The sequence below is a fragment of the Phoca vitulina genome, unplaced genomic scaffold, assembly GCF_004348235.1.
Source record: "Phoca vitulina isolate PV1807 unplaced genomic scaffold, GSC_HSeal_1.0 scaffold8, whole genome shotgun sequence".
Classification (NCBI taxonomy): domain Eukaryota; kingdom Metazoa; phylum Chordata; class Mammalia; order Carnivora; family Phocidae; genus Phoca; species Phoca vitulina.
In genome coordinates this window covers 46,461,770-46,604,172 of record NW_022589711.1, presented here as the reverse complement: position 1 = coordinate 46,604,172, position 142,403 = coordinate 46,461,770, and the positions used below count along the sequence as shown (strand labels likewise).

The 142,403-nt window shown below is 48.0% G+C and overlaps 2 protein-coding genes and 1 pseudogene across 2 annotated transcripts in view; all 3 read left to right on the top strand.

Annotated features, from left to right (window-relative positions):
- Nucleotides 1-8,564, top strand: part of MUC13 (mucin 13, cell surface associated) — a 55,242-nt gene extending 46,678 nt beyond the window's left edge. Inside the window, exons 6-11 of the mRNA XM_032406252.1 lie at nt 2,794-2,957; nt 3,483-3,608; nt 3,923-4,055; nt 4,726-4,763; nt 6,255-6,339; nt 8,366-8,564. Of these exons, the coding sequence (XP_032262143.1) occupies nt 2,794-2,957; nt 3,483-3,608; nt 3,923-4,055; nt 4,726-4,763; nt 6,255-6,339; nt 8,366-8,564 (745 nt within the window). The remainder of the gene's footprint in view (nt 1-2,793; nt 2,958-3,482; nt 3,609-3,922; nt 4,056-4,725; nt 4,764-6,254; nt 6,340-8,365) is intronic.
- Nucleotides 8,565-25,466: 16,902 nt separating this feature from the next.
- ITGB5 (integrin subunit beta 5) lies at nt 25,467-138,242 on the top strand. Its single transcript, XM_032406742.1, has 15 exons — nt 25,467-25,572; nt 36,946-37,031; nt 46,926-47,130; nt 56,944-57,193; nt 66,645-66,813; nt 87,793-87,954; nt 89,418-89,513; nt 91,319-91,408; nt 99,891-100,025; nt 107,675-108,104; nt 127,593-127,815; nt 131,885-131,988; nt 135,466-135,585; nt 136,892-137,058; nt 137,699-138,242. Exons 1-15 carry the CDS (start codon nt 25,503-25,505, stop codon nt 137,792-137,794), a joined length of 2,403 nt encoding a protein of 800 aa, XP_032262633.1. The 5' UTR covers nt 25,467-25,502; the 3' UTR covers nt 137,795-138,242.
- On the top strand, nt 43,585-44,918 carry LOC116633612 (annotated as a pseudogene).
- Nucleotides 138,243-142,403: the final 4,161 nt, after the last annotated feature.

The window sequence follows — 142,403 nt, the reverse complement described above, 5'->3', positions numbered from 1 at the left end:
CTGTCTGTGATTGGCTCCTCAGCAACTTGTACACGTGGCCCAGGGTATCGCCCTGACCAGTTTGTTCGGTTTCATTCCTTGGCTAAAACCACACCTGGTCAACCCCTAGAATGTGCATTCCAGAGGGCAGGGAGAGAATGAATGGCTCACGGTCATCTCTTTTCTCAAGGTGGGGGAGGGAGTGAGGGAGACAGGAATATCCCAATCACATACCTGGCTACTGAAGGGCCAGCAGTGAGCTCTTTCCTGCAGGAAGAACAAGCAGTTATTGAATGTATCAATATGCAGTGACTGGTGTTGGATGCTTATTTGGGGACCCAAAGAGGCAGAGGAGTCTCAAGAAGTTACTGATTCCATGGTGGCCTTCTCTGAAGCATATTAATACACATGCGCTGCAGGCCAGGGAAAGAATGTTCTAAGATGAATGGAGTTGTACAGAGAAAGCAGCCCTAATGTAGTTATGTTTTATGGTTTTACTGTTGCATTTGTCTTTATGAGCTTTGTCAAATCCTTTGTGAAATAAGACACAGTATACATATTTGATACATACAAATTCAGAGGAGACCTCCTATAAAAGTGGTGAGTTTTGAGCTTGGCAGTGAACAAGGGGCCTCTGTGGTTGGTAGCCAGGAGGCCAGCAGGCAGCCTAATGGGATGCATGGGGCTCACGTGGCGAGGGCAAGCAGCAGGCAGAGGCCCTGAAGCTGGACGTAGGTACACAGCAGACTGCTGCTAAGTGCTCTGCATTGTTTCAGGGCATGTTTTAGGTTTGGTTTAGCGGACAGCAGGGAGTTCGTGCATCAGGGATGACTGGATAAAGACAGGATCCGTGGGCTGTGGTGGCGTCGGCCACATCTGTACTTCATTCCTGGCCTTGGCACTTTTCCTGCTGTGTGACTGGGCAGGTGTTTCAACCTCTCTAAAGTTTTGTTATGTCGTCTGCATTGCTGGGATGATCTGATCGACTTCCTGGAACCGCGGGAGGAGTAAGTGGGATACCATGTGAAGGATGACCCACACAGAGTGACTGGCACATAGTCGATTTCAACACGTGGCAGTTTCTGTCTGTGTCCCTTCCCGAACAGGGAACCCTGCAAGTGTGATGGAGAGCTGGTCCCGGGGAGGGGGGGGTGTTCCCCGATACTGTGGCATATGTTTGCTTTTTAAGGACTTACTGAAAGGGAGCCAGGAGCGTTCGGAGGCAAACTTCTACTTGTGAGCTCAGTGTTAGAGACGAACCAGCTCGGGCACCTCAGGGGTGTGCAGGGCCCTCTCTCACCTAGAAAGCCATTTCTTCGGCTCCAGTCCAGTGCTCTCTTCTCTGCTCCCTGAGCTCTTTCTCTATAGCATCCACGTTGGAATTGGAAGGATCTTCAGAATTTCTCTTGCAATTCTCTCTTCGGAAAGAGGAGGAGACTCAGGCTCAGGGAAGCTGTGACTAGTCTTGGTCCACAAAAGGTGGTGGCCATCTTGGGTCTAGATTTCAGGCCTCTTAGCACCAAGGTTACTGCTCTGACCATTTATGCTATGCCGTTCTGTTATTAAATATGCAGTGGTTCCATTGTTCCTTTCACTGTAATATCTTGCCCCCTAAATTAGAGTGTGCGCTAGTAGGTTCTTTGAATGAATGAATTGTGGATGGCTTTTCTTTCCTAGGCCCTGCTGCAAAATGATACCAGAGATTTCTGGTCATTTTTCAACTGATCTCTTTATCAAATGACTTGTATCAAATATCCTTTGCTCACTGCCCTGTACATTCTATGGCCACCTCTAAATCCTATCGTGAATGAGTCATTTTCAGCTAGAATCTGAAGCCCGTTTTGTTTTTTGCACTCCTTTTGTGGTGACCGTTCCTAAAAAACAGAATTTGGTTCTGATTTTGGATTTTGGATTTTCTCGATAGTTCTGAAGAACTAACATGGCTGTAAACATTTCCTAAGCGGGTTGGGCTATGTTTCCAAGCTTCTGATGTTTCCTCAAAAGTCATGAGTCTTGAAAACACACAGCCATAGGTTGGAGAGGGAAGGAGTATTTGAAAGTCCTTTTTCCCCCCCGTCTCTTTTCAGTGGTTGTATCACTTGATTCCTCTTGGACAGTGGAAGAATTAGAACTTGGCACAGCGGTTCTTGGGGCGCAGGCACTCAGTATCTGGGGCTCTGATGTAGTGGTCTTCGCTCATGCTCCCTACACCCCACTCTCCTTATTTCAGTGTATCACGTGTACGAGCTCAGCAAGAGACCTACTCTTGATTTTCTACAGAAAGGGACAAGTTAGTTTCAGATGTTACCTGTTCTACTTCTGGTTAGCTCCAGGCTTCTAGCTCCTAAAAAGGATTGTCCACAACTTTTCTCAATATTCTCCAACAGGGGGGCGCCTGGGTGGCTCAGTTGATTGAGCTTCGGCTCAGGTCATGATCCCAGGGTCCTGGGATCAAGCCCCGCATCGGGCTCTCTGCTCGGCGGGAAGCCTGCTTCTCCCTCTCCCACTCCCCCTGCTTGTATTCCCTCTCTCGCTGTCTCTCTCTCTCTGTCAATTAAATAAATAAATAAAATCTTAAAAAAAAAAATATCCTCCAACAGGGCATTGTTTAGCTAGAGATGACCTCTGAGCACACACCGAAGAGAGCTAGATCTCTGGGCCTATAAACCGCCATCTTACTGCACCTCCAGGCCCCCCGTATTTGGGCCCCAGTTGTGGATATAGGACAGTGGGTCAGGACTAGAGGAGACAGGAGTGTGGGTCTGTGGATCCTTCGGTTCAGTTCATCAAGCGATGGATCCGTTTCATTTTCAGCACCTCTCCTTCGGCGAGATCAGCAGTGCGTGCTGGTGACAAGACTGCTGTGGTCGAGGTCCTAAACATCTTCACAGAAACTACGAAAGAAAGTGAGAAGACTGTGTCTCAATCAATTAGAAAAGCAATTCAAAACAGCAGTGGTGACATTGCAGGATATAATCGTAAGCATTCAATACTTTTCTTCGAAGTTCCCTTGAAGACCTACCTTTTTGTAAACATTTCCATTCTCTGTGAGAAGGGGGCAAGAAAAGCAGGAGACTTGAATCCACAGATGGGCCCAGTTCCAGTGAACCAGGCATTCTTCCTCCCTCTCCTCCCTTGCTTGGTTCTACTCCTTTCCAGCCGTCCCCCCCCCCCCCCCCCCCCCCCCCCCCCCGCCCATGTCATCACACTGACCAGTTTGCTCCTCTCTTTGGAAGGTGGGAAGGTAGGAAGAAAGGAGAAACAAGAAGGCTTTATACCAAGCTGTAGCTTCCAGATGATCCCAGAAAGCCTTCCTTGCCCTGTTTCCCCTTTAGGCTGACCCACCAGCCCCCTGGCACAGCTGGAACGATTCACTTTTGCTGTGTTACAAACCACCCCCAAGCTTAGTGGCCTAAAACAACAACCATTTATTTATCGCACTGACCTAATTCCTCTCCCTATTGTCTCACTGACCATATTTCTGAATTGTCTGTGCCTCTCAGCTCAAACTCTGTGTGATTATTATGGTTGTGAAAAAGAAAATGAGCACGACGACTGTAGCAATGGTTTGCTGTGTAAATGCAAGCAGGGGATGGAAAGACCTAACCCCCAGGTCCCTGTGTGTGTTGGTGAGTGTTCACTTGCTTGTTAAGTGTTCTTCACAATGCCTACCTTCTCTCCTTTTTCATTTGCAAAATACAAGCTTTACTGCTCACGTTTCCGTGTGCATTCCAGAGTCTGAGGGGTGTGGATTTGGGCTTTAGACACACGAACGTGGCGAGGCAGCCCGTGTGCATCTTCACAGAAAGCGTGCCGTGCGCGCAGCCAGGCAGCCCCCCACTTTACCCAGAGAAAGCAATATTAAAAAATTGTGTTCTGTGACATATCACTTTGGGGTTGAAGGGGTTGTTTTTGAAAATAACTCAGAAATTTTCTTTTGAAGTTCCTGCTGTAAAGTGTCCTGACACCTGCAACGCAGACAACAATGAGCAGTGCTTAGTGAATAAGAGCGGCGGGAACCCTGAATGTGTGTGCCTGCCGGGCTACAAGAAAGATGATCGTGGGGTCTGTCAAGAGTAAGAAGTCGCTCCTTTTTCATCTTACCACAACGGGAGCTAGCCAAAGGATAGAACGTATAGATACATGCATGGGTTTAGGGTCAGGATGTTGGAATGCTGCCATACGTTGGTAGGTATAAGAGCACCATCAGACCATCGTCATCAGCATTGATGGTTCTTGAACATTCTCTGTGTGCTAGGAACCGTGCTAGGTAATACGTGTCGCACAGCAACACTGTCAGGAACGAATTAGTTCCCCATTTGCCAGGGAGCAATGTGAAGCTCAGAGAATGTAAATAACAAGCCCCAGCTTACAGGGCAGCAGTTAGGTGGCAGAGCCGTGGGGCCTTGCAGCCGAGGGCCCCCTCCCCCACACCGCAATGCTCCATGCCTCTGGGCTTCAGCTGAGTTTGAATTGCTGAATCTTCCTGAAGCTCAGAGGATGGAGGGTTCAGTCAGTAGGAAATGGGACCAATTGGAATTGTGTCCCCTCTTCAGCCTTCCAGAGCTCCATGGAAGTTGCTCACCTGGAAGAATAGGAGCATAAGGAAGAAAAGAGAAAGAGGAGAAGGAGAAGGGGGGGCAGGTAGAATGAAAGGCAGATGGAAAGGAAGACATGGCGGTTGGGTGGGAACTCTGACATATTCCCCGCAGAGACTGTACCATGGTTTCCATTATTGTATTTTAGGTGTGCATTTGGCTACAGCGGAGTCAACTGTGAAGACAGTGAGTATAAAAGTTCTGCTTTGTTATTAAGCTTCTGAGAAATAGGGAACACATTCAAAATTCTGCCCAGGACTCCAAAGTCTCTGACTCCCTTCATAAAGAGCGAGACAATCTCTTTATGGGTCATGCCGTCCCATGCCTGCCTTCAGATCCTGGGCAGCAGCACCCCGTTATAGAAAATAACAGAACCCAGCCCAAGAGGTGGGCTCTGGGCGTCCTAACATTCTGTTCATTTTCTATCACCAGCAAGGATAAAAGACCAGTATATTCCAAAAATGTCTGTGGTCATGGGAGAGCAGAACTAAAAACCGTTTAAATATTCAAGTCTTTTGGTCCCCGAGCCATTTACTAGCTTGTGACGTGTTGTTGCAAGTTCAGTTGCTTTCGTTCTCTCCCACACCCCACCCCCACCAGATTGGGACAATACTAACTTTATATTTTTAATTATATTACATTTACAATTTTACATAATGAACTAAAGACTGATGATCCGAGATGAAGGAAACATTACTGTTGGCCTCTCAGCCAGCCACAAAGTTAGTGATGAAAAGTGCTCTCACTTTCTGTTGTATTTTGTTGCAAGGCTGGATTTGCTAAGTCTTTCCTTCCTTCTGGGCTTTCAGCATGCACACTTACAGAGTGAGAGGTTTGGACCAAATCCCTTTGCAGACATGGTCTACACCCCTATGAATCCAGGTTGGAGGTGGCCTCTATGGCAGTCATGAAGCAGAAATCTGAGACAGAGGGTTCTAGAACAGCACTGTCCAATAGAAATGTAATGGAGCTTCATATTTAATTTCAAATTTTAAAAATCCTAACTACATGTATTAAAGAGAAATAAGCGAACTTGATTTTAATAACATTTTATTTCACTTCAGATATCAAAAATATTTTTCAACATGTCATCAGTAAGTGTTTTTCCATGAGAAATTTTAGGTTTGTTTTTTTTCATACTGCGTGTTTGAAATCTGCCGTGGGTGCCGTCCGCACAGGCCAGCTCGTAGCCACATTGGCCAGGCTCGGTGGCGCCAGCCAGAGCAGACTAGGGGAAGAGAATGGTCGCCACGAGCTCTCCCCTCACTGATTCTATGAAGCCTCTGTTAGTGACAAATTTAACTCCAGCCTCGTTCCCCCTGCTTATCTGCAAGGTCAGACGTGGTGGGCAGGCAGAGGCAGCAGAGGTTAGGATGGGATGCTCCCCTCCGTTAATGTCTCATCGTCCGCAGAGCCCAGGAAGGCCCTGCCCACCCCCCCCCATCACGGCCGCCTCTGTTGTTTATGGTCTTTTATCTGGCAAGGCAGCCTCCTCCGGTTGGGTTCTGAAGACACAGTACCCCCCCAGCCTGGCACCCAAGCTGGCCCTGGTGGGGGCGGGGACCACAGCCTGATGGTCTTCACAGCCAGGAACCTCTGGGAACACATGTACCTGTGCAGTAGGCAATGGGGGCTGCTTGTGGGAGGCTGTGCCTACTCTCTGCTTTTCCTTTCCAGATTTTCAGCTGATCCTCACTGTCGTGGGCAGCATTGGCGGTGCCCTCATTCTTTGCCTGGTGATTGCATTGATCTTCTTAGCAAGGTATGGAGTGGACGTATCCCTTTCCCTAGGGCTTCGCACCACCGGCGTCACGCTCCAGGTTCAAAACATACCTAGCCTTGCTGGGGCAAGAGAAGGGAGATGAGGCGAGACCTCTCTAATACTGTTGGCTTTTTCTCTTACCTTAATTTGCTTTGGCTTATATAAGCCATTCGTGATTATGAAGAAAACAGAAAAATGTGTAAAGGAGCACAAGTAAAAAACCACTCACAAAACTTACCACCCTGAGGCAACTAGCATTTTGGCATATATCTTTCCAGATTTTTTTCTTTTTAAATGATGGTATAGACATAATTTTGTGTCCTTTGTGTGAGTTTGTTGTTTTGTTGTTGTTGTTGTTGTTGTTGTTGTTTTTGGTTTTTGCTTGTTTTAGAGAGAGCACGTGCGGGGGGTGGGAGGGGAGACAGAGGGAAGAATCCCAAGAGCATGGAGCCCGACTCGGGGCTCGATCTCACGACCCTGAGCTCATGACCTAAGCTGAAACCAAGAGTCAGACACTTAACTAACTAAGCCACTCAGGTGCCCTTCGTGTTAAAAAATATATACATTGTTAAGGTTTATGATAAAGTTCCCGCCATTAACAGGGAGAGAGAACACTGTTACCTCTATTCCATTCGAAATGTGCCAAGTGGGGATGCACTTTGGTAAAAACAAGCTGCTTGTTTGTAACATTTCACTCATATCTTATATTTTGGCAGAATAGATATTTTCGCACTATAATGTGAGAGGATAAATAGATTTTGTTTCTTCTTTTTTTTTTTATTATTCCAGTTTGATATTAACTCTTCCCCAAAGCCTTTATTATAAGGATGCAAAGCTGAGAACCAGAAGTATGACCTTCCCTTTTCTAGGAAGATGGCCAGAACATTCTGTTCTGGAGCAAGGCTGTCTCCTCCTTCCTTAGGAGGATTGCCTAACTGTCTTGGGTCTCCAGCATCCTCAGCGGCTGCGTGTGGAACCTTGTGACCTCACGACAGCTATGTTTCTCAGCTCCTGCTTCCTGCTGCAGAGCTGGGTTTGCTCCTAGTTCAGCCTCAGATTCTGATTCTTGGGAACACATCAAGAATTACAATTTCTTGACCATTTCAAAGGGAATGAAGCTTCTCCTCTTCTCCTCTCCTCCTCTCCTTAGACAGGAGTGCTCCCAAAGGGCAAGAACTCTGTTGTAGGCTAGGCTGGCTACTGGGGTCACAGGGTGAGTGGGTCTTCCCTTACGACATTTCCGGTGGGCGACGGTCATCCTGGGAGTGCACTGTGGACATCACAGATGCAGCCGGTCCAGTCTGCACTCCAGCGGTCCAGGGCACTGCAGGGGCAGGTCTGTGGGCCAGAAGGCAGGAAGGGTCACTGTCAGGATTCATCGGAGGTGGGTACCTCCCTCACCTCCAAGTGCTTCTACTGGGCCTTGAATACTTACACTTGAGGTCCTTGAGGGGCTACAGCAGACCCTGGGAAATGCCTTTTTCTCCCTGTAAGATCTTTATACCTTGAACTTGTTTTATTGGCTGAGGTACTTCTGTAGACATTGACTTTGCTTGAATGAAAAATTATATCACAGATCGTCTTTTCTCTTTGACTTCTATGATTATTTTCATATATAACTCAAAAGCACCCTTAAGAATAGTAACATTATTAGCAAAATTTGCATGAGACCAACAGAACTGGATGGCAGTGTTGGATCAGTGTTTATGTTCTGGTGTTGATGGTTACGGAGAGCTTATGAGGAGACTGTCCTAAAACTTAGGGAATGTACACTGAACGGAGTAGTGAAGTATTATGGGTAATGGGGCATCAGGGCTAAGCACTTACTCTTAATGGTGCAGAAATGTTAACAGTTGGGGCATCTCAGTGAGGGATGCATGGAAGCTCTGTGTAATTTTTTGGTTTGTACCTTATATGTAAATTTGAAATTATTTCAGAATTTGAAAACATTTTTTTAAAAGAACTAACATTTGCGTCAAGGAACTTTCTGCCATTGTCAGATCCTAATTCTTGTTACCATTTATAGCCCAAGGAACAAAAACAAGAATATTGAAGAACAGAACTTGATTGAGAATGACTTTCAAAACCTGAGACTGCAGCAGACGACAGGCTTCAGCAATCTTGGAGCAGATGGGAGCATCTTCCCTAAAGTCAGGGCAAATATCTCCGGTCAGCCACCGAATCCCTATGCGCACCAGAGAAGCATGCCCCGCCCTGACTACTAGGTGAGTCAGTGGGCTCACTGACTTGGGAGGGAGTGGAATGCCCAGGGCAGAGCAGGGACCCGGCCATTGGATCTTCAAGTCCTGGCTGCAGGCTTCTTTGTTTTTGTTTTCCAATCAAAAGAGAAAGATTAGAGGATGTCCCTCCTATTGTTTTTTTGTTTTTTTGCTCCCTCCTATTGTTAAATGGCCACCACTTGGGTCCCTAACACTGACCATCTATGTGACTTTAGACACATCACTTAATTTCCCTGGCCTTCTATTTCCTCAGCTATAAAAAAGAAAAACAATTTAGATGCCCTTAAGGTCCCTTTACATTATAAACTTCCACGGATATGACTCCAGTCGTTGTAATGACAATTCCCAGGCTGTTTGAGGATCTAGGACCCAGGTCAGGCCTGGGGAGAACTGTTGGATGTAAACATGGTTCTGTCCGATCCTTCTAGCCTGCCCATATCAAGGCAAATCTCTCCTTTCCTCCCCCCAGGCCTCAAGGCATAACCCAATCAGTTTTCTACAGAGATAAGGCAAGTGAGGCTGGTGCTATTTTATTTCCCTTGGGAGGACTATTCATTAGATTTGTATTGGATAATCATGCCAGCATTGCTTAGTGTGGTCTTGAATGTATCTTTAAGAAGCAATTTTGAGGGGAAGGGCGCCAAGGGGACTGAGCTAGAAGGAAGGAAGGTGATGAGGGAAGAGAAAAGGGGGCCAGAGAAGAGAAAGGTTAAAAGAGCAGCAAGGAGAGAAATGACTTCCTAAGGAAGTGAGAACGGGAGGAAGGGAAAGGGGGAGAGGAGGGGGGAAGCGTAACCAGAAGAGTGGAAAAATAAAGAGGATGAAGAAGGCAAAGGATGCAGGAGGGCGGCAGAGAGGGCTGAGGATAGGGGCAGAGACTCAGCGTTCTCTGTGCCCATTTCACTTCTGCAGACTTCCCCGGCGAGCACATTGCCCGCTGAGGATCTTAACACACTATGACCATTCTGGGAAAACGTGGCTTATTTCTATTTTGAAATCCCATGATTTATTTTGCACATAAAGTTTTCTTTAGTCGTGGAAGTCTAAATAATGTTTCGTGTGTGTACAAGGGGTTGACTCGCACCGGGAGCACCATGTTGGGTCAGACACGTGGTCTAGTGAGCAGCAGCCAAGAATGGGCGTCCTATGGGAGTGCCTGCTGGCCCCACCCAAGGTGAACCTTAACCAGCAGACATTACAAACCTCCTTTCCTCCTTATGGGGAGAGCTTTACAGCAAGCATAATCTCTAAAGAGAACCAACCCCTTAGAGGTAGAATAAGCATGGGATTTAGAGCCCAGGTTTGAAGCCTTGCCCTTCTGTTACTCGTATCAGCTGTGTGATCTTTGACAAGTTATTCGACTTCTCTGGGTTTGTTTTCTCATCTGTGAAATGGACATACGGATTTTTCTCTCATAGGATAAAAATCAAATAAGCTAATATGGACAGGGAACCTAGAACAGTGACTGTTCTAATTTGAAAAATAGTATTCAAATACTGTTAATTGAAGTAATGTTAATAATTTGTTAATCTAATTTTTCTCATAGGTTTCAGTTGCAATACTTCTAAGAGTTTCTTCCCCCCCTTCTCTCTTTTTTGTGTAGAATGGTAAAAATTGGGGACCATCCATGGCCCTTGGCCCAATGTAGGAGCTTTTCTTTTGAGTGTTTAAAAGACCAATGGAGAAGTGAGCAGCCAGGAGGATCTGGCCTTTGGAATTCCTCTGCCACCCAGGACCCAGCCTCTCTGGATAAAGTTGTGACTGCTTTCAATGAATGCTGCCTGTTTGCTAAGTACCTAGGAAATTAAATGCATATAGATGCTATTAGCACTGCTAAGATAGTTGATTTTGTCCACTCAGTACAGTGGTTAGGTTTTTGGTTTTGTTTTTTTTTTCCTGGTGGGGCAACAATAACCATTTCCAATCTAGAGGAAAGCCCCCCAGGATTGTTGACTCCTGGGAGAATGTTGCTTTGAGTTGATAGCCTACAGACCTGTGACCTAATTCCGAGAGACTCTTACGCACCAGCTATGGTGGTTCCAGGGCATGGGAAGAAATACCATCTTCTAAGGTTCTCGGGCTCATTCTCTAATAAGTTAAAATAGGATGCTACTTCGGTCCCTCCAGTGTAGGCATTTCATCACCCTTGCCCTGCCAGGAGCTTGTGACCTGGCCTCACACCCAAGGAGACAGAAAAAAGATCTGCCTCTCAGCTTTTGGGGGAGAAGTGACTGGGAATGCAGGATCTTTTTGATGTTAATTAGAAGGCCCAGACTAGAACTGCCCACATGGAGTACATCCTAGAGTTTTTGAAATGCCAGTAGGTGGTAGAGGCGGGGAGGAAAAAAAAAACCCAAAACCATAACCAGGAGCGAGAGGAACAGAGGCAGAAGGGAGCTGGGCTGGGAGGATGAGTGTGGGAGAACGCTCGCTGGATCCGCCTTCATCCTCAGATCCTCCTCCTCAATGAGCAGATGGACATTTCCTCCAGTTCATGTCCTACCCACGACTTGGAGCCTAAGGAAGTGTGAAGACAACACCCCAGGGGCAAGAGCTGGAGGTCACTTTGAGAAACTGCAGATTCTGTTTGGCTGATGGTGAAAGAGGGAGCTCGTGCTCTGGCTCCTCGGCTCCGGATGTCCGGGCTCAGGACGCAGATTGCAGAGGTCCTTCGTGGAGGCCCCGGCCTTCCCTGTGGCCGCCCGCGCGCACGCAGACACACCCAGCACGCACGGTCTTTAATGTTAATAATATCCTTGTTTATGCCTAATTCTGGTCTCCTTGCAAGTTATTTTTATTTGTTGTTACTGTTACTTGTTCTTGACCATTAACTGTAAGAGGTAACAAATAAAGTGTCTTTGGTAGGTGGCGTCCTTCCTTGTGTTTGGGCCCTTCGGTGATGCACATAGCAGCGAGTCTCTCTCCCTTTCTTTTCTTTTTTTCTTTTTCTTTCTTTCTTTTTTTCTTTTCTTTCTTTTCTTCTTTCTTTCTTTAACTTAAAAAAAAGATTTATTCATTTATTTTTAAAGCAGTGGGGAGGTGCAGAGGGAGAGGGAGAGAGAATCTCAAGCAGACTCCCCGCTCAGCATGGAGCCGACACGGGGCTTGATCTCATCACCCTGAGATCATGACCTGAGCTGAAATCAAGAGTCTGACACTTAACCAAATGAGCCACCCAGGCGCCCCTAGTCTCACTTTCAATAGCAAACATGACACATGGCAAACTAGATTGATATCTGCAGTCCTCATTAGGGGCTGTTAGATCACCCAGGGTAATTGTTTAATCGTGTAGTAGATGTTTCTGGCTGCTTCCCCATGCACATCCTACTTCTCTCCCATTATGAAGCAGCCAAGCATTTTGGGTGGGACCAATCTGACCCCCAGCTCCAACGGCGGGTCTTGGTTGGCCCAAGCCAATCAGTGGAACCCCATTCCCCCTGCCAGTGATAGGTTTAGTGAGCACACGGCGTAAGTGGATACAATTAGAATAAAGCCTTAATTTTAGTAGGAGGCTTGGAGAAAGAAACTGTTCTCTTAACAAAGTGGGCTTAAAGATGTGAGGCCTCAGACCGCTTCAGTTTTGCTGAGCTGACACACAGAACCACGGAAAAATGGAGTGGGATCTCTGATCAGACCATGCCTGAAGCATCTGGACTTTACTGTTGGTCCACTGTGAGTAGTTCTATTTTTGGAGCTGAAAGCATTCTCACTGACACCACTCATGTTTACTCTTGTGTTCACAAGGCTAGGTGGTAAATGGGATAAAAGAAACACTCTTAGGAGCTATTAATACCTGTAAAGACATTAGCCATTAATCAGTTCACAGCAGCAGAAGTAATGTAGATGTAACTTAAAATTGGTTGGCTTTTGGGTGCCTGGGTGGCTCAGTTGGTTAAACGTCTGCCTTCAGTTCAGGTCATGATCCCAGGGTCCTGGGATCGAGTCCCGCATCAGGCTCCCTGCTCGGCGGAGAACCTGCTTCTCCCTCTCCCTCCGCCTGCCTCTCTGCCTACTTGTGCTCTCTCTCTCTCTAACTCTTTCAAATAAATAAATAAAATCTTTAAAAAAAAAAATTGGTTGGCTTTTTAAATATTTTTTTTTTATGTGAGAGAGAGAGCAGGAGCTGGGAGGAGAGGGAGAAGCAGGCTCCCTGCTGAGCAGGGAGCCTGACACGCAGCAGGGAGCCTGACATGGGGCTTGATCCCAGGACCCCGGGATCATGATCTGAGCTACCCACGCACCCCTACATTTGAAGATGATTCTGGATTCAGTGTTAGAAGCAGGCTGTTGGAACCTCTTTTCTAAAGAGTCCCACCTTCCTTGTGGCCCACTGCACCTCAGCATGCCAGTTTCCATCACTTCTCGAATGTCCTGGGCCATACAAACTCTGGGCTTCATGACCAGAGTATCATCCATTTTTCACAGGCTTTCATTGCTATTGTTTAAATAAAAGGAATGCTCTAAATATGCGTATGTGTAATGTTTATGAAAAGGACTTTCACATTCAAAGTTGCTTTTGATTCTTACATAATATGGCCTACAATTCATTTGTTTCTGCTCACTGGGAACTTTGCAAAGGTTTTCCAAACTGATTGTCCCACAGCCTTGGAGGGCTGTCAGAATGAACTTTCTAGGGGCGCCTGGGTGGCTCAGTCGTTAGGCGTCTGCCTTTGGCTCAGGTCATGATCCCAGGGTCCTGGGATTGAGCCCCGCATCGGGCTTTCTGCTCTGCGGGAAGCCTGTTTCTCTCTCCCACTCCCCCTGCTTCTGTTCCCTCTCTTGCTGTGTCTCTCTCTGTCAAATAAATAAATAAAATCTTTTAAAATAAAAAATAAAAAAGAATGAACTTTCTAAGATGCGAATCTGGTCACGATGCTCCCTTGCTTAAGGCTTTCAGGGGTTCTCCACTGAGAGGCGAAAGCTCACAGAACTGAGGCTGACTCCCCTGGCTCATCACTGGTCACCAGGCAGGTACCACCAACCACTCCAGCTTTGCCTGATGCCCCCACCCCACCTGAACCTGCTGCTCCACAAACAACCTCTTCATACCTCCATTTCTCCACTCATGCTGTTCCCTGCACTGGGGAAGCCCTTTTCTTAAAATCTTACTTTAAAAAACTGGGGGGGGGGGGGGCCTGGGTGACTCAGTTCAGCATCTGCCTTCAACTCAGGTCATCATCTCAGGGTGCTGGGATCGCGTCCCGCATCGGGCTCCCTGCTCAGCAGGGAGCCTGCTTCTCCCTCTGCCTGCCGCTCCCCCTGCTTGTGCTCTGCCTCTTCCTCTCTCTCAAATAAATAAATAAAATCTTTTTTAAAAAAGCCCTTTCCTTCAATAATCACCTCCATCTGTCTTGATCAGCTAAACCATCATCCCCTCTGACCAGCTTTTTCCAGTCCTCTCCTTCCCCCCATAGTCCTCTCAAGTAGAGGTATGCCTCCTTCGCATCCCAACAGCGTCCTGAAGCCACTTCCCCCAGGAAAGAGGGGGTGCATGGTGAGTCTGGGTTTCCTTCTGCCCCGCACAATGCCTGGAATGGAATATTAAATGATTGTGAAACAGCAATGTAAAGTGGGCTCTCCCAGCTCGGGCTTGAAGAGTGTGTTCATTACATGGTGATGGTTCATTGTGGTGATGGTTTCACAGGTAACTCAAAACTTGTCCCGTTGTACACTTCATATACGTCTGTACATATGTACACATCTTATTGTATGTCAGTTATACCTCAACAAAGCTATTTTTGTAAGTGGGGGGTGGACTCTTACACAGGGGCCTCTCCGACCTTGACGGAGGCATCCTCTGATCATAGCCCTAGGACAGGACAGGAACATGTACGTGTTATTCTGCTGGTCTCTACATTGGACTGAAGGTCCTCTAAGGTCAGCACCGGGGGAAATGAGCTGGAGATGGGACGCTGCCCTGCTGAGAAGTTTTAAATCTTCTCAGCTGTATGTTGAAGTCACCTGAGAAGATTTAAAACTCGCAGATGCCTGGATCTCAGAGCACTCCATCGGTCTAGGGCAGCCTGAGCATCGGGATTGCTTAAGCCCCCGGGGTGACTAGAATGTGCAGCAGATTTTGAGAATCACTGTTTTAGATCAGTGAGTGGTTTGGCTCCTCACAGCCAACACCCAGATCACATCATTTCCCACTCCTTCCCCTGAGAGTCTAGAAACCAGGAGTCTGTTGTGCACAAGAAGCTTCAGTGGGTTCTGAGGCTCCTCTGGAGAAGGAGGACAGACACCAAAACAGTTTGAGACTCAAATCTCTGGGCCAGTTTTGCCCCCGAACCAAAGTCCCCCCAGCCCTTCCTAGCGGCTGGGCAAATTCCATGGCCAGTAGGTGGCACTGTGTCCTTTGACTTGCAGAAAACCCAACATCGGGTGGGGCAGCTCTTTCAAAAGGCTCCTTTGACATCGTTAATTTTGAATGCACTAATTCTGAATAATTTCCCCTTGACTTTTTCCTGGTCTCTTCAGTGCTTGCTTTTGTGCCAGGGGAACATGAATGTTAGCTCACTCTTGTAATATTTGCTCCATTTTTACTGGGTCATTAGAAATCATACATGCTTCCCTTTATTGGCTCTAAAATACCTGAGTATTGAAGTAGCGTTAATATCATATTATGGTACATAAAATTTGATACAACTATTCAGATAATCAATTTTTTTTTTTTTTTTTTTGAGGCGGGGGACAGGGAGAGGGAGAAAGAGAATCTTAAGCAGGCTCCGGGCCCTTCTCTGAGCCTGACGCTGGGCTCTGTCTCAGAACACTGAGATCATGACCTGGGCCGAAATCAAAGAGTTGAACACTTAACTGACTGAGCCACTCAGGTGCCCCATCAATGTTTTACTTCATGGTGATTTTCCAAAATAAAAAAAGGAATCCATTTTCATTGAAAAATTCTTTAGTTAAGATAAAAAACAAAATGCCACCAGTGGAAGGTCTCTTTCATCAGCTTTCATGAGGTGAGCAGGTCTGGCTGGGTTTTTTATTTTTTATTTTTTCCATTTTTAAAATTTAAATTCAATTAGTTAACATATAATGTATTATTGGTTTCAGAGGTAGAGGTCAGTGATTCATCAGTCTTATAGAACAACCCAGTGCTCATTACATCATGTGCCCTCCTTAATGTCCATCACCTGGTTACCCCATCCTCCTACCCCCGCCCCTCCGCAACCCTCAGTTTGTTTCCAGTGATTAAGAGATCTTGTTTTTCTCCCTCTCTGGTTTTGTCTTACTTTTTCCTCTCTGCCCCTATGATCTTCTGTTTTGTTTCTTTAATTCCACATATCCGTGAGATCATATGATAATTGTCTTTCTCAGATTAACTTATTTCGCTTAGCATAATACCCTCTAGTTCCATCCACATCACTGCAAATGGCAAGATTTCATTTTTTGATGGCTGAGTAATATTCCATTGTGTATATATACCACATCTTCTTTATCCATTCATCTGTTGATGGACATCTGGGCTCTTTCCATAGTTTGGCTATTGTGGACATTGCTGCTATAAACATTGGGGTGCAGGTGCCCCTTCGGATCACTACATTTGTTATCTTGGGGGTAAATACCCAGTAATGCAATTGCTGGGTCATAGGGTAGCTCTATTTTTAACTTTTTGAGGAATCTCCATACTGTTTTCCATAGTGGCTGCACCAGCTTGCATTCCCACCAACAGTGTAGGAGGGTTCCCTTTTCTCTGCATCCTCACCAACATCTGTCATTTCCTGACTTATTAATTTTCTGGCTGGGTTTTTTAGAGAATGAGGTTGGGGAGAGGCCTGGGGCACAATATGGGGATCTTCCCCTCAACCTCCAGGCTATGAAATATGGGTTCTTTTATTCAAAGAAGCTTGGGACAAAATCATCAAAGTCTTAATTCCTGCAAGCCTGATTTTCTGAGCCCACAGTCATGACCTATGGTCCAATAGGAGAATTTTCGTCTGCTACCAGGTGAGACGAGGAAAACATTCTGCAAAAGTCAGTTCTGAAAGGTTTGGACTAGGTATCGAAGGATGAGTCAGAGTTTACTCGTTGGAAAAGATCAGGGATAAAGCCTTCTGTGAAGAAGAAACACCAACGTGCAAAGGTGAGAATGTGTTTATGAGGCTGAAATGCCGGGTCTGGTGCAAAGGGCCTTGCGTGTTGTATCACCAATAGATTCCTGGTCTTCCAGTTACACCGAGTATGTACCCTGCCTTCTTTTTCTGAAGAGCAGGCTAAACAACTATAATTAATGAGGCATTTACTCAAGTCCTGTCTTCTGATGTAGAGTAACTTGCAAGCCCTCAGTGGTCTCTTTGGAAGGAGGGAGACCAGCTTGCTCAAGTTACGGCTTGTGCGCCTTCCGCCTAGGGTCTGGCTTGGCTCTGGCGTGCACACCACTCGGAAAACAGTGATTTGGGTGACCTCGACGAAGAGCCACAAACCCCCACAGCTAATTACATTTTGGCCTATTGATCTGAGGGTGAAAGGCCCTGTGTTTGCTGTCAGTGAAGATTTAATTGTGGCTAGGGACAAATGCTGGAAGGGCAGCTATAAAGCACGGCTCTCCGTGTAATGAAAGGCCTACTGTAACCCTGGAAGGGCCACCTGTTGAACATGACTTCGACGACTAGTAGGTCAGAGCTTATGCCCTTAGAAGTCATTTAGGTCTGCCTCCCAAATTTAGGAAGTGCAAGGCAGACTCAATAATTATTGAATGCCTACTATGTACCAGGAATTTTAATTTTATTTTTTTAAGATTTTATTTATTTATTTAAGAGAGAGAGAGAGCGCACAAGCAGGGGGGAGGGGCAGAGGCAGGGGGAGAAGTAGGCTCCCCACTGAGCAGAGAGCCAACAACTCGAGACTCAATCCCAAGACCCTGGGATCATGAACTGAGCCAAAGGCAGATGCTTAACCGACCAAGCCACCCAGGTGCTCCAGTGTACCAGGAATTTTTAGATGCATTTACTAACCTGCACAAAATATTTTCTAAAATAATCACAAGACCACCTATTTGATGACATTGCACTTTAGAAAATATTAAGATATTACTGTATATTTCTTTAAAATACACTCAAATTAGGGGCGCCTGGGTGGCTCAGTTGGTTAAGTGACTGCCTTCGGCTCAGGTCATGACCCTGGAGTCCCGGGATCGGTTCCCGCATTGGGCTCCCTGCTCAGCGGGGAGTCTGCTTCTCCCTCTGACCCTCCCCCACCATGCTCTCTATCTCATTCTCTCTCTCAAATAAATAAATAAAATCTTTTAAAAAAAAAATTAAAATACACTCAAATTATATTAAGACCATGTAGTCACACTGAAGATCGGAAATTCCAAATGAGGGACGTCTGGGTGGCTCAGTCGGTTAAGCGTCTGCCTTCGGCTCAGGTCATGATCCCAGGGTCCTGGGATCGAGTACCACATCAGGCTTCTTGCTCGTTGGGGAGCCTGCTTCTGCCTCTGCCTGCTGCTCGCCCTGCTTGTTCTCTTTTCTCTCTCTCTCTCTGGCAAATAAATAAATAAAAATCTTAAAAAAAAAAAAAATTCCAAATGAGGCAGCTGTGATACCCTAGAAAGAAGAGTGGTCCCTGGAGTCAGGAGATCTCAGCTCTATCACCTATCACTTCTCGAAAGCCCCAGTGTCCAAGTGGGGGAGAATAAGGTATTTTTACAGTGGTTATTTGTATGAACGATACATACCTGGCTGAGCACCATCCTTTGGGCCTCTCTGAGTGTGGAGACCCTTAGAATTGTGTTTGTTTTTGTGAGGAAGCTGGAAACCCATGGAACTATTTGAAAATAGAATGGCTTGTAAGCCAGGGAGTCTCCTACACCTGTGCCAGCAGGGCTCCTACCTCCTTGCACCTGAGCTGACTGCTAGGCTCAGCTGACCCCGGAGCTCTGCGTGATGAACTGCTGATGCTGCCACGCTGGTCAGCTATGATTCTTAGCCACATTTTTGAAAAGATTTATTTATTTTATATTCTATATATTTACACACACACACACACACACACACACACACACACACACACACATATATGGAGAGAGAGAGAGAAGGAGTGCATGCATGCACATGTGGGTAGCAGGAGGGGCAGAGGGGGGGAGGGAGAGGGAGAGTGGAGCCCAAAGCAGGGCTCAATCCCATGATCCTGAGATCATGTCCTGAGCTGAAATCGAGTCAGATGTTTAACCAACTGAGTCACCCAGATGCCCCAAGATTTATTTATTTATTGGGGGGAGGGGTAGAAGGAGAGACTCTCAAGCAGACTCCCCACTGAGCACAGAGCCTATGTGGGGCTTGATCTCATGACCCTGAGATCATGACCTGAGCTGAAACCAAGAGTTGGATGCCTAACTGATTGAGCCACCCAGGCAACCCCCCTCCCAGCCACATTTTTTGAGTAAAGTCAAGTATGGCCTCTGCAAGGCTTGTGGTCTAAATGTTTAGTTGAACCTAGGAGGAACCTGCAGTAGGCAGAGCAGGCATCATGTTTGATGATCTCTGAAATGTTAGAGCAGAGGGGGACCTATCTCTACTGAAGCCGGGGAAGAGGAAACTATCAAAGAAAGAGCTTACAGTCAGAATAACTTAGCAAGGGAGCTGATGGAGGCTCCTGAGACCTCATTTAAAGAGCTGAGGCGACCATTTGCAGAGTCAACTGTCAAGACAGGTCCTCACAGTCTTCCCACGGGCCTTGCATCCTCTGTTAAAGGGCAGTGGTTTTTTGAAGGACAATTTTTAGTTGGTACAACAGGTTATGTAAACCAGAGCCTGCTGCCAAGTGCCAAACACATCTGACTTCACAAGTAGTAATTATAAAGCCAGGTCTGGCATGGACTAGAGTCTTCTCTTTCCACATGAGCAAACTGAGGTCCAAGAAGGGGCAGGCAGTTACATGGTTGTTCAGCTAGGTTATGGCGTTGAGACTGGAACTCAATCCTTCCGATTTGGAGCCCAGATCTCTAGTTTTCCTCTACTAGCAATTAAATACAAAGAGCTATATTCTACAAAAGGGCAGCAGCCCCTGCACACAGGCCAAAGTTGGGTCCCAGGCTGGTGGCTTGATGTTACTTTGCAGGGCTGTTGGCCCTTGGCTTTTTGCAGACCCAGTCCTGGAGCACCTACTCAGTCTCCACCCCCAAACTAGGCCCCCCAAAAGAGGTAGGGCATCAGAAGCTTGTCCTACCTTTTGAAAAGCTGCAGAACTCCTTGGAGCTAAGGCAAGGCAGAAGAGAGAGGCAGGAAAGAAGTCAGAAGTGGCAGGTAAGGGAATGGAGTGTAGGCGAAAAGGAGGACAAAAAGAAGTGGTACTCAAGTGGCCAGGGCAAAATGCTGGCTCAGCTTCCGGGAGGATGCCCGAGTTACTGGCTTCTTCCTCTGGTCTGCAGATGTCTCTGTCCTTGCCTGTGTCCCTGGTGTTCACTGCTCTCTGTCCCGTCCTCCTACTCTATGGCTTTTCCCCAGGCCATATCTGCATGGACCATACCTGCGCTGTGTCCCTTCCCCATGCCCTACTCACTCCTTTGTTCCTGCCATTTACTCTTGAAGTCTCTAGACATAATTAATTTAAAAGGGGTGTGTGTATGCTTGTATTCATTCATTTTACTTTTAATTGAAATAACTGGAAAAGAATCTATGCCTTTAGGTGGTGTGAGGTAGTTTCTAGAAAGAAAGAAACAAATTTCAATGGCTCTGTTAGAGTGGAAAAGGGGCATTTAGGGAAGGACACCAGTGGTCTCCTCTGCGTAAAATTGCCCTATGGACAATTTTAAAGAAAAGTTTCCTAAAAAAAAACCACTCATGCCAAAATTAGTTGAAAAACATAACAACTTTTACTGTAAATTTATTTATGGATATTATTTTTCAATGTTTTAGTTCATGAAAGCCAGAAAACATACATTCCCTCTGGAATATATACTCTTAAAAGTATTTTCAAAACAAGCCTTTGAAAAATTGCTCTCAGAAAGATATAGTAATGAGTGTTTTCAGAATTGAGAATTGTATGAACAGAGAGGGTGAAAACACACAACTTATTTACTAAGGCTGTGCTGGATACTTCATAAGTAAGTTTAATGCTCACATATGTTTCTTAGCTTCAGAGAAATACATTTGTACATTAAGAGCAACAACAACAAACAGAAACCCCTTTCCTTATTGTTGAAAATCTCTGTCAAGACCTGTTTTGTATTCCATTTCTCAGTGTGAAATTCTACCCACCTCAGGCTTGGCATAACCCCAGTGTGCATGCTTAACCCCCAAACAAACAAAAATCTCTAAAGAACCTACTAAAGGCCAGTTAACATTGTAGGCTATTTTCACCAAAATGGGACCTGGTGTGCTCACCATGACTCATCATTTGCTCACCTCCCGTGTTTATCCAAGCTGGAGTTTGCCTTTAGGTCTGTCCTTGTCAGTCCTTTAGTGGCTGTAAACTTTGAGAGTCAGCATAGGGATTATTTTTCCCTAACCAGGACCATGTTATACAGGAGGAGAAAAACCTATAAGGAACAGGTCACGATCCCAGGGTCCTGGGACAGAGTCCCACAAGAGGCTCCTTGCTCAGTCGGGAGTCTGCTTCTCCCTCTGCCTGCCACTCCCCCTGCTTGTGTGCGCTCTCTCTCTCTGTCAAATAAATAAATAAAGCCTTTTTAAAAAAAGGAACATTTTCCTATAAAAAGAAATAGAATTTGGTATTTTTAAAATAAAAAGTTAATATTAACATTAAAGAAAATTTAATATGTTTCATAGCCCTATTAATTGCTGCAAAAGAATTTTGTAGTATCCTGTCACCAGGGTCATTCATTTCTTGCACTGTGACAAATCCTAGGCATGACTATTAAAGCAGAGTAAATGAAGCATATTACCTAAACTAAGGTGAATACGGTAGGGTTGTCTTCCACTCCCACCTTGAACTTTTTTCCCTACATATTAAATTATGACTATGTATTGGTAAAAGATTTTTGATCTGGATTGTAAATTGAATTTCAGAATATGACAACTCACTCTGGGAGTCAGTTAACATGTAAATCTGAATTGTGAAATAGAGAAGTTTTAATTAATCTGATTTTTAAGTATTAAGTATTTAAGTATTTTGTTTTAATTAATCTGATTTTTAAGTATTTAAGTATATATTTTTAAGTATTTAAGTATTAAGTATGCTCATTACATAAAATTTACCATCTTAGCCATTTTAAAGTGTACAGTTCACTGGCATTAAGTGCACTCACAATATTGGCCACAATCACTACAATCCATTCATTTCCAGAACTTTTCCATTACCCCAAACTGGAAATTCTGTACCCATTAATTAATGACTCCCCATTCCCCCCCTCTCTCCAGGCCCTGGTAACCTCTATTACACTTTCTGACTCTATGAATTGGTCTATTCTAGAGACCTTAAATAAGTAGAATAAGTACAATATTTGTCCTTTGTGTCTTGTTTATTTCACTCAGCACGTTTTCAGGGTTCATTTGTGTTGTAGCATGTGTCAGAATTTCATTCCTTTCTAAGGCTAAATAATGGTCCATTGTATGTAGATACTACATTTTGTTTATCCATTCATCTGTTGATGGACATCTGAGTTGTTTCTACTTTTTGGCTATTGTAAATAATGCTGCTTTGAACAAGGGTGTACAGCTTATTTGAGTCCTTTTTTTTTTTTTAATTATTTTGGGTATATCCCCAGAACAGGAGTTGCTGGATCATATGGTAATTCTATGTTTAACTTTTTGAGGAACTGACCTTGTTTAATTTTTATTTTTTTTAAAGATTGTTATTTATTTTAGAGAGGGAGAGTGCACACGCACAAGCATGAATGGGGGAGGGGCAGAGGGAGAGAGAATCCTCAAGTGGACTCCTGGCTGAGTGTGGAGCCCATCCCCCAACCCATGAGATCATAACTTGGTCAGAGATCACTAGTTGGAGGCTTTACCTACTGAGCCACTCAGGCGCCCCCCCCCCCCGTTTTAAAACTAATAAGAAACAGTGGTGTGTGGGTGGCTCAGTCTGTTAAGGGGCTCACTCTTTCTTGATTTTGGCTCAGGTCATGATCTCAGGGTCCTGGGGTCACACCCCTCCTTAGGCTCTGGGCTCCTGGGCTCTGGGCTTCCTTACTTAGCGGGAAGTCTGCTTGAGGATTCTCTCTCTCCTTCTCCCTCTGCCCCTTGCTCCCCACATCCCCTCATGCTCGTGCGTGCACACATACTCTCTCTCAAATAAATAAATAAATAAATCTTTAAAAGAAATAAATAATTTAAAACTAATAAGAAACATAAAATTTCTCTGGGTTATCCTTGCTCAAACTTTGAGAGTCAAACCCAATCCAACCAGCAGTCTCCTTCAAGCCCAGAAACTCAGCAATGATCAGCAGTGGTATGCGCCCGGGGCAGCTACAAGGGAAGCTGTTCCAGGAACTGTGAGAAATGCTGACGGTCTCCCCTTCCTGAGGGGGTGCATCAGTGCACCCTGACTTTGCTGATTCGAGGAAGTCAAAGTATTTGAAGGGCATTTCTACCCTCCAGCTTAATAAAAAGAATGAAGAGTTCTAGAACAAGATAAAAGCCACAAGCCAGAAGCCAAAAACTTCAGAGGGATTAGAAGAGGCATTTTCAAAGTAGTTCTAAGATAATGGAGCATGGAAGAATGTTGCCATCATTTGGGATTCAGTGGCTTAGGGCAGGTCTGGGCAGGTTGGGAACCACCAGGTGGCAGGATGGGGGCAGATTTGATTGCAGCACTTTCCAGGTGCAGTCTAGGTAAATATGGGTCTGTAACTCCCCATTCCCCTGTCTCTCCAGCCCCTGGTAACCTCTATTATATTTTCTGACTCTATGAATTTGCCTATTTTAGGTATGTCATATAGGTAGAATCATACAATATTTGTCTTTTTGTGTCTCATTTATTGCACTTAAGCAAATAAGGGTCTGAACTGTGAAACACTGTGTTGTGGGCGGGAAGGGGAGGCACAGATCAGACATCAAAAGGCTTAAATTTAGAGGATGCTAGATAAATGCCAATTAGTACGCTTATCAATGCAACATTTACTCAGTTTTTGAGACTTAACTTTCTTTCCATCTCTGCCAGACAAATCTTCTAAAATCACCACTTGGCCCACGTCAGCTCCCAGTTCAAACTCTCTCTCTAGCTTCCCATTATTTATGATCATTGCCTCCCAAGGCCACTCTCTTGAAAGGCAGAAAGACCTAAGATAGACCCAGGGCAGCCTCTGCAGCATCAATTCTACTGGAAAGTATTTGGGGATGAGTGTGACTGTTACATCAGAACAAACATGGGGATGTTACAGAGTACAATGTTTGCATGCAGTTTACCGACGAAATGCTGGTCCTCAGTGAAATTTGGAGCTTTGCCCTTAGGCACAATATACTACAAGAATAAGTTACTTCCTTAGGCATCAGGGCACCACCTTGGCAGAGTTTGGGAGTGGAAAGGGGCACAAATGAAGATTAAATTCCAAACTCCTTAATCAGGGCAGTCAGAACTATCTCCGGCCTGGCCCTTGGGAGCTATCACTTTGCTCTTTACTCCTTAACTGCTTCTGTTTTTAGTAAAGGCATTCTGAACTTTTGGACAGGTATCCCAGCTCTGTCACTTCCTCCAGAAAACTAACACCTCTGTGTCTCACTTTTCTCATCTGGATAACAGCAGGGTTGTGGGGAGGATTAAGTGAGTTAAGGTGGTAATTTAGCGCAGTGCCTGGCTAGCAGAGTGTTTTCTGTCCGTGCTAGGCGTCCCGTTACTATTGCCTTCCACACGAAGGCCACCTCTTCCCTCCTGCCTATGAACCATTCCAGTCTTAATCCACTCATCGTGGCCCAGCCCAAGCCTACCTGTCCCTTCGCGCGCGCTGTCAGGGGAAACTCCTCACTCTCAGCTCTTGGTGGCCATTTCAGAACCAGCTCAGACGTACAGGATAAGCTGAAAGCCCGAACATCTGTTTATGAGTTTAGCTCCACGAAAATCGCCAGTGTGTCGAGATAAGGAAAAGGAAGGATAGCGGCATATCGTCCCGTCTCGAATCCTCGGAAAGGGCAAAGCGTTAATGAGGGAAAAGTGGACTTTACCCGTGCCTCCAAGCCCCACATGCCCTCCCTTCCCGATCAAGCGCCTCTCCCCGTAGTACACCAGCAGGCGCTTCCGTAGCTCCTCGGGCGAGCGCGCGGCCGGCCGTGCGACTTCGAGACAACCAGACGGCCGCGGCGGGATCTCACGGACCTGCTCTCCCTCCCGATGTCAACCCAAAGGAATGGGGGGGCGTGGCCCGCCCCCTCCCCGTGGCGCCCGGCTGCTACGAAAGCACCGCGAGACCCTCCCTCGCGAACCCCCCCCCTCCCCGCCAGCAAGGGCTCCAGAAGGGACTTCCACCTGGGAGTCCGGGGCTCCGAGTCCCGGGCGGGTCCCCGCGCGGGGCGGAGCTGGCCCTGCCCGGAGCTCGCCCCGCCCCGCCCCGCCCCGCCGTAAACTGACCGTGTGGCAGCCGGGCGGGGGCTTGGAAAGGGGGAGAAGGGGAGGAGAGAGGGAGGGAGGAAAGTGGAGCCTGGCGGGCCGGAGGGAGGAAGGGAAGGGGCGGAGGCGGAGGGCAGAGTGTGGCGGCGCGTCCCGGAGCCCAAGTCGCGGCCCCAGCGCGGAGTCCAACCCCTCCCGGGCCCAGAGTCGCCCGCCGGGGCCGTCCCGAGCCGCGACTCCCCCTCCCCCGCCCCCCCGCCCCCCGGGCAGCCCCGGGACTCGGCTGCGAGCGCTGCGGGAGGGATGGTGGCGGCGGGGCGCGGGCCAGCGCAGCCGCCAGCGTCTCCCGCCCGGCCGCGGGCGCTGTGAGCCGGGCATGCGGCTGCGGCCCCCGGCCCTCGGCCCCCGCGCTCCGGCCCCGGCCCTGGGCCCTTGCGGAGCCCGCCGCCGCTGAGGCCGGGCGCCCCCACCATGCCGCGGGCCCCGGCGCCCCTGTACGCCTGCCTGCTCGGGCTCTGCGCGCTCGTGCCTAGCCTCCCAGGTAAGCCGGGCCGCCCGCGGCGCCCAGAAACTTTGTCGGGCGACGAGCCGCCCGCAGGCGGCGTGGAGGGCCGGGCGGGGGGCGCCGGCTGAAGGGGAGAGCTTCTTCTGGGCCCCCCCAGGTGGGCGAGTCGCGGGGTACGGCCGGGTGGAGGGCTCGCGAGGTGCGTGCGCCACCCCGCGCGCAGCCCGCGGCCGCCCCGGCGCGCTGTCGTCGGCCGTCGGTCAGTCCCGGGCCGAGGAGGAGCCTTCCCTTCCTGTGTAAACAGCCTTGCCGGGCTGCTGACGGCCCGCGTGCGCCCGCGCCCAGTGCCCGGGGAGGGCCGCCGCCAGCCCTGCGAGGGGGCCGGGGCGCCGCACTCCCCGGCACAAAGCGGCCCTTGTGGCCGGCCGGGGGCGGGCGGGCTGCGGGGAGGCGCCGACGGATGCCACCGGTGCCCCGGTCCTCAGGCGAAGGGCAGCAAGCGGGGCGGGGGAGAGACCCGGAGTCCTTGCTGGAGCCACGGCTTCTCGGGAGAGGGCTCGTCTCTTGGAACTGCGGGTGCTTGGGGCCCCTTAGCGTATCCTAGGGTTTCACTGCACCCAGGCCAACCGCCTTCCTTTAAAGTTGTAATCCCCTCGCTTCCTCCCCCAAGCCACCGCAAAACCTGAGGGAGACGGGCGTCCCAAGCCACAGCCCCACCTGGACTTCCCGACCTGATTCCTTCTGCATGGCTTTATCCCGAGGTTTACAAACACTCGCCCCCGAACATTCCCCTAACTCTGGAGGGTTCTGGGGCGGAGGGCAGGGCGTGTGCGATTGCTTTGGCGCGACCCTGCCAAGGGCCGGCGGCTGTGTGAGGAGCCCTCAGTTACCTGCTGTAAGTTTTCGGAGTTGGGAGACGGCTGGATGTGGCAGTTAGGAGGCCCTAGAGGGAGGATGCTCTGTTTTGCGCCTGGCTGCCAGGCGGATAAGCCACCCCCAAGCCCTCCAAAAAAAGCAGGAAGCTCCAGTCTTTCTCCTTTCCCGGGGGAAATAATTGTGTGCTGGGGTGCTTCATTGCTCCACTGGCTTGCAAGCCCAAGATACTTGATTGCTCTTGCGTCTGGCTGCCAAGCGAGAGGGGACTATTCCCCTGTGGCGCCTCATTTGGGAAGCCAGATGAAGGTTTACCCCTGAGAGGAGGAGGGTTCTAGGCAAACGAAAACTTCCTTTAGGCCCGAATTCAGACTTAATACTGTAGCAAGATTTCTTTAACGGGAAAATAGTCACTGTAGAGCTTGGAGCAGATCCGTGGTTTCCAAACACCCATCTGGCAGCCAGCACCTATTGATGTTTTCCTGCGTCCTCGGGGAAATGCAAAGAGAAAGATGAAGCTTGTGTCACACACAGGAGTTTGTCTTTGCCAGTGGTCCCCGGCCTCACAAGGACTGTCCTTTAATTTGAAATTACGTCTTTTTTATTTTTGGTGGGAAAACTTTTCATAATTTATAGTGATGATAGAGGCAAAATAAAAAATCTGGCAATCCTGTATAAACTTCCCCTCCTCTTTTTCTCTTTGTTCTGTTCTGTTCTTCATGTTCTGTGAAATCCCAAAGTTTGGAACTGCTAAAGGAGAGGATTTCTAAGTACCCCTACAGCTTGACATTCTCCTATTCTAATAAAAACTCAAATTTTGTTTCTAGTTGTGAAGAATTCTTTTCATATATTGTTTTCCATTTGCGTTGTGATTTCTGTTTTTCACAGTTCACGTGTATCTTCACAATGATCTCCATTTATTCACTTGGGCCCAAAAGGGCGAAGTGACTTGCCCACTCTCCTTGTCTGCTGATCTCAGAGCTTCTCAGTCCAGGGCCCTTTGTCCCCCATGATGCAGCTTAGGTAGGGAGAAAAGCATCGGGCCATGGTGGTTTCTCTCCAGCTCCTTCAGAGCTCCCTTTTCTTGCACTGTTGCCCTGTGAGAGCTCAGCCAGCCCGCTGTGGGTCAGCAGAGCCAAGGTACGGCAAGCCCATCGCTGGCTTCCAGACCTGTCATCTCCCTCTTAGCCCTGGAGCTTCTCAAGGTGAGAAGGGGCTGACTCATATCTGTGATTTCTCCTAGTGCCCCAGTGTTGCTGAGCCAGCCTCAGAGTTCGAAACAGTTTTTCTTTTCTCTTCCTTCCCTTTTCTTCTCTTTTGAAGCAGCGCAGGTACTTTTTCCAGAGCATGTTTCCTGTCTTGCTGCTAGGAACATGATTGGAAAGAAAAACCTTCATTGCCCAGTGAAATAAAGAGGTGACCTGCAGGGCCATGCCTGCCTGGGTGTCCCGAGACCAGGGGCCAAGTTGCCCATCTGTTGCTTTCTCTACACTTCCATCTCTGTGCCTAAACCAGGAAACAGACTTTTAATTTAAGAGGGCTCATTTCAAACAAGTCTCTGGCAGGCTGACAACCCCCCCCCCCCCCCAGTCCCAGAGTTATCTCCTGCTCTCCTCATCCCATGGCCAAGAGCTTCCAGACAGGACTTTTGGACATGGTCTTCCCACAGAACCAGCGAAGGGTTTCTGTGGGGTGAGGTCTTTGCTCCCCCACAAGGAAGGGGAGGAGCGTGGTATTGATCTTGCTGCAGGACTGGAGTCATGTTTGCTATCATCGTTCATTAAAAAAAAAAAAAAATCAAATGTTCTTTCAGGAAATGCCCTGCAAATTAGAATGCTCTGAATCCTAAGAGAGCCCTTTATTCCGTTTTGTGGGCTCCTGTTGGCAGCACTCTGCCCTGCACCACAGGTTCCATGGGCTGTGAGGGGGCCGCTGGAATTCGGCCTTGGCTTTGCAGCTCTCTTCAGGTAACCAGGCCTAGGTTTAGAAAGAACAGGGCAGCAGGATGCAAACAGTGGGCTTGGTTTGGAGACTGCTCTTTAGCCCAGGTATTTACATTTTAGCCCCACCATCCTTGAATGAGGGGGGCTTTTTATAAAGGGGATTGAGGCAGAAGAGGGCAGGGTCTAATTAGCTCTAATTAGTATTCTCCTCCTGCTTGTTCTCCGCGCGTATTTAGCTACTGAGGCAACGGAGAATTAAAATATCTAAGTAGTTGGCAAAAGGCTTTTTGTGCCTGCCTGCCCTGGTTACTAGCTCCGCTTCTTTAGCCGGCGCCTGAAACTATTCTGAAAAGTTTCGAGGATATCAGTAATGTGGAACAGTTACGCGCTGCTTAAATAATAGCGTCCTCTGCATGTGGCAGTGTGCAGCTGGGTTGGAGTGGGGGGAGTCTCTTTTCACAGGTATTTTTTCTTGGCTGGGGTGGGGGGAAGGCTTCAGAAAGCCCACTGCTATAGTTTGTTTGCTTTCTTTCCAGTTGCATGGGATTAATGGGCTTCGTAAATATAAAGGAACACTTTATGTATAGGCACCCACTGTTTGTGAGGCTTCTTCTTGCTTCTGTTGAAGGCAGGGTTTGATTCCTGGGCCACCTGGTGAAAAGTGTGCTCCCAGGCAGGCCTTGACACGTCCCCTATGCTGGATGCTTGGAGGGGGAGGTGGTGTGGCCTGCTTTCCTTACTAGATTCCCTCCCCCCCACCCTCCTCCTCTAACACCACCTAGGATTTTCTCCCCTCCCCCGCAGATGGGGGCTGCTCCTGCCCTTGTCCCTTTTACCTGTTTGTAGCTCTCACTCAGAGTGATTCTGTTAAAACTCAAGTCAGATCATGCCACTCTGCTTAAAACCCTCCAGTGGCTTCCAGGAGTCCTGACAGTGTCCCGCCCGGCCTCTCCATGCACTCTGACTTCCCTGACTTTATGTTTCTGGCCACTGCCGCTGGTGCCCTTCACTCTCCGTTCTTGCCGCACAGCAGGGCCCTCCCCGGGGCCTGGGATACGCTCCCCCAGATAGCTGCAGAGCCAGCTGCCTCCATCCTGCAGCCTTTTCTTGGTGGTTTCCTGCTCAGCCAAGTTGTCCCTGGCCACTGTCAACTAAACCTCCTGCCCCATATTCCTCCTGTCACTTTTCTTTCCTTGATTTTTCTCCACAGCCCTCATCATCTCATGTGCTCTCTGATCTTGTTTACTGTCAGTACCCCCCAAGAGGATTCTCCTCCAACCAGAACATAAGCACTGTGAGGGCCAGGAGTTCCGTCGATTTTCTTTATCACTGTGTCCTCCATGCCTAGGATAGTGCCCAAAGCATACTGGTTCAATGGATGGATGAGCTTGAGTCTTGGGGAGGTGTGTGCACACAGGGCGGGTGGGGCTTGTTCAGTCCTCTGCTCCTTGCTGCCTTCTGTAACTGGTTTTGAGGTCAGGGACTGTGCACGTAGCTTACTAGTGGGAAACATTTTGGGGGAGAGAGACCCCATTTGAATGTGTCAAGGTTTTTTGAGCGGGAATAGATGATAGAGGCCATGTATTGCACGCCCTGAATTGCTTGCATGAGGATACTGAGGCCTGGAAAGGGTAGTGACTTGCCAAAGGTCATGGAGCCAGGAAGTGGCAGAACCAGTGCTTGGATCTCTCCCGCCTAGGATAGCCTCTCCTCGTCCCCTAATTGCAGCCCAAATGTCCCCTCCTTTGTGAAGTCTTCTCTGCATCCTTTGGGTAGGTGGAATTGGCCTCTGCTTCCCTTGCTCCCATAGGACATTCTGTTAGAGGGACTAGGGGCTGGGGGGGGGTTCTCCCTCACGTGCTGCGTGGCAAATTGCCCAGGTCTCATTTACCTTTAGGTTCCTGATAACAACCACAATGGATCCCCCTGCCCCCATCCCACTACCTCATGGTTTCAGTGTCTTTAGAAAACCCCTCAACTTTCTAAAAATGTAAAGCAGTTTTAGATTTACAGAGAAATTGAGAGGATAGTACAGAGAGTTCCTATATACCCCACACCCAGTTTTGCCCATTATTAACACCTTACCTTAGTATGGTACATTTTTTTACAATTAATGAACTCATGACCCTGAGATCTTGAGTCCCATACTCTACTGACTGAGCCTGTCGGGTGCCCCTAAAGGTCATACTTTAGTCAGATTTCTTTAGTTTTTACCCAATGTCCCTTTTCTGTTCTAGGATCCATTCAGGATGCTACCTAAATTGAGTTACCATGTCTCCTTAGGCTCATCTTGGCTCTAACTGTTTCTCAGTGTTTTCTTGTTTTTGATGACCTTGATAGTTTTGAGGACATATTTTGTCGATTGTCCCTCTATTGGGATTTGTCTGATGTTTTTCCTCATGATTAGACTGGAATTATGGGTTTTTGGAGGAGGCCATAGAGGTAATTGATTGCCATTTTAAAAATTATTTTTTGAATAGGTAATATAGTCACATGATATTTTTATGGTGTAACAGTTGTACAGTGAGAAATCTGTTTTCCATTCTTCTTGCCCATCAGTCTAGCATATTGCCCTGACCCCTTCCTGGCACAGACTATCCCTGTTAGGTTTCTTAACGTATCCAGAGTGTTTTCTATGCGTATGTTACAAATATCCCTCCCCTTATGTTTATTGAAAGACAGCACTATCCACACTGTTGTATGTCTTGCCTTTTATTTCTAACTTAGTGATATATCAAGGTTAGCTTCCTATCAGTATATAGGGAGCATGCACATTCTTCTTTAAAGCTGCATATTATAAGCAATCATATAAATTGGTGTTTTATTTTATTTATTTATTTGACAGAGAGAGAAATAGCAAGAGCAGGAACACAAGCAGGGGGAGTGGGAGAGGGAGAAGTAGGCTTCCCACCAAGCAGGGAGCCCAACGTGGGGCTTGATCCCAGAACCCTGGGATCATGCCCCAACCAAAGGCAGATGCTTAATGACTGAGCCACCCAGGTTTCCCTAAATTGGTGTTTTAAAAATACAAGTGCTATCTGTCAAGCTGGATGTTCTGCAGATGTGTGATGTTCAGAAAAGCAGTCTAAGATGGGAACTGACCAAGATCAAGCCTTCCCAGGGCATATTTACAGTTTATGGTAACATCTTTGGATCAATGACTACTTAGTTGCTAGATTCTGAACCAGAAACATTTTGTTCACTGTGTAAGAAATGTGGGGGACGTGATTCAGGGTCTGGGGAGAGGCTTTCCAGTGGCTTGTCACTTTTTAAAAAAAAAAACAATAATGAAATGTTTTTATTTTCTGTTGTCTTGACAACAGTGACTAAATGTAATTTAGGACCATGAGAAGCCCACTTCTCAGTTGAATCATGAAGGTGACACACATACAAACTGTTCCGAATATCATGGTCTGTTATTGTTCATGTGTCTTCTAGGGTGAGTATACACCCTATATCCTCATGATGCTTTTCCCACTGTCCCTGCTGAATAGCGTCATGTCCCCTCTCCCCCTGCCAGTATTGGGTCGTTCCAGCTTGGTACTGGTTTCTGTTATCCCGCTGAATGTCTCGGATCAGGAAATTCCACCTGCTGGATGTGTGCTTTAGTAGGTGTTGTGTGACCTTGGACATGTGGGGTGGACAGAAATGGGGAGAAGCTGCAGGGAGGGATGTGGCAGGAGGCCCTTGCAGGAATCTAGACTGAGTGCAGAGGGCTGGCTCGGGCACTGTGGAGCAGGAGGGGGCAGGCAGGAAGGGTTGGATTAGGAGAAACATTTCATACATCTTGAAGGAATGATCGACCGGACATGGTGGCTGCCTGGATATGACTGATGAAAGAGAGGAGTGAGTCAATGAGTTTCGGAAGGAAAGCATATTTTTAGATTATGGTTTGCAGTAAACCCTGGCTGCAGAGATATTAAGGGCTGCAGGCAGTTGCAGTTGAGCTGGAAATAGTCACAGTGCAAACCAAGAAAAGCTGTGGCCATCGTCTGGGCCACTAGCGCCTAGTTCCATGACCTAGACACAACACTTTGACATTTGTGAACTCTAGCTGTTTGACTTTTTATTCATTGCTTCCGTCCTTTCAAAATGCTGTTGGTGCCGAGTGAGTGACTCATCCAGCCAAATCCAAACTGAAATATTAATAGGTGGAGAGAGGAGAGATGCCAAAGGGACGAGCCCTGGCACTGTGGCATGTGTCAGCACCAGCCTAGGCTCTGGGTTCCGGGAGTGCCCGTCTGCTACCTGCTGCCTGGCACCTGGAGCTCCCCAGGAGCAAGGCCTGGCTCATTCATCTCTGTATTTCTAGCATCCCCTAGTCCAGAGCTTAGCGTTTAGTACGTGCTTAGTGCAGGCTTTCTTGAATTTGAATGTGTCCCAATAGCAACCTCATTTTAGAGGAATCCTTTTGAGTGCAATAAAACGACTTTACTATTGCATGTGAATATGCGATAGTAATAGAAACAATTAGTGAAGCAGAACAATAAATATTTTATGATTGTTCAGTATGTTTTCATACCAGATGTCTGTCATATCCTTTGAGCCACATCAGTTTTACGTCCAAGATCTTTTAGGCTGGCAAAGCAGAAGACCAGAGCCCAGTCTGCCTGGGTCAGAACTGAGGAGCCCTTATTGCCCTGAGCTCAAGACCCATGATCCAAATTCCTAAAGCTCACTGATGAGGCCCTGGTCATTAGAAAGTGGTCTTTGTGAATTTATGTGGGTTGAAGCAGAGACATAAATGAGACGTCTGACCTCAAATTCCTCTCTGATTGAGGGCCTGTTATAGATCTCCTTGAGAGGACCCCAGAGCTCACTGGTCATGTGTCCCTGAGCCTGGGATGGCTTAGGGATTGCCAGGCATCCCCCATATGGGCACTTGCTAGGCAGCACCCCTTCTGACCCCTTTTTGGAGACTGAGCTCCTTGTTTCAAGTCACTTACTCTTGTTTTCGCATGTTTTCATCTCGAGGATGAGCTGACTTGACTAGCTCATTTTAAGACATTTCTAGCTCTGAGGGTCTGCAATTCCATGATTTTATGGAAATGATTTTATGCATCAAGGAAAATGATATGCCACAAGGGCCTGAGTTTGTATTTGGTAAGGAGAGCAGGGGGAAAGTCACTTTCTTTTTTTTTTTTTAAGATTTTTTATTTATTTGACAGAGAGGAGACACAGCGAGAGAGGGAACACAAGCAGGGGGAGTGGGAGAGGGAGAAGCAGGCTCCCCACTGAGCAGGGAACCCGATGTGGGGCTCCATCCCAGGACCCTGGGATCATGACCTGAGCCGAAGGCAGCCGCCCAACCGACTGAGCCACCCAGGTGCCCCGAAAGTCACTTTCATTTACAATTTGATCCCCCCTCACCCCACATTTGGGTTTCTGACACATAAGGGGATTTGACCACAAAGTAGAACTGTTATTTTGAAACTCTTTCTGCACACTTTTTTTTTTTTTTTTAAGCATAAGTGCCTATTTAAAAGTCATCAAGTGAGTGGATTCACTTTAAAATGAGGAAGGAGGGATACCTGGGTGGCTCAGTTGGTTAAGCGGCTGCCTTTGGCTCAGGTCATGATCCCCGGGTCCTGGGATTGAGCCCCACCTCGGGCTCCCTGCTCAGCGGGGAGCCTGCTTCTCCCTCTCCCTCTGCCTGCCTCTTTGCCTACTTGTGCTCTCTCTCTCTGTCAAAAAAATAAAATCTTAAAAAAATAAAATAAAATGAGAAAGGAATTTGTCAATGCAAGCAGGAGGCAGGCCAGCCCAAATTCCCAGTGGGTTGGATTCAGAGACCTTCTTGGTTAGTGTTTGGACCTGGGAAGGGCTCTTCTTGCTGAAATGAGGTTATGCATGGTGGTTGGTCCCAGCTTGTTTCTCCAAAGAAATGTGTTCCAAGGCCAGGGCTTGCACCTAGGGGGTCCTGGCGGTGAGATTGGGGTCCCCCAGCTCTGGGGTTGTGGTAGCTGATGGGGACCAGGGGTCCAGAGTTCAGGGTTGGGGTCTCTGCCTGGAGGAAAGCATCTGACTTTACCCTCTCTGAGCCTCCGAAGCCACCCCTCCTTTCTTCCCAGCATCTCTGGTCCTGCCAGTTTCTCCTTTCTATCCCGGTAGCCATTCTTACCCCAAACAGTATTTGTTCCCTCTAGTGTTCCTCGGGAATGACACTCCCTGTCACTCGGTTTCTGTTTTTTACTGCTAGTGGCAGGGAAGAAGCAGGGAGTTAAAATTAGCAAATTGGGGAAATGCTGCAGTTTCAAGATGTCTTACAATAACTGTTCTCCCCCTACCCCGGGATCTTTTAAATTTTTTTAATGTTTATTTTTTTAATTTAAATTCAGTTAGCCAGCATATAGTACATCATTAGTTTCGGATGTAGAGGTCAGTGATTCATCAGTTCTGTGTAACACCCAGTGCTCATCACATCACGTGCCCTCCTTAATGCCCGCCCATCACCCAGATACCCCATCCCTCCACCTCCCCTCCCTTCCACAACCCTCAGTTGTTGTTTCCTATGATGAAGAGTCTCTTATGGTTTGTTTCCCTCTCTGGTTTCTTCCCATTCAGTTTTCCCTCCCTTCCCTTATGATCCTCTGCACTGTTTCTTATATTCCACATATGAGTGAAACCATATGATAATTGTCTTTCTCTGCTTGACTTATTTCACTTAGCATAATACCCTCCAGTTCCATCCATGTTGATGCAAATGGTGGGTATTCATCCCTTCTGATGGCTGAGTAATACTCCGTTGTCTATATGAACCACATCTTCTTTATCCATTCATCTGTTGAGGGCATCTTGGCTCCTTCCACAGTTTGGCTATTGTGGACATTGCTGCTATGAACATTGGGGTGCAGGTGCCCCATCTTTTCACTACATCTGTATCTTTGGGGTAAATACCCAGTAGTGCAATTGCTGGGTCGTAGGGGAGCTCTGTTTTTAACTTCTTGAGGAACCTCCGTACTGTTTTCCAGAGTGGCTGCACCAGCTTGCATTCCCACCAACAGTGTAGGAGGGTTCCCCTTTCTCCGCATCCTTGCCAACATCTGTCATTTCCTGACTTGTTAATTTTAGCCAGTCTGACTGGTGTGAGATGGTATCTCATTGTGGTTTTGATTTGTATTTCCTTGATGACAAGTGATGTGGAGCATTTTTTCATGTTTCTGGTGGCCATTTCTATATCTTCTTTGGAGAAGTGACTGTTTATGTCTTCTGCCCATTTCTTGACTGGATTATTTGTTTTTTGGGTACAATAATTGCTTTTATGGTGCTTTGTGGCGTTCACTATATTTTCTCCTCCACTCTCCCTTTTTGGCTCTGTTTTTCCTGTTATACTTTGGGCCCTTCTTTGTAACAAGGGCTGGTGGCCCTGGATTTCTTTTTTCCAACAATTCAATGGGCCTCTCTCCTTTTGACATTCAAGGCAATGACTAGGAGAGACCAGTGGGTCTAGTAGCGCTATGAGGGCTGAATAGAGCCATTTTCATTCATGTTCTGCTCTTTGTCAAAAGAAATGTATCCTTGATGTTTCTGAGAGGAAGGGGAAAAAGGGTTAAGTTTCACCAAGGATACCTGTGCTGCTGGCAAGGTCGAGAAAGGGTGGGGACTGGGTGTGGGGTGGGGAGTTGAGGGGGCAGTGGGTTTAACTTCACCACCGGAGGGGATTGGCCTTGGTTGAAATAAGTAGCTTTTACAGTGATAAAGAAGTTTCCTTCTAATCTTAGTTTCTGATGTTTTATTAGGGATGGGTTTTGAATTTGATCAAGTGCCTTTTCATTATCCAGTGAGGTGATGATTTGGTTTTTCTTATTTGACCTACTAGTAGGTATACTGAATTAAGGAATTTTCTTTATCTTAACCCAGCATTGTATTTCTTGGGCACATTCTTCTTTAAGGGTTCTGCTGGCTTCCTTTGGTGCACTTGGATTTGGTGTGATAGTACTTGCTTTAGGATTTTCTTTTCTTATGCCAGAAGGAGATCAATCTGTTCTTCATTTTTCTCTCTCTCTTTCTCTTTCTCTTTCTTTCTCTCTCTCTCTCTCTCGCTCTATCCCTCCCTTCCTTTTTTTTTTAAATTTTATTTATTTGAGAGAGAGTGCACAGAGGGAGAGTGAGAGGGAGAAGCAGACTCCCTGAGGAGCAGAGAGCCCGACGCGGGGCTTGATCCCAGAACCCTAAGATCATGACCTGAGCTGAAGGCAGACCCTTAACTGACTGAGCCACCGAGACGCCCCTCTTTCTTTTCTTTTTTTTGGTACTATTTCTTTTTGTCATTTTGGGTGGACTAAGTGTAATGAGGCCTTCAGTGAGGGAGGACCTACTGTGTTATGGGGGTGGAAATCCAAGTGGGTCCAGGAAAAGAAATGGGAGTTGCTAAGCCAAGTGTGCATGCTTGGTGGGTGCTTCACACGCTGCCAGTGCTAAGCCTCAGCCCACGTGCCTTACCCTGCAATCAGCTCAGGGTCCTGTACCCTTCAGCCTTACCCAGACTCCCTGCTAAAAAAGGAAGTGACTCATCCTCCCACCCCATTCAAAGGCCTCATCAATAAGGTTTATGGCCAGGAACTAATTGGTGCATCTTTATCTTTCTTTGAAGGTCTCAACATATGCACTAGTGGAAGTGCCACCTCATGTGAAGAATGTCTATTAATTCATCCAAAATGTGCCTGGTGCTTCAAAGAGGTATGTGGTGGTGTGTGTGTCGGGGGCGGGGGGGGGGGGGGGGATGGGGGGGGGGGGCGGGTTACACCCGGCACCCAAGTTGACTATACAGAGAAAGGGGGCAAGGATTCTGCAGGCTGCCTCTTCTTTTTCCCAGGGCGATGACAAAGCTACATTTTTATAACGTGATAACTTCAGTCGGGGCTTTAGATAGTGTTGAGTGTTTTAATCCTATTTTAGGAAAACAAGACCTTCCTTCCCTTTTGTGGGGGAGCCAGTATGACTCTTGTATAGTTTCCTGCTATTTGGTAAAAGATCTGAGCATGTGAAGTGAGTTTGTTGTATAATAGTTCAAAACACGCGTGAGTGGGTGGCATGTGGATGGAGGCCAGGCGTCTTCATGCGGCTTATCTGAGGATATGAGTATTATGAATCGGCCTTTATGGTATAATTAAAAATAATGGTTGCTGTTTCTTCAAGCCCTGTAAGAAGGGTTACAAGTTCAGGGAGATGTTAGGAATATTGCTGTCATAAAGCAGGACAAATATCAGAACTTGGTGGGCTCATCAGCAAATGATCAATTTCTAAAATTCCTGTCTTGAAGGAAAGTTCTGGGTCACTTTTTGAAATTGTTGTTAGAACCGTAGGGCACAAACCCTCCTTGCACAAATGTACTGTTAAGGTTGTTATTTTTTCTTTTTAAGTTTTATTTATTTATTTTAGAGATAGAGCATGCAAGTGGGGGGAGGAGCAGAGGGAGAAGGACAAGCGGACTCTGTGCTGAGGGCAGAGCCCAACATGGGGCTCAATCCCACGACCTGAGATCATGACCTGAGCTGAAATTAAGAGTCGGACACTTAACCCACCGAGCCACCCAGGTGCCCCTGTTAAGGTTATTTTTTAGAGAAGCTAAGACTTGTCATCTTGGACTGGCTCAGTCTCTGCAGTTCAGCGCACAGTACCTATCAGGATAAGAGATGGCTCCTGGGAAGCTGAGCGTCTTTGTCACGATGCAGCCTCAGAGGTCTGGGGATGGGTTCAACCCAATAAGTTTATTCCAATAAATCTTCCGAAGATAGGAACTTCATTGTATTTGTGCTTAATTGTGGTGTGTTTGTTGTGAACTTTCTTTAAAACCTTTCACTGGCATCCTGTGCCCAAGTTCCATGGCCCCTTCCTGCCTCCCCACCATTGTCCCTTGCCTGCCCACAGCACTTTAGTCAGAGGGAACTACCTGAAGATCCCCAGAGAGCCCTGCCTGATGGACGCCCTCATGGTTTTCCCTATGCTGCTCCTTCTCTGGAAGGCATTCCTGGCTTCCCCTCCTTTCCCTGACCAACGTTCTGTCGTTGTGTTTTCAAGAATCAGCTCAGGACTCATCTACTATATGAAGACTTCCATGGTTTTTCCCAGACACATCCATCCACCTCTTCATCCATCAGTCCACCCAGACCCTTTGATAGGAGAATGTTCTCTCTCTCTTCCAGAATGTGAGGGCAGGGGTTTTATCTGTTTTCTTCATTGCTATATCCCCAGTACCCAGAGTGTTGTCTGGCACACAGTAGTTGCTCAATAAATATTGACTGAAGGATTTCACGGATTGCTATTTATTGCATGTCTGCCTGTGCAGGCCGTGATCCCCTCCTCGTCTCCCCGTATTCCCTCCTCCTTTGATAGCACTTATAGCCTCGTATTGTGTTGAGTTGTTTTCATTGCCTGTGACTGACTAAATCATCATCTTCTTGGAAACCTGAACTATGTTTTATTCATCTTGGACTCCTCAGATCCAGCCAAGAATCTGGCAGAAATTCATAGTTGATAAAAGCGATGGGCTTAAAAACATGTAGTTAGAAAACCAAAGTTTATTTTTAATTTTAATTTTTAAAAATATTTATTTGAGAGAGAGTGAGCATGAGCAGGGGGTGAGAGGCAGAGGGAGAGGGACAAGCAGACTCCCCACTGAGCAGGGAGCCCGATATGGGACTTGATCCCAGGACCCTGAAATCACAACCTGAGCTGAAGTCAGATGCTTAACTGACTGAGCCATCCAGCGCCCCTGGAAAACCAAAGTTTAAATCTCAGTTTTGCCATGCTTTACTCCCAGTTTCTTGATGTGTCAAATGATGGTGACAATTGCCACCCTCCAGTGTTCCTGGGAGTATAAAACGAGATGAGTACGTGAGAGGGCTTTGGGCTGGGACTGCTAGTGAACAGAATGAATGTTATCCAGCACACTGCTGCTGTCATCCATGATATCTTCTAGTAAATGGAAGCAGTGGGGTCTGGAAGCCAGGGTCAGTTGTCTACTTTAGGTTTCTTCCTCTCTCGTGCTAGTGCTTCCAAGAGTCTGATGTGCTAATATTGATAGTGAGTGACATTATCTCGAGGAGCCTTGCATTGCCCCAGCCCAGCGGGTTCCCTGGGCTTACACGGAACCTCAGTCTTGGCTGCAGAACTTCCTGGGACGCCTGCACGGGAATGCAGCTTCCCATTTTCTCTGGGGGTGAACTACCCCCTGGGGCCTGAGTGTGTTTCAGGGAGCTGGGTTTGGATAGTTTGGGAATGGTTTTTGATCAACCTCTGCCCTTTAGCAAGACAGAGTAAGTGTGGCTGAGTGCCTTCCTAACCATGCATCCTAGGATGGCATCAGAGAGGTCAGGTATCTACACTGAGGGCTGGTGCCTCGTGGACGGTCAAGGAGGGCCAGGTTCCTAACCAGTGTGTTCGTGTGGATTCGGGCCCGCCCACCTGTTGTTACCGGACACCAGCACGGAGTAATCGCAGAACATATTCCATTGGGACTCCCCTGCTCTTGATCTCGCAGTGATTTCTTATTTTACTTGAGGTGGGGTGGGGATCCTTACTCTGCATTTAACATTCCTTGTAACCTCATTCCACCTCCTCTACCCAGTCTGCCCTCCCATTCTTGTGTTCTCCCACAGGTACTGAATTTGATTCTGCCCATGTCCAGCTCCCACTCAGCACTTCTTGCTGGTTTTCTACTCCATTCTGCAGCATGGCCTTTGTTTGTTTGTTTGTTTAAAGATTTTATTTTTGGGGCACCTGGGTGGTGCAGTTGGTTGAGCATCCAACTCTTTTTTTTTTTTTTTTTTTTAAGATATTTATTTATTTGAGAGAGAGAGCACGAGTGAGAGCACAAGTAGGGGGAGCAGCAGAGGAAGAGGGAGAAGCAGACTCCCTGCTGAGCAAGGAGCCCGATGCGGGGCTTAATCTCAGGACCCTGAGATCATGACCTGAGCCGAAGGCAGCCGCTTAACCGACTGAGCCACCCAGGTGACCTTAGCATCCTACTCTTGATTTCATTTTGGGTCATGACCTCAGGGTCATGGGATTGAGCCCTGCGTTGGGCTGCACACTCAGCACAGAGCCTGCTTGGTTTCTCTCTCCCTCTCCCTCCGCCTCTCACCCTGTGCTTGCTTGCTGTCTCTCTCTCTAATAAATAAATAAATCTTTAAAAAAATTTTTAAAAATAAAAAGATTTTAGGGCGCCTGGGTGGCTCAGTTGGTTAAGCGACTGCCTTCGGCTCAGGTCATGATCCTGGAGTCCCTGGATCGAGTCCCGCATCGGGCTCCCTGCTCGGCAGGGAGTCTGCTTCTCCCTCTGACCCTCCCCCCTCTCATGTGCTTGCTCTCTCTCATTCTCTCTCTCTCAAATAAATAAATAAATAATCTTTAAAAATAAAAAAATAAAAATAAAAAGATTTTAGAGTTGCCAGACTCTCTGGTACTCTGAGACCAGGAGTGGGGGAGGCTGCCTGTCCTTGCCTGTCCTCGCCTGCTCCCACTGCACATCTCAGCCCCTGTCCCTAATTCATTCTTCGTGACACTCCTTTGGCCCCTGCTTCTCAGCCAGCGTGAGCATTGTGGGTGCTGTTTGTACTGCACAGGATAAAACACACAACAAATCTGGCAGCGTATTATCCATTTTGTCTGTCATTTTTTTTCAAGTGGAAATCTGCGCCTCATCTAAGATTGTAAGCCTCACAGCGCAGCTAGCTGTGAGAGGAATTTGCAGGGCAGAGTGTGTGTATGCTTTCCCGCAAGGCCCGGGGCAGCCCACCTTGTTTCCACTCACACTTTCTTGCCGACCACCCAGTCACGTCACTATTCCTACTTGCAAGGAGAACCAGGAGACCGGACGTAGCTGTGTGCCCAGGAAGACAGGGAGCATAGGGTTCGTGCTGGAAGCAGGGAGGCCAGTGTGGCTTGCAAGAGGACGGTGGTTTAGGAGAAGTGGGCAGGGCTGAAGGACCCAGACTCCCTGTGAGGATAGAAAGCAGAGTTGGTGGGAGTGGGAGAGGAGACGAAGACAGGCTAGGAGATTGCACGCAGGGCTGGGGAAGTGGGGAGGCTGTTGGGCATGACAGAGAGGACACCTTGAGGTGATGTGGCCATGATCAGCACATGCTGCTGAGAAACCAGAGGGAGAAGGACCAGGGAGGCAAGGCCACTGGCCTGCGGCGTATAGATGGAAATGGGGTTGGAATGGAAGAAGACTGGGGAAATGTAGGCTGGGGTGAAGGGTCTTTGCCTTGGAAGTAGACATGGAGAAGCAGAAATGAAGGGGCCAGTAGGGCTGGAGGCAGGAGGAAGGGAGACCATTTGGAGGCAGGGAAGCAGGACAGTGTTAGAAGTTAAGTGGACACTTAGGTAGTCAGGACCAGGGTCCCTGACAAGAAAACAAAAAAGCCGGGGCAGCGAAGACGAAACCACACTAGCATCCTATTTTACAGCTTAGACAAGACCACAGTAGCATCCTGTAATGGGCTGAGTGGACTTTCGGGGGAAATTATGGTGTCCAGGGTATCGAGGAGGCATTGCCTGTATGCTCCTTCGAGCTGGGAGGAAATGAAGAAAAAAATGAGCATTCGCTCCAGCTCACAATAAAATATAGATTCTTTGAGAGAAAATCTCTTTGTGGTCATGAAAGGAATAATCGTGGCCTATTGTAGATGCTTCATAAATATTTGTTCAGTGAATTAAATGAGCTGACTGAAAGCTGACAGAGGGATTTCTCCATCCCCCAGGCGGAGGGTAGTGTGTTGCTCATGCGCAGATTTCGGTTTGCGAGGCTTACCTTCTGCCCAGCACCCCCCCCCCCCCCCCCCCCCCCCCGGCTCTGTGGAGCTGGTGTGGCCCTGCCGTATCCCAGGGGAAAGCCCCCCGCCTGTGCTCACCTCCCTGCCTGTTCACCAGTTTGTTTCTTCCATTTTCATCCCAGAAATTGGGCCTGTCTGCCTCCTTTCCTGCTGGGGTTCCTCTTCTCCCACCCCTGCTGTTTCAGAAACAAACAAGAATCCGTCCTTCCACCCCCCAAACCAACACCCACATCTTTTTAGAGTTCCAGCCTTCAGCAAAAGTAGGCAGGGTGGTGTGCGGATACCCTCACGATAGTGTGGCCCACTCAGACAAACCTGAATGAACCCCACCACACTGGCCAGGATGCGGGCGCTGGCTTTCACTGCAGGGAGACAGATTTTGGTGAACAAAATGTCCAGGGAGTTAGGTGTTACAGTGTTACAGCCAACGGTGGAGCTTATCCTATCCTCCACCTCATAGGCCGCATCGGAGCAAGGAGAGGGGAGCAAGTTACGACAACTTGCAAAGGCCAATGTTGTAACAAATAAAAAGGGATCGACACTTGGAACACTTCCCTTGTCTTTTTTATGTTACCACAGAGTGACTGAAAGCCATAAAAGATGTTTCAAGTTCCTGTTCCCATTCTGTTGCTTCTCTTGGAAGTTTGCCTGTAATGCCGTTTCCTTTTATGAGTCCTTGGAGGGTTGATGGATGCATTTCTGGAGACCATGGACAGATGCTTCCTCCATGAGCTGAAACTCCTTCCAGCTCAGAGCATCAGGAGCATCTGCACGCAGTTGCGCTCTGCCCCAGTAGAAGCCCTTCCTGAAACTAGTTTCCATTTTTCCATGTTGAGATGAAGTCCCCCCTCTCCTTCCATACCTGTTTTTCTGAATAAGAGAGAATATTTATCCTCCAAGTCTGATAGATGGCAGGAAGATCTCTGCCTTGGGGGCAGCAAGGAAATACTAAAATCAGAGGGATGGGATTTGTGGAGCCAGAGTTTCCTACTGCAGCATTCAGCCGTGGCCTTTGTTGAGATGGAAGGGAGGCGATGCAAAGAGCACTGGGGTCCAGGCAGCTGAAGCCCAATGAACTTGAGTTTCTTGGATGAACTGAGGCATGAGCTTTGGCATGTGGGCCTCTGATTCCTCACCCATAGAGAGCAGGGCTGGCACCAGGCGATGCATTCAAAGTCCCTTCCTCTTGGAACTTGCCGTCTTCTGGCACCTGGACGAGGGCCCAAGTGTCAGGTCTCTGGCATCTGAAGGACGATCTAGAGAAGCGCTCAGGAGTAGAGGAGGAGGAGAAACACTTGGGCTTGTGGGGTCAGCATTCCCAGCTGGGCCTGCAGCACTCTCTGTCCTTTTCTTGGGCAGCAAGCAATTAGTTGTGGCTCTTTTCAGATTCTGTGCCAGATGGACCCTCAGCTCTGTGGGAATCCCACTGCTGAGGCAGCTGCCTTACTCTCAAAATGTGCTTCACACCTGCCACGCCCAGAGGTGCCTCAGGGGGTGTCTCTGAGGCCTCAGAGCCCTGCGACAATGACAAGATTCAATATATAGGTAAAGGTGGCTCAGAGGCTGTTGCACACATCACTGAAGTCATTGGGCCTGCCCCAGGTAACAGGACACTCGACTTTGTGAAAGAGGAGAAGGTTGACAAACTGATGGTAGAGATGGGTGGCACGAGACTAAATCTGAATTTGGTACAAGTGCCACAGTAGGGTGTCCCTTGCTGTGTGTGCCGCTGCAGCTGCCGAGAAGGGCTCCCTGTGTTGTCCCAAGTCCCGTTGCTGACTTGACTGGCACTTCTGAAGGCACCTTATGAGTTGCAGTTTGTTTGTTTGTTTAATAGTAGTCTCTATGCCCAACACGGGGCTTGAACTCACCACCCCTAGATCAAGAGTCTCATGCTCTACCGACTCAGCCAGCCAGCCGCCCCGCAAGTTGCAGTTTTCATGTGGTCGTTGGTAGTTCTCATACTGGCAACCAGTGACAATACAAAGGTTGACGGCCCTGCCGTGCCTGTGCAGCGAACCTCCGGGAAGGCGTGCGCGTTGGAGTGGGGGTGTGCCACGACCTCAGAGGATATTGTTAAGGAGAGAGAAGCTGTCACCAATGAGGGGAATGAGGAGAGCCTTATTCCTAATATCCTAGAGATTAAAGAAGCCTCAGAGCCTCTAGAGTAGAGTTGGGAAAGCCAGACACACAGATCCAGTTGTAATTGGCATGGGTGTGGCTGTCTCTGAGTTCTTCAGGTCAGGGAAGGATGACCTGGACCTTAAGTCTCCTGAAGATCTTAGCAGGTACATCTTCCCTGGCCAGCAGGTGGCCCTGTACAAGTTCTCCATCAAGGACTGGTAGGGTCTGTCAAAAATCCCTTTGAGTAGGATGACTGGGAAGCTTGGGTGAAGTTCACTGCTGGTGCAGGTGTCTGGGCAGTAGGGCATGATCTCAATGACCAAGCTGAAATGAATTGCCAAGGCTGTGGATTAGGAATCCTGCAACTACCTCCTGCTTAGAGTGAAGCAGGTTGGCTCTGTGACCTAGTCTATTCCAGAATGCAAGCTGCTTCAGACCAATAGGGTGGGGTGTCGGGGGTTGCCATCACTCCGGAGCGACCAAAGATGCTTTCATTGCCAACCTGGTGGCAGAGTTTTGCCCTGGGCTGCTCAAGACAGTGTACCTTGAGAGTCAGAACTGGGCCGAGCACAAGCAGCTCGTCAGAACTAGAGTAGCTGGCAGCAAGGCCCAGGACGCCAGGTGCCAGCAGGAAGCTCAGAAATTTTCACTGAGGAGGGTCTGAGCGGTTGAGCCCCTGAGCCCTACCAGCTCTGGACAGCCAGTTAGACTTCCGCTGCAGACAGCTCCAGACAGCAGACCACTACTGCAGGGCCCTCAGGAGGTTACCTCTCCTTTCCCCCATCCCTGGGCTTTGTCACTGCTTTATTAGAATTTCTACATCAGAGCCAAGCTCGGCCACTTGGAACCCAGTTTGGAAAGCCTAGCTTTGAAATCTTGTATCATTTCAAGGATACTTATGTTAAGCTAGAATATTTATTTTCTCACCTGTTCCACGAGTGTCTGGAGCCACTTAGACTTACGGCACCGTCCCTGCGGTGAATGGGCAAGATCTCCAGGGGTGGAAAAAAAAAATTCAATTATAAAATAAACAACAACAACAATCACAGAGGCCCAGAACAACACGTCTGGTTTCACTTACATAAAAACACTGCAAATTCTTCTTGATTTCTTAGTGTTGAATCTTGTGAAGGCTCGAACGGGGCATTGGCTAGCCCTGGGGCATCCTAGACCATGGCGAGTTCTCCAAGTCTCTGTGCTTCTGCTAGCAGTCTGGCTCCTAACACAGCAGGGAGGACACTTGACTCAGCTGAGGCTTTCTGGCAAAGTGTTACAGAGGGGCGAGGAAGAGGTCAGCATCGTAACTCCTCCAGCGATCAGGAGGATGATCTGGGCCAGCACTGGCATCCAGCCAGCTGGTGGAGGCGATCTTATTTTCTACATGCATCAGTGAGAGGGTGTGCAGAGAGCATCCTGGGTTTGCTTTGCTGTTAAAAATTCCCTTGCTGGAAAACGATCAATACTTCCGAAGTACCATATTTTATAATAGAGTATGTTATTTCATTTTAAAGCGAATGGCCTAAACTCCTGGTGCCCCAGATAAAGTTGGGTCATCCTGATATCTAGCCTTCTCCTAAATCCAGCTTAAGAAAAGAAAGATTTGTCCTATCAATGTGGCTTTATTGTTCAAACAACAGTAAAGATGATAAAAGAAAAAATGTAATTTTAGTCCCTCTACACTAATGCCTCAATTATCTTTATTTTTAAAGTTTTCCTTTTGAATCCTAATGCAGATACAATTTTATTTTCTGATTTTTTTTCTTAGTATGTTTTGAACTTTCTCTTCAGTCTTCATCATTTTGAATGACTATGTCATCTATGGGGGTGGTATACCATGTTTTTCTTATGGTTGAGGGATTTAGGTTTCTAAGATCATGCTATTCTAAATGATACTGCAGTATGTATCTTACAGAGTTTCCACTTTCTTTTGATTGACTTCTTGTGATAAATTCCTGGGACTGGGCCACTGGGTCAAAGGGTACAATGTTTATCGCCATGTTGTCTTGCAGAATGGTTGTGTAATGTGCAGTGCCTGCAAGTTAACTCTTCTTTTTTTTTTTTTTTTTTAAGATTTTATTTATTTATTTGACAGAGAGAGAGAGACAGCAAGAGAGGGAACACAAGCAGGGGGAATGGGAGAGGGAGAAGCAGGCTTCCCACGGAGCAGGGAGCCCGATGCGGGGCTCGATCCCAGGACCCTGGGATCATGACCTGAGCCAAAGGCAGACGCCCAACGACTGAGCCACCCAGGCGCCCCCTGCAAGTTAACTCTTGATTGCTGAATGATGACTACTTGTCTACTTATATAGTATCTTTAAAACATATTAAGTTGTGCAACAGACCATTTCAGTTACTTTCCTCCAGCTAATTATGCAGACAGACCCATTTTTTTTTTTACGAGAATTTTGATCATTAAAGTAACAACGAAACCGAACATTTTTATTACGCATTTACAGTTTACAAAGTGCTTTTGTATCCAGCACCTTCATTGACCCTCGTAATCCTCAGGCATTTGGGGTACGTGTTACCATTTTCACCCCTTTCGGACAATGAAAATGGAGTGCGGAGCGTTTCAGGTGCATGCACCAGATGCTGATGGGTCCACACCCCGAGGTGCTCTGGAAAGACAGCCTGACCACTCTCTGCCCTCTTCCTTTGTTGCTGCACATAGGACTTCGGGAGCCTGCGCTCCATCACCTCCCGGTGTGACTTGAAGGCAAACCTGGCCAGAAACGGCTGCGGGGGTGAGTTTGAGAGCCCAGCCAGCAGCACCCAGGTTCTGCGGAGCCTGCCTCTCAGCAGCAAGGGCTCCAGTCCCGCCAGCTCAGATGTCATTCAGATGACACCGCAGAAGATTGCCCTGAACCTGCGGCCAGGTGAGTGCCCTGGGGAGGGAATGGGTTAGTAATGGGAAGGTGAGCTGGGGCAGGCTGAGAGCAGAGCCAGCAGACAGAAAGGCTTGGTTCCCAGGCCCCAGGAAGCAGAGTATAAGGCCCCTGTGGACAGATCGGCATCTTTGCTATTTGTTTACTGAGGTAAAATATATGTAACATAAAATTGAGCATTTTAACCATTTTAAGGTATATAGTTCAATGGCATTAAATATATTCACCATGTCTAACTATCACCACCATCCATCTCCAAAACTTTTTCATTATCCCAACCTGAAACTCTGCCCATTAAACACTCGTTCTTTTTTTTAAAGATTTATTTATTTATTTTAGAGAGAGAGAGAGAGAGTGTGCGTGAGAGAGCGCGCACATGTGTTCTTTAGAGCATGGGGAAGGGCAGAGGGAGAGGGAGAGAAGCAGACTCCCTGCTGAGCAGGAGCCCCTTGACCCTGAGATCATGACCTGGGCCAAAGTCAAGGAAATCAAGAGGTGTAGGCTTAACGGACTGAGCCAGCCAGGTGTCCCTTAACACTAGTTCTTGATTCTACCCCCACCTTCACTCTTGGCAGCCACCATTTTACTTTCTGTTTTGATGAGTTTGACTACTTGAGGTGCCCCATATGAGTGGACTCATACAATGCTTTTACTTTTATGTCAGGCTTATTTTACTCAGAACATGTTTCCAAGGTTCATCCGTGTTGTAGTGTGTGTCTGAATTTGCTTCCTTTTTAAGGCTGAATAAAACTCCATTGTATGTGTATACTGCATTTTGTTGGTCCATTCATCCATCAGTGGACACTTGAGTTGCTGCCAGTTTTTGGCTATTATGAATAATGTTATTGCAATTTATGGGAGGTTACTGCTAGGTTTACTCCCTAGTTAATGCAAGTCTCAGGAAAGTGCTGCTTCCAGGAAAATGTATTTTTTCTTGTCAGCAAATTCCATTTGACTCCATGGCATTCTGAAGGGACAAACTTATAGTGTTATTTTATAACCTTAGAGCTCCTGCAAGCCCTAGAATTGACTGTGATATGAGGAAACTAACGGATTTTATGTACCTACTATGTGCTAAATACCTAGCCTATTCTAAGGTAGCTAAGACCATTTTACACATGAAGAGCGACCTACTCAAGGTCTGCCAGTTAGAAATGGTGACTCTGATTCCATCCCAGGTCTTGCGACTACAAAACTCCTGGCTTTTTTTAGTTTACCACTTTTTAAATATAATATTCTACACATTAGAATTGTGATGTCAAAAAGTGGATATGCATGTGTTTAAATTAGAAAGTGTCACATTTTGAGAGAAGGTAGCTTATTTCCAAATTCCTTTGATTTTTAGCCTTTTCTTCTATCTCATTGCCTAAGAAACCATTGGCAATAACTACTTCCAGATGATTGATTTAGACTTCAGGGCCGCTTGGAGCTGGTGGCAAGATCGTGGATGTGATTGGCCATCCTGGGTTCTAGCGCTGGCTATGTCCCTAGCTTGGAGGTCCTGGTCAGGTTACCCCACCCCTTCACATCTCAAGGTCTTTATCACCTTCATTCCTCACAGCCACGTTCAGAGGCTTAAATGAGACTTTTTGCATACATACACTTTAAAAAGTTAAAATTACCATTATTTTCAGAGAGTAGTGGCCAAAGATGCAGCTTCTGGAGTCAGCGAGGTCTAGGTTTGAATAGCGATTCTCAGTGTCTCAGAGATGGATTTAGCCCAGCACTGCCATCGTAAGTGCTTAGACATGCTTGTTGTTGCTGTCATCATATATTTAAAAATGTTTTATTCTGCCTATTGAATTGTCTTGGAAATAAGAAACAAAAGGTGTACGTGGCCCTGCTAGATAGAGAGGCACAAGCTACTAGATGGCCAGGGATTAGTGAGGGGATTAGTTGAGGCTGCTATTTTTACAAGTCATCCACTGGAAGTGACACTTAGCCTTTTTGTTTGGTGAGCTACCACGCTGAGAGAGAGAAGGAAGGGAGCCCTGGCAAAGCTGTGTGACTGGGTAGAGAAGAGAGGAGTCAGCTGAGCCTTTATGTGGGCAGCTATTTGGCGATGTCCTCTGGGTTAAGATAACTCATCTCTGTACATGAAGACAGGCTCAGGGTCAGGGGCTGTGACTAGAGGGGATGTGGGGGTTGTGGCAGACAATTAAGATCCTGGAACATCGTGTGGAATAAAAGTAGCTATCAATTAAGGTGAATGATGTATCTTCTTTTGTATTTAATTACAGTATAGCAGTAACTTAAAGGAAATTCTTGAGAAATCATCCACTTTCATGCGATGTTGTTTTTCATTTTTGCTGGACCCTGTCTCTATTCACATGTTCATAATTTTCATAACACTTAAAATGTATTTATACATTTTACTTATATTCACTTATAAGTGAATATAATAATTAACTTAATAATTAACAAAGACCAAAATTCACATCGCCAACAAAGTTTATAGTTTCAGGTCATCATCAGGGGAGGTTCTTAACTTATATTTTTGGAACTCCTCATTTAGAATTGCTCTCAGAGCCCCTGGTTTTCTAAGAAATATATTCCTTCATGGTGGCAAATCCTTATTCTTTAGGGTAGATTTAGTTTAGGAAGGAGCTGGAGGGACACAAAGTCAGAGATGCCACAGTTTCAATCCTACTTAAAATCAGAATGAAGGTGTGACTCTGAGGCGGAGAGACTGTTGTTTGATTTGGTTTACCAACCAGTTTTTTAAACAGCCCCCAACGAGCAGTTAAAGAAGTGATTGGAGTGAAGGCAGCCTTCTTGGGCAGAGTCCTCTTGGCATCACATGTATGCACAATACTGATTTATGCATAAAGCTCAACGTATGTTCACTTAAGGAAGAAGGAAATCAGTCTTATTTTGATATGCGTGTGGTTGTTGTTAGAAAGAGCTCCGAGTCATCATATATATATAAGAAATGTTTTCTTTTGCCTATTGAATTGTCTTGGAAATAAGAAACAAAAAAAGGGTGTAAGTGGCTCTGCTGGACAGAGAGGCTCAAATTACTGGATTGTCAGGGATTAGTGTGGGGATTAGCTGAAGTTGCTAATTTTATACCTCATGGTATAGTCACATCTCCTGCTAAGCATTATGATACAGTTTCTGGTATTGGAAATAAAATAGAAAGCATGATTCTGTTTTTATACAAAATCATGACATGGGTGCTGTGTGTGAGCTCTCCGGTTGTGTGGAGGTCAAGGTAATGGAGGGGTTGGCTGCCCAGTTAAAATACACCCAAACTGTGAGGTTGTTTATAGAGCTGAACACTTGGAGGAGATCTGATGAAAACAGGAATTCCTAAAGGTCTAGAATCTTGTGAATCTGTTTGTCAAATATAGAAACACCTGAAGCCAATGAAGCCTCTTAAAATCTTGAAAATTTTAATATTTTTAAAGAGACAAATCCCAGATATTTATTTGGGGGAAGAAGAGAATGTTATGTTGCAGTTAGCAACATTCAGTTTACCAAGTGCATAGTTAACCTCAAGGTAGTCATCCCCTGACTCTGCTGAAGGCTTTCAGATCTAGTGGTTGGTTTTTCCATTATTTAATTTTAGAAATCCTTTTTTGTCTCCTCCCTTGCCCTGCTCCCCCATACCTCATAATAGATATTTGTTGAGTGAAATGTTAACACTTTGCCAACCTTATACTAGACTAGTCAAAGACAAGCCTCAGAATAATATGAGTGATGCTTCAGGAAAGCAAAGTTATTGTTCTAGGATAAGCCTAGGGGGAAAAAAAGAAAAAATTTCCTCTATGTGGAACTTTCTGTTTTGGTTTTTCTTTTCTTTCTTTCTTTCTTTTTCTTTCTTTCTTTCTTTCTTTCTTTCTTTCTTTCTTTCTTTCTTTCTTTCTTTCTTTCTTTTAAATTAAGATGTGAGTCACAGACCATAAAAGTCACCATTTTATTTTTATTTTTTTATTTTTAAAAATAATTTTATTTTTTAATTTTTTTAAAGTTTATTTATTTAGTGATCTCTGCTCCCAATGTGGGGCTCAAACTCATGACCCCGAATTCAAGAGTTACATGCTCTTTTGACTGAGCCAGCCAGACGCCCCAAGTCACCGTTTTAAAGTTATATAATTCAGTGGTTTGTAGTATATTTGCAACATTGTACAACCATCACCATTGTCTTATTCCAGAACATTTTCCTCACCTCAAAAAGAAACCCTGTATACATTAACAGTCACTCCTTGTCTTTCCCTCCCGGCCACAGTCAGCCCTAGGCAACCACTAATCTACTTTCTATTTCTATGGTTGTGCTTATTCCCAACGTTTTATATAAATCATATGATGTATGGCTTTTTATGTCTGGCTTCTTTCACTATGCAGAGTGTCTTCAGGATTCATTGATGTTGTAGCATTTATCAAGACTTCATTCCTTTTTATGGCCAAATAATATTCCTTTGTGTATGTATAGATATGCCACATTTTTGCTGATGAATATTGCTACTGTTTTCACTTTGGGGCAATCATGACTAATGCTATTGTGAACATTCATGCACAAGTTTTTGTGTGGACATGTGTTTTCAATAATCTTGAGTATATAACTAGGAGTAGAATTGCTGGGTCATATGGTAATTCTATGTTTAACTTTTTGAGGAACTGCCAAACTTTAAGCAGGATTTTGTATAAACACAGGATCATGTTTTCCATTTTGTTTCCAGTCCTGGAAACCGTATGTCAGGAAAACAATCTTAAAAAATTCTTTTAACAAAGGATATAAACTTTAGAATAAAGCTTATTGAAATGATAAATAAAAGGCTAGTGGTGATTTTGAAGTACTGGGGCAGTTAGAAAGGGTTTACTTAAGTCATTAATTTTCCTCTATCCTTTAGCTCATTGACTAGTAGTTTTGTTTTTTCATATTAAGTGTTTTATTTTGAAATAACTGTAGGCTCACAAGAAGTTGCAAAAGTAATAGTGCTCTCATATACCCTTCCCAGCTTTCCCTGGTGATGTCACATAACCAAAGTGCATTACTAAAACCAGGAAACTGACATTGGTACAGCACTGGTAACTAACCTAGGGGATTGGTTGCTTTTGAGATGGGTTTCCTGCCAGCCCTCGTCTGTGCTGCTTTTTTCCCCTCTCCTCCCGGGTTCTACTTCGGAGGTGCCAGTTACCTGACTTCGGTATTGCTTCTGCCACCCAGACTGACAGAGTACATACTTTATTAAAAAGTCTAAGAAAGACTTGATGGTGGATGGATAAGAGGTTGGCTAATATAGAATGTTTGTGCCTTCCCCCCAACATTTATAGATTGAAATCCTAACCCCCAGTGTGACGGTATCAGGCGGTGTAGGGTCTTTGGGAGGTGCTTAGGTCATGAGGGTGGAGCCCTCATGAATGGGATTAGTGCTATGAATTTAAAAAGACCCCAGAGGGCTCTCTCCTCCCTTCTGCCAGGTGAGGTCACAGCAAGAAGTCAGCAGTCTACGACCCAGAAGAAGGTTCTTACCAGAACCCAACCATGCTTGCCCCCTGATTTTGGACTTACTTAGAGGCTTCAGGACCACGAGAGAGAAATTTCTGTTGCTTATAAGCCCCCAGTCTATGGGTACTTGTTAGAGTAGCCCAAATGGACTAAGACTGGGTTATTTTCAAGGAAACTAGGAATGCCAGGCTCTAATACTTGGGGCAGACACTGGTAGAGGCCAGTCATGTCTTCACATGGTTCCTTCCTTGGTTCCATCTGTCAAGAGTCAGAATTCTGCAGTGAGGAGTGGGGTGCAGTATGGCACACCAGCCTTGTCCTAGACCAGGGAGGTAATTCTTTGGTTCTAGGTCTGGATTTAATTCTGGGATAGTAATTACCTTCTGCTCCAGTAAACAGAAGAGCTAGATGATCGTCCTAAGGTGTGCACCTGGGCCCTAATTCCCTGTTCAGCTGAGGTCCTGTTTGTAATATAGCTGATTTTAATGTGTCCCTTCTTTCTTTCAATTTTTGGCACAGAAGGGTAATTCTGAGGAATCAAAAACTACTTCTATTTATTTGGGGATGGCAAGAGTCTTTATTGGTTGGAATACTACTTTGTCTGAACATTTGAACAAAAATCAGTCTACAAATACCAGAAGTTCATGGTGGAATTCGCTCCTTCACTCTCTCTTCACTTTTTTTTTTTTAAGATGTATTTATTTGTTTATTTGAGGGGGGAGGGGCAGAGGGAGAAGGAGAGAATCCTCAAGTGGACTCTTCCACTGAGTGCAGAGCTCCACGTGGGGCTTGATGTCACGACCCTGAGATCACGACCCCAGCCAAAATCAAGAGTGGGCCGCCCAACCCACTGAGCTATCCAGGCACCCTGACTCTCTCTTCACTTTTGATGGAAGGGAGGGCAGAGAGAAAACAAACTTTAAAAGTACATTTCAAGTGGTTGGTTGATATCTGATTACAGTAGGAGAACCTACACTTAGGAACTGAGCAAGCGGTAGGAATTCTGCACAAAGCACTGTTGGAGCTGGGGGCTTTGGAAGTGGGAAAAACCAGGACACGAGAGGGACTGCTTGCCGCATCCTCACAGGTGCGAGGCGGTCAGCTTTTTTGGGGTGTGTGCTTTGTCTCCTGTGTTTGATCCTGCCACTGGTCCCAAGTGGTGGGTATGTGGAATGGCCCCAGAGAGGAGGGCGCAGCTGCAGGGGAGGACGAGCCCACCATGGTCTGATGTGGAGAGGGAGGAGGGAGGACTGTGAGCTGGGATGGCATCACTGGAAGCAGGTGCTGACCGAGCCCTGACGGTGAAGGTGAGAAGGGCTCTGCTCTTTGCTGGACACATGGAGGTGACATGTCTCGAGTGGCGGGTGCAGAACTGCATACATAGCTGGATGTAATGCCGGAGTGTGTCTAAGTGTGCGTGGTTCTGGAAGTGTGTCCAAAGGTGGAAAGTGGGCCCCAGACCTTGTGCCTGCACGCAGCGATGGCCTCTTCAGTCTGCTGACCTTGCTCATAGAGGGGCTGGTACACTGCTGCTTAACTCCCACACTTAGCACACTGAGAATTGGTCCAGGAATGTCGGTCCTTCCAAAATCTGCTGACACAACATCCCGTTATTGCCAGGGCCCCCTGAGGAGTTTGTGGCATTTAAACTCAGGTGTAGCTGAGGCAGCAGTAAACCCTCATTCTGAACGCTGATGATATTACCCTCTTTCTTACGCCCTTCCCTTTTTGGAAAACTGGGAGAAATACTTCTGTTTAACATTTGCAACCCCTAAATGGGGAGGGGTATGTGTACTTACTCAGGAATCAGTTTCTCTTAGAATTTGATGCTAAGAGCTTTTTCACTTCAGAGTAGATACCTGCTTAGCACACACAGACTTGTGTGTCACACGTTGTTTCCCTTTCTGGAAAATGTGGAGTTAAATTTAATGCCCATGGCTATAGCCGTTCACACACAAGTTTCTGGCAGAATTTTCTGTCTCCCTTTTGATCCCTACAGGAAATTGCTTTAATAACTGACTTCTGGGGGCACCCCAGGTGGAAGTTTTCCTCCTGTAGAGGCATTTGTGTGGTGTTAGGATACATTGTTTCCTTTGATCCCCACAGTAATTAACATCCTCCCATTTTATGGATCTAGAAATTGAGCAGCAAATTTAGAGGAGCCTGAAGTCTCCTGAGTTCTTGGTGACAAGGTCTGGATTCCAACCCAGCTCTCGTTCTCCAAGCCCAGTACCCTCTTCCCTCCCACAGGTACCTCCTCAAGTCCAAGCTGTTCCCGACTTCCTGGTCCTAAAGTGCTCATTAGTGCATTACTCATAGTCCACAAAAGTGGATTCTGGTTAAAAGAAGATGTAGTTGGGAACTTTGGGGGAAGGGCACAGGCGAGAGAAAATGCAGAAGCCTCTTTGAAGAGGTGATGGGGTCGGACAGAGCAGACATGATCACAGGCTCTGCCCATTGGGGGTCTGTGGTCTGTCCACACAAAGACCAAGGAGGCACTCCCCTACCCCAGGTTCTCCTCCCTCCTGCCCCTTCCCCACCGTGATGTGTCATCCAGGGCTGGGAGGGGCTCAGTGCTGGGACCTGCTCTGTCTGCCCGATGGGAACCAGAGGCCGACTTTGCAGCCATCCAGAATTCATTCTGGAAAAAATTTCCAGCATTCCTCTGCTTGAGTCAATTCTGATGGTTTTTAAAAATAGGCTCGTATCAACAGGCAACCAAACTACGCCAGTCTCGAGGAAGCTGGAGCAATACACGCAAAGACTAGTCCAGGGAAGCGGGCTCGGTGCTGTCACTCAGGCAACAGATAGTAATTATAATAATTATACTTCATTTATGCAGGCCTTTGTCGCTGGCAAAACACGGCTCTCCACAGGAGTGCTTCATAGCCTTAATCAGTTTTTCCATTGTATCACCGAGGGCACTGCCGCTCAGGTTGCACCTCGGCCAAGGGACAGAGCTGGAACTTGGACTGAAATCTTTTGGCCATTTGAATCTCCATGGTCTAGATAATGCAACATGGCCTTGTCTGGGGTGGGAGGAGGAGAGGGGGCACACGGGATTCGGTCCTTATCCTGCAAGTTCTAGAAGGCTTCTGCTTGCTGCTGGTCAGCTTGAGGTGAGAGATGAGCTTCCCTGGGAGGTGACTGCCAGCAGACCAGGCGTGGACCCTCTGGGTAGAAGAGGCCGGCTTCGCTGTTGCACATCTAAACACAGAGCGCGTCTGTCCAGATTTCAAATGTGCGTACAGCTCTTCTACCCAGAGAGTTCAAGGACATCTTGGTGCTTCTGAAAAACAAATAAGCTCAAGGGCAAATAGAATTACCTGGTATGATTGCTTCTTAAAGTTGGCTCTAAATGATGTGTTTTTAGAGCCTATGAAATGATTTAGGATCATTATCCTGGCATGAGTCCTCCGGTTGTGACGCTGACTTGGGCCTTTCTGTAAGCCCTGGTAGGTGACACTGGTTTTTCTCTTCGTTTTTTCCCCTCTGAATTAATTCCTCCTTCTCCTCTGTCTCTGACTCTTACTATGGAACTAAAAATTATTTTCTCTTTCTTAGAGCTGGTAGACAAATCTAGTAGTGTTTTTTTTTTTTTCTTTTTCTCTCTCTTTTCCCCCTTCATTTTGATTGGTGCTAAAATTTGGAATCTGTCTTCCTGTATTTATACATACAATTTCCGATGATAATGATTTGTGTCTGTGATATCCCAAAATGTCAAATATGCCCAAGAACTAAATACTATTGTCTATAAGTGGCTAGGGAAATAGAAAAAAGTGACATGTGGCAGAAGCATAAATATTTTTGCCCTTTGGGGGTATGTTAAATAACCGTGTGTTCCCACTCCCCCTTGCCTTGTACCTCTCTCTTCCCGCCTTAGTTCTTAATCACTCATGTGCGTACCTCCTTTGGTTTATTCCCTCTTTTCTATTTCATTCACACCTTTACAGTCTCCTCCTGGCCACGTTCCCAACTTGGCCACTCCTTTCTCTGAAGTTGGTGTGTGGTTGGTGGGCGACTGTCACCTAATCTATGTCCATTGAATTGTCTGGTTCATTGTCCACCAACTGCCCTTTTTGCTGACAAAACAGAACACCACTGAGGAGACTAGTTGTTAAAGAGTTTCCTTAAAAATCCTGAGCCAAGTATTTGGAAGAAGAACCTAGACCTTCCCCCTCAGCACCGTGTTCCCTTCAGTTACTCCACTTCCAAGAAAAATATTTCTTCTGAGAGGTATGCAGTCACTAAAGAAAAGTAAGAGGGGGACCAGCTTTGAAAGCGAAATCCATCCCTTCAGCCCCCAGCAAGTTGGATGACCTCCAATGTGCATGGCCTCTCTGTTGGCACAGGTGACAAGACTACTTTCCAGCTGCAGGTTCGACAGGTGGAGGATTATCCTGTGGACCTGTACTACCTGATGGACCTCTCCCTGTCCATGAAGGATGACTTGGACAGCATCCGGAACCTGGGCACCAAGCTCGCCGAGGAGATGAGGAAGCTCACCAGCAACTTCCGGTTGGGGTTCGGGTCTTTTGTAGACAAGAATATCTCCCCTTTCTCCTACACAGCGCCGAGGTACCAGACCAATCCATGCATTGGGTGAGTGACCGGTCATCCTTCTGTTGGGTATTTAAGGGTGGGAGAAGGGAGTAGCAGGAACACTTAGCCCAAAGAAAGGACTAGGGAAGGTGTATTTGGGGGCAGTGGGAGAGCAGACTTAAGCGTTTAAACTCATCAACCATGACCCAGTTCTGTCCCTCCCACTATGTGTGGAGACATGAACTGTTGCAAGGCTGTAGGAAGGTATAATGATCATAGCTCATTTGTTTTCCTGCCTGTCTGACATAGCACTGTTTTCTTTTTTTTTTTAATCTTAACGCATTCTTTTTTTTTTTATTATGTTATGTTAATCACTATACATTACATCGTTAGTTTTCGATGTAGTGTTCCATGATTCATTGTTTGCGTATAACACCCAGTGCTCCATGACGTGCACTCTTTAATACCCATCACCAGGCTAACCCATCCTCCCACCCCCTCCCCTCTAGAACCCTCAGTTTGTTTTTCAGAGTCCATAGTCTCTCATGGTTCGTCTCCCCCTCCGATTTTCCCCCTTCATTCTTCCCCTCCTGCTATCTTCTTCTTCTTCTTTTTTTTTTTTTTTTTTAACATATAATGTATTATTCGTTTCAGAGGTACAGGTCTGTGATTCAACAGTCTTGCACAATTCACAGCGCTCACCATAGCATATACCCTCCCCAATGTCCATCACCCAGCCACCCCATCCCTCCCACCCCCCACCACTCCAGCAACCCTCAGTTTGTTTCCTGAGATTAAGAATTCCTCATATCAGTGAGGTCATATGATACATGTCTTTCTCTGATTGACTTATTTCGCTCAGCATAATACCCCCCAGTTCCATCCACGTTGTTGCAAATGGGAAGATTTCTTTCCTTTTGATGGCTGCATAATATTCCATTGTACCACATCTTCTTTATCCATTCATCTGTCGATGGACATCTTGGCTCTTTCTGTAGTTTGGCTATTGTGGACGTTGCTGCTATAAACATCGGGGTGCACGTACCCCTTCGGATCCCTGCGTTTTTATCTTTGGGGTAAATACCCAGTAGCATAGCACTGTTTTCTAGATTAAGACAATGCTCTCAGGAAGTGAATACCCAGGCGTTCAGGGAAGGAACGGGCAGAACAATGGAGACTTTCCTCTTGCTTGGGGTGACTGAGGTGCTTGAGGATAAGGGAATTATTTGTTGTTTATGTAAATATAACTTACCTTGACAAAATGAAATGGAAATCGTGTGTTTTAAAGGTATGACTTTTTTCCCAACGTAAGTCAAGTACTTGAACTAGAAAATATTTGACAGATTATCAGCAGGAATTTCTAACTGCCACAACAAACAAATCCAAAAGTATGTCATGATAGAAGTTTATTTCCTGGGGCACCTGGCTGGCTCAGTCGGTTAAGTGTCTGCCTTTGGCTCAGGTCAAGATCTCAGGATGAGCCCCACATCGGGCTCCCTGCTCAGTGGGGAGCCTGCTTCTCCTTCTCCTTCTGCAGCTCCCCCTGATTGTGTGCACGCGTGCACTCTCTCTCTCTCTCTGTGAAATAAATAAAATCTTAAAAAAAAAAAAGTTTATTTCCTGCTCACCTAAATCCAGATGGGTCTCCTGATCAGTGGACACCTCTCTTCCAAGCAGGGACTCAGGGACCCGGGCTCTGTCCACCCTGTACTTCTTCATCTTCCCCACGTGATTTTTAAAGTCATTGTGTCTGGACGATTGCTCCTAGGTAGAGCTTATGGGCCAGGGCTGAGTGGCTTTTGCCACTTATGCTCCTGTGTTTTATCAGATAGAATGGAGTTCTAACAAGGAGGCTGGAAACTAGGTTAGCTGTGCCCAGGAAGAAGAGGAAGCAGGATTGGTGAACAGGACTCTGCCATCGTGTACTTGTGTGGGGGGTGGAGGGTCACGGCTGCCAACTCCCTAAGGCAACCCTTGTAAGGTTGGTTTGTTTCTAGTCTTGCAGATGTTCCCATAAATGTCAGGAGGATGTGGTCTGACAGTGAGTGGTAACTTCCAACTCTTTTTTCTCATCCCTACATCCAACTTTAGTCAGGCTTTGGGACATAAGGCCCCAGAGTAGTTACTAGACAAGAAACAGCTAAGACTTAGGTTCTTACCAAGTGTCAGGCACCACACGAAATGCCTTGTACCATATGGATTATCTCATTTAAATCTCAGGACAGTCTTTTGAGGTCCCTACAGTAGATGTGAGCCGTACTCCGCAGATGAGGAAACCGACACTTTGAATAAACAGCGAAGCCGAGACTACACAACTAGTAAGGGATGAACTTGGGGCAAAAGTGAAGATAAACTGCTTTCAGAGTCTGCATTCCCAGTAATACAGTGCTTACTTTTCCCCATCCAAGTCACACAACAACACGGATGCCTTACCTGGGTCAGTAGGCTAATTAATACCCGACCCTCAAGGTGCTTGCCTGAGGGCAGTGTTAGGTGATGCTACTCTAACAGTCCCCAAATCTCAGTGGCTCAGCACCATCCGGTTTATTTCTTGCTTGTATAAAATCTGATGAGGGTTGAGCTGTTTTCCGTGGCAGCTCTCCTTCAAGTGGTGACTCAGATCCAGGCTCTTCTACCTTATGGTGGCATTTTTGATCCTTGGGTTACTTGGCTGCCGTACGGAGGAAGAGAGCTGTTCCTAAGCCCCGAACCTGCCCAACACCCCGGCTCATCTTCAGCGGCCTCAACAGCTCCCAGCCCTGCATGGGGCTTGGTGGTCGGGATGCAGTTGTGTTTATGCTGGTAATGTATGTTCTCTTTAATCTTTCTGGACCCTCTGTGCACTCTCCTTGAAGCTCCCTTAGATCTTCCCTTAGGGCTTAGGAACTGACACAGTGGTGGGAAAAATCAATAAATAAGAAAAAGGTTTAAATACAAAAGCAAGTCTAAGTTTCTTAACTTCGAAGAGGCCTAGGTGTCATCATTTGCTGGATTTAGCTTCCTCCCGGCCACAGGTGGCTGCTGGCGTTATTAGTCTGGTCCCGTCTCCAAGGCGCCTTCAGCCGAGGCTCAGTGCCAGATGTCCTCTTGCTGGAGTTTTACTTCTGAGCAGGTGCAGCAGCATCTTTTTTTTTAAAGATTTTATTTATTTATTCATGAGAGACAGAGAGAGAGAGAGAGGCAGAGGGAGAAGCAGGCTCCCAAGGAGCAGAGAGCCTGATGCGGGACTCGATCCCAGGACCCTGGGATCGAGCCCCGCGTGGGGCCTTTTGCTCAGCGGGGAGCCTGTTTCTCCCTCTCCCTCTGCCTGCCGCTCCCCCTGCTTGTGCTCTCTCTCTGACAAATAAATAAATAAAATCTTTAAAAACAAACAAAAAAACCCAAATCTTTTTTTAATTCATCAAGAGTAGTGATTCTGTCTGCTTTTTCACCTCTGCCCTCTGATTGGGCCCTGTCTGCTGATGGAAGGGTGTTTTCCAAGGACCCTCCATTCACTGTGAGATATGCTAGATTGGAAGCCCAGAGAGGATGAAGGACCGGCTCTGGGAACTCAGCATTCGAGTATTCAAGGTTATTACACACCGCTTTTCCAGAGTCCTTTCTAAGCCCTAGAAGGCAGAACCAACTGTAGACAGTGAAAGTCTTCACAGTGAGCACAGGCGCATCTAAGAAGAATGGGAGTTTTGAAGGAAATATCAGGGATAAGTTAGGCAAATCTCTCTTCTCCAAGCTGGGCCCCACATCAGGGAGTCGCTCTTTGGGTCGATGAGGCAGGCTGAGATTGATCTCCCCACAGTCAGGGACTGGAACGTGTGCGGTGCCCCAGGTCTCAGAGATCCCCGCTGCTCGGGGGGAGAACATCGCGAGGTGGCTGTTCCTGTGTCTGGTCCAGCCTGTGTGTGCTTTGTTTGCCTTTCTAAGTTTTAATGGTCTGGTAGCACTGGGCTTGAACCACATGCTTGGCCACTGCTGTCCCTACCACTCTCTCGTGTCACAGCTGATCTGCCTCACTTGTTTGCCTTTCATCCCTGGCTCAGTGCACATTGTCTGTGATCCTTGCCTATTCTTTTCCTTCAGCTGGTGTGCAGGGCAAGGTCACAGGGTTCTTCTCGAGCTCCAATGGCATCTTCAGTTGGGTTTTTCTCCCCTGTGGGAGTGGAAACAGCAGAAGCCCCCAGGAAGGGTAAGATAGTCAGGCGGGAGGGACTTAACCACCTATGCAGGACACCTCAGAGAAAAGAGAGCCAGTTTTTCATGGGGGCTTCCCTGAGGTTTGTCCCTCCTCTTGCTCCAGACATTCCTGCTGAAGGATCAAAGTCCTAGACTCATCCCTTCCTTAGAATGTGCTAGAAATGCCAGAACTGAAGTAAATAGTACCGGGTCTGCCATAATAAGAAAAAAGACATAGTATAATTTAATCATCACATTAAGGAACTGTTTAATTGCTATTCTGATTAACAGGAAGAGTGTCACTGGGAAAAATCATGTGGTGTTCACATACAGGATTTGAAAGACTAATGCAGCATGTTATCTCTGGTCTTGAATGCATTTTCTTTTGCTAGAGGTATCAGGCTGTTGTTGAATACATGTCATATCTCGGGGCACCTGGGTGGTGCAGTGGGTTGAGTGTCTGATTCTTGCTTTTGGCTCAGGTAGTGATTTTGGGGTTGTGGGATCGAGTCCTGCGTTGGGCTCCGTGTGTAGTCTGCTTAAGACTCTCTCCCTCCTTCCCTCTCCCCGCCACCCCGCACTTGTTTGCATGCTCTCTCTCTCTCTCTTTCTCTAAAAATAAATCTTTAAAAAGAAAAGAAGTACACGTCATGTCACATTTATATGTGGAATCTAAAAAAGTCAAATTCATAGAAACGGAGTAGACTGGAGGCTGCTGGGGGCTGGGAGGTGGGGGGAAACAGGGAGACATTGGTCAAAAGGTACAAACTTCCAGGTACAAGATGAAGATGTTCCGGGGATGTAATGTACAGCATGGTGATGGTCGTTAACGCTACTGTACTTGGAGCATATACTTGTATACTTGGAAGTTGTTAAGAGAGTAGATCTTAGGGCGCCTGGGTGGCTCAGTCGTTAAGCGTCTGCCTTCAGCTCAGGTCATGATCCCAGGGTCCTGGGATCGAGTCCCACGTCGGGCTCCCTGCTCGGCGGGAAGCCTGCTTCTCCCTCTCCACTCCCCCTGCTTGTGTTCCCTCTCTGTCTCTCTCTCTCTGTTGAAAAATAAATAAAATCTTTAAAAAAAAAAAAAAAAAGAGAGTAGATCTTAAATGTTCTTGCCACACACACACAAATGGAAATATACATGTGAAAATCTGCACAAGTGAGATAACACATTTCATCCTTCATCGTTTGTGTTTTTTCTTACCTTTCCTGTATTTCTTCCAAGGGGTCATATTATTTCTTCTCCACCTTGATGGTATGATTTCGTTGTCTTCTGGCATATCTTGTGGCTGACGAGAAGTCTGCTCTCCGTCTCATGGTTTGCCTTCTCTCTGGTGGCTTTTAATATTTTCCTGTGCTTTTCATATTCTATAATGATATGCATTTCAATGTGTCTAGATTGAATTTACTTTTATTTACATTGCTTAGAATCTGGTCTGCTTGTTTAGCCTGAGAATATATCTTTTTATTCTTGAATATTCTCATTTTCTCTTTGATCCCTCTCTCCTCTTTATTTTCTAACGCTAATTTCCATAACAGGAAATTTCTTCTAGTTTACCATTTTGTTCTTTAGTTGCTTCATCCATACACTGATGTTTCATTTTTGAATTTCACTGATTATATTTTTTATTTGGTTCTTTTCCAAACTTCTGTTTTTGATTCTGTTGTTTTTTTTTTTTTCCAGAGCCTTCTGACTTTTTTTCCTTCTAATAATATCCTGTTCTGGCTTTTAGTATCTATTCTTTCCTCTTCTTTAATGTCTTAAATATCCTAGTCTTATAGTACTTCGGACCATTCTGTTACCTGTTTCTTGAACTGCAGATCATCCCGTTTGTTGCATTTGTGGACATTCCTGCATGGTGGCTTGTTTCTTGTGGGGTCCAGAACTTTGTCATTAGCTCTTCTTCTCCCACGGTGGTTTTCCGCGTGAGCATCTCAGCCCCAGGCGTGCTGGCCTGTCTGCATCCTTGCAGGGTGGGTGTATGCTTGCTGCCACCAGGACCCTCTGGGTCTCGATGGGACTAGTTTTCCTGTTCATCTCTCAGTTGGGGCTTCCTTCAGCATAAAAAATATACTGAGTTCTGACTTGCTCGGGCCTGGAGTTAACAATTTTTATGGGTGATTCATCTTGCCCTTGGCCCGGAGTGGATCTTCCTTGCTTCTTTCCCAGGCTAATGGTTGGAGTTTTTATCTTTGATGTTGGTGACAGGGCAGCTCTTTGTAGTGCTCAGCTTTTTGCAGAGAGCCCCGTTCCAGGGCTTCATCCGTCCCTGTTCAACTCCCACCCCCAGCCTTTAGGACCTCCACCTGGTCGTGGCGCCTCCGGGAGCTCTTCGGCCTGAACTCTCGCTCCAGGCCTACCTTGTCTCCTAAGTGCGCTCATTTGCTGAACGATTTTTGTCCTTCATTTCTGGCACCTGAGATTTCCCTGCTAAACTTCCATATTAACATTTACCTATTAACATTTTGAAACATTTTATGTTATCTAGCAGCTCTAAATACTTAGAGTAGGAGGGGAGCTCTTTCCATGTCAGCTCATCCCATAATATTGTCGTGAAGCCTTGGATTGTTTCTGGATTTGCCTGGATCTAGTGTCTTCAAATTGCGATCACTTTTCATATGTACATGCTCCCCCCAGGCAACTTAAGCCTATATACTTCTTGGTTCATAATTCATAATTTAGTAACTCCCTATACATGGCCCTAAACAGGGCTCTCTGGGCAGACGCAGGGTGGGGGTTGGAGCGTTTCCTGGCATTAGACCACCAAACACCCAGACCTTAAGTTCACTGAGGTCTTCCAGGGGTTAAATTAAATAACTAGTTGTAGAGGACATCGTATTTTAGTGACTGTGAGACATTCAACGGCATGTGTGTGACAAAGCCATTCTCCTCTCACTAAGAGGTGACTGATTTGATTATAGTAATTTCCCCGCCGTGAAGACTTCTCTCTGGCAAACACATTGTCTAGTTCCCGATGATTTAATAGTAATTCTCCAGGTAAAAACATATCTACTTAATGTTGCTAGCAGGAATGAAAGGGAAAAGGGAAAAAATGCCGCGCTCATGTTGGTGAGCTTTTCACAGCTTCTCTGGCTTTCTCACTGAACGACAGTTACTGTTCTGCTCCTCTCCTCCCTTTCCTTGACCCACATGATCAACGCCTGAAGTCCTAAACTGTGGACCAGAGCCACACAGAAAGGGGTAGCGGCTTGGAGGAAGGGAGTTGGTGTATATTAACTCCCTACTGCATCTGTCCGTTTGTCCAGTTATAGTAACTACTGATGGGACCTCAGCTCCTTCTTCCAGCCAGGAACAGTTTCCATGGCCTTTTCTTCATGGCAGAATGAGATGGGAATAAAATGTTTGGGTGGCCTGGGTTCTAGAAAGCACAAGGTGCAGGGGAAGATTTGGGGAAGAAAGAGGGAGTGAAACAAAGGGAAGGCAGATGGAGGGGAGCGTGTAGCGGAGGAAAGGAGCCTGTCCATACCTGTCCTGGCTGCTGCTTGGCAAGTTAGGCAGGATCCCCTAGTAGTTCCTAAGCCTGTTTCCCTTCCCATGCACATGGCTTAAATTGGATTATAAAGCCTCCCCCCATGCCTCTCCATGAGTGGGGTTTTTTTTTTTCCATCTTTTATTCTGAAAGAGAGGCTTCCTTAACATGGCCACAAACCTGCGTGGTCTCTTTCTGTCTGCCTTCCCAGCCTCCCCTTGGCCCAGCCTCACCCTCGCTCCCCGCCCTGCAGCGTCACTGGCCTTCCTGTGCTCGGGCTCCCCGTGTTCTCTCCTGCCACAGGGCTCTTGCATGGGTGCTGCTCTGTGGAAAGGACCCGCTCCCCTTTACCCTAGAGAATCCACTTGTGAAACAGCGTAAGGCCTTTCTTCCTATGTCAGTGGCTGTATGTGAAGTTGAGACTCCTAGATCCATAATTGGGATATAACTTCCTCCAGGTGTGGAGCCACTTGGTGTTACAGGATTTTGTGTCCCCTCAGTGCTCACGGTTCTTGGTCATGCCGCTTCGAAGAATGGCGAGGTAGACCAGATGAAGAGTGGTGGGCAGCAAAGCAGAGTTTATTGAGCAAAAGTACAAAGCTCCCAGAGAGGGAGGGGGGACCCGAGTGGGTTGCCCTCAGAGTTTCTAAGTTTGAGGGTTTTTATGAGGTCTTTTGCGGAACTTTCTTAAGCAATCAGAGTGTGCTGAGTCATGCCAATTAGGGCTTTGGTCACGTTTCTGTCTACCCATTAGGTTAATGTCCATGTGCTGATGGTCTTTTTTTTTGCTGACATCTGGGGGCTTTGTCTTAACTGCCCCTTGCCTGTGATATTGACAAATGCTTTTGTGGTTAATTGTCTTATTTTAGGATGTTTTGCAGAAGTCCTTTCTGCAAAGGCTGCAAAGCAGAATGTCAGTGCAGTCATGTCTAAGCTGCAAAACAGGATGTCAGTGCTGTTTTATTGTAGCTGTCCTAACTCCATATTTTCTTGTTGGGGACCCTGGCCCTGACCACTTAACTGTCCAACTAACTCCTAACATTGGGATCTCTACTACAGACTGCAGATGAGATGGTCCAGTATTGTAGGAGAAAGATGCAGCATTCACCTGCTAATGAGATGCCATACTTGCCTCCTCCCAAATTGCCAGATCTAATTTTCTATTTGAAGATGGTTAGTTTCTGAATGATTTCTGTTGCATTTAGGAGAGCTGATCATTTATCACTGCAATGTTTACAAATGAACGAAGTAGCAGAAAGAATGTTTTTGTTCCTATTCCGTTAACATTTGCTCATGCGCCAGGATGTCGTGGGTGTCTCTGAGGGGGTTGGCACAAAGGGGTTATGTGATCTTTTGGCACATGGCGGCAGCAGAGGTGATGTGGGAAGCTGGTTTCAACGAGCACCTCTGTTCAGGCTGCTCTCGCTCGACATGGCGCACCTTCCTCAGCCCATAAGAGCCTTCCCTGCTGTGCTGCCTAGGCCACGGTGCCCAAGTCACTGGTCCCCCGCATCTTTCAAGGCCCACGGCAGGGCTCCTCCGTGACGTCTTCCTCTGACCACAGAAGCCCACTCTTATCTCTACTTTTTCGAACCATTTGTCCATTACGTTCACTGAACAACCTGGATATGCTGACTTGCCTGTAGCTTAGGCCTTGGTGTTTGTAGAGTAAGAACCGTGTTGTTTCTCTTTGTGCGCTCCACTCTGCCTGTCCCCGGGGCACACAGTAGGTGCTGGGTAAATGTTGCTCGAGGCACTCTGTGAACACCCTCCGTGAACACACTGAGTACTTGGTTGTTTAAGATTTACCTACAGTGCTGGAAAGTGACTCTTCTCTTCTTTCTTTCCAGTTACAAGTTATTCCCAAACTGCGTTCCATCCTTTGGGTTCCGCCATCTTCTGCCTCTTACAGACAGAGTTGACAGCTTCAATGAGGAGGTTCGCAAACAGAGAGTGTCCCGGAACCGTGATGCACCCGAGGGGGGCTTTGACGCAGTTCTCCAGGCGGCTGTCTGCAAGGTAACTTTTCTTTCTGGTTTCATCTCTACGTGTGGGTGGGCGTTGGCACTACCTGTAGGAGATGGCAGATTTTGAGCCATCCAGCCTGTGGTTCCTGTCCATTCTTACATCAGAGGGTGAGCTCGGGGACGCGTGGGGAGATCTGCAGCAGTCCAGTCAGCTGGGGCTCAGTGATGGGTCGGGGTTGGTGCATGTCTCTGTGTCAGGGTGTGGCTGTGTGCAATGGGATACTGTCTTTGCCAGAAGACAGCTGTTCTATGTTTATACTTTAGGCTGTTTTGCTTCTTTTCAGGGGAAAAAGGTAAAGTTCAAGCCCTGTGCATAGAAACTTGTTGAGCTTTCTGGCCCAGTTTTGGTAAATCTTAAAGATTGCTGTATTAGGGAATCCAGCTGAAGAAGAGAATTGCATGTCATCTTAGGTTGCATTTCTATTTGTTTGTTTTTCTCCAGCTTTTTCTGTGATATATGAATCCAGAGGGAGGACATAGACTTAGGTCAGACATGAACTCATGCTTTGAGAGGTTCCAATCTCAGTGAAATATATAAATGGAATGTTGGTAATGACTTTTTTTTTTAATTGAAGTAGAGTTGACACATGATGTTACATTAGTTTCAGGTATATAACATAGTGATTCGTTAAGTGTATGTATTACGCTGTGCCCATCACAAGCGCAGCTTCCCTCCACCACCGTACAACACTTTTATAATACCATTGACTATATTCCCTACGCCGGACCTTTTATCCCCGGAAGTTATTCTTTCCAGAACTGGAAGCCTGTATCTCCCTCTCCCCTGCACCCATTTTGCCCACACCCCCCAATGCCCTCCCTCCCCCCCCACTACCCTCCCCTCTGGCAATCATTAGTTTGTTCTCTGTATTTATGGGTCTGTTTCTGCTTTTTGTTTATTTGTGTGTTCATTTGTTTTGTTTTTTTAGGTTCTATATAAGTGAAATCATATGGTATCTGTCTTTCTCTGTCTGACATATTTCACTTGGCATAATACCCTCTAGGTCCATCCATGTTGTCACAGATGGCAAGAGCTCATTCTAATAGCTGAGGAATACTCCATTGTGTGTGTGTGTGTGTGTATCTATATCCATTCATCTGTGGATGGACACTTGAGTTGCCGTTATCTTGGCTATTGTAAATAATGCTGCAGTAAACATAGGGGTACATAGATGTTTTCAAGTGTTTTCATTTTCTTTGGGTAAATACCCAGGAGTGGAATTACTGGATTGTATGGTATTTATGTTTTTAGTTTTTTGAAGAACCTCCCTATGATTTTCCAGTGACTGCACCAATTTCTATTCCCACCAACAGTGTGTGAGAGTTCCTTTTTCTCCATATCCTTCTCAAGCCTTGTTAGGTAATAACTTAAACTAATTGTCTACTGTCAAAGTAACTCAGTAACAATAACCAAAGATTTTTTTAAGAATCACTCGTGAATTTGCTATCCCAGCACATACTTTTATAATTTTTCCATAGTGGTCATCATAGAGCATGTGTAAATGGTAATAACGCTCTCTTGAGAATTTTGGTGGCTCAGCAATAGGGCAATCGTTGGGGCTCCCATGATTGGGGGAGGGCTGGGAAAGGGGACTGGAACTAAGTTTGAAGAGGCTGCTGTTCATGTACTAAGTGGTAAGCACTTAGTTGTCCACTTACATAGTTTCTGACCTCAGAGAGCATGTGTTCAGTGTGTGACAGACTGACTTTTTCTCTACTCAATCCTTGAGTGAGGGATAAGAGAGCCACAGTTGTCCTTTCTGAAATAAAAAACTGAAATGGTAGAGAGGGAGGGATAAAGGGAAGGAAACATAGGAAGAAAGCGCAGTCTCCTGCGGTCCTCTTCTTGGTCCCACTGCAGCTATGTTGTCATTCGCTCTGTCCTTGGGGCCACCCCTAAGGAAGGTCTCACAGTGGCTCCCTATCCAGGATGGCTGCAGCGTGACCCTTCCCAGCTGCTGGCCAGAGCCACATAGTCTGATTCAGAGGTTCCCTGGGCTTTGTAGGAGTCCAGGAAGGCCAGATGGAACGTAGCTAGAACGTGTTCAGCTCTCAGTCGTTACAGTGTGTCACAAAATGGGCCACTTACGGATTTGCGTCGGAAAGAAAAATTACATTGTTGGCTGGCATTCAGACATCGATCGTATGAGACATTGTCTTCACAGATATTCTGCCAAATCTAGTTCTTGGCAGGGTTAAATAGTGCAGGGAAAACAAGATCCCTCTCATCTCCCTATCTTGAGAATTTTGTGGATTTTCTTTTTTGAGGGGAGAAAATCATCTTTAAGGCTTGGGGCAAAGAACTCAGTGATAAGATAAGCAATGTCCAGTTCTATTAATTCTGTTCGCGTAATTGGCATGGCGTGACTGAACGCTAGAGGCACGGGGGTCTCTGAGAAGCCGTTGGGTCCACTCTTGTGCCTACAGAGCCTTCCTATACCACCCCAGGCCCATGCAACTCTTCTTGCCTTTGGAAACTTAGTATTTCAAGACTCGAGCATTTCAGAGATGCTAGCAGATTTCTTGAACTCATTGCTTGGATCTGGTGTGTGAATTATTGTTGCCTAAGAGGCACTTTCTGAGTATGTTTCAGTTTTATGTCTGTTGACATTTCCTCCCACCATGGCCTTTGCAATAGCAAGTGCCTGGAAAGTTAGTAAGTGCTTGGAATGATCTAGTCTGGGAGCCAGCAGCTTCTCCCTTACTATTCCTCCTTTTTTTTGTGTGTTCGTTTATGTTTGGGGACATATCCAGAAATTTCTTTCTTACTTGGAATCACCTATATAAGAAATGTCATCCTTCCTGGTTCACCACACCCTTACTTACAGAAGCCAAATATTGGAAATAGATTTTGACTTACCTTTTGATGAAAGACTATGTAACAATCATACCCTTAAAAGACATTTAAAGACTTGAATAATTCTCAAGATAAAGTAAGAGAAGAATGGAGAGCAAGTGACAAAACAGTATAGACATATGACGTTATTTTGCAAACAAAAGAAAGAAGAATATGGAAAAGATTGGAAGCAAATAGAAGAGTTAACAGTAGTTGTCTCTGGTTATAGGACTATATGTAGTTTTTGTTTTCTTCGCTGTTTTTGAATTTTATATTTAACTACATTTTCACATTGCTTTTGTATGATTTTTTTTTTTTTTACTTAGAATGAAACATCTCAAACATACAAAAGTAGAGAGAACAGTGAAATGAAACCCATGTACCTGTTGTCCATCTTTGACAGTGACCAACTACTAGCCAATCTTGTTTCATTGTGTTCCTCACCATTCTCTCTCCCGTTATTTGAAGCGAAGCCCAGATATCATTTGTTCCAATGATGTCTAGATTTTTAAAGATAATTAGATTTTGAGAGGTTTTTTTTAAGAGCTAAGCATTTCTGACTTTGCCGAGTTTTCTGCTGCCTCCTGATTGGCGCAGATTAAAGGCCCTTCCACTTAATCCTGCAAACTGAGCGTGAGAGAAGCTGCAGGCCCTTGAGCTGTCCCTGGAGAGCAGGGTCATGGAGGCTGGAGCTGGCTGGGCAGCATGCCATGCCCCCACCCCACCCCCCAGCAGAGAGTGACCCTGAGCCCTTGAAGATGAGCTGATAGCAGGCTTAAGCAGCTCACAGGGGGCTCTTTGTTCTGGTTTCATTCTCGTTCTGGTTTTCCTGGGATAGACTGTTATCAACTTGTGGGATTTAGGGCTATGGAATGTTCACATGCCTGACCTTAAATCCCACCTCTGTGGCCCACTTTATATTTCTTGGAAAGCTGTTCTTTGCAAAAAGAAGGAAACTGTTTCTGTTTAGTATTCCATTTAGGATAAGGACCCTGATTCTACGAGTACAAGTTTTTTCCCCCAGCAGGTCACATTGCTGTGAGAGGCCATTTAAAAGGCATCCACAGCCAAGGGACGCCTCTGTCATTAATGCAGGCATTTTTTCCAATGCCTTCTATCTGGCTAGGTTGGATAAGGGAATAATGCTACTGCCTTTAATTTCGTATCTTTACCTAGAAATCTATGCTCGAACTTTTCTTGATCAGAATAGTAATTTCCCCATTACCACTTTTATTGCTTGCCCAGGACTTTCTAGAAGTTGACTCTAGGTTGTTTGTTCTGAAACTGTGTAGATGGAAGTGTGATGAGTGGTTCATACTGGAACTAGGGCTGCTTTCCTCTTCTCCCTGAGCTAGGCCTGCCCTTGGCCTGGGGAGACAGGGGAGGGGTGGCCCAGGGGCTCTGCCTTCCAAGTTGCCAGTCACCACTTTGTGGTTGTTCATGGTTAAAGAAGTGACCTGAGAATTTCAGCTTGGCCAGGTGCATCCTGGCCGCAGGGGTTCCTAGGGGCTGCTTTCTCCAGTCAGACAGAAAGTAAGATGTGTGTGACCCAGCACATTCTCCTTTTGTCTTCAGCTTCTAGCCATCCTTCTTAGCATTTATTCTCCACAGCCTTCAGGCAGACTTTGTTTGAATATTGATTCTCTAATTCTGCACTGTGTGTTAAATTTTTAAAGCATTTTATGTCCTCCCAGAAATAGGTGGATGAGTCAGTCTCAAAGCAAACAAAGTAAGTTTACATGCTGAGTAAAAAGTCTGTGGCATGGGTTGGGTCCCTTTATGCCTTTGCTGGTGAGAACATTCTAATCAAAAATGGAGACCACAGCCCCAGAATTGCTGGGGGCGGGGGGCAGCTTCACTCTGGCAAGACTTTCTGCAGGAATGCAAATTCTGGGGACCTCTAGAAACAGAATCATTGCTGCCCTTGCTCAGCCCTCATCCACGCTCCAGGCGTTTTGCATATGTTCTCTCTGATGCTCACAGCAGTCCGGCAGGTTATTTGTGGTGGTGGCTGTCCCCAGCTTACGGGGGAGGAAACTGAGTAACACAAGGATTCGTGAAACTTACTGTTAGTAAGGGGTAGAGCCAGACTTTGAACCAGATCTGGTTGATTCCAAAGCCCATGCCCTAACTGTTAGCTGGTGCCTGGTGCTTTGGGAAATAGTGACAGTGCCGTGCAGAGCAGGGAGGACTCAACTTTGAGTTGTTGTCCTATTCAAGCTAAGCCTCTTCTGCTGCTAACTGGTTCCGTGGAGGCCAGCTGACCTCTCTGGGCCTCAGCGCGTTTTTTGGGAAAATGCAGGGAGGTGGAATTGGAGGGAGAATCTCCAGAAAATGCAGGGAGTTGGGATTGGAGGGAGGGTCTCTAGGATGTCCTCCAGTTGTGCTGGTTGGTGCTACTTTTCATAAGGGACTCGTTGTGGCCCCTCCCCCTTTGCTCAGAGCCTTCAATTTTGCTTTTGTGTTGCTCCCTGTTCAGTCTTGAGCCTCCAGCCAGGGACACACTGAAGGTAGCCATCCCCGACACTTACTCTCACCTGAAGGAACTCCCTGTCCTGTTCCATTTTCTCACGGTCTGGGTTATCCATCAGCACACATGAGCTGCTTCTGCTAGCAGATTGTACCACAGTTTGGGGGGCTTGTTCCAACCCCAGCGTGCGTGCTCTTTCTCTGGGTCAGTGTCTTACTGAAACGCCATGAAAGTTGGAACCTCGCCATGGCCCGGGGAAGTGTTAGGGGCCCCATGTGCAGGTGTGTAGGCCCTCTGCCCGAGCCCGTGCAGCTTTTTTGCCTGAAGTGGTGAAGATTCTCCTTGGCTTTCTATTTTGCAGATCCTTGTAGTCTCATGTGCAGTTTTGAATCACAGGACTGTTTTAGTCCCTGAGACGATGTTTCCTCGTTCTGCCCGGTGCCTGTGAACTGTGCTTTGGGTATCGGCTGCCCTGCCAACAGCTGCTTATTGACACAGGGGGTGGGAATGGACTGAGTTACAACTCAGAACTGTCACCAGGGCGGGATGAGAGCTTTGGTCTCTTTCGGTCCTCCAGCAGAAGCCTGTAGTGCCTGTTTTGAGCTTGTTTGCACCCCTGAGCTTGCTCGGCTAATGACGGCAGGGAAGAATCATCCTGGGGAGAGGGTAGGAGGCCCACTCCACGACTGAGGCTGTATTTCCCTACCTGGTTAGGATGTCACTTTTTCTTTTTAAGTTATGGGCTCCTCTGTGCTGTAAATGTCCATTGGCAAAGAGGAAAAGAGACAAGGATTGATTCTTGGGCTCTTCTGGCCCCACTTTCTCCCTAAACCTCCATCCCTGCCCTCTGCATTCCAGCCACAATGACCTTGACAGTGACCATGACTCTGTTACTCTGATTTACATAGGGCCCTTTGCACACGCTGTTTCCTCTGTTTGCAATACTCTTCCCCTGTATTCCTGCTTTTCTTTCTTTCTTTAACTTTTTTATTAATAAACTTTGTTTTATTTAAGAGCAGATTTAGGTTCATAGTAAAATAGAGCAGAAAAGGCAGAGTTTCCATATACTTCCTGTTTCTCTTGACCCCCCCACCCGATATATTGCCACCCCCCCCCCCCCCCCCTAATCAACATCCGTCACCAGAGTGGTATATTTGTTACAATCCATGAACCAGCATTGACACATCATTATCAACCGAAGTCCATAGTTGACTTCTGGGTTCACTCTTGGTATTGTACGTTCTATGGGTTTGGACAAATGTATAATGACATGTATCTACCATTGTTGTATCACACAGAACTGCTTCACTGCCCTGAAAGTCTTTGCTTCACCTCTTCTTCATCCCTCTCTTCTTCCCCCCAAACCTGCTTTTCTTTGAATGTCTAATCTCTGCCTACTGATGTTTCGGACCTCCACTTGTCTGTGTATCCGGGAAGCCTGATGGAGTGTCCTGATGAGGTCAGAGCACCAGGCCCTTGGTCACATCTACTTTAGTTACCATTTTATTTGTATTTGGGCCACTCCCTGAATGATGTCTGCCTCCCCTGTGAGCCAGGAAGCCTCCTGAAGGCAGGGACCCCATCTCTTTTCGCACTACCACATTTCCCTAGCACCCTGCGCATTGCCTGGCACATAACAAGCCCTCCTTAAACATTTGGTGAGCAAACAGATGCTTTGTTCTCACAGATTCCTTTATGCTTCTAAGTTCAGGAACCTGCAGGTCCACCTGGCTCCAAGCCCCTCCGCCCTCCTGTCGGACCAGGCTGCCTGTGTCATTTACAGTGCTTCATATGCGTCATTAAAGAAAACCTGAAGTATCGTTAGTTGGCAGTACTTTCCAACTCAGCAAGAGTTCAGTGGCAGGTGTGGTGGGAAAAACTAAAGAAAGATGGGGAAAAAGTCCCTATCCTCGGGGGTTTGATCTGAGCTTGCAGATCCACCAGAAGGTAAGAAATAACCTATTTGTAAACATTAGCAGGAACCATATGAAGTTACTGATATTTGACGATCAACGATACCTAATACTTGACTACTGATAGTTTCTGCTAAAAAAATAGGAACTTCATGTGGTTCAGCCTCATACATTCCAAATGTTTCTCTTCTTCCATTTGGATTGGACTCTCCATAGAGTCCACATCACACAAGATCTGTTGCATGTTGTTGGGCTTGGGCTCGAAGGGAATGTCTGAATCCTGACTCACAGGCCAAGATTTCTTTTCCCCAAGGAAAGAAATACACTTTTGCCCTCCTTAGGTTTAGCCACAGAACAGATTTATTTTATTTTTTATTTATTTATTTTTTTTTACTTTATTTTATTTTTTTTTAAGATTTTATTTATTTATTTGAGAGTGAGAGAGGGAGAGCGCAAGAGGGGGTAGGGTTAGAGGGAGAGGCAGACTCCCCACCAAGCAGGGAGCCCGATGTGGGACTCGATCCCGGGCTCCAGGATCATGACCTGAGCCGAAGGCAGTCGCTTAACCAACTGAGCCACCCAGGCGCCCTATTTTTTATTTTTTAAAGATTTTATTTATTTATTTTGACAGAGAGAGAGAGACAGCAAGAGAGGGACACAAGTGGGGGGGTGGGAAAGGGAGAAGCAGGCTTCCCGCGGAGCAGGGAGCCCGATGTGGGGCTCGATCCCAGGACCCTGGGATCATGACCTGAGCCGAAGGCAGACGCTTAATGACTGAGCCACCCAGGCGCCCCCACAGAACAGATTTAAAAAAAAAATGTTCATTGCAAAGTATGGGTGGAAGCAGGAGAAACAACTAATGGGAACATGATTATTGTCATAAAGTGACAGAAATAGACTTGAATGTCAGCGTGGTTGGGGAAGCCAATCACAGAACTAACCTCCGTTTTCCTGATGTGTTGTGTTTGTATTCAGACTCTGTGGTCCCCAAGCTCAGATCCGCTGTGGGTTCTGCCTGCTGGCTGGTCAGGTCAGCCCCCTTTCCATCCTTATTTCCTTCCTCAAACTTGTTCTCTCTCCTAGGGTAGGGTACCCGAAAGGGTAGTGTACAGTGTTTTATTATTACTTCTGAAAACTTGTGGAGTACTTACTGTGTGCAGGACACCGTGTTAGGTGCTACGAGGATGCCCAGATGAATGAGCCACAGCACCTGTCCCTATGAGCATCACTCATAGGGCTGGAAGACAGGTGCTTGTCCGACAACCTGCGGGACCAGCAGAGCACACAGCAGTGCGCCCAGAGCCGGCCCCGTAGGACCTACTGACTGAGTCACAGCATTCTTCTCCTTCAGGGTGTCACCTTGTTCTCTCTGCCTCTTGGTCTCCCCTGCTGATGATGTTATTGATTACCATTGGTTCCCTGCTCTGTGAGAGCCAGGCTTCATGCCAAGTACTTCAAAGGGCTTATTTTACTTCATCCTTTGAATGTGGTTTTACTGTCCCCTTTTGACAAAGAAACAAGCCTAGAAAGGTTGAGCAGTTTCACAAGGTTCTTCCAGCTGGAGATGACAGAGCCAGAGATGGGACTGTACCCACTCACCTGGCTCCAAGGCTGGAGTTCTGCACCTTGACATTAGAGTGCCTGCTGACTGTTGTGTCCCACAAGAGCACAGGGGTGGGAGGTGTGTGCTTCCAAAGACAGCAAGTCCTCATCTAAGGAACCATTGCAATTTCCCACACGAGGAGGACTGCTGTTTCTCTGGAACTAAGAGTTTCTTGTTTATCAGGAAGCAGTTATAACGTGGCTCTGTCAGCCCTCAGGACTTCTCAGGGAGACCTCTAGTGCCGTCCCACGGTCAGAGTGCCGATGGAGCCCAGCCCTTTGAGCGAGCGTGCTAATCTTTGTCCTTGGCTTCACTATCTGTAAAATGGGAACTCTGCTATCTGCCTTCTCATTCATAATCCGGTGGTTCTGCTCACAGGCAGCGCTGTGGTGAGACATATTTTCAGACAGTGGGTCTTTTCCAGCAACAAGGGAGTGGGTGGCTGGAGATGGAGGCCCATGGGCTGTATTAATACCTTCATGTTGCATGAGCATTCACTTTAATTAGATTGACCTTGAGGTCCAAAAACCCACTCATTTAAAGCTAGTGTTTCCATCCTCACGGAAAATGCCCCTGGGATGGCATATTGATTCCAACCTGCCCTTGTGTGTGAACACCGCGTACTGGAGGGTGTTGTGGGTCATTCCGACAAGCAGGCCAGCCCACATTCGGGCAGGCTTCCATCCCTGTTTCCCTAGGCAGCTGAGTGGGACATCAGCTTTTCTCAGGTTCCCAGAAACCAGCATTTCAGGCCCTCCCGGCACAGTCCCATTGGGATATCCTTTTTTTTTTTTTTAAAGATTTTATTTATTTACTTGAGAGAGAGAGAGAGAGCATGAGCGGGGGTGGGGGAGGGGAGGGAGAAGCAGGCTCCCTGCCAAGCAGGACTCGATCCCAGGACCCCAGGATCATGACCCAAGCCAAAGGCAGACACTTAACCGACTGAGCCACCAGGCACCCCCTATTGGGGCATTCTTGAGGCTACCCTTCTCGCTGGTCATGCCCAGCTGTGGTCCCTGTGTATAAGCAAGTCACTATGGAATGGATCTGGGGACTGGCAGGCATGTAAGAGGCCAGTCCCAGCCCTGCTTTCCTCTGTGAGGTCAGACCACATCCCCAGAATTGCATATGCCCCGGGGGCTGTGTTTAAGACGCACGGTGAGAGAATAGAGGACGGTAAGTGGATGGTGCTGGGCTTGGAAACCACATCTTAGGAGGAGTCGGTTAAAGGTCAACCAGGAGGAGAGACACCAGGGAAAAAGCATGCCTGACGTCAGACATCACTACAGAGGTGGGAGTAGACTCCTCTGGCTGCTCCAGGGAGGGGGTGGTGGGGGGTGGGGGTGTGCTAGGAAGCAGGTTTGAGTTCAAGGTAAGGAAGAATTTTCTAACAAAGATCTCTGCTCAGCACTGGAATAGGCTGCCAGATGGGACAGTGAATGTGTGTGGGGGTTGCCTGCACACGTGGTGGGGACACCAGAGGAAAGCTCCCTGCGCTGGGCGGGAGCGAGGACAAGACCACCTCTGGGATTCCTTCCAAATTTCAGGTGCTACATATTTCCTCTGAGTCAGTTTCTGGGCCCAGTAAGCACTGGTGCGTTTGTTCTTGGAGTAGCCCGTTCTAGCCTGTCTTCTCTCGTTCCCAGCACGAACACCTCTAGGCTGCATTTGTATCTGGCTACCATGACCATGAACTCCACCGTGCACACTCATTCATGTGCCAAGCACAGCTTCCTTTGAGCTGGTGCCTAGAAAAGCTTTCCCTGCTCCCAACGGCTTTTCCATGGAGCCACCTTACCATGGTGTAAAACTCTGGATACAGTGCGAGAGATGTTGGGGGGGGACCCAGGGACAGACCGGAGGTCAGCAGGGGAGATGGAAGCCTGTTCTTTTTCTTTTTTTAAAGATTTATTTACTTATTTGAGAGAGAGAGAGGAGTTCAGAGCCCAACACAGGGCTCGATCTCACAACCCTGAGATCGCAACCTGAGTCGAAACCAGAGTCGGAGGCCTAACCGACTGTGCCACCCAGGTGCCCCTGGCAGCCTATTCTTGATCTCTTCAGTGACATTCCTCCTTTGTCACACTTTGCAGTCCCTGATTGTGACAGAGAAACCACATCCTCTGCTGCCTGGTCCCCATGCTGTCCTGGGCCAGATGTTAGAAGTAAACAAAGCAGCAAGTTTGTCTTCACTCTTGAGAGGAGCCAGTTTTTGTTTATTTTCTCCAAGTCAGGAAGGCCTGGTCTACCATCTCTGTTCCCGCTTCCCCATTTCGTGGACTACTGCCTCCTCTTCACTGTCTCACAGAGCCCCAGGTCCCCCAGACTGACTCGCAGGCCTGGCTGCGCGGGTCCTCCCAGTAACCATTCCCGCTGTGTGCCTGGCCTCTCCCCGTTCCCGCTCCCACAGCTTGATGCGGACGACAAGCCAGTCTGTAGCCCTTAGTGCTTCCCGTATTTAGGTGTTTCAGCTGAGATGTTTGTGAGGATGGAAAGCGTACTAGATAGCTGTTGGAATTGCGAGTGTTGTGATGGAGGACTTCTAACCCCGCCGGGTCGGGTTGTGGTGCCCAGCTCTGATTGTGTGTGTGTTCACCTGCTTGTCCTTCACTGAGTGCTGAGCATGTGCCGCCTCCAGTGCTCTTGCTTTTCTGGGGCGTGGGCCCTGCACCCCTTTCTCTCTTCCCGCAGCTCCAGATCCTCGCTGCTGAGGACAAATTCCCTACTGAGTTTTCCACCCTGGGAAAATCCTCTCTGGCCCCAGCCCTGGTTCGACGGGTTGGTCCCCACAGAACTAGATAAAGGGTTTGCCTCCAGGGACCTGGATGGAATCAGAGATTCGGGCTTGGTGACGGTCCCCCTAGCCACTCACATCCGTAGTCCACGGAGGGCTGCTTTCCACTTAGTGTGGCCGCCTGCCCGTGTGGGTTGCCAGCCTGGAAGAGCTGGAATACACTGAGTCATGGTCACACCTCCCCGGCCGAGTGCAGGTAGGTGGCCAGGAGGAAGGTGAGCCTCGGGCTCTGCCTGCTCACCTGCAGTGTTTAGGAAGTGAAGGGAAAACTTGGGAAATCGTGTGTAGCATTGCCCAAGGGCTCTGGCTCCACACGGGAATGAGAGAATTGGGAGTTTGGGGCTGGCCGGTGCTGTTGGGGGACCAGAGAAGATGAAAAAGGTAATTCCAAGGTTTCGGGAGAAGGCATGTGATAATCCCATTGTCAGAAATGAGGAAGCCTGGAGGGGCGGTTCATCTGGGCGTAAAGATGGTGCTGCATCTTCAGATGAGCTGAATTCCGGGTGATGGCAGACACTTTTGGGTTTTGGCTCAGACCTGGGAGGAAAGCTCAGGAGAGAGGGCAAGCGCAGGGTGTGATTGCCAGTCAGCCAAGTAAATCTCCACAGTGTTGTCTTTGACCTCATCCACCTGCTGGGAGAGCAGCAAGAGGGGCAGAGGTAGGATGGTGCAGTGTGCCAGATCGTGCAGGGGGGCTCAAAGGAGCTCTGGGTTGGCACAGAGGCCCCAAGAGCGAGGCCTACGGTGGCCATGGGATTGGTTCTTATCCTTGGCTGCACATAAGGCTCAGCCCGGGAGCTTTAGAAACCCTGATGGCTGGGCGGCAGATCAGCCCAGTTAGATCAGGAGCCCTGGGCATTCGTATTGGTGAAGCTCCCTCGAGGACCCTAAAGTGCAGCCAGGGCAGAGAACACGTGCGCACGAGGGAGGGAGACACGATGTGAAAATTGCTGTCTGGGGGTCATGTGGAGACGTCTGATGATAAGGAATTGAGGAGAGGAAATAGAGGCCATAAATCTGCCAGTCTTAGAAAAGAGGCAGAAACAAGTGAGATTGGCAGCGTAGCAGGGTCACAAGAAGAGTTATGCAAAGTGGGTCATGAGCATGTTTTTAGGCACATGGAAAGGAACCAGAAAAGAGAATGACCGATGGAATAAACTCTCCAAAGAGGGCAGGATGCAGGAGGAATACTTCTTCTTTGGGGACAGAGAGATCAGAGAGGCCAGGAGGCTGCCCCTGGGACTGAAAGGCACTGCGGGCCGCTAGGAGTCGGCGGGGCGGCGAGTCCCGGTATCTGTCTCTCTCGGTGATGAAAAAGCTGAGGTCATCTCCTGAGCGAGTGCGGGAATGGGGGGTTGAAGGCTGAAACAGACGTGGTGAATTTGATGCAGATCTGAGCCACTAACCAAGAGAAGTTAAGTGAATTGCGACCTTGGCCGAATGCCAGATTTCTTGCTTCTGAGTCAGGTACATTTCCGTCCCGCCCAGCCGCTGACATTTTCATCTCGCAGCTGACCTCTATGGCATTTAATGAAACTGGCTTTTAAATATTTTGGTTTTACTCTGAGACATGGAGAAAAATGTAGCTAAATAAATAGGTCTAGGTTTTTTTTTCTCTTAAAATTTTTTTTTCTGAAAAGAGAATATATTCAATCTAAAAGTATAGAAAATGCAGATAAGCAGGAAGGAGAATAAACATCACCCGTGACCCTACAGTGCGAAGATAAGATTGTGTGCTTCTGAATTACATACTTAGGTCGCAGATTTGCAACTCCGTGGAAATACCGATGACAGTCATTGTCAGATTTTAACTGTTTACTACATACACGTACGGAGCTGGGTGTCCCTCCTCTGTGTCATCCTCTCAACAGCCCTTTTTATCAGTATTCTGTTATCTCCTTTTTATAGAAGAGAAGCAGCGGGGAAGGATTGAGTAACTTGCCCGAGGTCAGAAAGACAGGTTGAGGCAGGTGTGGGGCTGACCTAGGACCGGCCAGATGAGCCCCTCACCGCTATGCGACGCTGCCATGGAACAAGAGAATGCGTCCCAGCAGTATTCCCCTGCACGTTACTGACGTTCGTCTATTCGTGTCATTTCTTGTAATTAAGAGACTTTATGAGCAAACCAAGTCTTCCTTAAATGAAACAGCTTTATTGAGGTATAACTGATGTATAATAAACCATACATATCGAAAGTGTACAATTTAAGAAATTTTGACATGTTTACACACCACCTGGGAGACGCGCACGCACGCGCACGCACACACACACACACATACACGATCAAGATAATGAACACATCCTTCTCTCCCCAGGGAGTATTTATGCTCCTTTGTCATTTCTCCCTCCTGTGTCTCCTGCTTCTCACCCCAGGTAGCCCCTAATTAGCTTTCTGTCACTATACATGAGCTTGCATTTGCTAAAATTGTATATATTCAGTATATATACTTTTTTAGCCTGGTTTATTTCACTGGGCACAATGATTTTGAGACTTATCTGTGCTGTCGAGGGTCTCCATCCTTTCCTTTTGTTACTGAGTAGAATTCCATTGCATGGATGGACCACAGCTTGTTTATCCGTCTACCTGTGGATGGATATTTGGGTTGTTTTGGATATCTGGTCGTTTTGGCCTGTTACAAATAGAGCTGCTATAAATGTTTGTGTTCAAGTGTTTGTATGGATGTTTGCCTTTATTTCTTTTATTTCTGTAGCTGGGAGTGGATTTGCTGGGTCATCTGGTGGGTGTTTAACTTTTTAAGAAACTGCCAGACTGTTTTCCAAAGTACATGCATCATTTTACATTGCTCGCGGCAGCGTGTGACTCCGCATCTCCATCAGCATTTGATGTGGTCGGTCTTTTTCGTTTCAGCTATTCGGTTAGGTGTGTGGTAGAATCTCATTGTGGTTTTAATTCAAGGCCTTTTTAAACTTTTCAGTATGCAGTACTTCATAGGCCCTGTGACGATGGCAGAGGCTCCCACATCAAGCAGTGAAGGCCAAGGGAAGAAATGGAGAAATTAGTACCAGTCTCAGAGTAATAATGATAGACCCTTTTTGTAGCCCCTCTTTTATGTGCTAAGGGCTTTTTTTCCCCCTAAAGACTTTATTTATTTATTTGACAGAAAGAGACACAGCGAGAGAGGGAACACAAGGGGGAGTGGGAGAGGGAGAAGCAGGGTTCCTGCTGAGCAGGGAGCCCGATGCGGGGCTCGATCCCAGGACCCTGGGATCATGACCTGAGCCGAAGGCAGACGCTTAACGACTGAGCCATCCAGGCTCCCCGCTAAGGGCTTTTTAATACATTACATCTACACCTAGCATCAACCCTGCAAAATAGGATTTCCTCCATTTTACTGATGAAGAAACAAAGACTGAGAGAGGTGTCTCAGAGCAAAGCAGATTTGAACTCAGCCTCATCTGTTCAAAAGCTTACGTACTCTGGCTCCCACACCATACTCCATCTTGTAGCTCTTCTTTCTTTAAAAAAGCAGTCCGCTTTCCCACTATTGCTCTCTGCCCCAAACATGGCATACAGAACTTAAGCCTTCAAAATAATCCAGGCGGACAGTAGGAAAATTATTTCTAATGTAAATCCTCTGTGGAGTCACTGCTTATGAAATCTGAGCCCAAAAGCCTGGGTGAATGAATAAGCATGTCCTGACTCATTCTCTGCAGCCCAACCTCTGGGCCAAGTTTGTTAACATCACTTACATAACAAGAGTCCAGTTCAGAGAAAACAGAATTATTATTATTATGCTGCGCCATTCTTCGTTTGTAGAGCTATTTCTGTTTCAGATGCAACCTTTCAATTTAACAAACATTTATCTTGGACCCAGCAGTCATTAGTTGAGAGACTACTACGTATTTTTTTTTTTTTTTAAGATTTTTATTTATTTATTTGACAGAGAGAGAGAGACAGCGAGAGAGGGAACACAGGCAGGGGGAGTGGGAGAGGGAGAAGCAGGGTTCCTGCTGAGCAGGGAGCCCGATGCGGGGCTCGATCCCAGGACCCTGGGATCATGACCTGAGCCGAAGGCAGCCGCTCAACCGACTGAGCCACCCAGGCGCCTCGACTACTAAGTATTTTAATGAATTCGTTCATTTCCCTCTCTCTCTCTCTCTCTCTCTCTCTCTCTCTCTCTCACACACACACACACACACATACCCCCCACACACCCTTATGTCATCCTCTCTCCCTAGATGATTGGCTAGTTCAGCTTTGTGAGTAAGAAACAGATCACCTGACTCTGGCTTTCCTGGTCCTTTTCTGGCTTTCCTGGTCTTACTCTTTCAGTGACCTTGGGCTACTTACTTAATGTCTCTGAACACCAGTGTCCCCATCTACATGATGGTGGTATATTCCCCACATTACAAGGGTTGTGGTAAAGATTAAATGGAATAGGGGCGCCTGGGTGGCTCAGTTCGTTAAGCGACTGCCTTTGGCTCAGGTCACGATCCTGGAGTCCCTGGATCGAGTCCCGCATCAGGCTCCCTCCTCGGCGGAGAGTCTGCTTCTCCCTCTGACCCTCCCCCCTCTCATGTGCTTTCTCTCTCATTCTCTCTCTCTCAAATAAAGAAATAAAAAATCTAAAAAAAAAAAAAAAAGATTAAATGGAATAGTAGAGGTGATCAGTAAATGTTAAGTAGTATTATTCCTGTTTTTACTAACAAGAAAAAAGCTTTTGAGGCGTTAAATAATTTGGTCAAAGCTGCATGGGTAATTAGGGGTGGCAACAAAATGGAAATGCCTATCTGGGGGCACCCAGGTTCCACATTGTCCTGTGTCCTTGTTGCCAGCCTCCTTTAGGTTCCTACAAGCGCCCCGGGAAGCTGGCGTGGAAGAGAAGACGGAAACAGTTGAACAACAGACCCGCGTTCAAAACCCAGTCTTGTGAAAGTAGTACTTGCTTCTGAAAGACAGTTGGGGGCACAATGGAAAAAAGAAAAAGATACTGCCTGTCATCTCGCCCCCAACCACATTATGGTGTACGTTGTTGGAATTGCTCTCTGTTTTTCCTCAGAAGTCATGTTCGTTTCTCACGTGGTTTGTAATCACACCGCCATTATAGTATTGTATACTTTGTTTTCCACTTAATATTACACACATTTACACATAATTTCGTACTTTTAATGAACATCATTTCTAATGGCCAGAGAGGAGCTATCTCCGTTTACTTAACCATTCCTGAATCAGGGTATTCACGTCTTCCCGTGTGTGTCACTGCTGGTGAAAATACTGTGTGCATACTTCAGAAAACTTCTTGCAGATAGAGTCCCTTGAAGTCAAATCATTGAGTCAAAAGATGCATACTTCTTGAAGGGTTTTTTGTTTTGTTTTGTTTTAAGTCACATTATTGGGGGATAAGTTACGCAGAGCAAAAGTCACCCTTTTAGGCTAACGTCTTCCAGCCACGCCCACAGTGAAGATAGAAATTATTTCCCTCCCCCAGAAATGGCCCCTCCCTTCGCTCTCAGCCTTTGGCAACGACCCATTTGTTTCTGTCCCTATGTTTTTGTCTTTTCCCGAGTATCATATGAATGGAGTTAGACTGTACATTGCCTTTCGAGTCAGGCGTTTTTCCCTTAACGTAATGCTTTGGAGATTGGTCCAAGGTACATGTGTGTTAGTAGTTGGTCCCTTTTTGTGCAGAACAGTATTCCATTGTATAGATGTACAACATTGTGTCTCTGTTCACCACTTGATGCACATTGTTTCTACTTTTTGATGATTATGAATAGCTGCTATAAATATTTACGTAGATGGGCACCTGGCTGGCTCTTTCCAACTCTTGATCTTGGGGTTGTGAGTTCAAGCCCCATGTTGGATGTAGAGATTCCTTAAAAATAAAATCTCAAAAAATATATATCTACATAGAAATCTTCATGTGAGCATAAGTTTTCATATCCTTTGTGTGAATACCAAAGAGGGGGATTGCTGGGTTGATGGTAAGTGTATGTATAACTTTGTAAGAATCTGCCAAGCTGTTTCCAAAGTTGCTGGAACATTTGTATTTTCACTAACAATTATGAGAGTTCCAATTACACCACATCCTTGCCAGCACTTGGTATTATCAGGGGTAGTGTGTTTGTGATTGGAATAGCCATCTAATGGCATTCTTATTGTGGTTTTAATGTGCAGTTCTAATGATGTTGAGGACCCTTTCTTGTGCTTATTTTCATCCCTATCTCTTCTTTGGTGAAATGTCTGTCCAAGTCTCTATCTTTTTAAATTCATTTGTCTGTTTTCTTACTGACCTATGAGAGTGCTTTATGTGTTCTGCATACAAGTTCTTTATCAGTTTTTATTTCTTTGCAAATGTTTTCTCCCAGTCCATGCCTTGTCATTTCATTTTCTTAATGTTGTCTTTCAAAGAGCAGATGTTTTTAATTTTGATGAAGTCCAATTCATCTGTGAATCATCTAAGAAATCTCTGCCTATATGAAGGTCACAAAGGTTTTCTCCTGTTCCTTCAGAAGCTTTATTAGTCTTAGGTCTAGTTAATTTTTTAATCTCTTTAGTAAGAGGTATGGGTTGAGCTTCATTTTTTTCCATATGGATGTCTAATTGTTCCAGTACCTTCTATTGAATTGACCATGTATGTGTGGGTCTATTTATCTCTGTCATGCTCCACCATCTATGTTTATTGGTTGTCTCCATTACTGTTGCTTTATAATAAGCCTTGACCTTAGATAACGAGTCCCTCAACTTCGTTGTTTTTAGAAAATTATTTGACTAATCTCCATTATTTGCCTTTCCATATGAATTTTAGATTAAACTTACTATTTTTTCAAAAAGCCCTTCTTGGCTTTTGATTGGGATTGTGTCAAGTTTATAGATCTATCTGGGAAGAAATGACATCTGAGTAACATTAATACTTCTCACCCATGGAAACTAACTCTCTGTACATTTTTTTAGGTCTCTGATTTTCTTTAAGTTTCTTAATACACATTGTCAAATTAAAGGTTGTTCTACTTTCCTGTCAGGGTGTTTAGCACATTGTTGTGTCCTCATGGATAGCAGATCCACATTTTTCCTGCAAAAAGTGCTGTTGGTTTACATTCCTGCCCCCCCAATTTGTTTTTTTTTTAGAGAGGGAGGAGGGGGGCAGAGGGAGAGTGAGAATCTTAAGCAGGCTCCACGCCCAGCACAAAGCCCAACACAGGGCTCTATCTCACAACCCTGAGATCATGACCTGAGCTCAAACCAAGAGTCAGATGTTTAACTGACTGAGCCACTCAGGCACCCCTACACTCTCTTGATTATGCTCTGTCTCCTAAGCATCCTGCCCTCCCACACTCCATGGCTTATAATGTACTGCTTTATTTATTTCACAGTTTTAAACTTTTTTTTTTAAAAGATTTTATTTATTTATTTGAGAGAGAGAGAGCACAAGCAGGGGAGGGGACAGAGGGAGAGGGAGAAACAGGCTCCCCGCTGAGCAGGGAGCCCGACATGGGGCTCAGTCCCAGGACCCTGGGATCATGACCTGAGCTGAAAGCAGATGCTTAACCGACTGAACCACCCATACGCCCTGCACAGTTTTAAACTCTTTATCGAAGTCTAGTGTATGTGCAGAAAACAACATAAGAGTGCATCTCCATAAATTTTCACAAGGTGGAAATACCAGGTCAATAAACAGAACATCACCAGCAGCCCAGAAGCCTCCTTGTGACCTTTGTCAGTTATTAACTCCCTCTAGTTGTGCCTCTAAGGGGAACTATTGTCTTGACTTCTAACACCACAAATTAGTTCTGTCATGGCTTAGATTTCATTGCTGTCAGAGACCTTCTAGGTTTCTTATTCTAGGTCCCCAAAATGTGCTTGGCCTCCTCTTTGTGCCTTTGCTAGTGCCAAGAACACCCACCCCACTCTTTTGCCTTCTGCTTCATTTCTTCTTCCAGCTTCCTTGAAGAGTCCTCCCTATCTTTCCAGCTCAGCTTAAGTTTCACATACTCTGGGAGGGCTTTCCCTTCTTTTCCCCTCCCGTTTCCATTGACATTGTATGTACCTTCATTAGCACCCTCATCATGAGGTGTTGGAGTTGTGTTTCCATTTGCCTGTAAGCTCTTTAGGATCTGGAATAAGCTGTTTTGTGGACCCAGTGCCTTCCATAGGGCCTGGCACACAGTAGAGATCAGCAATTGTATGTTGGATGAATGTTGAGTATCGAGGAGACTGCCAAAAGGTTAAGTTCCTTCTCACAGGAGGCATCCTGCCCTCAGTCCTCATTGGCTTCTCTTCAAACCCTTTTTCTCCCTCTCATTAGTCTGCATTTTTGTGATTTATTTTTTTATTTCCATGCTGCTTTTGGAGCAAGTGAGAAAATATTACAGTTCTTTAAGGCTGTTAAATTCATCAGTATGGTGATAAGAAAGACGCTGATGCCTTCAACCCCTCATCTGTCTGAAGAACGACAACTCTTGTAAAGTCTGTGAATCCAGTCTCCGGCTTTCACGTCAAATATGCATGTGTAGATAACTCTCGACGTGTTTAATACTTCATGTATTCACTGTGCTACCAACATATTCGGGGACGCCCTTTCACTATGTGTAAGAAAGTGGCCATGTCTCAGTTTCTGTTGCTCTGGATCAGGGTCCAGCTGCTAATAATAACGACTGGGAGTGTTTTTGTGTAGCATCGGGGCCACAGTGGCTCAATATGAGAAACAGAGTCTTTCCCTCGCAATACAGACCATGTTTAGCTGTGCCTCTGACTGGAGTGGATGTATGAAGCTGGGAAGGGAGAACAGAGCAATCTGATCGACCTTAAACACTAAAGTAGCTCAGTTAATGGCTGAAGTGGTTTACACCTACCGGACTAGATGGCAGATTTTTACCAGATCCTCCAAAGACAGATCCGTTAATCACTGGAACACTCCATTCTGAGCGATTTGTGTCTCACTGGGGGACTGAAGTGTTCCCTTACTGGTCATCTTAGATAAGGCCAGCCAGCCCGAGTACATTGTGGGGGGTTGGGTTGAGGTGGGTTAAAGGCTTTTGTGGTGAAGGAATAATACATGCAGCTAGAAGGGGTAGCCCTCAGGTATAACTGAAAGGAGCAGGGAAGCATATGACAGTCAGGAGGGAGGTTCCAGCCACTTGGGCCAGTATAGGCCTAGCTGTGGAGATTTGTCTCTGTGCACTTAGGCTTCCTCAGTCCAGGCTGTGTCTCTTCTGAGCTCTGTGGAATCCTTCCTGAGTGGTTTCTACGAGTGCTCCCTAGCTATGCACGTAGGGGAATGCCTCTGATTCAGACCGTGACCCGGGGAGATGGGCCAGTTCCCTGTCCAATGTCCTGGGGCAGGCTTGGGCAGCAGTCAGAAATGCTTGGCACCCATCAAACTTCTGTCCTCAGGAGAAGATCGGCTGGCGAAAGGATGCACTGCATTTGCTAGTGTTCACTACGGACGACGTGCCCCACATCGCGCTGGATGGAAAACTGGGGGGCCTGGTACAGCCACATGATGGCCAATGCCACCTGAACGAGGCCAATGAGTACACTGTGTCCAATCAGATGGTGAGAGCCTGGGACCCCCGCCCAGCTCCCATGATCCTGCCTGTGGTCCAAGTGTTCACCTGGCTCTCTACTCATGGGCTTTCCAATCTGTTCTGGGAATCAGGTTTCTATTCCATCTCCCCAAGCTGGGCTTCCAGAACTCCTTATTAACTTAGAACATTTCTCACAAATTTCTGTAGCTGGTTCATCTTTCTGCCATTGTGCACTTAAATGCAAGCTAGTTAAGGAAGGAGGTGACCAGGGCAGACAGGATACATCTCAGAGGGGGAGGTGATCTTACAGGAGGGCAGGGACTGTGCTCCTGCAGAGATCAAACTGGGACAGAAGTTATATAGGGAAAAACAAGTGAAGATAAAACTTTGTGACTTCTAGAAATGAGCTCCCAGAGGCACTGAGTTCTATTGGTGTCAGGATTATGGCTGCAGGTGTCCTGCCCAGAATGAGAGGCCCCAAGGACCTTCCACTGTCAATAGTCTATGACCATGACCATGTCATTTAAAACAATTTATGTAAAATTTCAAACATGTATAATAATAGACCAGTGAAATGAACTCATATATATCTATCGCCTAGATGCAACAATTATCAAGATCTTGTCACACTTACTGTGCAATAAAAAAAAAAAAAACAAAAACTTTTCCTTCCCAAATCCATTCTGGTGTCTGGCTAGAGAGTAGTATTTTATAATTTTTTTTTTTTTTTTTTTTTTGCTGGGCAAGCCCATTTTCTCCAGTTTCAAGCCTTACATACTATCCAAGAATAATGGAGTCTGGAAAATGGACTCATAACTATGAAACTTGATAACTGTAGAGCTGATGAGGACCTCTGTACCCATCATTAGCCCTAAAAATCCTTCAGGACATTATTAGACTGCCTCTCAGCCTCCACCCTCCCCTCCTGCTTGGCCCCCCTCCCCCACTACATCCCAGCTTTTAATCCAGAGGTCAGCAGCCTCTTCTGCCCATTCTGAGTTGTGAGTAAGACCTGTGAGGGACATCGACAGGCCCAGTTGTTGGGCTTGGGAGCAGGTAAATAGGGCAAGGAGATAGGGAGGAGAGGTCTTAGGGAAGAGAGGAAAGATAACGAACAGGTGCTGATCGTAGATGGTAGGGTATGGTGGCTGGACTCTGGGGGGCCTCTCCTCTCTGCCCCATCCCTGCTGGAAGGATAGAGGAGGCACAGATCAGGTGTGGGAATCTCCTACTCATCATATCTCCATTCTGGCTTGGGAGGGGGTGGAGGGAATGCATCTAGTTTGGGAGGTGCCAAAGGGTCCTTTCCTGGAGATCTCTGCATATTTCCCCAATTTGAAGCTGCAGATGGGGCTTGGTTATTAAGGGTGGCCAGGGGAAGATGTTTTTCCCAGCAAGTGATGAGTTCCTGAGTGCATGTTGGAGCTGGGGGCTGCTATCTCAGCCTATTAGAAATGTTACAGCCTTGACCTTTTTTTGCCTTGGCCCTAGGACTATCCATCCCTTGCCTTGCTTGGAGAGAAATTGGCAGAGAACAACATCAATCTCATCTTTGCAGTGACAAAAAGCCATTATATGCTCTACAAGGTATGCCTGGAGGGAATGAGGGAGGCTGGTGGCCTGATTCTGGGGCCCATGATGACCCCAAGGTGAATAGGAGATTAGAATGTGGGGAGGTGGGGTGAGGAATGTTAACAGCCTTGCTCTATGTGGGAGGAGATCCAGAGGGGTGGAATATAGCCCTGTCTTGATCTAGTGGGAAATAATAGTATTGAAGAAGCTATTAGCATTCACCTAGCAGTGCATGCCTTTATAAGCAATGTAAACATATGGTGTCTAGTCTGATCCTGAGAAAAACTTTGGAAATACTATGAGGTCCCATTTTTCAGGTGATGAAATGGATATCCAATGTAATAGGGAAGAACAATATAAAATAAAAGCATACAGGAAGAAAATTCAGGCATCGAAGCAGGCTACATTACTCACTCCAGTATTCGGAGTTTTATGCCTTCCTCAAAGAGTAGAGCAGACCAGGGGCTTAGTCTGAGACAGGAATTCCCAAAGAAAGCAACAGATGTCTTGAATGAATAGAGCAGTCTGTGTATGAATCTATTCTGTCTAAGAGACTTTTCCCGGGTCAGCCTCTGGACCGTCATTATAAGCTCCCCTCGTGAATGTGTTCTTTCTCACAACCACAGGCAAGTCACATTTTGAACCAGAAGTCTCCTAGTTGCTCAGGGAGTGTTCATGTAAGCTAGATGTAAAACCCAGCTCCCCTCTGACTTCCTTTGCCTTGAGAAGTTATGAGAACTGAATCAGCAATACCTCCCCAGCCCTGCCCGCCCCTCGGACTGCCAGCCCCTGTCCCGTCTCCAGACTGTTCTTAAATATCCACAGAAGAACCTCTGACTGTGGTTTTCTCTTGCTTCTGCCTGAGATTATCACTGATAAAATGCCACTTACATCTACTTGAGCTCTTTCTCTTCTTCTAGTCCGAATCAATTTTAGAAGATGAAAACAAGGGAAGAGGATTGTTTTTCTTGTTTTGTGCAGTGGAAGATAGCAGGACAAAACCTGTCTGTTTACAAGGAACATTTCTAGAAGGATCGATTGCACAGACTAGACTGGGTATGCTTCCAGACACTTCAAGACAGAAGCGATCCACTGTGGCCTAAGCCGTTCTTGCTGAGAACCAAGGACACCTTGCTCAGGGAGTCGGCCCATGCGGTCCAGGACAGGCTGAGGGCAGTGGGAGTTTCTAGAGGTCTCTGGCACTTTAATACGTGACCTACTCAGGCGTTAGGACAAATGAAAGAGGAAAGACAACCACTTCAAGGCTGCCTGCTGTGCCACGGGATTTCACCCCGAGATACCCAGCTGTCCCTGGGAAACCACCATTCACATCTCAGTTCCCTATTCAGGGAAGAGGCCATAGTTGAGACTCTTGGAAAAGCTTCCCCTTTTGCTCCTGCTGAAGATATTGAGGGTGTCCTTGAGCTGAACTTGGAAATACAGATCTATGTAGACTTGAGAAAAGATGGCAAGAATATCGAGACTATGTTGCCCGTAGAGGAGGATGGAATTTCAGAGAGTTGTCTGTTGCATGTCAGAGGGGAGGAGTCTCCTGGAAGGAGCAGGACATTCTACTTCAGGAGCAGATCTTGCCAGGCCCTGTGCACTCAGACCTTCAGAGGTCGCTATGTCCCAGCGTGCTGTAGCAGCTCCGTTCCCCAGAGCCGGTTCTTCTCGCTTCGCCTGGTGGTGTCTCCTCCCGTTTATGGTGTGAGAGAGTGTGGTGCTGCGGGGTCCTTACTGGTCTAGCTCAGGAGAGCAGTCAGTATAGGAGGGCAAAACTGGCTTACATTTCTTCTTCCTTTCTTTTTCTTTTCAAGAATTTCACAGCCCTGATACCTGGAACAACAGTGGAGATTTTACATGGAGACTCCAAAAATATCATTCAGCTGATTATCAATGCGTACAATGTAAGTCAGCAGTTTCTTCCCACTGCCCCCTCCGCCCCACCCTCTCCCGCCAAGGCCCCAGGAGCTGATGGGCGTGCAGGTGGCAGTGAATTATGCTGGTGTGTGTGGCTCTGCTTTCTTTGCCTGTCTCTCTCTCTCTCTCTTTTTTTAAAGATCTTATTTATTTGAGAGAGAGAGAGAGAGAGAGCAGGAGCTGGGGGAGGGGCAGAGGGAGAAGCAGACTCCCTACTGAGCGGGGAGCCCGATGCAGGGCTGGATCCCAGGACCCTGGGATCATGACCTGAGCCAAAGGCAGACACTTAATCAACTGAGCCACCCAGGCCCCCCTTTGCTGCCTGTCTCTTGAGTTTGATGCCTTCCTCCTTCACTCAGGTTTGGGGTGGAGAAGGCCATCCGACTTGATGCATCCTCTCCCCTTGCCTCTGCCCCCTTGACTCTCATCAAAAGTTGAACCCAGTGATCAGCAAATGGCTCAGTCAGACTCAGGCCAGTGGCCCCTGGACATGCTTGGGTTCTGACTTCGTGATAGCCTGGGCCCATTGGAGCACCGTGCTTGAGTGGGCACGGGTTCTCTGCACCTGCCCTGTTGCCGAGGTGATCCTGCCTGTGTGTTGGCAGGAAGTGAGAAGCATGCACGCTGACCTCGCCTCCCAGTGGGCAGGACAGTCAACATTCCCCAGGCCTTAAAGCTCCGCATCAAGCTGCGGACTAAAATGGAATATAAGGATCCGAGAAGAAGCAAAAGGTCTTTTGCCTGCCCACTTAGGTCTGATTGTAATCAGGGCCTTTCAGAGGGAGGCTGTGAGGGCCTGGTGAGTTCTCTGCTCTGTAACTTGTCACACTGACTGGGCTCTCTGTGAGTAGTAAGTGGGGCACTCCCAGACGTGCTTTAGCTGTCCCTTCCTCAGGCCGAGCCCAGCTCCATGATTCCCAAACCTCTCTCCTTCCTATCCTCCTTTCCCTCAGTTCTGTGGACCCGTGAAGTACTTGATTCAGACCTACTTTTCTCAGGAGAATGGCGAGCCCAGTTTCTTGTGCTGGCAAGTCCGTACCCTCAGCACCCCCTCCCTGCTAAGCCCCACTAGGGCTGCAGCCTTCAGTGTCCACCCAGCCCCTCGTGGGGCCAGGGAATTCCCAAATTGGAATTCAGAGTGCATCTTCCTGTTAAAACAAAGTTATGCATAAAGTAAATATACTTTAAGTAGCACTATTAGTCCTAAACTTATGTAGAATAGACATTTGTGGGCTAACCTCTGGGAACCTCATTATCCACTATTGGCACCACACATGTGGTAGAAAAACCATCTTACTTTCCCAACCGTGACTGATACACAAATGAGTATTTGGAGCTCTGCCTCTCTAGTGTTGACTTTGTCAACCTACTGGTGCAGTCCTGTTTTGAGTTATAAAATACTGCTCAGCTGACCAGGAACCAGAGGTACTGTCCTTGCCACTGGGGGACCCCAGAGCCCTCACTTGGTCTCCTGAAGGTTGAGCGTCCAGGCAGTGAGGATTTGTGGATAGTTTTCTGTCCTCTAACCGCCCCCACCTTCTAGTGCAGTTAAAGGTCCTCCTCTTCTCACGAATGCTCCAATCCTTCCTCATTCCTGGAACTTCCTATTGAGAGAAACCAAAGACTTCCTTCCCCATCTCTTACCCCATTCCCCACATACTGACATCCTCTTTTCTGTTCTCTGATTTTTAAGTCTTCACCAGACCCAGCAGGCCAGGGTTTCCGGGTTCACCTTATCTTTGGTGGTTTTCACATTTCCACGTTGGGTGGAAACATAACCTACCAAGAGAGTGTCTTAGAAGAGTGTGTGTGTGAGGGAGGGGGCCCAGGCCTGCTAATGTCGCCCCCTTTCTGAGGGCCACTCCTTACTGTGAACCTCTTTGGCCTCAAGCTCTGGACACTGGACTAGAGGGGTCAGAGTAAGAGAACCCCCTGGTGCTGCTCTCCCCATCCCTCTGGGGGTGCAGGGGCTGAGAGACCCCTGGGTAAGGAAAGGAGAGGGGCTGCTGTTGGACCTTTTGTCACTGTGGGGTGTGTGTGCGTGCATGTGTGTGTGTGTGTGTGTGTGTGTGTGACCATAGTTTGCCTTTTGCCAAGCCAGGGCCTTTGGAAAAGAAATGGCTGAAGAATAAGCCCATCTTGGGCTCTAGGGTGGGGTGAGGATCTCTCCTAGGTTTCTGGGGAGGAGCCCCTTCCCCAGCATTTCCATCCTTAAGTAGCTCCTGAGTTCAGATCCTGTTGGGAGGCTGGCTGACCTACCTTGGGGGCTCCCCCGAGAGCACTTCCTGCTGAAGGCCTAGGCTCTCTGCTCCCATGGCTTTAATCAAGGAGGGCATAATGACAGGCTGGGTGGGAAAATGGTGCTTTGTGGGGCTGAGTGGTTCTACACTCTGACATTTATGTGTGGGACCGCTGAAAACCAGGGAGCACAAGGCATTATTGTTGGTTCCCTGTGTGAGAGCTCGTAAATGCCTTTCTCTGAGATATGTTGCAGTGGCCCTGAGCAGGTTTATTACATCTAAATTCATTTTCTTAATGAAAATCCAGGGACCTGGGGAACATGCTCTGTGTGGACGGTGGAGGTTAGGAGAGGAACGGAGAGCCCTGTCTGCTGCTGAGGAGTTGGGGTCTGGATGAGTAGAGAAAATGATCTTTTCCAGGCAGGAGCTGCATTTCACCTGTGATGAACTCTAAGAGTCCAGGACCATAGCTTAACTCTGAGCTCAGCTGGCTCCTATGAAAGAACGTGTTAGGAAGTGAGACATACGACTTATGAATGAACATTTGAAACTCAACTCTTAACATGGCTGATTCTGGAATGCTATCCACAGTGACTATTCAAATTCAGTGGAAGTATTTTAAAGGAGTATTATTGAGATCGTGAACAAAATAAACTGTACAGATTTAAAGTGTAAAATCTGACAAGTTTCGACACAGGTACACATTTTTGAAACCATCACCACCACCAAGATATTGAACATGTGTATCAGCTCAAAGAGTTGGGATCGTTGGGAGTTCGCTACTCCTGCCCCCTCCCTTCAGTGGGGATTTTAAAGCTACTAACTACACAAATGTGAGACAGCTGGGTGTCTGGAGACAAGTCGAGTTGGTGGAAGCCGTGTTGGTGCCTGTTGGTGCTCAGCATTGACTAGTTCCTGTTTCATAGGTCGCGGTCATTTCTGACAGACTCCAAGGCCGGGGCTGGGCCGCGAGGGCGTGTGTGTGTGCACATGCACTTAGCGCACTTAGCTCTGGTTTTCCTTTCACCTGCTCCTCTCCCTGGCCTGGGTCTGAGCCCAGCTGTGACCGGACTGTTTGCTTTCCTCTGTGTTACCTTACCGTCTCGGTGTTTTGTGGTGGATTCCATATGAGTCATGCAGCAGATGACTAAGTTTGGGTGTTGACTGTGACCTCCCCTAGAGAGCTGGCCAACCATCTGTGGGGACATTCTGAGGAGATTTTGGTTGAAGCGCATGTAACAGATGAAACAGCTGTGGGATTTAGCCAGGCTGAGGAGGGAGCAAGATGGGAAGGGTATGTTTAAATCCATGTCTTGCAGACTCGAGTCTGTTGTAGACAGCTTTCAGAGTGTGAAATCTTCAACTCTGGGCTTTGATTTATGTATTTTGGCTTGCTGTGCCAAATTCTTCATTGTGAGAGCTCACCAAGTCCTCCCAAGAGGGTTGAGCAATGTGGAGCTGGCTGTGCTGGGGAGAGGTTCTCTTCCAGAGCCCACAGGGAGGCTCTGGGTGCACACACACAGCACCAGCATTACGTCACACTGAGAAAGGGGAATAGGGCTCAGAATCACGGGGGCGCTCTTTTCAAATTGGGGAAGAACCGAAGGAGCTGGAAACCGCTAGCCTGGCATGTGGAGGGTAGTAGGAGAGGCTTTGGTAGATGTGTCTCCTAGCGGAGCACGTGTTCCTCTTTTCGTTGTTGCCGTCCAGTCTGCGCCCAGCCACTCCACAGCTGGCCTGACTTAAAGCAACTGCAGATGTGACCTAGCCTGCTTGAGGATGTTAAGAGCCTTTAAACTTCTGACATCCTTGACATTGTCTCCTTGTCCTAGGATGAGGAGTAAGGAAACATCTTCAGGGGCAGATCTGGTAGGAGTTAAGTGAATTTCAGGAGTCATATGTAAGTCTTCATGCATAAGAACTGCATTGCCTGTAGCTTTGATCCTCTACTATATTTTATGTTCCATTCCATGTATTCATTCATTTGTTCAGCAAATATATACCAATGGCCTAATGTGTGGCAGACATCATCTATATCTTGGGGAAAAAAAAGAAAAACAGTAAACAGAACACAGTCCTGCCCTCTGGGATCCCATAGTCTTTTACAGGTGATAGACCCTTATGACCAGAATGCAACCTGACCATTGGTACGTTCTAAGGTTGGAACACTGCAGGGAGAAGGCCTGGTTCTGTCCTGCCTGCTTTTAGCAGCTGAATGACCCTGGATGATACCTTTTCTTTGGCCTCAGTTCCCACTTCCATAAACTGACAGGTTTGAACTGAATAATCTCCACAATTCCTATCCCCTGCCCCCAACATCTTAAGAGTTTCTGATTCCTATGGGGAGTAGGAATAACACAAACTTCAGATCACAACACAAGGCTTTGGGGTCTTACGGCCAGAATGAAGCACAGATTTGATTTCCACCCATTACAGTTACCAGTTCATTCAATAGGAGTCCCAGTCCCCAGTGCTCTTTCTCCCCCATTAATGCTTCCAGGTGGCAGCTCCAGCAGATCTTCATGGGGAGGGAGCACTAGTGTTTCCTCCCAATGTCTTGTTGGCAAGCCACAGGACCTCATGTTTTATGTGACTGATCCTAAGTAATTTTTTACATAGCTCCAATCTACCTAGCCCTTTTTTGATATACTGATTTACCTCATTCTCATAGTTATTCACAATTAGAAAATATGTATATTTTAAATTGACTTTGTCTTAGAGTATAAATTGGTAGTAATCAAAATAGTATGGTACTGGCACAAAAATAGACACATAGATCAGTGGAACAGAAAAGGGACTCCAGAAATAAAGCCACAATTATATGGTCAATTATCTATGATAAAGTAGGCAAGAACATACAATGGAGAAAATAAAGTCTGTCTTCAATAAACGGTGCTGGGGAGACTGGATTGCCACGTGCAAAAGAATGAAGTTGGAACACTTTCTAACATATGCACAAAAATAAATAAACTCAAAATGGATTAAAGACCTGAACGTGAGACCTGAAACCATACAAATTCTAGAAGAGAGCACAGGCGATAAATTCTCTGACATCAGCCCTAGCAACATTTTTCTAGATGTGTCTCCTAAAGCAAGGGAAAGAAAAGCAAACATAAACTATTGGGGCTATATCAAAATAAAAAGCTTCTGCACAACAAAGGAAACCATCAACAAAACAAAAAGACAACCCACTGAATGGGAGAAGATATTTGCAAATGTATGTATCCAAATACAGGGTTAATATTCAAAATATAGAAAGAATTTATATAACTCAGGGTGCCTGGCTGGTTCAGTTGGTGGAGCATGTGACTCTTAATCTTAGGGTCATGAGTTTGAGCCCTGTAGGTGTAGAGATTACTTAAAAAGAAAATCTTAAAAAAAAAAAATTTATATAACTCAATACCAAAAAACAATCTGATCAAAAAATGGGCAGAGGACTTTAAATAGACATTTTTTTTAAAGATTTTATTTATTTTGAAAGAGAGAGAGAGTACAGGCAGGGGGAGTGGCAGGCAGAGGGAGAGGGAGAAGCAGGCTCCCTGATGAGCAGGGAGCTCGATCCCAGGATCCTGGGATCATGACCCGAGCCGAAGGCAGACGCTTAACCGTCTGAGCCACCCAGGCGCCCCAATAGACATTTTTATGAAGAAGACATACAAATAGCCAATAGACATATGAAAAGATGCCCGACATAACTAATCTTCAGGGAAATACAAATCAAAGCCACAATGAGATATCACCTCACACCTGTCAGAATGGCTAAAATCAAAGTGACAAGGAATAGCAAGTGTTGGTGAGGTTGTGGAGAAAGGGGAACCCTCATGCACTGCTGGTGGGAATGCAAGCTGGTGCAGCCACTGTGGAACACAGTACGGAAGTTCCTCAAAAAAATTAAAAATAGAAATACCATATGATCCAAGTATTCCACTATTGGGTATTTACCCAAAGAAAATGAAAACACTAATTCAGAAAGATACAGGCACCCCTATGTTTATTGCAGCATTATGTACAAAAGCCAAGATATGGAAGCAGCCTAAGTAGACAGTGGATAAGGTAGATGTGGTGTGTATACACGATGGACTATTACGCAGTCATAAAAAAGATATTGTGCCGTTTGTGACAACGTGGATGGACCTAGAGGGTATTGTGCTAAGTCAAATAAGTTAGACTGAGAAACACAAATACCATATGATTCTACTCATAAGTGGTATCTTAAAAAAAAAAAAAAAGAAAGAAAGAAACAAAAAGCAGAATCAGACCTATAAATAAAGAGAACAAACTGATGGTTGCCAGGGGGGAGGAGCAGGGAGGATTGGGCAAAAAGGGTGAAAGGGAGAGAGAGATACAGCTTTTAGTTATGGAATGAATAAGTTACAGGAATAAAAGGCACAATATAAGGAATAAAAAAAAATTATGACCTTTCAAAAATAATTTTAAGTTTTTTCCACTAGGTCTGAACCCCTGAGCATAGCTGCCATTAAAACATCCATCCATTCATTCAACAGAAGCTTGTGTTCAATCCTAGGGAGAAATATGATAGGGCTCTGGGAACTCACAGCTCAGTGGGGAAAGGAGCTCGGTAAAGAACTGTGTTCAGCAGGAGAGTGCTGTGTATGTTGAAAGATGCTCACACAACTCTCTGCCAGTTGAGGCTGACACAAGAGGAAGTGGATTTAAGAGAGAGCGTATTTTTAGAGTTGCAGAAGCACTTGGACAATTTGTTGCAAAGGGGGAGACTATTTTTTGCAGGGAGTATTTTCAACAAGCTATTAATTTGTTAGGAAAACTGCATATTTAACTTATTCAAGTTTAGCACTACAGGCTCAGCAAAAAAGGGAAAAAATAAAACAAAACAAAAACAAAGAAAAGAACCCCAGAAGAGCAAGAGGCAGTCCTGCCAGCCATCTGTTCATGTTCCCTGAAGTACACCTGAGAAAGGAGGGTGCGGGCCTCAAGGGTCATCCGTTGATCTTGGGGTCCATGTATCCGTGTGTCTCTTAGAGTGTGTGCATCCTGCCATACTGAATGTACTTAGTGTATAAACATTTATTTTTTGTAAGATGTGGCCCCTAGACACAAGCCAGTTCATTGGGCCCGAGTCCCAAAGTACGTCCTCCTTAGAGATTTTTAGTGGCAAGTTTTTCAACTTAACAGGCGTGCTTCTGCGAAATTTGCACAAACTCCTCACAAACTAAATAGTATCCAGCACCCAGATCCAAAAACAATATTACTAACACCCAGAACCACCTATTGTGCCCTCTTCCATTGTTTATCCCTCCAAGGGTAACCATTAATTTTGCCTCCTTTTAAATTTCATATGAATAGAATCATACAGTATGTATGCTATTTGTGTCTGGCTTCTTTCAGGCAGTGTTATAAGATTCATCTATGTCATGGAATGTCATACTTCATTAATTGTTACTGTATGGTATTCTATGTGAACACACCATAATTGTTTTGTTAAAAGTCTGTTCTACCGTTGACAGGCATTTGGGTGGTTTTGGTTTCTAGCTACTATGGACAGTGTTGCTGTAAACGTTCTCATACATGTCTCTGGTCAGTATGCATCTCTGTTGGGTATAATCCTACAGTGAATTACTAGGTCCAAGGTTGGTCCAAGCATTAGTAGATGTTGCCTAATGGTTTTGTCAAAGCTTGTACCAATTCACACAGCAGGATGAGGGCCCCAGTTGCTCCACCCATCCTTCCCAACACTTGATATTTTTGGTCTTTTATTTTTTCTATTCTGATGGGTAACTTTGGCTTGATTTTTATTTCATTCACCATCTTGAGAACATAATTCCCATGTAAGATATTATTCTTTCAGAATGTGGTTCAAAACTCAGCGAATGTGGTCCTCATCTGATGGAGGGTGGGTGTGAGTGTGAGGATTGGCAGGGTGCATTCCAGGAGAAATGGTTTTGCTGAACTGGTTTTGAAGGTTGACAAGATGCTAGCCAGGGGAAGAGACGAGAGAAGAGCCATTGACTAAGGGAACACTGTCCCGGGCCCATGTAAGGGGGCACGTGGCAAGATTTGAGGAGCTGCATGTCCAAAGCTGAGTGGGATGAGAGGTGACACTGGAATGGCGAGCAGGGACAGAGCATCACCCCCTGGAAGCAGATAGTTACCATATGGCAGGTGGACCCTTGTCAACCTCACTGATGGTGAACATCTCCGCTGCAACCTGTACTAAACGGTTCTGGCTTCGTCTTCTCTCTCTGTTCAGAGCATCCGGTCTAAAGTGGAGGTGTCCGTCTGGGATCAGCCTGAGGATCTTAATCTCTTCTTCACTGCTACCTGCCAGGATGGTGTGTCCTACCCTGGCCAGAGGAAGTGTGAAGGCCTGAAGATTGGGGACACGGTAAGTTCTCACCCCCAATTATACCTGTTAGCGTTGGTCATCATTCTTTGGCTTCTGGGTTTTAGGGGTTTATATTCTGTCCTCCAGCTCCGCATCATGAGGGGACGCCTGCTCTGTGCTGTGTCTTTGGGGTGCCAGATGGACTTGGTAGAAAGCTTCAGTCAGGAGACAGCACTCAGTGCATTGCCGCATGAGGCTTCCTCAAGTTGACATTGTGCCCTTGGCGTTTTAAAACATTATTTTCTTCATTTGACAGGCATGAAATTAGGTGGGAGAGTATGGTAGGAATCTAAGAAAACTGGCCTTCATTCCTAGTCTTCGACAGCTTGCTCTGTGCCTTGGATAATCTGACCCTTCTGCAAAATATGAAGAAAGCCATCCACTTCTTCTGATTTGATCTGATGGGGTGGGTAACTCCACAGCAGTGGGGGGCACTGAAGCTTTGTGTGGATTAAGTGGCTATAAATAACGATGGGGAAGAAACACTGTATGTGAAGTGTGCGTACTGGTGTGCCAAACCAGGGACTTACACGGGTGATGGAAACAGAAGACACGGGCACAGAGGCAGGCAGAGCGGTGCTGGAGAGCTGTGCACGCGTCTTCCAGAGCTTCCTGCTGCTAGACGCCGGCCACGGATCCTTTCCCTGTTGCGTTGACCGTTCCACTGCTCAGAATATAGAAAGGCAGTGAGAGAAAGTTCCCTTCCACACATGAAAGAATCTGACTGAAGCCAAAAAATTTATAGGGACCTTGAAAATAGATGACCGTATCTTTGGGGCATTAGACCCTAATGATGGCCAAGGTGGGTATCAGCAGACTTATACCCTGGACTCTAGGGAAACAGCTCAGAGAGACGTAGGTAGAGCTGCATGGCCGGTTGTCCCTCAGCATGGCCTTTTGGGGCTTTCCCACGTGCCATGCTCGATCCTCTCCCTCCTCCCTCCACGGCTGCCCTTCACCCATTTGCGACCCACAGGCGTACACCCCCCCCCCCCCCACCCCGTTCTAAATCTTACAGTGGCGCCTTGCCCTGACAAAGGGACAATTCAAAATATGGTATCAATGTTGAGAAAGTGAGGGACTCTAATGACTAAGTAATAAATCTTTATCTAAGACCTGTTTCTTCCAAGTTGCTTTTGTTTAAAAAAAGGGAAAGAGGGCCTAATCAAGTTGTCAGATGATACATCATTAAAAGTGAAAAATGATTATTTGTGGCATTTAACTCAGAAGGCGCCCCTAGGGTAAGGTGACGTTGCTGTAACAAAAATCCTTCTATTCCCATCTTCCTAATTATATGAATCAGGTTTTTTGGAGGGTGTGCTTTAATCTAGACAAATACAAAATAGGAATAGAACCAATCCCTGTCTTATTTAGCAATAAGTAATATTTTATGTATACATGAACTCTTTGGGTGGAGAAAGCTTCATCTCCTTAAAGAGGCACTTCTGATAAAATTTTATATTTAATACTTGTCAGATTTTGCAATATGTTTATGTTATCTTGATCTGTTGTAATGATTCATCAGTCCAGATGATTTTTTGAAAACCACAAAAGCCCAGTGGTCACAGGGTTGAAAGAGACAGTTATGAAAAAATGGAAGGAGGCAGAGATCACCAGAGAAAGGGACACACAAGTGAATTCCATAGATCTGTGGGTGGAATGTCTGGTGCAGTGTGTCAGGAAAGCGAAAAGCATAAAACACCCAAAAGAGGAGCTCTTTACCTGAAGAAATAGGTGCAGTGGGACAGAGGTGACAAAGAGGATCCAGCGTACACGAGATGCCTGGGTTTCAGGAAGGTTCTTGACAATGTCTAATGGCATCCTCATGAGTAAGATAAATAGTGGGAGTCGATGATAGCACAGTTAGGCTGATTCGTAGCTAAGTAAACTTGCTTCTTAAAAGTGTTAATGTCAGCTGGAGGAAGACTTGAGTGAGGTTCCAAATGTCTCTCATCTGTCCATGTTCACTACTGGCTGCAGTTGAACTCACAGAAGACCTGCTTATCAAATGTGAGAAGGTCACAGAACTGGAGAACACAGTTTATCTCATAATACAGGAAAACCAAGATTTAAAATAACTTTCAAAATTCAGCTGGGTTGAAATCACAGGACTGATATCCCGCATTTAGCTCGGAATATTTACAGGGTGGAGGAAATTTGGTTTGATAGTGGTTTTTAAGAAAAGGATCTGGCAGATTCTGACTCTCAAAGGCTTAATGTGAATAAACAGTGTTGCTTAAAAAAAGAAAAGAAGCTAACTGAGGTTGCATTAACAGAAGTGTTTTGAAACCCCAGAGAGAATGGTCCCACTCTTCTTTGTGTGGGTCACACTGCATCTGGAGTTCTGCGTTCAGTTCTCTCTCCTATTTTTTTTTTTTTTTTTCCAAAGCACAAGTGACAAGCAAGTATCATGATGAATTGTCTGGAAACCAGGAAGGTCAAAGGAACTGGTGTTTGTTGATAATAATGACATAAAGTTGGATTTCTTTTTGGATGCAAGAAACTCAGGCAATTGATGCTGCCTTAAGCAAAATCGAGAAAGTCCTTTTAAGAATATTGGGGTTCCTCATAGACCCAAGAGGCAGGTGCAGTTAGCCTTAGGAAAGATAGTGAGTTAGCTCTGTGTTCCTCACCACTTCCCTACGAGCAAGGTAGTGTTATTCATGTTGACAGGTGAGAAAAGTGGAGCCAGGGCTTTCTGGCTGTGTTGCTGGTACCCTAGACCACCTTTCCCTGGCCTCTTGCTGCCTATGATTCTGTTCTCTCATGTCTGTTTCACAGGGTTCATTTCGGAGCAAAGTATGGTATCAAAGAAGGGGGGGCCCCCCCCACAGGGAACGTAGTTTATTGAGTGCCTTTATGCGCCTTACTTCATTCAGTGTGCACACCCCGTGGCTCAGGTGGAGAACGGGGTGCTGCACTTATTGCTGCTGGGCATCCTGAGATTTGGGAGTGTCACAACCTGCCCAAGATCCCCAACTAAGTGGTGGACTTGCAACTCAGACCTCGGTCACTTGACTAGTCGTCCTTACCATGGAGGGAATAACCCGTGTACCATTTCATGGGGATTTATGATGGGCTGTACTGCATGCAGGAGGGACTTCCTCTGCTTCCCTCTGCTTCCTGCAGCACCTGTAAGGTAGATGTTACTTCCCCACTTGAGGTGAGAAAGACTGGGGTCCCAGGGGGACCTGAGAAACTTGCTGGAAGTCCTGCTGCTGTTGAGCCGCAAGCACCTGGAGTCCAGTCTGAAACTACTGATGCCAGAGTCTGTTCTACCTCATGCACTTGGGAAGTAAAGCTTTCTAGGAAGCCCAGGTGGCATCATTATCACCTATGTACAGACACCCCTGTGTACAGATTTTTGTTTTTGCTAGAATAGCTCAGGAAAGTAGGGACATTGTCCAGAAGACAAAAAAAGATTTTATTATTTAAAAAAAAATTTTTTTTTTTAAAGATTTTATTTATTTATTTGAGAGGGAGTGAGAGAGATCACAGAAGGAAAGGGAGAAGCAGACTCGCTGCGGAGCAGGGAGCCTGACATGGGGCTCGATCCCAGGAATCCGAGATCATGACCTAAGCCGAAGGCAGATGCTTAACTGACTGAGCCACCCAGGTGCACCCCCCCCGAAAGATTTTAAATGGCATTTTTTCACAAAAACAAAAAATCTCTGATGTATTGGGATGATTTAATAGAGAAGCTGAAATAGAAACAGAAGAAAGGTGCTTCGTCCACGCTGATCGCCCTGGACAGCTCTTCTCTACGGGTGGGCCAGCAGCCTCCCTTCAGCTCAGAGGGAAGCCTCCCGTGGTGGCTCGTTGTTCCACTGTTGTCTTGCTGTCCCATGGCCCCTGGCTCTACTGCACAGGGGGTGGAGTTCTCGTTTTCTTGGATGGAAATAGACTGGCACAGGGCAGCAACCTCTTGTCACAGTGGACAAGCTGCTGCCCGCCAGGGCCATGCCAGCCACGAGAGGCAAGCTCTTGGAGGGCCCTGGAAGCATGGGGGCAGAATCAGCTGCATAATTTGCAGGACCCAGTGGAAAATCAAAATATCCCTGGGGTCCTTGTTCAAAAATACAGAATTTGAAGATGACAACAGCAGAGGATTAAACTGAGCACGGGGCCCTTCTGAGTGTGGGGCCCTGGGACTACAAAGGCCCAGGCCCATGGAGCCAGCCCTGGCAGGGGAATGAGGGGGGCTCTCCCTCAGCCCCCCTTTTGCTGAAGGGGAGATGCACTTCTGCTTTCCCAGCTGGGGCCAGTCTGATTCTTTTAACCCTGGGCCAGGAAGGCAAACTTCTGTCCCTTGTCCCAGACTGAGCTTTCTCTAGAGGGCTCACAGTTGGGCTTCAGCAGCCAGGCCTGCTCCTCTTCCCCCCTAACATTGGTCTCAAGGACAAATCTGGCAGAGGAAATACACATGCGATGAGTCAGCCCCATAGAGGGTGAGGGGTGCAGCTATAAAAGTTGGGCATGGTGTCCCAGCAGCCCCAAGGACAAAGGACCTGCATCACAGAGGGGTGCTGTTTGAGCTGAGGAGCATGAGTAGAGGTTTTCCAGGCATGGAGAGGGAGGATGGGGAGGTCCCATCAGTGGGCATAGCATGTGCAGAGCAGTAGGTGAGTCTGAACGTGTGAACAAGCTTTGCCCTTTTGCAGGTGGGAAGCAGCTGAGGAGAGTGGGTTGGGGCCTGAGGCAGGCGTGGGCCATATGGGTAGGACATAGGTGCCAAGCTAAGGTATCTGGCTGTTATTTGGCAGGTGGGTGTTCTTCTTCAGTGCCATGACTTGGGATGTCTGTGGACAATTCAGGGAATGGCAGGAGGTAGGCAGAAGGGCTCAGGGACTTACCTAGGGAAGAGGGATTAGGAAAAGCAGTCAGGGTGTAACTGTCATCGGGTATCTCTGGGTCTGGCCTGTAGATGAGGACATGGCCCATGGCGGGGGTGGGGGTAGGTGGGTGCAGCCTTGGGACAGCTGGGTTCAAGTGGCAGCCAGGTGAGTCTCACCCCCTTGGAACTAAAGCTTCCTGCAGGAGCAGTAGGGGGAGAGGGGGGGTAGGCAGAGGCTTTATGGTCCCTTCCAACCAGAGGCCATGGTTTTGTGACTCTTCTGTGTTCTCTGGGTTAAGAGATCTCTCCAGGCAGGAAGCAGGAGAGGTGGCAGGGGGTGAAGGACAAAAGAAATACTCCTTGAATAAAACCTTCTAAGTGTCAAATCCAATGAGATTCTCTTCTCCAGTGATTTCAATGTTTCCCTAATTTTCCTCCTCTGGTCCCAACACCAGCCAGTGCTGACTGAGTGGGCCCGGCCACTGGGCTTTGGTTTTCTCATGAACTGACTTTGACAAATCAGTATGCAAGTGGCCAGCCGTGCAGCAAGCACTAACGCCCAGTACAAAGGACTTAGTGAGTCCCATCATGGGCTTCCCACAGCGTCCCCCTCTCTTGTCCCCTGCTTTGGGGCCCTGTAGCCTGTGCCCATGCCCAGCACTTTGTTTCAATGAGCTCCTGGTGGACTTGGCATCTGTACAGCCCCGGGTTTGGTGGGTTTGGGGTGGGGGCTGGGCAGCCCTTTTGAAAGCATGGATCAGGCCAACAGCCCTGCGGGGAAACCAGGAGCATCCCAGTGAGGCTCAAATAACAAGACTGGATGGGAGGGAGGGCTGCTATGTCCATGACCTTCCTCTGGAATCTCAGAGTGGGAGATGGAAAGTTTCCAGGAACTGGGGAGCCTTGAGTATCAGTTGAAGTCCACAGTAATCAGGAAAAAGTCTCATTCCGGGGGCCTGACAGACTCTGGATTCTTTTCTGATCCCCCAGGGAAATGGACTCTGAAAGGAAGGTAGCAGAACAGATTTACTTGTTGTTCCTGAAGTGCTTTTTATAGCATTCCTGTGCCCAGCAGGACCTGCGAGACCAGTGGCTGAGTTAGAGCTGCTCTCTGCTTATCAGATGGCTGGCCACACGCCAGGCTGCATGGGCCTGACAGCTAGGACCTGGGTTAGGCCAAAGCTTTGGCTGAGGAAAGCCACCAGGACTGCCTAAAGGCCAGTCTTCCTCATTCCCCCGGCCAGCCAGCCAGTGTATGAGCCTTTCTAAATCCTGGGTCACTGGCTGCTCCCACCGATCCGGGGGCTCCCCTGGCTTCTCCACTTACTCCCCAGCAAACACAGACACATTGGGAAGACTCGGGAGATTGACTTCTCTTGTTACTTTGTCCCTTGATGCGGGCAAGTTTCCCTGGGGGCAGGTTATGCTCCCAGATGGGCACTCCTCAGTCTTTCAGTAACTAAATCCCTTGGGCTCTTGGCTATTTCTTTGCCACTTATTCCGTTTCTGAGCCCCAGATGCCTTTGGGAGGCAAGGACTTTTCATTTAACAAGTCCTACACCATTGTAACCCCGGGAAGTGGTGGCCTTGAGCAAGTCATGGCTTCTCTCCAAAGGGAGGGATGTTCACCTCTGCATTCTTGACAACCCCATGGGTGGCTTCGGTCAGGCACCCCACCCCCTTCCTGTCCGTAGGCTTCGGTCATCTCTAGCCCAAGGCAGGTGGTTTCTAACCCATGCTGAGCCTCAGAACGACCTGAGGAGTCTCTTGAAAAATAAAGCCATTCGGCCAGCCGCCATGAGTCAGTTGGAGGAATGGGCCCAGGCCCGGGACCGCGTCGGGAGCGCCCTCCGTTCGGGGGAGACGCGTCTCAGGGTGGCCTTTGGTCAGGGCGGGCGGCTACCTGGCTGTGGAGCTCCACGCGCCGGGCCCCGGGCGCAGCCTGGCTGAGCGGCCACGCTCGGCTCCTGTCCCGTGGGAGGCCGGGAGGTGGCGGGACGGCGCTCCGCTTCGGGCTCCGCTCACCTCGCAACCATGCGGGCGGCTGCCGCGCGTCTCTCCCGCACTGCCGTCTGCCAGCGGGCGACCCGTGAGAAGCTCAGGAGTTAGCGACACTTCTTCACGGGCTTTGTTGAAAAAGTCTGTCCGTGTGCGGGGCGCGTTTGGTCTGTGATGACGCTCGTTTACGACCACGGGCCGTGACTGGGGAGGATGACCAGTCCGGGGAGACACGGGGGCAGAGCGAGGCTTCAGGCGTGTCTGTGGGGAGACAGACACTCCGGAAGGGACCCGGGGCCCCTCGTCCCCTGTCCAGCAGGAGAGGAAGCCCTTCTGCAGAGGGGCAGGCAGTTGCCAGGGTGTGTGGACCCCCGTGCCCCGTGACGTCGGGGGCACGTCTAGCTCAGCGCCCGGCTCAGAGGAGGTGCCCAGTAAGTATTCGCGGAATGAGTGACCTTGAAAATGGAGAGGGGAGCGGGTCGGATAAAAGTGAACCGCAGGGGAGCTAGCACCGCGTGCCCTTGAGCGCGTCCGGCTGCCTTTCTGCAGAAGCCCGTTTCCTCGTTCCCTCGGGGCGGTGAGGAGGAAAAGGTCACGTGCCTGTGGAGTGTCCGCGCGCCTGAGTGCTGCGGGCCTCCGCCGAGAGCGCGCTCGCGCGTCTGGGCCCCTTCCTCCTCCCGCCTTCAGCCGCAGCTCTCGGTCCAGGGCCTGGGGGGCGGGGCGTGCGGTGGGGGGCGGTTCCCCGGGCCGGGCCCCGGGGTGGTCGGGAGGCCCTGGCCCGCCACGCCGCAACGGCCCCTCTCTTCTTCCCGCCCAGGCGTCCTTCGAAGTGTCGGCGGAGGCCCGGAGCTGCCCGGGCAGGCCCGCGGAGCACACGTTCACGCTGCGGCCCGTGGGCTTCCGGGACAGCCTGGAGGTGGGGGTCACCTACAGCTGCCAGTGCGGCTGCAGCGCCGGGCTGGAGCCCGACAGCGCCAGGTGCAGCGGGAACGGGACTTACGTGTGCGGCCTGTGCGAGTGCAACCCCGGCCACCTGGGCACCAGGTGTGAGTGCCAGGAAGGGGAGAGCCAGAGCGGGTACCAGAACCTGTGCCGGGAAGCCGAGGGCAAGCCCCTGTGCAGCGGGCGTGGGGAGTGCAGCTGCAACCAGTGCTCCTGCTTCGAGAGCGAGTTCGGGAAGATCTACGGCGCTTTCTGCCAGTGTGACAACTTCTCCTGTGCCAGGAACAAAGGAGTTCTCTGCTCAGGTAGGCACCCCGCAAGCACGTTAGCGCTGAGCCAGGCCCGGCCACCACTAGGGCATCCGCCACCCAAAGGGTGCCTTGTACTGACTAACCGCTGTCCTCTGGGGAGAAGGCGAGGGCAAGCCCTTGCGGGCCACCGGGCCTGGGGGTGGGGACCAGCGTGTCGAATACAACGGCAGAAGGACCTGCCGTGGGCCTGTGGACTCCCAGAGTCACAGGGGTGTGTGGGGGTCATCCAGGACTTACTCGCACAGCATTCCATTCAGGTAGACGTTTAGTCTCTTCTTGATTGCCTCCTGTGGTCATCTTTGGGGGCCGTCATTCTGCCTCCCACAGACATGGTTTGGAAGTTTCTTTTGATTGAACAGAAAATTGTTTCTCAGTAATTGCCACCCACTGATTCATATTCTAGACACCCTCTTCCATGTGACAGCCTGTCAAACATCTGAAAATTTCTTTATGTTTCTCTGTTTTCTTTCTACACTAGCCACCACGTCTCCTCCTCCTCTGAGGACTCCATCAGTTTGTTAAGTGTGCTTCTCAGCACTGAGCATGTTATTTGTCATTCTGGAGAGCGAGGGCCCAGCCCAGAGTTCAGCTGAACATTTCTGTGATCTGGACGTTCTGCTTCCATTAGCACATCCTAACAAGATACCCGCTTTCTCTTTTCTTTTCTGTTAAATGATCACATTATACTGTTGAGTCGTTCTGGAACTTCACTACCAAAAGCTGAAGTGTCTTAATTTTTCAAGTTAACTCTAGTCAAGCCAAGCTTTTGTTATGTCCTGTTTGAGCACTTAAGTTTTCTAATCTATGCATAAGACTTTCCATGGATTCCGGTTAAATTACAGTTGGGCACTTCCAATTCTGGGAGTTGCATTCCGATGAGATACTGTAAAATCATGTCTCAGAGGGGGCATTCCGTCTGACACCATGCTGCCTGCAAATACAGTAAGTGGAACCGTTTTAGGTAGGACTGTAGTTTCTGCTGCTGCTTATTCTGCTGTTGCTGGGATTCCTCCCTTGAGAGTGGTCTTCCAGTTGGGAAGTATTGATTTGAAAGGAACTTTGAGTATTATAGGGAAGATAAAGCAGAAACATGGGAGGCAAATCAGAGCATATAAATGACCTGTCACTGTGGGAGGAATGACTGTCCCTCTTTGGAAGGAGCAAGTGCTGAGGGTGGCCCCATTGTGGGTGAGGCTTCCTGGGGCAGACCGCACAGTGAGACAAGTATGAGTGCACCCATGGGAGCAGTGGGACCAGCATGTTCACAACTGGAACTGCCCCAGAAGGTACAGGGCATGTGAATGTCATAGAGGAATGTCACGGAGTGCAGAATTAGGATTTGATATGCTGACCATGCAACAGGGGGTCTGCTCTTCCTCTGGCAAAGAGATGATAGACTGGGACTCACTGGATGGTTCTATCTGAGTTAGCAGAAAAAGTACTTAGGATTAGGCACTCTTGGGTCTAAATCCAGTAACACCACCCGATGCTTGTGTCACTTTGGGCTTAGAGCTCTTGTGAAAAATAGAGCATGTGTATACAGTACCTAGGGCACAGCCTGGCACAGAAGGAGGACTCGCCAAGCACTGGGTCCTTTCTGAGTCAATGCCACCACCTCTGGTCAGTGCAGGAGGGGCTGCCACTGTAAACCACCAGGCTGTGCCTCAGGAGTTCCAGCAGGGGGGTGGGGGGTGGACTTCCCAGTCCCTTCACCAGCACTATAAAAGCTCCAAGGAGGCTGGCAGTGTCTGTAACTGGCTTTTAGCAGCGTTTTTTTCTTCTTCCAAACATATTAGCAAATAGTGTCATGAAACTGTTCCTCCCTTCCCCTCAGGAGCCAGAAACAATCCTCTGATACATCTTCATCCAGAAGACTGCTTGTGCCATATTGTGTCCATATTGCCTGGGAGCAGGGGCTTCTAAGTCCGCTGACGTGTGCAGATTCCATCCCCATAATTCATCAGCCTACTGCCTGGGTTCTCTCTCGTACGTTTGGTTTTCCTGTCTCAAAATGGCTCGCCACCCTTTGTTTCTGCATTATTTTGAAAATCGAAGAAGACATAGACGAAGGACCTGGCGTCGTGCTTGGTAGGAGATAGGGCCCAGCGCGTGGTAGATGCTTCCTCTCCCTCCCTCAGATGTTAGGTTTCTCTGAATACAGCAAAGAGCCTGGGGGTGCAGGGCAGGTGGTAGATGAGGTGTGAGTGGTCTCAGTAGGGAAAACTTGTCATTTTGGAGGCAGGAATATTCTGTAATTGAGAGAATACATAGCTTTTTTGTTCAGCCACCAGAACTCACAGTTTTGAGTTAATCTTGCATTTCAGAATTCTGCCTGGGTGCTGTTTCTCTCCCTTCACTCCATACAATCCTGCAGTATTGAGAGACTCTCACATGTCCCTGGGTAGAGAGAGGGAAGATTACAGAAGCCCTGGAGACTTCCACATACACGGTACTTCAAGTCACTAACATCTCAGGATGGCCGGGGTGGGATGTCTTTTTTTTTCCCCATTTGAAAAGCCATACACATTCATTAAAGAAAATTTGAAAAATTATTCCATTGATAGATATGTGGTCAGTCCTTGCTGTCTGCCTCCTTCTTGGTGACCAGGATTAATTTGGACCATCTGGTCCATCTGGAGGAACTCCTTCCTCCCACACTGGTTCACATGTCTCCCTTCCAAAACTGTGCTCGGTCAGATAGCTGGAGAATTATTCTGTTTTAGAAGAGTAGAACGAAATGAAATAAATTGTTTAATTGTTTATAATTCCGTCAGTCATACTTTAAGAGGTTAGTATCTTTCCTTCCAAACTTTTTTTTTCTAAGTTAGTGTGTGTGTGTGTGTGTGTGTGTGTGTGTCTGTGTACAATTTTGTGTCTTGGTTTTATCAGGTAATATTATATCCTAAGCAGCCCTTAAAGTTGAATGACTTTAATACCTCATTGATTGGAACATTTTTACTCTTTCCATTGCATCCCCGATTACCCTCCCCACCCCTTCACTTGAAAGCAACAGCTAGTTGAAACGTGAAGCTATCCAAGTCTTCGTGGGGAAAACAATTTCTGGAATGAGGTCATTGTTGTGTTTGCTTATTTAGTAAGGACTTTAAACTGAGCCTGGCTCCAGGGAGGACTTGTTCCTGCATATCGATGTAGCACCTCGCTCCTCCTTCCTTGTCTCTCCACTACAGCCAGCTCAGGGGGCAGCAGTGACTGGGTGGGTGATGGGTTCCAGCGCCCAGTTCCTTGGCACGCATGGTCAGCTTGGGGCTCCCACTCCGGAACCGTGCCCATGGGTTTCAAGCTCTTGGATTGCTGTTATATTTGGGGTTTTGTGGGAGAGAAGTCTGTTTCCCGACAGCCACTCTGGTCTGGAAGGTGCTGACTCAGAGCCTCAGGAGCAGCTGACCTCAGCACTCTCTCACGGTCCTTCCTGCCCCTCTCCTTGCAGCCTGGCCCACAAAGGGCCATGTGCTGTGGTCTGTCTTCAGGCGGGGGCTCTGGCAGAGCCAGAGCTAGGTTTGGTGGTGGGGACGTCCTGGAAAAGCTCCTTCCACTTCTCTCTGGTCTCTTTGTCTATCAGACGCTTATAGTCCCTTGTCCCATTGCCCTCCCCCACCCCCAGAGAGGACTGAGGGGGGAATGCGAGAGTCCAGGTTTGTAACATGTCATGTGGCATAAAAGTTAGTAGTGGAGCAATCAGACTAAGGTCCAGAAGCTGTTGAACAGCTTTTATTACTACTTTTGGGGCACATTGTCATGGGAATGTTTCAGGGCTATTGTGTTTCCCTCTGGTTTCTAGAGGCAACAGAATCTAGACAATGGTTCTGTCCACAGACTGTCCCTATGTGTGCAAAGAGAGCTTTTGGGAGCCATTGTGAGGGTTTCTGTTCTTCTGAGTCTCATGAAGTATTGACCCTTCAGAGTCCCCGTATCACTGAAACATGGGAAGTAGGACATGATCTGTTTAGTTGTTCTTAATATAATAAAAGATTATTGCTCAAACTTTGTTCTTTGTTGGTTACCATATCCAAATAGTGCATTTCCTGGGATTTGAGTTACTCCATTGTGGTAAACTGTTGAAATCTGTCTCAGCCCTGAAGTTTTCAGCACTCTCTGTACTTCCAATGACTGCACTGGGGTACAGGGAATAACTTGCTAATGGTCGGCCTACTTCTTGGGTTTCATATATTGGGAAAACTTAAATAGGATATGGAATTTTGAACTTTTGACTTTTGAACAGCCCTTTTGAACAGAGTCTTGTGACTGCAAGATCCCAAAAGTACATCTAAGTAAGGTCTCAAATATTTTACTTCCTCTAATAGGCTCTTTGGCCAGTTTTTACTTTATATATATATTTTTTCTTTTTAATATAGATTTTTGTATAGATACATAAATCCTTTAATATGTGGTAGGCAGGCAGAGGTGAAGGGGCATCTGGAGTTCCCTCCCAAACATAAAAAAATGGGGAGCGACAGTAATGGCCTCATCGGCAGAGGCCAGAGCCAGCCTCCGAGCATACGCTCTGGGTCTGGGCTGATGGCTTCCAGAAGGCTTCACGAGGCTCTGTGACACCTCTCCAGTTACAAGCGCCTCTGACATTAAGGCCTGGTTTTAGACTTCTTGATTCTTGCCAAATGAAACACCTCCTTTGGCTGTAGTTATCCAGCGATGTTTATAAAAGTTCTTCTCACCATATTTATCCTGTTTTTCTTCAGAAATGTAATTTTCACACTCAGGGTCAGTATCCCAGTGGCTGTTCCCGGGTCTGTGGTCACAGTTGTACCTTCTGCCACTGCATCGAAATTTGCATATTTCATAAATGGGTTGTTAGAGGATCATCTTGAATGCAACTCCACAACAAAGGCCTCTAAAAGTACCTTTTGAATGAACCAAGATTTGACATATTTAATGTTCTAATAAAGGGGCCTCTTGGCAGGATTGCTACTACTGTGTGCCTCAGGTGGGAGAGCCTAGAAAATTCTTCAAGTTTTTGCATGTATATCAATCTCTGCTCAGTTTATTGACGGTTACCCAAGTGCTAATGGCAAATATAAAAATACAAAATATATGTATTTTCTAGAGAAAGGGCCTCTTTTCCCCAAAGGAATATCCACATTGCAGTTCCCCTTATCGGCTATTATATAAATCCGAATTATGCAGTTGACAGCAAAAGTCGAGAGAGTCATGTTCCATTGTGGAGTGCTCAGGATATGGAGGCTCTAAGAACAGAATTTATTACAGGATTCTTCAGTAATTATGATTGTAAGGAATGCTATACCCCTAATTACTAAAAACACTTCCACAGAGACCATTTAGCAGTGCATGTTCAAATCTGGATTCTAAACCTGGCACTGCCCCTTTCTACCTCTGTGACCTTGGACTCGACCTACTACCTCCCTGACATATATTCTTTTAAGTTTTGATTTAAATTCCAGTTAGTTAACATAGAGTGTAATATTCGTTTCAGGTGTACAGTGTAGTATAGTAATTCAGCAGTTCCATACAACACCCAGTGCTCATGACAAGTGCCCTCCTTAATACCCATCACCTATTTCACCCATCCCCCACCCACCTCCTTTCTGGTAACCCTCAATTTCTGGCAGATCTTTTTCTCTGTCAAATACGCCAGAGAGTTGTTGTGAGCATCAAATAGAACAATGTCTGGCGGTGCCTGGGTGGCTCAGTCAGTTGAGTGTTCGACTCTTGGTTTTGGCTCGGGTCATGGTCTCGGGGACATGGGATCAAGCCCTGTGTTGGGCTCCGTGCTCAGCGCAGTCTACTTGAGATTTTCTCTCTCTCCCTCCGCCCTTCCCCTTCACTCCCTCTCTCTCTCTCTCAAATAAATAAATAAATAAAATATTTGAGAAAGAAAGAAAAAGAACAATGTCCAAAAAGCTCCTTGCACAGCTGCCGCTCCATCAGGGATGTTGAGTAAGTGTCATGACCTGGTCTCCCCATCCCACCCCTTCTTGGAGAAACATTTTCTTCCACAGAGATAAGTATCAGAGACATTCATGGCACCAAAACAGGTTGGTTTCAGAAGTTCTCAACAGGCACCCCATGATCAAGAATTCCCTAAGAATTCCACCTGTATCCAGACATTGCTCAAGTTCATTTGAGAGACAAAAAGGTACCAACATTTAGGGCCCAGCCCTGCAATGAAACAATGCATCTTTCAGACTAGCCACATGAACCAGGTACGCTGGACTGCTTATCTCTGGGGTCAGCCAGCTTCTTGCAGCTTGCGATTAGAGAAAGTTCTTTGGGAAAACCAGAGCGTAGCAAGTATCCGATGTTAGTGCGGCTACAGATACGGAAACCGTGATCCCTGATTGCAGGTCATTTTGTTTTAGGTAGGTTGCTGATTTCCTCTCATTCAGTAAGAGCTCACTGAGCATTGTTCACATGCCAGGTGTTGTGCTGGGTGCCAGGATTACAGAGCTAGAGTTGCTTGAATTAATTTCTAAATGTTTGTCACCCCTAGAATTTTCCGCTTCTCAGAAACTTGCTGGGATTGAGGAATGAGGATATGAATCACTCATGTTTCTACCTTTACCATCCAGACTTCTATGAGATCTTGAAAGACAAGGGAGAGAATATTGGGAAACCATGTTGAGAACCTGCCTTGTTCCATGCTCTGAACTTAGCTCTGGGAATGGAGTTTTCTTACTGCCCTTGCTCACTGCCCAGATCTTGTTTCTGCAAAGGTCTTCAGCAACAATTCACCAGTCATTCTGAAAAATGGACTATCCTAAGCATTGGATCTCACCTCATTGCCTTTCTCTCTCTACTTAGAAGGGAAATGTGCAAGAGCAGCCTTGTGATGAGGACCCTGTACGTGCTTTTGAACGTCAGAACTGATCCTTAAGGGCATGACACTTGGCTTGTGAAAGAAATAATGAAACTTAAAAAGCAAAGGAAAATCCTAGGAAGACCATGAGAATGCCAAAAATAAGATCTTGGTCATGTATAGGTTTGGGTGGTATTAGTTTTTTGATGTTATAGAATAACACATCAGACAATTTTCCATTCTGAGTTAAATTGAGCACTTAAAGTACTGGTTTCATTTCTTGGTCGTTGAGCCATAACTTTGAGTTTGGTCTTGATTTGGAAACTGTGACATAATTGGTTATAGGCCTCTGTTGCTCAGTGCCTCTGGTGGGGTGGGGCAGAATTGGATGGAGGAACCCTGTTTTTCTTAGGGGGAGTGTTCATGACTCTAAGAACACTGACCTAAGAACCCACCCAGATGCAAATGCTCCCTGGTGTCTGGAAGTTGCTCTGAGTGAGTTTGACCTGCTGCAATTTGGGCTTTCTCTGTCTGGGACCTTCCTAAACCCTGCCTGTTGCCCTCTGACCCAGAGAATGGGGTCACTCCAATCACCCCAGCTCACAACCACCACTCTTAAAAGTTTTGATCAGGTGACCCCACCATCCCTAAGCTAAAGGAATATACTTCCCAAGTTAGTATGTTATTTTAGCATTTTGCTCTCATCATGAGCAAGCACGAAATAGTGGGATTATTTGTGTCTTGTGCCTTTCCTAATAGCACCCCTAGTTACACACAGTGGGCCAACATTGTTTTACCTGTTTAACGGTTTACACTTAGGGAAACTGAGACCCAGAACTTGGACTAAAGCTCACTGTGATTCTTTTAAGTAGGCTCTATTCCCAGCGTGGAATCCATCTTGGGGCTTGAACTCACGACCCTGAGATCAAGACCTGAGCTGAGATCAAGAGTTGGACGCTTGACCAGTTGTGCCACTCAGGTGCCCCATATGATTCTTGATTATAGATTCAGACCAGGAGAACCTTGCAAATAAATAGTTACCTCATTTCTACCTAATTTTACTTATTTTGATTAACTTGAGGCCCTTCTCAAATCTCTGAATTACCAATCCAGCCTTCTCCGCTGTCACCACCCAAGCATTGAGCCCACATTTTCCAAGTCTTACCTAATAAGTGCTCTTTATTTCAGTCAAAATTTTAGGAAACATTTAGTGTCTGTTTTCCTAAGTGAGTGTTTGTCTGGGTTACATAAGGATGCATCAGACACAGCAGACCAGGCTGAAGGTCACACGTGACCCAAGGGACTGGCTGAGGTACCTGTCCTTTTATGATTACTATTTGGTGGAAGGCAGAGTGTTCCTCTTTGTATTCAGTGGGTGTCTATCTGTTGTTATTGATTATGCTGAACCCACTTTCCTGAAATGAACCTTTGTTAGCCTGTTCTAATTTATAAACCACTTTTGACATGAATGATGTCACTTAGTTGTTGTTACTCTACCAGGCGATTGATGTGGCTGTTACTGATCCAACCCAAGTGGAGGAGGCTGTGGCTGAGAAGAATGGCCTGTTGGCCACACTCCCCACCAGTGGTTGGCCCAAAGCCTTGACCCAGTAAAAGCCCACCTCCCCTAACTCTCAGGGGGTATTCGTGGGCAGCTGCTTCCTGCCATCTTGTGGCTTGGCTGGGCTCCTAGCAGCCGAGCTTCAGCGTGGCCCACTCATGTGACATTCCAAACTAGCTCTGACCATTAAGAGTGCTGCACCCGGCTCTGAACAGTGGCCAGCTGAGGGTGGAACATGGCAACTGTTAACCAACCACAACACAACAGATTTCCAGATTGAAAATAGTAACCCTCTCATCCTGTTGCAGTGATCAAGAGGGTAGCGAATTCATGTCTCTCCAGATGTGGTTGGCATTCCCCCAGAAGTGCCTGCCAGGTGGATTGGGCAAGTTAAGCCAAATTCAAGATGTTGATCTGAGAAACCTCTGTTTCTTTTGGCCACAGGCCCTCTGTTTTTCTTTCTGAGTCAGCATTCCTTATGGTCCTATGAGGACTATGGTTCATCTCACTCAGCTGTTTACAGACTTCTTTGAAACTGGAAAGATGAGTTCATTAAAGAACACAGATTTTTCCATCTTCCATCCATCGCTTTAATCTCCTGATCGATAGAGTTGGGCCAGAGACCAAGTCCTTTCCTTGCCACCCTCATAAGAAATGCAGTAGTAATTCGAGGGACTTGGCAGCCAGGCGTCAGCATTGAGAAATCAGGTGCTAAGACAGGAAGGGCAAAGGTACCCTTTGGGAGGGCTGTTGCCTTTGACAATGGAGTCTTAGCTTTCCAGCCAATGCTGTCATCTCAGAAAGTAATGTTGAGGTTTGGAGAAGATTCGCTTAAAAGCAACATCACCTTATTTGTTTAGTGGTGGTCATATTTTGCTGCTCAGATACAACATGAATGCAACATATGGTCCAGCAGATGAAGGCAAAGGGTGAGGGGCTTGTCGGGACATTGCCCCTTGGGAAACGCCATCAATTGACCTTGTTACAACGGCCCGTTCGTTGACACTAAGCCAAGGACGGAGGAGCAGCTGGCCCTGAAACCGAGGATGCATCATTGTTCACATGTCTGAAGAGCCTTTTGCTGGAGAAATCTGAACAATATGCAAGAGCAAGAGTGGGGTGTAAAGCTTGTGACTTCTGCTTGACCATGACCATGACCTGCCAAAGGAAAGAGAATTCTTAACCATTTTTTCCTCATGGTATTCTAAATCTTTGGATTTCTTTGGACATGTGTTAAGAAATCACATTTAAATTCATAAGCCTCAATAATACTTCTCTGTTCCCTTTCTAATTTACAGCTTTGGATGTCTTCCCTCAGGGCTTCAGGCTCATCCTAATGATGTTCCCCGCCTCTAGCAGCATGTTCTGAGCATCTACTGTATGCCTGACAGTTCTAGGCATTGGGCAAACAAAAATAAAATGCCATCTTTGATTAGTATGGGTTTGCAGACTAACAGGTTGAGGCAAATGAATAAATAAATATATCCATGTAATAAGTGATTTTATATCTGCACTTTCCTCTTAATGAAGTCTCCCATCAGCCTTTGAACATGCTCAGGTCTGTTCATTCTAAAAAAAAAAAAAAGAGAGAAAGAGAAACCTTCAACCTCCCACTCCTCACTTGCCCTTCTTTCCTCCATATTCACAGCTATATTTCTGAAAACATTTGTCCCTGCCCAGTCAGCCCTCACCTCAGTCTTCCCAGATCGCTAATGGCCTTGTGCTACTACAGCTCATAGACTTTTTCAGCCCTCATCTGGCTGGTTCTGAAGAGAACCGGCACATGGTTCTCTTCTGATTCTCCTTATCTCCCCTTTGATTGGTTTGTGTAAGCCAGAAACCCAGGAATCCTCTGCTGCCTACCTTCTCCTACCTCCCACATTCCATCTGCTGCCAAGTTGTCCACTGACTGCTTATATTTCTTCGTAATTCATCTTCTTTCCATCTCCTTGACCACCCCCGTGGTCTGTCTGCAAGGTGATTGCTGCAAAACCAAAACATGCCAGTGTTCAGCACCTCTTACGTGTTTTGCAATGGCCAGAAGCTAGGGTGACTCAAGGGGTAGCCTAGATGTTGGACCACAAAATAGAAATGCAGAAGCTGTGCTGTAGGTGATGAGGAGCCAGGGAAGGGCTCTACGCAAGAGTGTCATCACAGTTTGCATTTTAGAAAAACGCTGTGGCGGCCACATGGAACCTGACTTGGGGGGAGGGGCGGATGCATCTTGAGAAGGCAGCCAGGTGGAGGCTGCCTCCAGGCGAGGTTCTCTGCTTACCTCAAGCCATAGGAGTTTATTGTCGGGACATCTGGGGGCTAAAGGATAAACTTAAACTCCTTAGTCTAACACTCAGGCCTCCTTCCTCCATCCTCCTCCGTCCTCCATCCTCAGACACCCTCCCCTCCCTCCTATCTATTTGTCCATCCATCCGTATATACACACATTCAATAGGCCTGTATCTATTTCTCCACCCTTGCTTCCCATTCTAGTATATTTCTCCTTTTCAGATATTTCCCTTCCTGGCTGCTCCCTGTATTCATCTTCACAAATGAACTCATGCAACTTTGGTTTTTTACACCCAAAATGCCTTCTCTCTTCTACTATTCCAGAACCTATTGCTGAACCTGGAGCCTATGACAACCTCTCGGATTTCTCCCTGCTCTGACCTTAAGCAGTATTATGACGGTGGTGGAGAAACTGTAGAGCCTGCCTAGTCTACTGCCTTTACTTTACACAAGAGGCCAAGTGATTTAATGATCAGTGATTAAAATAGCCATTCTTGGGGCGCCCGGGCGGCACAGTCTGTTGAAAGTCCGACTCTTGGTTTCAGCTCAGGTCATGATCTCAGGGTCACGAGATCGGGCCCCGTGCCAGGCTCCGTCCTCAGCGCAGTCTGCTCAAGATTCTCTCTCCCTCTCCCTCTGCACCTCCTGCGTGTGCTTTCTCTCTCTTTCTAAAATACATAAATAAATCTTAAAAAAAAATAAAAATAAAAGAGCCAGTCCTGTGGATGGGTCTGTTGCACATTTTTAACTATAGCACATCCTGGGCCCCTTGAACATTTATTCTGTGTACTGTTTTAACTTTTCTCACTTACTCATGACTGGATTATGCTACAGAAGCAGCATATGTAGTGGTTAGGAATGTGGGCTCCAGAGTCAAACAAATGTGGGTTAGATCCCTGCCCTCACACCTACTTGCCGTGTAGCTTTCGATAAGTTACTTGGCCTCATGTGGCCTCTCTCTGCCTCATTTCCCATCTCTGAAAATTAGGGTGGTACCGTACCGTGGCACAGGGTTATTGCGAGGGCTAATGAGATAATCCATGTAACGTGCTTCAAATAATGCCTGGCCTCTTGTGAATATTCCATGAAGTTTCTCTAGGTTAGGAGATTTTAAACATGGCTTGATGTCTCAGTGAAATGAAAAATCTCTTGAAGGCAGTAAACCACACATTCTGTATTGCACATTACAAAGAATCTCCCTAATCCCATACCGTAGACAAGGTGCGATCCCTCTTTCATTGATGAGGAAACTGGACCATCGCCCAGAGACAGCAGGTAGGTAGCTGAGACTGCACGCACGGCAGCATCGATGAGAAAAGACGTCCCCAAACCGAGCAGTTCCAAGGCATTTCAAGTAGAGTGACAAGGATAGGACCGAGCTGGTTAGAGGAGACGGACGGAGAGAGCTGAGCTCCAGGCTTGGTGAGGAGGGAGGAGGCGCCGTGCTGTCTTGGTGGGGAGCAGCCCTTCCAGGGCACGTTCTCCAGTCGGTGACTGCCCTTGGCAGGAGAGTGCCGTGTTGACGGACTCAGAAAGCCCGTGGCGCGAAGCGTACACTTGTCGAAAGTGACATCTCCCTTGCCCCTGGAGGTTTATTCAGTTGTTGCTGAGGTGCGCCAGCCAGGCTAAGGTCCTTTTTGGAGGGAACGGAGAACATGCCCTGTGCGTTTCAAAACTCTCTATTCTTTACTTTTTCTGGAACCAAAGTCAGTGTACGGAAGGGAAAGTTAAAGTAGTGGGAGGGGCACATTCCCTTGGGACCAGACTCCGAGACACCCTGAGACTAGCCGGCAGCACGGGCAGAGCAGGGACGTGAGAGGGCCTGTTATGTAACACTAACCTGCTTGTCAACAGGGAACAGGAAGCGTACTTCCTAGGAGGGATTTCCCCTTCCTGTTCGAAAAAGACCTGGCCAGAGAGGCCGTGCCCTTTGGAAGTCTGTCTATGTGTTTGGCCACAGAGAGGTCAGCCCACGTCTGGCATTGGTTCTCCACGATTTGTGCTTGTGCCAGGATGTCTGTTACAACGAGGGCCCTCTCTGCTGTGTGTCTACAGTCGCAGAGCGGGGACCCCGGACACCCCCCCGAGGTTACGGGAGGCAGGACGGTGGGCTCTACTCCTCGTTGCCGTGGCGCCCCGGCTTGGCAGCTCTCAGGGCCCTGTGCCTCACAGACACGGGTGACTGGAAGCACATAAAGCTCGCAGTTGGTTTCCTGCTCTTTTTAAGCCAATTCTTGGAGATTTTAAGACCCGACTTTGGTGACAGAAACCACCCAAATGCGCAGAAAATTTTCAGAACACACCCCTTTTTCTTTCCTCTCCCCACTTCCTGTTTACAGGCTGCCTCTTCTGAGAGGACGGGAGACTGGGGGGCAAACAGCTCTGAGAGAGGGGCTACTGGGTCTGTGAGGAGAGGAAGCAAGGAAAGAGAGAGGAAGTGAGCGAGCAGTCTGCCTGTGTGTTGGGGGGGACACTGGTGAGAGGGAGGGAGGGAGGGAGGGAGGCAGGATCAGGAGAAAGAGAAAGGGAACTGGGCTTAGTCCTCCCTCCCCTCCCCAGCCTTCTGAGAGCCAGAATGGACTCCCGGAGGGGACTGGAGCTGCTGCAGAGGGAAGCCACAGTGTGTTCCAGAGCCGGATGGAAACTATTTTGGGACCAGCTGTGGAGAGAGACAGTTTGTGCCCTGAGGGTCTGACGTCTGCTGTCTGCCTGGTTGTGACCCCTTGCTCCTGTGCTGGGTGAGAATGGGGAGAAGAGAATTACTTCTTGGTTCTGCCCGTCTCAGGCTGGCTCCCTCCTTTCTCAGGCCCCCCAGCCCTCAGGCATCTCCTCTGAGGTCACCCCATGGCCGCCTGGGTCCTCTGCAGATGGGAGTCCAAGTCCAGCTTGGGGGTGAGGGGGAGCGGTGGCTTCCCTCCTGGGCCACTTCCGTGCTGCCTCAGACATACCTCCGGGAGCTCCCTCAGCAGGGCCTCAGGCCCCTTTATGATCGGGCCCCCCACCAAGGCTCTGGAGGCTGCAGAGCAGCTGCACCAGGTCCAGGGTGTTCTCGCTTTGGGTTGGACGTGGATAGGTAACCTCAGGGGAGCTTTTAACCCTGGGTGGTTTTGGACCCAACCTCCCAGAGAGTACTTCCGCCGCTATCCTCTGAGATCTACTCTGAGCTTCCCCTCCTCCTGTACTCCCATCATAGCATCGATGATGAGGAAGCTAGCTGGCGTTTAGTGAGCACTTACTATGTGCCAAACACTGACTGAAGGCTTTATATAGGGTAAGCGATTTAACGCATACAACAACCCAGTGAGGGAGGCATTTTTATGAGCCCCGCTTTAAAATGAAGAAACCAAGATACGGAGGGGTTAAACATCAGCAACTGCTGGTAAATGCCAGATTCAGGAGGCCAGCTCAGGTGTTCTGATTCTGGAAGCCACGTGTTCACCACACTCCCCTGCCCCATTTTCCCAATGTTTCCTTGTGTCCCCATTCTCCACCACCCATGTTCCATGGGAAACAGGCTCCTCTTCATCCTGAGCCTCTGCAGAAATCCCTACTCCCCCCTCTTTCCTGAGACTGGTGGGCTTTGAGAACAGTTGGCAGGGACTGAGGAGCTGGCCCCTCCTGGTCGGCACTCTCCCAGCCCCTCAGGGTCCCCTTTAGATATTTGCTTTCCACCTCCAACTCCCTCCCCTCCTTTGAAGTTGTGCCATCCCAATTATACCAGCCTCAACTTTTCCCCTTCCCTGTCACTTACTGATATCCTGACCATTCCTACATTCCCCAAAGACCCTGGGTACTGCCTCGCGCTTGCCCCTCTCCCCAAGCCCCACCATCCCTGATCTCCCTGTGACGTTGTCCAACGCTTTGATGTCCATGTGCCTTGCTTGCTCAGATCCAGTGGCAGTTCACAGCAATTCTAGCCCATTTCCTGGGCACCCCTATGTGCCAGATACTGAGTTAGGGCATTACCTGCAATAGCACCATATTTCTTGGCAACATTTCCATGAGGAAGGCATTGTCCTCATTGACAGATGAGGAAATGGATCTTCAGATGGGTTTAGGGACTTGGCCAAGGTGACGTAGTGAATGGTGGAGGACAGACTTGAACTTGGCTCCATGCAGCCCCTCAGCCTCTCTCAACACAGCTGGAAGCTTGAGCATCCCGCTCTGGCCACAGCCCTCCCCACTCAGCTCGCCTCCCTTTCTCCCTGCATCTTTCTCTGCTGTGACCTCTTCTCTTAAGAGCTTACCATTCCCTCGATCCCTCTGTTTCCCCCAAAACCTTCTCTCTTCTGAATCTTTGTCTTCAGTTAGAAGAGTGCACAAATAGATCCCATCTTCAGAATATCCTGTCTGCCTTCCTCCCCATCTCTTCCTTACCCTACACAACCAGATCACGTGTGGAGCTGCCTGCTTGCAGTCGCCTCTCTACTGGCTGGATTCTGCCCTCAGCCCTCCAGACTGTGCCAAAACCCGGCAGCCACCTAGGATTTGCCCTTCTTGATCTCTTCTTGCCCTTGCCGGGCCTTCCCCTCATGTCCCTTTTGGCTTCCAGGCCACTGGTGCTCCTCTCTCCTCTCTAGCAGCTCCTCCACAGCCTGCTTCAAGGGTGCCCCTTCCTCTAAGTAGTCGGGATTCTATTTTATAAAGGGAGGGAAGGGGCCACGTCTTGGCCCACAGCCCACACAAGCACCGTTGTGCTGATGGAAAGCTGTTGAATTCTGTAGAGCTGAAATTCTGTATGAATAGACACATTTACAACTTCCTGTCCATTTAGCTATCAATCATTGTAACAAAGGTAGTACTAATAATAACTCGCACGTGGAGCGAGCCACAGCTTACAAAGTGCTTTCACATGCCCTTCAATATCCCTACCTATGTGCAGTGGAAATATTTTTATGTCTGCACAGTATTAAACAGGCATCATTAAATTCAGCTCACTCTGCCAAGGCGTTGGGGGTTAGCATTATAAATGAGCTGTGTTTTGCTGAAGAGTTCTTGCTTAGGCCCTCCGGGTGTTGTTAGCCAAGATCAAGTCCCCAGTCCCCCATTTAGTTTTACTGGTGATCGGTAGGTTATCGATCCTTGGGATGGGGCCAGATGACCCTTGTTATTTTAATAACGCGTTCCTTTCCTCCTAGGGCATTAGGAGAGTCTAAGGGCTGACCAGATGATGTGGGGAATCTCCATGCATGCAGGTTGAGGGAAAGGTGGGTTGAGGCCCAACTGCAGGATCTAAGACATTTGGATTAGGATAAAGTGTAACCAGGTGGACCTAGTTTTTGAAGACCTATATGGGTCACACTTTTTAAAGGAGACTTGGAAGCTTTAAACCATGATGGCCAGTGGTTGTATGTTGTGTGCTGGCTCCCCACGGTGGTGGAACCTGCCTGGAGTACTGTGTTGGTCAGACGGAGTGGTCTGCCACAGGTGGGAAGGAGGACATAGCAGTACGTGCCACATCTTTGCTCTGGCTGCTTCGAGCTGTCTTCAAGAATCGAAGAACTGCTTCACAAACTGAATTGGGGTGATCAGGGGAGCCAGTGAGCTACTGACGGCAAGCATTCACGAGATTTCAGCCATGACACCAGGCCAGGAGCCGGCAGCTGCTTCCCTAGTTTGGCTTGTTGGGACTTGGCTTTGGAGTTGTCAAACATTTGAGACCAGGAGCCACATAGATAAGGAGTTTCTGTTGTCCCACAGCCCCTCAGTAGCTCCCCAGGTGCTTGCTCATCACACTGGAGGGGGCTGGGGCTATTTGTGCTTTGTCCACTTTATAGCAGTCTTGCACACCGTTTCTTGTCATGTCCTTGCTACTCAGGTGTTGTGGGAGGCTTTCGGGAGGGGCTCATGTCTCTGGTGGTGAGTCCTGTCCCTCTCTTGCCCTTGACCCCTAACTCGCCCTGCTTGAGCCCTAGGTCTGACCCTAGCCCTAAAATCACTGACCTCTGGCTGGGCCTGCATGGTATCAGACGTGCCCAATGCAGCCAGGCTTATGGCTGGTCTGGTGGAGAGTACAGCGCAGCAGGCACCGTTGCCGACCTTCTCAGCAAGCAGATCCTATCACTTCCGTGCCTAGTCGCTGTGGGGAGCAAGTTCCCCCTTCAGCGCACACACACGCTTCACCTGAAACCCAGCTCTTCAACAGGATAGTAGCCGACCTCTTCTCTAAAATGTTGGCCCTTTGGAAGACGATGTCAGGTTGTGTTTGGCTAATGTTGTATTGCTGCCGCACACCATTGGAGCAGGGAGGGAAACAGCCCTTACTTTCTGAAGCAAAGCAGCCCCTCAGGCCTGGGTACCATTTTGCTGCTTGTAAATACAGCACTGACTGTGCCTTTCACTCTTTGTGTGTTTGCTTTATGGGAAGGTGTGATGTATAAGCTGCTGGAGAGTGCCAGAGCTATATTAGAAACTTAGCCCAGAAGCACGCTCATCTCTGCAGCTCACTTTGAAATGCATTTTGGAAACTGTACTGATGGGTAGACAGAGGGAGGGGTGGATATGTGGTAAAGCAGCAGGTAACGTGCAGGTGACGTGTTAACGGTGGAATGTAGGTGGCAAGTATATGGACCTTCACCGTACAATCCTCTCAACTCGGCTGCAGGTTTGGAAATTTTCGTAATAAAATTGTGGGGGGGGGGGAATTACCCCCAAGAGTGACCCATTTTTAATTGAAAACAGGCCCTTGACCAGGGTGACCCCTGAGGCTGGAGAGTGAAGGGGTTGTGCAGATTGGATCCATTTCATTCGGGAAGACTTCCCGTGGGGGGTGGTTTCCTGCCTGCCAAGGCTCGGAACCCGTGCTGTTCATCAACTGGGTGACAGGAGAGGTGTGCAGCCTCCCCATGCATGAGCTGTGCACCCCGCAGCCAGCCCCCTCCGGCCCCCCGCCCCCGCCTGGTGTAACCCCCCTGGGCCTCACCTCCACATGCCAGCTTCTAGGGGTTCAGCTGCACTCACAGCCTCCTGCTGACCTGGGCCTGGCTTTTCTCACCTGTCCCAGAGGGCTGCCGTGTGCCTCGGCACTGCCTGGGAAATGGCAGTGCTCAGGATCGGCTGTGGCTCTGAGCCCCGGTGCAAGCAGAGGCTGTCTGGCGCGGGAGGGTTGGGAGACTCACCTGCAGATTCTAGGCTCTACGGAGCTGACAGAGCAGAAGGGGTGGGAAGCAAGTGGCAGGTGAAGAAGCTCTTTAGAATTAGGCCCTGACCTAAATTGTGGGTCACACTCATTGGTGGTCTCACAGAAGGTGCTGGGATCCAACTACTGGGATAACTGGTTCAGGTGTGGGAGTAATGCAAGGCCTCCACCTGTGTGATACCCATCGCCTGCCGCTCCAGTCTCCTGCTGGTATGTAAGTGGGGGCTCAGTCATGCAAATTAGTGCTCCTTTTAATCTTAGCCTTAGCAGAACAGCATCAGGAAGGAAAACATGCTGCAATAATAGCATAAGGGAGATTGTGTAAAGTGAAGTGTCACGTATAGCACTGCTTTCTGCCTCTGTTAGTGCAGAGGATCGAGAATCTGCGGTCAGGCCCTTGGTCCCCTTGAAAGTTGGCGCGCTCCGTGCTTTTCACCGAGCCACACGTTCACTCGCTCACACTCAAACACGCTTGTCCTCTGAGCGGAGTGAGCCTCTGCCCTTGGCTCCTGCAGAACCTCAGGGGAGGCACAGCCCCTCCCCCCCTTGCAGGCTGGGGAAAGGGTCCCTCCTGGAAAGGAGAGCAGGGCGCCCCTCAGCTGGTTGTCCTCTCGGCTCGGGCCTGCTCTGCTCTCTTTCCTCCCGAGAGGCAGTGGGTGCTGGAGGTCAGACTCCCTGGTGGGAGTCCTGGCCCCACGGCCGCTGCCTCATGGCCTTCCGCAGGACGTCATCTCTGTGTCTCGGCTACATCAGCTGTGGAGCGAGGGTGCTAAAGGTCCCTGCGCGTGGCACGGTCGTCGGAACCGCTCCCGTTCGTGCCGTGAAGCCTGGTGGATGTGTAGCGAGTGCTGTTCAGTTAGCGTGCGCCACCCTCAGCCCCGGCTCCCGCATCCTCCCGCTCTGGGCTCCAGGTCTGGGGCCAGAGCGAGAATTTAGCAGCACTGCACACTGTGGCTGTAACAAATTACCACGGAGCGAGGGGCCTTTAACAACACAGATTTCAACAACAACAACAACAGATTTAGTCTCTTGAATTCTGGAGGTCGGAGTCTGAAATAGCTTCCACAGGGCTAAGGTCATGGTGTTGGCAGGGCCATACTCCCTCCCGGGCTCTGGGGAGGATCCATTTCCTTGCCTTCTCCAGCTTCTCGAGCTGCATTCCTCGCATTCCTTGGCTCTCTGGCCTCTTCCTCCATCTTCAAAGGCAGCAGCTAGCATCTTGCTTCTGTTGTCCCATTACCACTGGCTGCTGTGGTCAGATCTCCCTTTGTCTTTGTCTTCTGTGGACCCTGGTGATGGCATCGGAGCCACCTGGAGAGTCCAGGAGACGCTTTCATCCCAGAGTCCTACACGGAGTCACATCTGCAGTCTCTTTTGCCATAGGAGGTGACAATCACAGGTTCTGGGGATTAGGATGTGGACGTATTTGGTGGCCATTCTTCACATGACAACTGAGACAGGAAGAAGCTCTCTGGGGTCCTGGTCCTGTGGTGTCCCTTGGGCAAATTCTGAACCAACGTGGAGCACTGCTGCAGATCTAGCTGGGCCGCACAGGCCTGTGGGCCAGGCCCTGTCTGCCCACACAGCGCCGGAGGGCACCGTCTGTGTCCTGTCCTGTGGGCTCCCCAGTGCCTGGCCCATGGCAGGGCCTGGGGGGTGGGTTATGTGTTTGTGCAGGCAGGCGCTCATGTGCTACGCGTGTCCCTTTAGGCCATGGCGAGTGCCACTGTGGAGAATGCAAGTGCCACGCAGGTTACACTGGGGACAACTGTAACTGCTCTACAGACCTCAGCACATGCCTGGCCAAAGACGGCCAGATCTGCAGCGACCGTGGGCACTGCGTGTGTGGGCAGTGCCGGTGCACGGAGCCGGGAGCCTTTGGAGAGACGTGTGAGAGGTGCCCGACCTGCCCGGACGCTTGCAGCACCAAGAGGTAACGGCGCCCTCACTCCCGCTTCTCACCCGGACCAGGCCTGTGTTCTGGCCCATCGGGCCCTGGGGCTGGCCGGCCTCTTTCTCCCAGCGCCCGCGTCCTCCGCTGCCTGGTCTTGCTGGGGAGCGAGACTCTTGCTAACCGTAACTCCGTGTTAACTACACGACATATTAAAATAGTGTTTTTGAAACGCTGGTTCCATGGGGATTTTGTAAAAAAATAAAAACAGAACCAAAAAAACAAGACTGCTATTCTGTTCCCAAATTTAGAAGTTACCAGATTACGGAGTTAAATTAAACTGGTTTTGGTACCAAAATAGTGGCTTTTCAGAGCCTTTCGAGTGCTATTGAGTTTTTCAAAAGGGGATTTAGCATGCATCTGTTTTTTCCAATGAGTTGGAGCTCCTCCCCAACATTAACGTTTCCCAAATAACGGTTTACAGGACGCCCGCAGGGCACACGCGGCTTTGAACAACCCAGAATCAGAAGGTTGATTGGATGGGAGGGCATCCGACCTAGATAAGGCCTGCCAGACACAAACCACAGAGGCTTGTGAATTTTCTGCTCCACTTAGAGAGCTCACGGAGCATTGGCTGTGTGCTGCGGCTGAACGCAGATGCCGGACGGCGGGCACCGGGCCTCCGCTGCCTCAGCCACAGGGTCACGTTCCCCAGGCTGGCCTCCCGGCGGCCCTGCCCTTCGCCCTCTGCCAGAGTGCGCGTGCGCGGGAATTAAAGGGCTTCAAGGAGCTGTGCCAGCAGGAAGGCAAGAGTGACCGTTTCTCTGGACTTTTGCTAGAGAAACTGCTGTGTCAGCATCATCCACGCTAAGGGGCCTGAGTGAGGGAAACGGGCACAGATAATCAGAAACAAATAATAATACAGACGTCTCTCTGGCTGGGGAATGCAACTGTGCAATTTTCTTTTGGCAGATTTCCCCTCTAAATGTCTGGCTCAGGCTGATAATGGAAGGAGTTCGTGCTCTGTGAGCCCACCGTGGCTGCTGGTCAGTCCTTGCTCAGAAATGTTCTGGGTGGCAGAACCCCTGCTTGGACGTTTGCCTCAAATAATCCAGGCGTGGGTAATTGAAAGCTGGCTGTAGATCGAGAGACAAGATAGACAGGGCCAGATTTTATTTTGTGTAATTGGAGAAGAGCAGGGGAGAGTAAGGGAGAAGAAAAACAGATCCACTTTAGACCTGCTAAGAGTGGAGAAATAACAGAAATCCAAATAGAAACATCCCAGGGAAGGAGGGTAGGATCCTGGATCTGGAGCCCAAATAGCTGTGGCCATCTGAGCATGGAGTCACAGCATTATCCACATTTGATGGCGGCGGCAAGGGCCCTCCCCCGGCTGCCTGAAGGTGTCTGCTCCTTGTCCTTGGGGCACATGAGGTGAAGGGGGGAGGGGGCAAACGAGGACAACACACATGGTATCAATAAAAGTAGATGAAGCCCGTTTTCTTTCCTCTGGAGCCACAAGGCAGTGTAGGTTTGGCATAGGTCAGTTAAAAGACCCAACAACCTTTGCTTTAGTCAAAATGGCACAACCCTAGCTGTAAATATTTAAGACCTAGAAAACATAGCACTTCTTATCCATTAAGCAATACCAAAGAAACAAGGAGAGCAAGGAGATGCCATAAGGAAACCACTCTTCCTTTTTCTTTATCTCTGGGCCACAATGACCCTCTGTCTCTTTCTCTGCCCAGTTGCAATTGTTGTTTTAAACAAATTCCCTTTGATAGTGACTGATAGCAGGCTGTTTTTCTACACTGTTTTGCCAAGAACCACCAGGTTTTGAATGCCTTATGTCTTTTTTTTTTTCCTGGAGTTTCAGAACAGCCAATCTCTACTTTCTAGCACTAACCAAACATACCCTTCACCTCGGGTGAGGTCACACTCAGCCTCAGCTGATTTCAATTAACAGGCTCTCTGAGTAAAGTCTCTCTCAGCAACTTGTTTGTTTAAAAGGCCAGACTTATTTTAACACATGACTACAGTATATCACAAGTTTCAACCCAGTGCGTGGAGCATACAAGTTAGACTGATATGTCCACATGGATAATTAGGGAATGTTTCCTGGACATGGTCCTGTGGTTTAATGTGGTTTAATGACAAGCGGGGTTGCAGCTGGAAGGCTCGGGGAACCCTCCCTGAGACGGAAGGTCGGCTGGGGGGCCACTTGCAGTGTGTTCATCCAGGAGGCCCGAGGAAGGGCCTGAGCTAAACCGCCCCTTCCTGGCCCCCAGCCCAGTCTCAGTGGCCTGCCCTCTGGGACTCCAGCCTCAGGGGAAGGGCAAACATTACCAACTTGTTTGTAACTCCACACTGTTTCCATGAAGTCCTTCCCAGGAAAGTGGGATTTTATGGCCAGTTCTGGGGTAGCTAAATTCTTAAGTCTTACCCGCTTTCTTCCTTAGCGTTCAGAAGGGGGAGTGAGGACTTGGGAGGGGCTTCCTGAGAGGCTGGGCGCCTGGGTGCTGGACCCTCTGCCACCACTTCTCCCAGGCCCCATCGCCTCCCCATACACAAAGGGGGTCCTCGTGAAGTACTCTCTGACTCCCTTCCCGTGCTCCCTCCACAGTTTCTCTCCTGGAAATGTAGTAACCGGCCTCAGTCTCAAGGAATTAAAAAAATGGATGATGATAATGAAGGCCGTGCATTGTGGTCGTACATCCCTCTATATTTTTGCCAGAGAGCTTTCCAGACACACAGCCTCGTTGGTCCCCACGGGCCTGTGGGGTGAGCAAGGCAGCATGTCCCCCAGGTCGCTGTGGCTCTGTGGGGTCACCGCCTGCGCTCTGCACACTAGGCTCTTGGGCCCTCACTCAGGCTCCTGAGGAAGCCCCTGTTTCTGGGGTGCTCACCTCCCCTGCAGGCCACCGGGAACCATGGGTTCCCCACTAAGTCCCTGAGAATTCACCGACAGCTGTTTGTTTTGCCCCAACCCACTCCTCCCTGGGGTTCTGTTTGTGCTCCCCCCATTCCACCATCCCCCAGGGGGGTCGGGGCCCTTCTCCACCACAGCAAGCTTTACAGACCCTTCGTCAAAGCTTCGCTACTCTGGCCCCACCTCCTCAGGAGTCATCTTCTCCCTGATGTAAACCGAAGATAGATGGGGAATATCTGGAGCTGGGTTTGACTCTGGAAAGTATAAGTACTGATCCTTAATTGAGCATCTTTGTTAAGCATTTTCACACAATGACAATATCTGACTTAAACTGTGCACCTGAGGTGGGAGGAGCGGGGCTCAAAGTGTCTCTCTTTGGCCCCTAACCCGATTTCTCCAGAAGGCACCCGTTGAAATGTAGGTTTCCTGGGAGGAGGCTATCACCCTATATCCTCTACCAGAGTCTAGTGCAGACCAAGTCACGGGGGGTAGCCCAACTCACAGGCAGGCTCCTCTGGGAGGGAGAAGGGGCTAGTGCCTGAGGGTCTCCTGGACAGTGGTTTACTGTGCTCACTGTGAAGCCAAACCCAGAGCCCAGGCTGTGCCCCGGAGATGTGGATCTCATGGGGGTAGTCAAGCCCTAGAAGCAGTGTTTTCTGGAAAGGCCCCTGGAGAGTCTAATATGTAGGAGAGTTGAGGGCCCTGCCCTGGCAGGAATCTCCCAGTGGCATCCAGGGAATTGGGGTAACATGGGGGCATCAGGCACTGGCCGAGGGGGTGTGAGGACCCCTCCGCAAGGCCCAAAACACCATTTCTTAATCACTCTGAAGTTCCTGCTTGGGGCAGACTCCTCTCCGGCATCGGATGCAACAGAGTGCAGACGGGTTTGGCTCCTGGTGTCTGAAATTGAAAGGTCTCCAACCTGCAACTTGATATGGAGACCAGACATGCCTTTAAACTCACATACATTCCTCCGAGGACCCTCCGGCTTCCCGTATAACAGCAGTCAGAGGCCAGCAGAAACACTGACTGAGGCTGAAAATGTGATGACAGGACGAAGTTAGAGCCTTCAGGGGCCCAGGCCTGGCGGGAGGGCGGGCCACGCGCCCCTGGGAGCTCAGCTGCTGGGGGGGAGCTCCCGCACAACCTCTAACACCCGCATTTATCCCCTCTTCTCCAAAGAGACTGCGTTGAGTGCTTGCTGCTTCACTCGGGGGGCCCGGTGGAGAACCAGACCTGCCACAGCCTGTGCAAGGATGAGGTGGTCACGTGGGTGGACACCATCGGTGAGTGTGCCCCAGCGGCCCTGGCAGCCAGCCCCTTCTGTATCTTGGCAGACACCTCAAGGCTTCCTCCCCAGGGGGACGATTCATCGGCAGGGCTGCCTGGCGGGGAGCAGGGCAGTTCTAGCCTTGTGTTAGAAACCACAGCGTCAGGGTCCTGGGCACTACGGGGGGCTCCCCAAGAGGACTTGGGGTGCCTGTGCTACGGCATAAGTTCCAGGCCCTCTGCATGTACAACCTTGTTCATAACTCTCTGTGCCATCCCTGGAGTCCGGCCCCTTCTTTTTTTTTTTTTAAAGATTTTATTTATTTGACAGAGAGAGACACAGCAAGAGAGGGAACACAAGCAGGGGGAGTGGGAGAGAGAGAAGCAGGCTTCCTGCGGAGCAGGGAGCCCGATGCGGGGCTCGATCCCAGGACCCTGGGATCATGACCTGAGCCAAAGGCAGACACTTAACGACTGAGCCACCCAGGCGCCCCGAGTCCGGCCCCTTCTTAGCCACATCTCTCAGGCTGTCTGAATGCGGGTATATTAGGACAAGTCATGTTAGCTGCTGTAACAAACAAACCCCAGACCTCAGTGACTTAACAGAATGTAAGTCATTCACTGCAAGACCACTGAAGACATTCCTGGTTGGCAGGACCTTCCGTGAGGTCGTTCCGGAATGTAGACCCTCTCTATATGAAGGTTGCACTCTCCTCAGGGTCCTTAGAATCCTCTCCACTCATCAGCACGTGGGGGAAGACAGAGTGAGGGATCGCGTGAGACGCTTCTGTGGGCCAGGCCTGGAAGTGGTGCCTCTGAGTTCCACCTGCGTTTCACTGGCCAGAACTCAGCTGTCTGGCCTCATTGAGCTGCAAGGGTCACTGGGAAATGTAGTCAAGCTCTGTGCCCAGGAGGCAGGGAAACCATGTTTGATGAACGACTGCTGGGTCTCTGCCACGTTTGGCCTCGGCCTGGTGCAGCTCTCACGATGCCGCAAGGCAGCAGAAGGGGCCGAGCTCTCGTTTGGCCCGGATCGCGCCTGGGCTCGCGTGCCGCCCTGGCTCTTGTCCCCGCTGCAGACATCTGTCCCTGCAGCTCTCACCCGCACTTTGTTCTGTTCTCTGGTGCAGCAGCTTGCATCTGAGGCTTCTTCTCATTCGAACCACTCCAGTTTGACTCCATCCATCCATCCCTGTGCCTTTGCCTCTGGACAAATGGCTACGAGTCCCTTTCTGGGTGGGAGCCCACAAGGAGGCTCAGACGGAGGTGCACAGACCTCTGCTCTCCACTGTCTCTGGGCTGCCTCCGTCCCTTTTCCAGCACAGCCATTGCTGTCCCGGCTGAGGAGTTTCTAAGGGTAAGAGATGCATCACGTACCTTAGCCTGTGTGCACATGGCTGGCTTTGGAACTGGTCTGGAGCACTGTAATTACACCAAATCAAAGTGGCCCTGTGTTGGAACCCTCACACGTTCTGGCAGCAATGCACAATGGTGCACGACTTTGGGGGATGGTCTGGCAGCTCCCCCAGATTAAACAGAGTTACCACATAGTTCAGTAATATCACTCCTGAGTATATACACAAGAGAACTGAAAACACGTTAACCAAAACTTATGCGTGAATGTTCATAGCAGCATTATTCATAATAGTAAAAAATTCGAAACAACCCAAATGTCCATGAAATGATGGAAAACTAAAATGTGGTACAAGACATGGTGTCCTGATACGTGCTACAAAAGGGACAAATCTTCCAAGTATTATGCTATGTGTGAGAAGCCAGACAGAAAAGGACATACATCGTATGATTCCATTTACATGAAATGTCCAAAACAGGCAAAAACACAGAGACAGAAAGTAGATTGGTGGTTGCCAGGGGATTGAGACTGACTGCTAACAGGAAGGGTTTCTTTTGGGGGTGATAGAAATGTTCTGGAATTAGATGGTGAGAATAGTTACACAACATTGTAAACATACTAAAACAACCGCATTGTATCTAAAACGATGGGGCAAGGGGACAAGACTATGTACCACAAAAGGGGTTCTGCCTCTGAGGCTCCCTTGCTGGTAGCCTTGCCCTCGACCTTGACCTCGGCTGCGGCGGGCTCTTGGCCCCAGCCTCCCGTCTTGGCCCTGACTTGCCTCCTCTGTAGCCTTCCTTGCTCCTGCCCCCCTGGTTTTGACTGACCACTGTGGCCACATCCTGGCTCCTGAGTACGTTGAGTCATGCACTCAGCCAGCCCTTGCTCATTGAGCACCTACTGTATGCTGGGGCTTGTGCTAGACCAGGGGGCCCAGCGGGAAGCCCACGGAGTCTAGGCTCACACCATTTTCCTGCCGCTGCTTCTGCTTGCTACGTGAGGCCTGGCTCACAGTAGGTCTGCCCGCTGACCTGGGGCAGTGGCCCCCACCTAGGCAACACACAAAAGGGACAAGATGCTGCCTTCCTGGGGCCCCCAACTGACGCACCTGCCCTGGAGCAGTTTCAGCCGTCATGTGTAGCTGCTTCTCGTAAAATCCTTCATGAGAAGGTGTCTGCTCAGATTCACTGTTTATCCTTTTCCCTCTCCTGGCTTTTTTCAGGCACACATACACTTACACTCACCCAGACCAGGCTTACGGGTGGGGGCTGAGAGAGACAGTCCAGGCCTTCACATTTGATGACCACACTAATTGGCCTGGTTCCAGGTAAAGACTCCTTTGAGCAGTAGGGTTGCAAAGGCGAGAGCTGAAAGGCATTTCACGCCGTAACCTCAGCCCGCCGCAGTTGCTCGGGACCAACTGGCCATTGCTGCCGAATGTCTCCTTCCCCTTCCTTACTCCCTTTCCCTGCTAGAAATCAGTCTAACCCTTTCCCAAAGAAGCCTTGGAGTGCAGGTGATGCCTGGACAGGGGCTGGTGGAACAGCAGCGTGGGGCCAGGCGGGGGCTGCTGGCTGCGGAGGAGCGGGGCTGCGGCAGGTGGTGGCCACGCCCCGCCCTGGCCTCCGGCGCTGGCCCTCGGCACCCTTGTCCGAACGTCCTCGTCACCCTTGGTCGTTGTGGTTTTACATCCTAGCACATGGCGGCTGACGCTTGGCCACCGCGGTGGGCTCTCAGCCAAGTGGACTCGACCGTGAGCTCTTGCCCGGGCCCCCCAGGGCATCGGGATGGCTCTTTCCTTTCTGTGTCCCTTTGACGTCCAGGGCAATTCCACGTACCAGCCTCAGCCCCAAGCATAATGCCGGGGCCTCCTTCCGCTTCCCATCACTCCCAGCCAACACTTGGGAGGTGTGAAGAGCTTCTCTCTTGCATTCCCCAGGGATTGCTCGCACCTCAGGGGATTCATGTCGCTGGGGCTGCATCCTTGATGTGAGAAACCCAAGCTCACTTGTAAGGGCCCAGCCTCCCCCTTATGCCTCTCTGCACCCCCTTTCTTAACTGAGGTGCTCGGCTCCCTGCTGTCCCATCAGCGCACTGGGTTGCTCGGAGCAGACATTTCTGCTTGGTTTTCTTCCAGTGAAAGATGACCAAGAGGCTGTGCTTTGTTTCTACAAAACCGCCAAGGACTGTGTCATGATGTTCACCTACGCAGAGCTCCCCAGCGGGAAGTCCAACCTGACGGTCCTCAGGGAGCCAGGTGGGTCGGGGCCAGCTCTGTCTGTTGCCCCGGGGAGCTCGGCTTCTGACACCTTCCCCTGCTCTGGGCTTGGGGCCCTGTGTCCTCACTGCCTTTCCAAGCCGCAGAGTGAGGAGGGTCTAAGGCCGCCCCTGCCCAGCTCCTGGAGTTTGGCAGAAAGGTGGGCGTACGCCTGAGGACCCGCTATGGGTGGGGCTCTGGAGGTCACGGCCTGGAGGCTTGGGAGCCAGAGGGTCTCGTCTCGGAGCAGCCGGAGCTCGGGGGGACGAGAGGCCACAGCACACACTTCACCTGCGTCGCTGACGGCGGTGAGCAGCTGCAGCTTCCGCAGAGGGCGGCCGGGCGGGTCAGCGCTTGCCTCGGGGAGCGGCCGCCGCACTGCCCCCGCCGGGAAGGGCCGGTGCAGCTCTGGGTTACACGGCCGCGCTCAGCTCCTGGGCCCCTGCGGAGGTCAAGCCTTCGTGCGGATATCCCTAATTCTGCCTCCTGCTTTGGACCCAGGGCCCAATGGCCTTTTGCTTTGGAGTGTTCAGGGTTTCCAGCATGACCCTTTTTCTTCTTCTCTGGAAGGGGGGCAGGGGTGAGGAGAAAAAGGGTTGCTCCCTTCAATTTACAGCATTGCAAACTGTTTTTCCAAATTGAGCCAGACCACATAATGTGCCTTCTCGGGGCCAGCAGCAGAGGAAGTGCTGTGGTACCAGCCCAGGAGGCAGGCCTGCAAGAATGAGGCTTTGTTTCCAGGTGCTGTCTTTGCGGTTCTTTGAAAATAAGCACATGTGCTGCAAAGGGCCACACTACGGGCTTACAGATGTTGGCTGGCCCCCAGCCCAGCCCTCGTGGGCTTCCTGAAACCTCCTCCCTGCCCGGTCTGCTCCTGAAACCATTTACATGAAGGCCGAGGCAGGTCCAGTCTGGAGAATGGAGACTGGCCCAGGCTGGGGCCTGGGCACTCACACAAGGGGAGAGGCTGCTGAGCACACAATGCACACGGCGTGTGGGAGTGAGGGGGGCGGCCGCCAGGGCTCTCGTCTACGTGTTGCCACAGGTAGACTTGCTGTGGTTTGGAACAGGAGCCATCCCTCTTGGACTCTTCCCCTTTATGTGCATTGGAGAAAACTTCCGCCCCCCCTCCGCCCCCCCAGGTCACCCAGAAGCACTGTGGGACCTAAGAGAAGAGAGGGAAGGCATTTTTAGAGAGGCACACGTGTCGCTCCAGATAGACCTGAGGTGGGGGTGGGGATGGGGCGGTGTGCACGGCCATGCTCTCCTGGTGGTTCCGCTCACCCTGCCTCCTGGTCTCCTCCAGAGTGTGGAACTGCCCCGGATGCCACAACCATCCTCCTGGCCGTGGTGGGCAGTATCCTCCTGATTGGGATTGCGCTCCTGGCCATTTGGAAGCTGCTTGTCACCATCCATGACCGGAGAGAGTTCGCAAAGTTCCAGAGCGAGCGGTCCAGGGCCCGCTATGAGATGGTAAGCCAAGGGGATGCTAGAAGTAGAGAAAAAGTCAAGCTTAGAGGTCTGGTTGAGGTCCCACAAGCTTTAAGGCCCGCTAACATCTTTGGCATTCAAATCAAGGAAACAAAACCTGAGAGGCGGTGTGTGTGGCCAATTCTGGGTGGGGAGAACGCACGGCCCAGGAGCACGGGGGGCCCCATGCAGAGCCCCACAGCAGGCCCAGCTCAGGACCCTCATAGGGCAGAGGCGCGTGGCGCAGCCTCGGCAGGAAGAATCTGGACAGTCCTAGAGAGACTGCAGACTCGGTAAAGGACCTCAAGTTGTTAGCATCCATTACAGCATCTATTTGTGAGAGTCTTGTCTCCCCTGGCAAACTGCACTTGCCCAAAGGACTGAGCACAGTGAGCACCCCTGAATCCCCAGTTAGTTTCTGTTAAAGTTGGAAGGGACTTCAGAGATCGTCTGGTCCAGCCCCTCGTTTCAGAGATAAAGAGTAGAAGCTCCGTGACTGGGAGGGTCTTTCCCAGGCATGACACCGGCTGCGTGCTCAGGCGGCTGCCTTCCGGGCTGACGGACCGAGGAAGGGCCTCGAACCCTGAGTATGTGTGTTCAAGTGAACGGACACACACGTTCTCTTGCCTTTTGTGTTCTGTAGGCTTCCAACCCTCTGTACAGAAAGCCCATCTCCACACACACCGTGGATTTCACCTTCAACAAGTTCAACAAATCCTACAATGGCACAGTGGACTGACAGCTCCTTTTCCTTGGAGGACCAGAGGGGGCTGACGAGAAGTCAGACTGATATGCCTTGGACAGCCGCTCAGCTGGATCACGGCCCCCTAGAGGGACAAGCACAGACAGCTTCCCGTGAGCCTGGGCCAGGAGCCCACTCCCTGCACCGGAAGGCGGCCAGTGTGTCACCTGGCTGCCCGGCCATATCCACGCCAGACAGCCACCCCTCCAAGCCCAGGAAAAGGCCCGGGACCTTGGCGCTCTCAGCTTTCCGCACCACATCCAGCTCGACGTCTCTGGGCACGGCTGGGGGCCTAGGCCGCCTCTCCCTTCCAGGAGGGCTGAGCCTCCAGCCTGGCCAGAGGAGAAGGCTCTTGGGAGCATCAGAGTGTGCAAAACCAACACACGCTCTGGCTTCTGTCGTGTTGATCATTTTTATATGAAATAAAAAGATCGTGCATTTATGGTATAGTTCTGATTACTGCGAACTGTCTGCCTGATATCTATCCTTGCACAGGGGTGTGTCGGTGGTGGGATTGTTGAGATGCCTGCTGAAGGCGCATAGTTGCAAATGTCAGTTTTCCAATTCTGTCCGTGTTCGTTTAGTACTTTTGTAACGAAAGGGGAAAAGTTTGGGATTGAAAGTAAAGACTAAACCAAAAGATTTTGTGTTTGCCTGACATTCTCTGTGACACGCGTATTCCTATCCGAAGTAGTCTTAAGTGGTGCCCTAGTGGGGGTTGAAAAGGCTGTGTCCTTCCTCAGGGGACCCAGCACAAGCCAATCCACTATTCCAGACCAGGGCTCTTCAAACAGGGCTCCGTTGGGATGCTCGAGGGAGAGCTAAGCCTGTGCCTTTGGACCCTCCCAGTTTTGGTGTAAAGAAAGAGCTTCATGCTAGAAACTGTGAAAACCAGGCTACCGGCCTGCCTGCCCTGTTCCAAGGCTGGAAATGGATTGTGCACATGAAGAAAGGTCCAGATGTGACTTCCACCCACAGTCTCTTTCCACATGGAGAATAGTTCCCTTCTAGTGCCTTCCCCAATCAACTCCCATCTCCCAACCAGGCCCAGAGCACAAAACCCATTTCAGTGTGTTTTCCTGCAGGTAGGTCCCTGAAGTGCCCTTAGGTTCCCCTGTCTGAGATGGAAGGGACCCGACAAATTCTCTGATCCTGTCCCCTGTCCACGTGAGAGGAAAGGGTGAGACGGGCAGTCACCTGTCCGGGGTCAGGACATTAGCTAATGGCCTTCCCCGTACCTGCTCGCTCTTGGAAAATCTCTTTCACTAATCAGTTTTTCTGCTCTTGGCATCACGTCAAGGCTGTTAGGCTTTCATTCCAAATTTATCTGTCCTCAGCCTTGGACCGATTTCCCTGCCTTCATTTTGGCAAACACGGAGGGAGACAAGTGCCTGTCGGTAAACAAGGCCTCTTACCTGGGGCAAATACGAACGGATTCTGAGTTTTCTTTGTTCTGTGTAATTAGGGTGAAACAGACCTCGTGACTTGGTGAAGCTGCCTTAAAACCTATATTGTAATAAAGCAAATGTAAGTAAATATATAAAAGAGATAAATAAAATAGTGGCTTTGAGACTAAATTAAGAAAAACACAGTTTGGGAAGAAACTGGGTTTCTCTTCTGTTTAATTGTGGGTTTACCTGGAGACAAATCGTTAACTTGTTCAAAGGCTTGTTTTGTATCAGGCAGCTCTGTAAGGGCACGCAGTTCCTGAGCCACAGACTCTAAAGGACTCTCTGCTCCTGGCGTACACCTGACAGAAGTTAGGAGATTTCATCTGTGACCCCCCCACCCTCCCGCCCCGCGCCAACTGCTCACAGTGCCCTGCTGCCCTCTGCTGGGGGCTCCTGGGACTAGCAGTTGGGAGACCCGCCCCCTGAGATTCTGCCCCAACGTGTGATTCTCTTACTCCTTTCACCACCGCCCCATCACCACCAGCACTCCTCCATGGACACAAATAATGGAGCAGGGGCTCTCAAACCGTGGGCAGACTGACACTGCCCTTCCTGCCGCTTTGGAAGCACGCGATGCGAGTTCTAACGATGGCAGAGGGACTAGCAAGGGGCACCTGGCAGTCTCTGGAAAAGCCTTTCCTTGTATCTGGAAGGATGGTCAGGGATGCACTTGTTGGAAAGAGGGAGGGGTGGGGCTATTTGCCTTGTAATTCATCTATAGTGATTTAATACACCGGTTTCCAAATGGTACTTGTTTTGATTAACTGATTTTGAACAACTTTTTCAAATTGCAAAAGTAATATATGGGAAAAGTGGAAAATAAAGATATCATAAAGAGAGAATCTTTTATAATCATAGCAAGCAGGGTAACTACTCCAGCTTTTTGTGTGTGACTTCTGTTTTTTCTATGCATATATATATAATTTTAACCAAATTAGGATGTGACTATCGCTCTCTTTAAAAGGACCAGGGACCCTCATTCCACTTGGTTGACTAGTTCTTAGTCAAACTAAAGTAACAGCCACCTCTTTGTGGGGGAAAAGATGTGTTTTTTAACTTTGTTTAATTGGGATCATAGCTTGAGGTTGGAGAGAGCCCTGTTTGTAGAACCCTCCTTCTAGGGGCGCCTGGGTGGCTCAGTCGTTAAACGTCTGCCTTCGGCGCAGGTCATGATCCCAGGGTCCTGGGATCAAGCCCCGCGTCGGGCTCCCTGCTCAGCGGGACGCCTGCTTCTCCCTCTCCCACTCCCCCTGCTTGTGTTCCCTCCCTCGCTGTGTCTCTGTCAAAAAAAAAAAAGAACCCGGGCGCCTGGGTGGCTCAGTTAGTTAAGCTACTGCCTTCGGCTCAGGTCATGATCCTGGAGTCCCTGGATCGAGTCCCACATCGGGCTCCCTGCTCGGCGGGGAGTCTGCTTCTCCCTCTGACCCTAACCTCTCTCATGTGCTCTCTCTCATTCTCTCTCTCTCTCAAATAAATAAATAAAATCTTTAAAAAAAAAAAAAAAAGAACCCTCCTTCTCAGCTACCAGCACCCCTCCAGCTGAGCTCGCAGCTTTGGGAGGAACTCTTGGACAGAGTTCCAAATTTAAGTACGTATACGATATCTATACGTATACGTATAGGTATACGTACTCGTATACGTACTCTTCGTATCCGGTTTCTTTCTCTTAAGAGTTCAATGCCAGGAAGTTCTAATGCTTCCTTTTGTCATATGATGGGACCTGCAGGGTCGGGCCTGTTTGGTATCTTGATTGTCAGGAAGCTGGGAACTAAATGCAACAAAATATAACTTACCTTTAATTCTTACTGAGATCTTGATCTCTCCCCTGAACTGTCCCCTCCACCGCCCCCTGCTCAGCCCTCACGCCGTTCCCCCTCTCCACACATGCTTTTAGATCCTTCTGACCATGTCCTGCTGTATCATTCCTTCATCTTAAGGGCCTCCAGTTCTTGTTGCATAAAGGCAAGATCTAAACTGTAAGTAACCATAAGCCCCAACCTTCTAGGGTAGGAGGATACTTAACCTTTTTGTGTCGTGGACCCTTTCAGCGTTCTGGCAAATGCTACCGACTCCTTGTCAGAATAATGCATGTCAATGTGTAAATAGGTAACATACCAAAAAGCCTGACCTACTTATCAGAGCAACTGGTTACCATTTACCATCTTAGTTTTACTCCAGAAAAACCCTAGAAGGCTCACCAATTAAAGCTTTGTTGGTCTTAACCTGCTTAGAACAGCAAACCCCTGAGACTAAAAGCAGCCTCTCCTCCTCACTTGGCCCTCACAGTAGGCCCACAGGGTGTTCAGGGAAGGCAGTTCTGCGTTTTACAAAGGATGAAATTGAGGTCAGTCACCCCCAGGGTGAGAGGGTTGGCAAGGGAGACCCCAGCTCAGGGACCCCTTCTCTGTTTTGATGCTCTTTCCTCCACACGGCACCTTCTGGAAAACGTGTGACTGACTTCTTATCCTAGAGCTCACATGTAAGTGAAATCATGTGGTACTTGTCTGTCTTTGTCTGACTTATTTCACTTTGCACAATACCCTCTAGGTCCATCGATGTTGTCATAAATGGCAAGAGCTCATTCTTTCTTATGGCTGCGTAATATTGTATGTGTGTGTGTGTACGCATGCACGCCATGTCTTCTTTCTCCGTTCATCTATCACTGGGCCCTTGGGTTGCTTCCATAACTTGGCTATTGTAAATAATGCTGCAGTAAACATAGGGGTGCATGGATCTTTTTAAATTAGTTTTTAAATTAGTGTTGTCATTTCTTCAGATAGATACCCAGAAGTGGAATGACTGGATCATATATTTCTACTTTTAGGTTTTGTTTTGTTTTGTTTTGTTTTGTTTTTTGAGGAAACGCCATACTATTTTTCACAGTGGCTGCACCAATTTATATTCCTACCACTGTAGGTAGGGTTCACTTTTCTTCACATAATCACCAACACTTGTTATTTCTTGTCTTTTTGATACTAGTCAGTCTGATAGGTGTGAGGTAGTATCTCACTGTGGTTTTGATTTGCATTTCCCTGATGGTTAGTGATGTTGAGCATCTTCTCATGTGTCTGTTGGCCATCTGTAGGTCTTCGGAACAATGTCTATTCAGGGCTTCTGCCCACTTTTTAATCAGGATGGTTTGTTTTTCTTGGTTT

Excerpts from the sequence above, each read along its gene's own strand:
- ITGB5 (XM_032406742.1), top strand. The coding sequence starts at position 25,503 with ATGCCGCGGGCCCCGGCGCCCCTGTACGCCTGCCTGCTCGGGCTCTGC. Across the intron at positions 25,573-36,945 it reads GCTCGTGCCTAGCCTCCCAG|GTCTCAACATATGCACTAGT; the intron begins GTAAGCCGGGCC and ends CTTTCTTTGAAG. Across the intron at positions 57,194-66,644 it reads CAGACCAATCCATGCATTGG|TTACAAGTTATTCCCAAACT; the intron begins GTGAGTGACCGG and ends CTTTCTTTCCAG.